The following is a 121,896-nucleotide window of genomic DNA, read 5'->3' on the forward strand; positions in this document are numbered from 1 at the left end:
GGTTATAAATTGCCAGCACCGTGTAGTGGCTTCTACTTGCCAAGAATTTCCACGTGCAGAAGCAAAGATAAGATTCCAGCATGCTTTCAACACCAAACAGTAAACTGATAATATTGATGAGTTGCATTTTGTTTTTAAAATGCTGTTGCATTTGGTTACAACAGTGTAGTCCTAGAATACCAGTGATGACCAGATTCCTGAAGAGCCTGTTACATTTAAAGCATAATTAAAAGGTCCAGAGTGACGCACTTTGTTGGATACACAGGCATAAACGGAATAGAATATAATAGCTAGATTTTGTTTAATGTGTTTAATCACCTGAAAATAAGAGCAAATATGTCTCCATTACCTTTGAATATGCTGTTTATTTTTAACACTGACTTGGCTTCCTTTGAAACCGAAAAAAATCGGCTTGATTTCTTTCAAAAACATGGGAGAAAGGTAATGAGCAACAAAAGAAGAAATGACTCAAAAGTAAGCAAAATAGTTAGAAAAATGTACAAGACAATGAATTGAAAGTAATTACACAAAAAAGAAAAGAAACACAATTTTAAAATTGTAATTAGGATAATTAGACATAGTTTTTCACTAGTTTTTTTCTCTAGACATTTTTCCCTAGCTTTTAAAGAAAAAAATCAAAGTCTGCTCATTTCGTGCAACTTGTGGAACATTTCATACCAAGTGGCTCATTGCCATTTTCTTGTGCTTTGAAAGAAATTGCATTAATTTGCTCAGTGTTAAAAAGTTAAATCAGTGAAAAGTGTCTAAAAGCAGCACAAGAACAATGATGTTTCCCCTGGTTTCAAAGGGTTAACCAATATAAATCACCTTGTCTGTTTGTTTTGGAGAGGAAGAGATAATTTGGTCAACGATAAAAACCTCCTGAATGTAGAACACTGACAGAATTCTAACCAGTAGAAATTTCAGCTGATTACAATCTGCAATCATCCCCACTAGACGCCACTAAATCTCTCTAAATCTTACACACTTAACCTTTAAGTGATGATAACTTTGTTCTGATGTTCAGGTCAAACAAATATTAGTCACATGCAGTTACAGTGTGGCTTCAGAGAAATGAAACCATCAGTTCCATCAAAATGCCCATTTAAAACACTAAGACAATAACAAATGATGCTTTATTTAGTCTGGATCATCAAAAAGCTGCTCTCATCAAAACCCAAACAGACACCCAACACCCAACAGATACTGGGTTCCTGTCTGGTAAGTTTTCTTTCAAAGCCCTCTTTGGATGATGTTGTTGTTACTTTCTAACACGTGGCTTTGTATATTGGTTGTCCTGGAGATGTGGGTGTGTGCAGCAGCAATCATTTTGATGAGTCAAGTCAAGTCAAGTCAGTTTTATTTATATAGCCCATTATCACAAAACAAGGTTTGCCTCAGAGGGCTTTACAGTGTACGACATCCCTCTGCCCTTAGACCCTCACATCACCCAAGGAAAAACTCCCCAAAAAGAACCCCTGTAACGGGGAAAAAAAAGAGGAAGAAACCTCAGGAAGAGCGGTAGAGGATAGTGAGGGATCCCTCTTCCAGGACGGACAGACGAGCAATAGATGTCGTAAATAGCAAGTGAAATACAATCATGGCAAAAAAGGAAAGAGAAAGAGGGGGGGGGGGGGGGGGGCACAGAACAATAGAAACAGATGCATGTCATATTACAATAATGGTAGGTGTGAAATTAGTTATTGCTCTCTATGATGATGTTGAGAGAGATGATAACAGTCTCATGCATATGTGAAAGGGAGTTGTCCAAAGGCAAGATCACAGCATCGGCGCAACCAGGACCAGACCACGATCAGGGCGAGCGGGGGGCACAGAATCAGTACAGCCACAGCACGAGCACAACCAAAGGCAGGGTCGTGGCATCAGCACAGCTATCACCACGGTCAGGCACAGTCAAGGTTACGGCCAGGATCCAGGGAAACTAGGAAACAAGGGAGCAGGAACGCTCCCGAGAGGCAATGGGATTAGCGTAGTGCAGTTCAACAGACCCAGGCTCTGTAATCGCGAGCCCCAGGCAGTGAGAGTACCACATGGCTATCACAGAGCTAAGTTAAGCTTGCACATGGCAATGCAGTAAACAGACATGCATGATTTCTGATGGCAGCATTGAGAGAAGGAAAGGAGCTCAGCATATCAGAGGAAGTCCCCCGGCAGGTTAAACCTATGTCAGCCTAACTATGGGCTGGACCAGGCAACCTGAGCCAGCCCTAATTATAAGCTTTATCAAAGAGGAAGGTCTTAAGTCTACCCTTAAAAGTTGAAACGGTGTCTGCCTCCCTGACCGAAAATGGAAGATGGTTCCATAGGAGAGGAGCATGGTAGCTGAAGGCTCTGGTTCCTAACCTACTTTTGGAAATTTTGGGAATCACAAGTAACCCTGCGTTTTCAGAGCGCAGTGATCTTGAGGGTTGGTAAGGAACTATGAGCTGTGACAGATAGGATGGAGCCTGACCATTTAGAGCTTTATAAGTAAGGAGGAGGATTTTAAATTCAATCCTGGATTTCACAGGGAGCCAGTGCAAAGAAGCTAAAACAGGAGAAATATGATCCCTTTTCTTGCTTCCCGTTAAAACACGAGCAGCAGCGTTCTGCACCAGTTGGAGAGACCTAAGAGATTTGTTTGGGCAACCAAATAATAGGGAATTACAGTAATCCAGCCTAGAGGTGACAAATGCATGTACTAATTTTTCAGCATCTGTTTGTGATAGGATATGTCTAATTTTTGCGATGTTACGCAAGTGAAAGAAAGCCGTCCTTGAAGTTTGTTTTATATGGGAGGCAAAGGATAAATCCTGGTCAAATAAAACTCCGAGGTTCCTTACAGTTGTGCTAGAGGCCAAGGTAATGCCATCTAGAGAAATTAAATTGTTGGAAAAGGAGCTTCTGAGGTGTTTTGGGCCAAGAACAATAACTTCAGTTTTGTCTGAATTCAACATCAGGAAATTACGGCTCATCCAGGCTTTTACATCCTTAAGACATGTTTGAAGTCTAGATAGCTGATCAGTTTCATCTGGTTTCATAGATAGATATAATTGCGTATCATCAGCATAACAATGGAAATTTAAGGAATGTTTTCTAATTATGTTGCCTAGAGGAAGCATATATAAAGTGAAAAGGATTGGTCCGAGCACCGAACCTTGTGGCACTCCAAAGCAGACCTTTGTATGTGCGGAGGGTTGATCATTGATGTGAACAAATTGGGGACGATCTGATAAGTATGACCTAAACCAGGCTAGTGACGTTCCTTTAAGGCCAATTGAGGATTCAAGTCTGTGCAGTAAGATTTGATGGTCAATGGTGTCAAATGCAGCACTGAGATCTAATAGGATTAAAACAGAGACCAGACCTGTGTCAGAAGCGATAAATAAGTCGTTATTAATTTTTACTAGTGCCGTCTCTGTGCTATGATGAACTCTAAAGCCTGACTGAAAGTCCTCGAATAAACTGTTGTCTCGGAGAAAGTCACAGAGCTGATGAGCAACCACTCCCTCAAGGATTTTAGAAATAAAGGGGAGATTAGATATCGGTCTATAGTTAGCTAAAATCTCAGGATCGAGAGTGGGCTTCTTTAGAAGAGGTTTAATGACAGCTACTTTAAAAGACTGGGGTACATAACCTGTCAATAAAGACGAGTTGATTTATATCTAATAAAAAGTTGTCTAATAAAGGTAAAACTTCCTTAAGGAGCTTAGTTGGGATGGGGTCTAGCAGGCATGTTGATGGCTTAGATGCAGAAACCAAAGTATAGAGTTGATGAAGGTCAATGGGGGAGAAATGGTCTAGATAAATTTCGGGTCTTGCTGCCATAATCAGGCTATCTGAGTCCGGGGTCAGGTCAGTTGAGGGTAAGAGGTGATGGATTTTATCTCGAATAGTTATGATTTTATTATTAAAGAAATTCATAAAGTCGTCACTGCTTAGGGCCGAAGGAATACAGGGCTCTATAGAGCTGTGACTCTGAGTCAACCTGGCTACAGTGTTGAAAAGAAACCTGGGATTGTTTTTGTTTTCCTCAATTAGTGATGAATAATAGTTTGCCCTGGCATGGCGGAGGGCCTTCTTATAGACTTTAAGACTGTCCAGCCAGACTAAACGGGACTCTTCCAGTTTGGTCGAACGCCAATGTCTTTCAAATTTTCGCGATGTTTGTTTCAATTTGCGAATCTGGAGGTTAAACCATGGGGCTAATTTTTTTTGTTTCATTATTTTCTTCTTGAAGGGTGCAACAGTGTCGAGAGCTGATCGCAGTGAGCCAGTAGCATTATCGATGAGACAGTCAATTTGGGAATGACTTAAGTTAGTAGTAGTGTGCTCAGGAGTTGTAAGACATGGTAATGATGTCAAAGCAGAGGGAATTAGTTTCTTAAATTTAGCCACTGCTGAGTCAGATAGACATCTAGAAGAGTAGCTCTTACTGAGAGGCTTGTAGTCAAGTAATAAAAAATTAAAAGTTATCAAATAATGGTCAGACAGAGCAGGAATCTCAGGAAAGACTGATAAATCTGCAATATCAATGCCGTACGCAAGGACTAAATCGAGGGTGTGATTGTAGCGGTGGGTGGGTTTATGTACACACTGACTGAAGCCTATTGAATCCAAAAGTGTGGAGAAAGCAGAACTAAGGCTGTCACTATTAACATCCATGTGAATGTTAAAATCCCCTACGATAATAATTTTGTCTGATTTGAGCACTAAACATGATATAAGCTCAGAGAACTCAGATAGAAATTCAGAGTATGGGCCGGGGGCGCGGTACACTATGACAAATAGAATTGGCTGTAAAGTTTTCCAGGATGGGTGAGAAAGACTAAGAAAAAGGCTTTCAAATGAATTATAGTTTAACTTGGCCTTAGTGTGAATTGCTAAGCTTGAATCAAAAATAGCAGCGACTCTCTCAGCGAGTCGTGTAAGAATCCAGTCACACCTCCGCCACACCTCCGCCACATTACTTTCTTATCTGTGCAGTCTGTTTGACTATCTGAAATATTTGAACCAAAACTCAGGTATCTAATTTTACACATGGAGCCTGCTCATCATGGGGAGTGCTGCTCATCCTGTAAAAATCATTGTTGTGTTCTTTTGTTTTAAAGGAAGCTTTCAGTGATGTTATCTGGGTTATTAAAGATGATTTCAGAACTTTACATGGATGACACAAAGCCAGTGTTATTAACTCATTGCGACATCCACGAGAGTTTCTTCCAGTTTCGCTGGCGAAACTGGCCACTTGACCCTCTCCATATTTTGGGGGGCATTTTATGCCAATATTGAACTGATGTAGCTTCGTTGTTGTAGTTTCAAATCACCTCTGTACAGATCACTCTGCTCTCTGATCCCGGCTACTCCACTTCATGCTTTGAACTACTGTCTTTTGTACTACATCTACGAAACCCAGCAGCCCCAAAATTACACACAGGGAGCGTGAGAGCGCCCCCTTGTGCCAGCCGCCGAAAACACACTTTGACATATATATATATATATATATATATATATGTCAATGGCAGTCAAGCATTGGCTTTTGAATGACTTATATATACGTCAATGGCACTCAATGAGTTAACTTGAGGTGTGGAGCTGAAAGGGTCTACCACCCATAGATGCTTTAGCATTGCATTATGGAAATTGCACGATCACGTGTTTTTGGAGGTTGAACTGTACTAGTAAGAATGAGACACAGTTCCAATCTAGGCCCTACAACCTGTCTACCCAGTCCATTCTTATTCCACGCACATCAAATACAAGTGACAGTGCTTTCAGCGTACGATCCAGATGCCAAAAAGCTCCTTTCCTGTCTGCATGATATACCCCTGAATGGCATTAGTTGAGAATGCGGTCGGCTGGAACCTGTTGTGTCCACAGGATATACAGCAGGTAACAACCTAATACAAGGAGTATGAGGGCACCTGTAGGGTAGGCAGGCAGGAAGGGGAGAGAATGGTTCCAACAAACCCCAGACTTTTTTCCAGGAATCTGGTTCTCACTTCCTGTCTAAATGTGATGCTTTTTCCAACACCAAATAAATCTGAAGTGCAGTTATTAAAGATTAAAATAACAGCCTTGTGGTCATATGCCTCTGTGAACCAGTCAAGGTGCAGTTTACAGACACACAGTGGTGTACAATACCGGTGATGATGACCAGATAATATTTACAGGTAAGAAAAGAAAGGGCTACTAATGACACCAAAAGGTTGAGTCTTTTTTCTTTGGTCTCTGGCTTTGTAAGAGAGCTCTCACGTTCACAATTAGCCTATTGAGTGAAGTTTCCTCTGATAGTGAAATAACATTTTGGATTTCTTAATTAAGGTTGCGTTTCTCTGTAAAATCGAAATATTATTACTGATCCTGATCATTAGGTTTCACTTGCCACCTACACTTCTGTGATAAGCTTCACAATTTGTACAGTCATACCTTTGTGTGTGGGCTGGCCCAAACAGTTCAAGCAGCTACCAGTACTTTTTTAAACTGGCTTTGAACATTTTTGTGACAACACCCATAGATTGATGTGATGTGCTGTTTTTTCCTACATCTTACTATGTGCCTCCTTACCGTAATCCTAACCATACGTGCCAGAATCTGCTTTTTTTTGACGTCCCACATTGCTTTTGTTGATTGTGGCTGGTAAGTTAAACAAATCTACCTGCCGCTTGCATATTTGGCTGGAGGACGAACCACTGCCGTGGGGCGCAAAGCCTTCCGCTGGAGCTGTGACTGCAGTTTTAAGGTGGCAGCAAAGCTGGGTCTGTCTGTGGAGGGCTGCACTTTCATCTGATATAGAGGCATCAGCATTAGATTGAGACTGTTTCATAGCTGGTGATAAATCCCTTGTAGTCAAATAAAATAACAGTCCACTTCCGTGTGCACATGAACTGTACTCAGGATTGGTGTACAGAACACAGTGTTCACACTTAATTAAACATACTAGACATTATGCTCAAATGTACATCAGATTTGGACCGGGGACTCTGATGTGAAAGCCCCCTAAAATATTTGTAACACATTAAACATTTAGACCAATGGTAGAGATAAAGATTCTGCTTGTTGAGGATGTTTTAAGAAGCTTCTGTGGTCATGTCAATATTTTTCTTTGGATGGGTCAAATAAAACTGCTTTAAATCCAATCTGACTAGCTGCTGTCGTCCACAAAGGAGAAGGTTACAATCATTAAAAGCTGCCTTTCAAGCCCATAGGGGATGAATCTTTGTTAATGACAGTTCCTGTATTTGTGGCTTCCTGAAAAGTTTGGGTGATTGCTGACTCACTACTGGAGATGTTTTCAGTGCTGCAGCTGCAAGGCCTCGTGATTATTACTGTGCATACATGCTCGGTCAAGTTGTGCTCTACTTTTGAAAGACAAAAAGAATCAGGAGAAAAGTATTCCTTTTTCAGGCAACAGACAGATCAGAATGATGTAAATGTACTAAATGATGTACTAAAGTATTTTCAGTAAAGATGTATCCGAAAGAGAACAACTGAGAACCAGTTTCCACCATAGAAATTCGAAGTGCAGTCATTAAAGATTAAAATAACAGCCTTGTGGTCATATGCCTCTGTGAACCAGTCAAGTTGCAGTTTACAGACACACAGTGGTGTAGTGGTAGTTGATAACGTGAGTGTAATGTATTACTAGAAAGAAAGGTACTGAGGAGGAAGTGGGTATGTTCTCGTAAATATTCCAATGGCTTTTTGGCTGTTGGGTGGATATACTGTAAATGGCCAGAAAAAGAGGTGGGTATATCTCTACTACACCACTTCATCCATGTCTTTCCAAACTCATACTGGTTGTAGCCAAGATGGCAGTCAATGCTTCAAATATGAATGTTACTGAAACATGGATGTTCCACACACATCTTTAGCACAGAAGATCTTAACAACCAGCACAGTTTCAAGATTAGTGTCACCAATTCAGTATTAAACGTCTCCCCTTCTGTTCCTGTGATATGGCGTTGAGTAATGGTCAGGGAAGTGTTTTTGCAAAACATTATGATTCATAGTGAAAATGACTTTTGTGCTTTTGGACATAACCACGAGCTGTTCATAAATGAGCTTTGGTGGTCAAAGGTCACTGTAATTTCACGCTAATAATGATGAAATTTAACACAAATATCTAACAGGATAAAATGATGACATTTTGAGTCCAAGAGGATGTTTATGCCAAATCTGTTAAAATCATAGACTGTGGAAAGATGGACAAGATGACAGCTCTTCCAAAGTGTAACTTTTCAATCTGGATTGTAAAGCCCACCCCTCTATGTAAGTGAATGGTCATAGGCCAGACTAAAACCCCCAAGTACATGTCAAATACATTTTTCCCAAAGATGGTTTCTGTCACTGAAGGTAGTTCTCATCACCCTGATATTTGTTCCAGTGGTTGTTTTTATGATAAGTTTGGTTTTAAAGTGTTATTAAATTCTACAAAAGGATATTTTCCACCATGATTGACAGCTGCGTATGCCAATCCACGCACTTGCAATCAATGGGGCTACTGGTCATCAGTCAGACGGGTGTATTAGCGGGAACTCCTCCATCGCAGATAGCTCTACTGCGCAGAATCCGGCTCTGATTGACATCACCATTGCAAGATGGCAACACCCATATCCCAGATATTTTAACCTCACTTAAGCATAGCGTGGGTAAGTGGGGTCGTGTCGTCCATCTTTATATACAGTCTATGGTTAAAACCAAGCCCCCAGGAAGTGCACCAGGCATTGATGCAAATTTACATAGTGGCTGAAAGTGGAATTACACCGTCTGAGTCAGTCATGTGATGCATACTGGCCCCGAAAGACTTTTCCCCATTGAGTGTCAAAAGCCCCGCAAAACGTCTTCCATTACTATCTAGATGTAAACCATCTGGTTCGATAATATTTGAAAAGTCTGAAAGAGTCGGAAGATTTAAATTTTCAGACTGCCATCCAAGCTAGCGAGGTGAAGTTACCTGCTCAGGCACGCTTACCCACCTTCAGCTGCTGTTAATCTCTACTACGCATGCTGTAAATGATGTAGCAGGATCAAGGACAAATGTAATTTCTTTTTTTAGACTTTGTTTAAAAAATGACTAATAAATCTACCTTCTAACTTCTATGGGTCAGTAGATCCAGGTATTTTACACATTTCTAAACCCGTAAAAAGAGCTCTTTCTGCTTCCTGCACAAATGAGCAGCTCTCATAGGAATGAATGAGGCCCCGCTCCCAAGGCTAAAACACCCTTAAGGTGTTCTTGAGAATGGAACGGATAGATGGAGATGGACAATCCAAAAACATAATGCTGCAGTTGTCCCTGGTGTGTGGGCATTAAAATCTAAAGCGGCTTTATGTTCTTGGTCAACAAGTTCTTATCTCAGGTTGTCACATGTTGCCACTTTGCAATAGACCTCCGCGTCTACATATTAGGTATCCCTCTGCATTTGCTCTTTACGCTCTGGGATGTTGCTACCGTGATGTCAACACAAGCACATGGTGGGATATGTTTAGGAAATAAAAGCACATGGCAACCAGAGCGGGGACATAAACAAATGCACATATTGCATGCATGGTCAGGATCAGGGGAAGGGGGCACATGGTAAGGTGTAGAAAAAAAACATCACATTCAGATGGGAAGCGAACACCAGACTCCTGCATGAAAGTCCGGGATAGTTATGTACTTACTGGCAGCATTTCAACCTGATGCCGTCCTGCTATGTTTTGTGGTAATGCATCAGGTTCTGTCCAGCTGGCTGCGTTCCTAAGTCATGTCTCCCGCATGCGTTCCATGTGGACACAGCAGATGCCATCCAGCCATCCGGCAGTGTATAATAACAGCGCAATTGTTTCTATCCGGCCGCTTTCTCACCTGTCGCCATCCAGAGGAGTATCATGTTGACGTGAAAGGTGGGTTTTGGCATCGCGATGTTACACCAAAAATACTGTCAAAGCAGCTGTATTTTACAAGTTTGGAATGACAACGAGCTGTCTTGGTATAAAAGGGCTGGCTTTAATACAATGGAGCAATGTTTGATTTAGTTACATAGCAGTGAGGTTTTACATTTCAACCAGCTGAATACCACTAACTCGTAATCACGTGTTACATTTCACAAGAAACGTAAAAGGCCCTCTCTGAAGTTTGGTTTGTTCGTTCTTGGCTGCTGTGGAAACTTGCCAGTGCAACATGGTGGACTCAGTAGAAGAAGATCCACTCGATAGGTAGATAGAAACAGCGCATTCTAAGGTCACCAAAACAGCGATTTTTATTTTCAGGTGATTATGAACTCATAAAAATATAGTTTTATACTATTATTGCTAATAGATCTCCCTAAATTGTATACACTGCTGAACAGAGAAATTCACCATTACATGACAGTGAGACACAAGGAAGAAATAATAAAAAAAGAAACAGTTTGGTTCATATCTGCTCTATGAAGTAATTGTAATATTGTCTCAGCACACCCAGTGAGTAACTCTCATCCAAAACTCAGAGATGCTTTAAAGTGATGTCATGATGCCTGACCAGTTTGAAAGAGATCTTGGAGTGTAAAGCTGAATCACTAAAACACCAGTAATGACAGGGCGGATAAGTCAAAACAATTATGGAGGTGGAGTGTTTACTTTTGTTAACTGGTAAATCAGTGAATATAAAAGATGATTGATCAATAATCGTGTAGCAGCTAATAAAAGGTGCCTGTCATAGTGACAAGATGTGTCATGCTCCATTCATGAAAGCATTAGTACATAAACAGGAGGCAAACTTTGGCTTCAGTCTCACTGTCTCTTATGAGCAATACAACTTCCAGATGCTTCACTATTAATAAATCCTTTAATACCGATGACTATGCTGCTCTTGGAGCCTTACCAAGAGTGAGACACAAGAGGAAACTCAGTTTCCAAAACAAGAGTTCATCCTCTGTGAACTGTGAAAAGGAAAATGCTGCTGTTATTAGACATTTTTGGTATTCTTAACAAATCCTGTCAAATGATGAATGTTTTTAAGTAATCACAGAATTTAAATAGTTAATCATGATTAATGGCATTTAAAAAAAAAAGTTCTTATTGATGTAATGCTAGCAATTGCATATGTTTACATTTCCATATGTGTACAGAACCATTTTTATCATCATTTTGGATGACAGCAAGAGTCATATCTTGCACAAACAAAACAAAACAAAAACAAAACAAAAAACACACAAAAACAAACAAACGAAAAAACACAAATACCACCACATCAGTACGGTTACAATCATATTGTTGAAATATACAGTGGTTGGTTCTCATGTTCCCATATCACCTCTAATTAGGTCAAGCCAAGTCCAGTCCAGAGGGGTCCACTATGTTCAAAACTGGCTCCCATATTTTAATGAAACTGTCAAAATTGCCCCGAAGGGTAAAGGTTAGCCCTTATCCTCAAAAGTTCCTTGAACCAATCGATGTGTCCTTCAAGATCTAGAACTTGAGAATAGTCTTTCTTGTTACATGTAAGAGTATTTCAGTCAACTTGCCATTGTGAATGTTCCTTGCACTGTCTGCTTACGCTGCCAAAATGCACTAAAGAGGTGATAGGTCAAAGTCAAATCCAATCAAAGCAGCCGTTTCCTCTCTAACTGCTCTCCCGAACTTCTGTATCCTCACACATTAATGACATTTTTGACTGTATGTTTTCAATTCCATTATTTTGTATTTTAATATAGTTTTGAAGTACATATTGACAAGGTAAAGTAATTCATACAGGATTGTCTTGACTAGGAATCAAATGACAGCGAAAAACTGCATGGGACTAACATAAAGTGGACATGTCTGTATAGGGGGGACTTATGGGTGCCCATAGGACCCATTTTTATTCAGATATCTTGAGGTCAAGAGGTCAAAGGAACCCTGTGAAATGGCCATGCTGTTTTTTCATTGCCAACATTTAGCCTAAATTTGGAGCATTATTTAGCCCTCTTCCTGAGATGCTAGCATTACACAGTTGGTACTACTGGATCCTCAGGTCTTCTTGTTTCATATGATACGATGATCATCATAGCTATTTGATTTTTTTTTTTAATTTAGCGATGCGGTACAGAACAGGTGAAGACATGACGAACACAACATTATGTGGGAAACATGACATTATGTGTATACACTTGTCTCAGGCGATGTTGAGGGTGTTGAAAGGCTGCGTGTGTGTGTGTGCATGTGCATGCATACGTCTGTGTAAATAGTAAGTGATATGGAAGATAACTGGGGGAAGTGCTAAATCTAGGGAGAGAGTGTAGAAGGGAAATAAGTTAAGTAGGAAAAATAAGTTATTAGGTAGATACATGAATGGATATCAAAACACTCGGAGAGAGGTCCCTAACCCTTTCCCCTCCCTCCACTTGTCTTTCCAAAGTTATTGTGATGTTCATACATTTTTGATATTATAGTGGTGACACCTTCCTCAGGTGCCCCCAGATCCTGGGGAGGGAGCTGGCCGAAGGGAGTCACATGGTAGTCCATCACCTATCTAGAACAACTCCCATATCCAATGGGAGGGGTTTGTTCATGTGGATAACGCTTTTCCAACGAATTATTCCAAGTTATTATCATCCTTTTATTTTGTTTATTTTTATTTTCATAACTGTTGTAAACATGGAAGAGGAGGATGGAGGGGATGGGATTGTGACAGGAGAGTCAGGAAGACAGGAAGATTAAAATAATAAATTGGGTAGCTTCAAGGATAAGAATAAAAAAGTGAAGAAGGAACCAGAGAGGATGAGAAGGAGGGGGAAAAAAGGGAAGGCGAAAGGGGGGGATGTGGCTATTGGGCAATAACAATGATGACATAGCAGCAGGGAGAGAGTTGCTGCGGTGTATGTATTTTAAAGTGTGTTATGATGTAATGTAGTACTGATGAGATGATAATATTTGTAATAATAGCAGTAATGATAACAACAATAATAATCTTAAAGATTTTAATGACCCTGATAATAATAACAATAATAATAATAATAATAATAATAATAATAATAATTTACTAGAATTATATTATTTTTATCATTCATTGCTGTTTTAAACACCATCAACATTTAACTAATAGCATATTATATTCATAGAAATCATTGATTGATTTGTAGCTTGGTAACTACAATAATGGTAATATAATAGCAATCAAATAATAATAATAAATAATAATAATAATAATAAGAAGAAGAAGAAGAAGAAGAAGAAGAAGGAAGAATTTATAATAATAATAGTAATAGTAAATAGTAAAATATTTTATAATTAAATAAAAAATAATAAAATAGTAAAAATAGTAATTTTATCAATAATAATAATAATAACAAAAAAATAGATAGCAGTTAGAAAAAACATTTTTGGCTTCATTTTTCCTTCCTTCCCTTAAATTAACACGTCACTATTATTTTATCACCATCACCACTATCATTGTGTCTTAAAAGACATATAGGTAGCTATAGACAATGTGCTAATAAAAGAAATAGCATGTACGTGTGTATGTATGTTTTTATGAGTAGGTGTGCGGACTGTAATTGGTTCTCAGGCAACAAACAAAGGGGAAGATAAAAAAGGGAAAAGAAAATTGCAGGTGACAAATAAATTAGAATTGTTAAAAAATAATGAGAGGTAGGGGTTCTATCGCTGTTTGTTTGGTGGAGTATAATACATTTTCCATAGAGATGTGGTCCATGAGTTTTTCCATTGTGTAATGTTTGTGTGGTTTTTTGATTTCCAGTTCATGAAGATTGTTTTCTTGGCAATGGTTAGGGCTATGAGAAGCAGTTTATTGTTTGATATGGTCAGATTTGACAAAGGGATATGGCAGCCCAAGAAAGTAGGAAGTGATGATGTTACTTTAGCGGTCTTCCTTAAAAACTCAGCCTGCTACAGCCTCTCAAAGACAGGAATGATTAAAAAAACAAAACAAAACATTAATCACGGACCTTTATCACATTGTGATAAACACATTAACACTGACAGCCTTTATTTAAACATAAGCTTTAGCTTTCAAAGCTGAAGATCTTACAGTGATGCCACCTCATTGTTTTTTGTACATAATTTTTATTGTCTGGATATATGATGGGTTTTATGGTTGATTGTGAGACTTGTGACCAGGTGGAGATACAGTATGATATCTGAGAGAATATCATGGCATGCATATAGAGCAAAGGGCCAAATACTGTCTGGTGGGTCTGAAGTAGTTAAGATATGCTTGAATATTTTTGCTAATATTACACACTTGTTTATCAGATCTTAGAGTCTTAGCTGATTCCTAAGTACTTGACATTGTTGACTTCATTGCTAACCTCACACACTCTTTATTTTAAGCATGAATTGTTTATTTCCGTGTTGTTATTATCTTTTCTTTTAACATTTGGTGTTAAAGGAGTAGATTCAAGTCATAACAGTACGGTGTGTTAGGATTCAGTGAGTTGGTCTTAGCTCAGAGGCGCTAAACAACAAGTCACTTGCTTGTCTGCCGTAAGTCTCTAGTGTGCAAGCCTTATGGGCCAGTTGATCTGGGTATTTTATAGCCGCAAAAAGAGCTTTTTTTTGCTTCATGCACCAATGAGCAGCTCTCTCCATGGCTGTATCCAGACTTCCTATAATACATCCATGGGTTGACTGTGGGGAGCAGCGGAAGCACAAGGCATGTTTCAATTTTTCATGTTGTGAAAGGTTTTTCATTTGTGTTTAAACTGTGTTTTAAGTAAACATGAGATGTTACATTACTCATATATGTTCTCATTTGATTTTCTAATGATACTTTAAGCATAAATGCACCTTAATGATTATGTTCACAGAACACTGGTCTCTAGAGGTTTTCTACATACTGGAGATACTTTTCAGGAGATACTTACGAAATTTAAGGTATTTTGACTCGTAATGACAAAATGAAAAAGATCTTTTGAGACCATTTATTGTCATTTTTACTATTAAGTGATTTCTGCATTAAGATTCTTTGTTCATTGAACAAAACAAAATAATACATAATAAAATATCCAGATTTTTTATGGCAACGATTTACGACTGTATTGTAGAGTAGAAATCCATCATTGCAATATTTGTGTGTGTGTGTGTGTGTGTGTGTGTGTGTGTGTAATATAATTGAGTTGTGAATGGGTCAAGGTAAATGTTCTGTCTTGGGGACCACAGTGCTCCACTCTTTCACTCATGGAAGTACAGACACAGTCTGATCTGTTGGTTTCTGAGTGACTATGGCTATTGACATCTACGTACAAATGTTTGAATTACTGGTTGATCACAGTCAAAGTGCTGTTAGAGGGGAAAACACTTAACGATTCTGAAAGCATGTTGTAGCCTCGTAATACAAAAAGGAGCAAATAATTATGGCGCTGAGGCCACTCAATGGCAGGAGCTGCTGGGAAGCATGGAGGTCCCACTGCAGAGATGACGTCCCCAGCCGGTCAAGGAGAACATGGGAAACCCAAAGAAAGCAGGAAGTTCCCTAAGGGTCTGGTTTCATTGTCTGCTCTTACTGACTATCAGGCTGTCTGTATTCTGAGCCACATTCCTGAGTGTGTGTGTGGGGCCGTCCCACTGTGAAAGTGCTTGATAATTCACATGACTCATCATCATCATTCTGAGTCCTTTAAGGGCAGGCAGGGGAAATCCAAAACGACTTTGTTCTGGAAGCATGTATTGGCATGTCCCTTTCATCTGTCATCTGACTGTTGAGTGCTTTTGTGCTGTTTTATTGGCCTTTCTGCCTCACCCTGGCATGAATAAGTTATAAACTAGACTAACTAGGCCTATATGATTTTATGTATGTATATACATGTATATAATATTTGTGTGTGTGTGTGTGTGTGTGTGTGTGTGTGTGTGTGTGTGTGTATGTGTGCATCCCTTAAGCCTCCTGCAGATTGTTTAGTGCAGCTCCACAGTAGTGTTGGATCTTAATAAAGTTGTGTACGACATCAAGTTTGATGTATGCAGACTAGAGGTGAGGCATGGGCCTGAAATCTTATTGTTATTTTTTAGCAATATCTTTATTGGGGTTTTCAATTATAACACAGACTTCATACAAACAAAATAGTCCTGGAAAGGCAAAACAAAACAAAACAAAACAAAACAAAACAAAACAAAACAAAACAATGATAATAATAAATAATAAACAGATGCTATCACAGCAGTCTTGAAAACCACAAGGGCTACGACACTTCATAACCTCACCTCCAACTGCCCCAACCCCACTCCTGTCTTTGGCTCTATTAGTCCCCAACGACAACCTCTTTTAAGAAGTCTATAAAGCTCCCAAATATATTCTTAAAAACTGCTAACTTTCCCCTGGCAATGTATGTTATTTTTTGTAATGCAACACACGCTGATAAATCCCTGACATATTGCTGTAAACTTGTTTGCTTCACATCCTTCCAACCAATAGCAATTGCTCTCCTAGCCTGTCTATTAATGCTCACTTCTCACCAGCTCGACAATAAGCCCGACTGTAATGCAACATTTGAAGCCCACGCCCGAAGTCCATTATAATGCACAATGCACATTCCCCGTGTACTCTCAGGTCTGAATCTTGACAATCAATTCCAAGTACTTCCTCAGACGAGCCTTCTCACTCTCGTTTGGGATTTTATTTAGCTCCCCTTTCATTATCTTGTTGAAGACAGTTCCTCCATGGCTGACACTGCAACAGGTCACAAGGAGATGGAGGTGTGTGTGTGTGTGTGTGTTTTGCGTATGTCACTGTGCGCGGCCTGACATAGTCAGTGCTTCAGCAAGGAGTGCAGACATTTTAGAGCACCCCCCCCCCCAAAAAAAAATAATAAGAAGAAAAAAAATCCACGGAGCCCAGCCGACCCGAGTCCTAAGTATGTATTTAAAAACACTAGGTCGGGCTTCAGGCGCCATAGATCTTGGGTTGGGTTGCAAACCTCTAATGCACGATGACAACACATTAACAAACCAGCTGCAGTGGGAAGAGAGAAATGTAAACCAACAAATGGAGTAGCATTTATGTGTCGTGGGAAAAGTCACAAGAAGAGGAGGAGCAGGAGAATGTGGGTGTGGGTATGGTCATGGCTGGGAAAAAGGCCAACCTGGCATGCCAAATTTGCAATGAGAGCTCAGAGTATTTATTTGTATTTACTTATTAAGCAGTGTAGCACTGATCAGTGGGTCATTTCATGCTGCATCTCTATTGGTTGGTTAGTAGATGTGGATTGTAACAGCATTGTATACTGGGCTTTGGGGACTGTTTGCTTTTCATTCTTCTTTCTATTTTTTTTTAACTAATTTTGGCTGTGTTCATGCATATGGCATGCATTTTTGGCAACATTCTGTATGTTAGTTGAATCAGTGAATTTCCATCTCAGCTCTTACATAAGTCTAAAATACACTGTGGAAACTAAACTGTTACATTCAGACTGTTAAGTGCAAAAAATGCTGAATTGAAACTCATTCAAAGTGACATTTTTGATCCCACAGCCATCAAAGCATAAAAACATGTATTGTATTATTTCTGGGTGTAATTCTGGGCTTTTGCTTTGGAATATGTTATTTTTACTGTTTTTTCATTGCTATCTTTACCGTATTTGGCATATGCAGAAAATACATGGTATTTCCACTGCGTGCACTGTCACAATCAATGTTGCTGCAAATCATTGACATATCCTGAGCTGTGCTCATCAAAATAAAAAAATAAAAATAGCAATCTACTTAGCATCTAGTATATTTAAAGTAACTCATTTTGTGAGTGAGATTTCCATCTAAAAACATGATGGCATGACGAAAACCTGGCATTTAAACGGTTTAAATTCTGAAAATTGGGGCATCTGGTGGCTCAGTGGATAAAGCAGGTGCCCCGTATATGAAGGCAGTGTCCTTGCTGCAGCGGCCGTGGGTTCGATTCTAGCTCGCGGCCCTTTGCTGCATGTCATCTCCATCCCTCCACCTTTCACACTATCATTCTGTCCTATCTAATAAAGGCAAAAAGGCCAAAAAATTCTAAGAATTTGTGAATATTTGATATTTATAATGAGGACTGATGTTTGTTAAAAACTGAACTCAATGGAAGTAGAAGATAATATTAGTGTAAAATATTTTTTATAGCCTGATTTGAAAAGCGCATTTTGTGTGCAGAGCGATATGAGTGTAAGTAATATTAAAGCGGGCTTTAATGGTTTGGTTTTTAAAAGGACAGCTCACTCCCAAAATCTAAAATACATATTTCTCCTCTCACCTGTGGTGCTATTTATTAATATAGACTAGATGGCACTCAGAAAAAACTCAGCAATGACTCTTTTCAGAAATCATGACCCAGTTACTCAAGTGAAAGAGAGAAGGCAGACTCCTATATGGCTGATATCTCCAACAATCAGCAACCCACACCAAAATTATTTAGATTAATAAATAGCACTACAGGTAAGAGGATATATATATTTATTTTAAATTCATTTAGGGGTGAACTACTAGAAGGACCCCTCCATAATACAATCAGAGTAGCAGAGCACTTCTGCTGCAATCTTGGAAGATTGAAGAAGAAATTCAAATTTGGGCAAAAAGAGTGAGAACGCCTCAATGGAGCTGAAGTGAAATACACAAGCAGCAACCATCATGACTGATTATGATCAGTATGGACACCTGCCAACACACCACAGACTTCCCTTCACTCTCAGCGGAAAAATGACTTTATAATCACAACCACATTATTGAGGAATAGAGACCAAGAACTTTTGGGAGTAGTAAGTATTTTTCTGCATTATTGCAGCCATTTAGAGGAACTGCACCTTAAGACACTTTTGCAATGACTTCACATTTCGACCGTGGTGGTCTGTTATATTCAGTGTGGTTTCCAACGACATGTATACAATTGCTCTAAAAAGTAAATTAATTCAAATAAATTAGACTTTTTATTAAATCCCGTACATTTCATTCATTCAGCATGGTTAAGGAACAGGCAATATATTTGTTCACAAAATATGTAATAATAATAATAGTACAAGATGAGGTATAACAGAATCACAACAGCGTAAGTAAAAAAAAACTGCCTCTTAACTTTGTGAAATGAGCACAAGAGTAGAGAGAAGGACGCACGATGAGGATTACATTCATCTGCCAACAAGAATGATTAGACCACATTCTCACCCCTCAGTCACTGCAGGGAAGAAAACTGTTTGCTTAGGTCTCGCTTTCATTTCTAAGATGGAGGATTATGGCCATATTAAAAAAAAAACTCTGATATTTTGAGAATTAAATCATAATTTTGTGCGAACAAAGTCATAATTTTGAAAAAAAAAATTTATGAGGAAAAAACTTAAATTAATGAGACTTAAGTTGTAATTTTATAAGATTGGACTTGTAAATTTACCTGAAAAAGTCATAATATTGCAACATTAAAATTGTACATTTACGGAAAAAAAGTTGTAATACTACAAGATTAAACTTGTAAAATAAATTTATACAATAAAGCTGTAAAATTATGATATTAAGTTGTACATTTATGAGCAAAAAGAGCTAATATTATAAGATACAAAATATTTTTATTTTAAGGAGAAATAAAATCACAGATTAGGAACAGACAGTTGGGTAATATGGTAAGATCCCCTGTCCATAATTTTCACTTTTTATCTAAGATTTTTAACATTTTATCTCATAATTTTGACCATTCAGGCATGATTTCTGATCATTCACTCATACTTTGTTGCTTTTTTGCCATATTACCTGACTCCTGATCTCTTAATCTGTGACTTTATTTCTCCTAAAATTATGAGTGAAATCTCATAACATTTTTTTTCATAAATGCACAAGTTCTATCTTGTAATATTACAACTTTTTCTTGAAATTGCAACTTAACTCTCATAATCTAAGAATTAGTTTTTCTTTAACATGGCCCTGATCCTCTATCATAAATGTCACCTCTCCTCTGCTGGCAGACTTTTGCATTTTCAAACATTGTGCTTATTTCACAAAAACTCACAAGGCTGGTTAAAAAAAAAGACGGAGTGCATGCATGTACACATAGTGGCTGTGAGAGAGCACATACGTTTTTTTGTGCAAACATTTTGATGCTCCAGTTCTCACCCAAACAGCTACATCATAAAACTCTTATACACACGCACATGTCCAGCAGGACAGGCTACAAGCTGTAGCACATGCAGCTCTAAAGACTGAAGACACTTGGAAGTATTAACAGACAAAACAGCGACAAACAGGAACTTTGTCATTTCAAAATGCAACAAAGGGCAAACCAAAATCACACAAACACACAAAGGTGAATAAAAGGAGTCCTGCATGCTGTATGTGGTGTACATTAAGTCTGTGGACATTTTGCTGTGAGGAGCACATTCTCTGGTTTGCAGCAGGTGGCCTTAGCAGTTCCTTCCCATCACCTTAAGGCAGTCAGGATGGGAGTGTTCATGTTTATTTGTTGCCAGGTGTTCATATTTTAAAAAGGGACATCCTCAGTGCTGAAGGCCAAGGCTGATATCGGAAATTCTAATGAAAAGTGAATAACATTACTCAATCAAGCAATACTGTTGCTAGTTGTGTTCCGTCTAAGTGTCTACTAGGTATGGACTCTATCATAGTATAACGATATACCAGGGTATTTAGAAATCCTACTGGTATGTTTTGCAATACCATCAGAAATACAGGCGCTCCTCTTTCTGTTAAAATCATTGTATGCAGTGCACAGCACGCACCACTAGATCTCAGTCTGTGGTCTCTACTGGTGTAACAGGCAGCTGAGCTGAAAGACACAGTGACGCCCAGTGGTGGAGGGAGAAGTTACAGGACTGTAAACAGCTGGCGGCCAGAGAGTTGTATTTCTCTGATTGATAAGAAAAAAACGGATGTTACTTATTGTTAACATTTAGTAGGTTGCTATTGTGAATTTATTAATCTGAAAGTAAAGCTAAAAGTAAAGCTGGGCATACACTGTACGATTTTAGAAATGTTATTGTTAATTCCAACTCATAAAGTACGACTAAATTGTCTGCGATGTAAAGCCAAAGCTCATGATCAAAGTGCTCACACTGTACAGTCTGATCGTCAAGCCACGACCTGAGAGTGTTTAAAAAAAGGCCTGTGGGCAAATGCAGAACGTCCTGGCTATCGAGAACTGTTAATAAAGATTAGTTTGAAAGCTCCGAGGCAGGTATTAGCAACAATCCTAACAAAGCAGAGGCATGCTGCCTTAATAATCTGTGCAATCCTGTGTGGCTTGGAAGACGTGGACAGTATGGCTCGTCCATTTTACAGAGAGAACTGGTGGTAAGCTAGCTACATTCACCTGTTGTTACTTGATAGCGATGCTAATGTTTCTTGTTGCAGCCTGGCCTCCATATTTTCTGTCCAGTGTTGTTGCCATGGCGTTTTCAGATGCTCTGTTTGCCACTTTGTGCAGGTACAGTACTTCAACAATGCTATGTGTCAAAAACGGGCTAAAATGGTACAGTGTATGCAAGGCTTAAGTAGTGCACTTGCTGTCGGGAGAGTGTGGGCATTAGCGCTGTTTCCTAATACCATCATGCAGCATATACCCTGGTGATATTTCAGGAAGGTATGAAATATGACATACCGCCCCAGCCTATAGTCCATAAAATGTTACTGTCGCCTAAAATCACACAGGATTTACATTCATTTCAATTAACAGTTAAGGCAAATCTGCTACCCGAGAGTTGATGATAAAACATTCATGGCAAACTTTATTTGCTGTTTTTACGTTACTGTTCTTCAATAAGCTAATGCTTATAAATACAGCTTACTTAATGCTTTGTCTTATTTAGTATTTTGGCCAAATAAAAGATACAACACATGAGGAATGCAGCTCTTTTCATGTGGTATTGGAAAAAAGAACAGAACACATTTCTGCAGTAAAACTAGGAAGCGGTCACATGTGTCAGTTTGATTTATGGATTTAAAATCAACCCTAAAGTGGCGTGTTTGGTTTCCTTTGCCCCTGGTTGGTAACTCCTGATCTGATACGTCAACAACATAATGACCTGCCTATCACAATGATCTCCGTTTGCTCACATTTGTTTTCACTTCTTCTTCAATGACACGTCTGTCACGCAGAGATAAACTGTATGCCACTTTAACCTCAGGGAATCAAGGTTGCGTGGTTATTGCATGTTAGTTTTATCTGTATCTCTGCCTTTTAAAGATAAACTATGACAAGCTTCAATACACAAAAAAACACTTTTTGGACAAATCAACATAACGTAAATCGCTCTGCAGACGTGTAGAAGGTCTACCTGAAACATCAGGATGCAAACAATAAATAGGAAATAAATAGAGAAAAAAACATAATCACCAAATGTATCTAAAGAGGAATGTTAACCATCTCCCATGGGGATTTTCCTGCACTCATTGTAACAATGGCTCCAGTGTAAATATACTCGAGTGTGTTCTGAGACACACACTGATTTATGAGTGAGCGTGTTTAACCCTTTCACACCTGAGCAAATTGGCTTTATTCCAACGAGCAACTTAGGATGAAATGAACCAAAAATCAGCTAAAAAACAAACAAACAAATAAATAAGAAATATACCTAAAACTAAAAAAAAAAAAAAACAAACAAAAAAGAAAAAAAATGTGAAACGTGCTTAAAATTATCATAATTCAGTAAAAATATTTAAAAAGATAGAATTATGGTAATTAAAGTTTTTGGGATGTTTTTATCCAGCTTTTTAAAGTATAATTTTCTAAACTTGCAAATTTCTTGTAATTTGTGGAACACTTCTTGCGAAGTTGCTCATTGCCTATTTTTCCCTGTTTTTAAAAGAAAGCAAGCCAACTCGCTCAGGGATCATAGGTTTAAATACTTGTAAAAGGCATCTGAACGCACCACAAGAAAAGTGATGTCACTCCAGGTTTCAAAGAGTTAAATGAACACTTTAGCGAATGCTGACTGTGCTGGAGTGCTGCTGCAGGTTACAGGTTAGTTAAGAGTGTGACATTTAATGCAGTGAATGAAATATCCTCATGGCTTTAGTAGTACTCACTCACACACATGCACGTGAACGTGTGTGTGTGTGTGTGTGTGTGTTAATGCGTGTGTGATCTTTAGCTGAGCAGCTCCAGGTATGTGACCGGCACTTTTCCTTTCTGGTTTCCTCTCTCTCCGATCAGCCAGTCAGAGTCCATTCCAAGGACTGTGTAAACTGTAATGACCTGGAACACACAGACATGGACACTTAATTTTAATGTTCAAAATATTTGGCTATAGCCACAGCAACAGCAGCTTACTCAGCACTAAACTACACAGAGTACACCTCATGCAGTATAAACAACATAAATTGGGATTCAAAGGTAGTGACACCTGTACTCACTGCACATTAAAGTGATATTAATATATTGCCATCCAGCTTTGTTTTACAGTGTGCGTAAATGAACTGTGGTAAACTTTCCCTCTATTTAACCAGTGTCTAGATATCCCTAAAACACTGCCGGATGACGCAAATGTGTCATTCAGCAGAGTTTTGGTACTTGAATTACAGGCTGTATTTCTGCATTTTCATATTGCTTGCCACAACAGACACAAAGAGCACAGCAGTGCATCAAGAGACAGACCCTCCTTTGCTCTCTTTAGGTCCAGACGGTAAAATTAAGCAGCACTGATCAGATATAAACCAAAATTTTATTAATGTTGCATATTTCTTTCCTCAAATGTTTTCAGAAACAGGCTTTAGAGTACTGTTCACTGGAATGTCATTGCATTGATCATATTACATCATCCACCAGTGGAAGCATTTATTGGGCCGGTGCAGCTCAGTGCATTCTGGTAGTTGTGGGTTTTCTTCTTCTTAAGGAAAGGGAATACCACAGCTCTTTGTTTGTGTTTTTTGGGGGAAGGGGGTTCATGTAGCATCAGTTTCAAAAGTATTTTCTAAAAGACTTCTTTAAACACTATAGATGACATCTTTCATGCCTGGTCCCCTCTGCATTCAAATGGTCTGGACAAACGTTACAAATAAAATATCCTGGTCACTAAATTTCAGTCTCTGCTTCTGTGTGTCTACTGGCTGGAGCATCTCTCCTCAGTTTAAAGCCACTGAAATATAAACAACCCATATTGGTGGCCTGAGCAATCGCTAAAAAGATATTTTTTTTAAACTGGAAAGACAAAAGCAAGCTCTCAGAATCCCAGTGGCATCCTCTACTTTCTACTAAGTACATTTTCCCCTCAACACATACAAAAATATACACATAAACATGCATGCCATATTTAACACATTTCCGTAATTGTAACTGCTACTACAAAATGTCATTATTAGAATTATTTTGACTATTATTCTTTTTTTCTCATTGTTGTATACATTTATATATTTACACACACACACACACACACACAACACACATATATATATCATGTTAAGTTCTTTCCATTGCTTGGTTTTCTTGTCTATCCTTTGATATTTCCCTTGCTCCTATCATTGTTTTACCTCTAAAGCCACTACTGTTTTATACATTGTTTGTTACATTGTTTTAACCAAAAAATAAAATAAAATAAAATAGAAACAGGGGTGTAAAGGGGCTTTCATACATTAAATAATACCTTTTTAAAAAAGGAAAAACAACAAGGAGACGAATTCTTCGATAAAAGAGCAGATAGAAAAACCAGTGACAAACTGGTTGGAGCCTGAAAAGGCAGGTCTGTTTTAAGTTATCATCCTAAAAATCTTCATGAAGGTCCCTGGGTCATCAGGGACATTGCTGTCAAGTTTTTTGGCAGAGATGGGCCATCTCAAGTAAAGACCAACTCCAATATCATCGGAAAATCTGTAAACACTTACAAAGCAAAACACTAACTTTCAATAAAAAGGGCACACACATTATTTAATTTAGCAAATTAAATGTGTGTAGCTACTGTTTAGACCTGGAAGGGTCTGTGGCCCCTTGCCAGGGTTCATTATTGAACCCACTAGCTGCAGGTAGATGAGGACACCTTACCTCATCAGCTAAAAGTGAGAGCTCACTGGAGTCAGCAGCATCGTAATCATAAAGGACTTTGGCCTTGCGGGCACCTGTAGCAGGTGCCTGAACTTCTTCAATCTTCAGTGTGTCTGTCTCCACTGGGCTGCTGATGCCTTCAGATGCAGAGCCAGCAGCAGCTATGGTGTGACTGGAGTTTAGTGCAAATGCATTGGGGAGCCTGAGGGAAAGCAGGCAGATGATGTAGAGAGGATCAGAACATACAGATAAAATACAAACATACTAATATAACACAAAAACAGCAAAGTCAGCACAAAACTAAAAAACCACATGAATCACGACTTCTACTTCCAGTACATCTACTCTGGAATATTTCATATTGCAGACTGAAGATTTGTCATGTTTTCAAATCTGGCTCCAAAGCCAAAGCCCCTCATAAACGATCCATCACTGTCAATAATGCATTCGCAATGAACTTTGAAGTCTGGCAAGAAAACTAGAGTGTTACAAAATTGGGGCCTGCATCTTAAACGTGGAAGTGCATTAAGTGCAGAGTGGTTGGTCTTGACTGGACTAAGTGGGCATCCCTTAGCTCACCTGCTATTTTGGTTCATGGTTGCACAGCAGCGCAAAGTGCAAAAAGGCTATTTGTGGTTGAATATGGATCAGAGGGTTTGCTGATTAAAATAATAGACTCTTAGCCAATCACATTCCTGGTGTCGTGGCTCTGAGACAGCTGTAGTAAAGTATGAAAACAACAGATGAAAAGATGCTTCCTCAAGGAGTCATATAGTTGTCTGGACGGTGCATGGTGGCAGACATGAACAAACAGGGTCAAATGTGTTGGGTTTATTACAGTTAATTTGGAAAATGGCCATAGAAATGAGTAATAACAGAATAGTTTGGAGTAATTGTGGATATGATTGATGACAGATTCAATGTTCGATTCAATTAACAGAGAACAACTCTTTCTCATGTTGTGAAGTGTTGCAGCATATTGTAAAATGTGATGTTTGTACCATCATGCATTTTCAAATTAAAACACAAACATGGAAAGAAAAACTGCAAAAATGCTGGAAAGCAAGACACAAACCGGAATCTAGAGCTCTAACTGACCAGTCTGGTGTGTGTAGTATGGTTATTCTGTCGCAGCCTGGTAATGTGATTTGGCTGGGCACTAAAATACCACAGAGGCAGGCAAAGTCAGTTTCAAGGTTAGGGAGAAAGAGTGATGCAGAAATGAGTCCCAGAAATGAGTTAGCATTTTAACATTCCCAGTTCCCTTATCTCAAAGTCAATGGCTTTTTTCAATGAGTTTTTGGTTAGATGTCTGAAATAAGGTCTGTGGCTAACACAAGCTGAAGAGACTTTCACAATTTACTCTGCAACATAAAACGTCAGTAAAAACCCCACTGAACTTTGAAACTTTTATGTCTTAAAAAAGGGCTGTTTGCAACAAGTGGCCAAATGAGCTTACAGAATGTCATCATGCCGAACAAAAACACACTTTAAGAAAATATCTTTGTGTCATGTTTGTTGAAATTGTCACTAAAGTCTGAAAGAAGTACATAAGAAAGATTATCAGAAAAAGATCATATTCCACCTCTTCTCCCTACTGCCTCTGATGGCATTAGACAGACTCAGACCATAGCATGGCAGAAATATGAATCAAGATTCTGTTACTGCATTGCCTATGTCTCGCCTCAGCTCTACGGTTTAGCTTGAAAACGAAAAAATTGGTCCAGTTTGTGGACAGTGCTTGGTACACCGCCAGTCAGCGCTGTCCAACACAGCAGCCAGGTCACAAACTTTCTCATTTTGACATGATTGACAACTGTGTTGGAGACTGCTCGGTTCTGATTGGTTATTGTCATTTACGTGCAGTGATGCCATTAGCAATTCAATTCAATTCAATTTTATTTATAAAGCCCATTATCACAAAACACAGTTTGCCTCGGAGGGCTTTAAAGCATACGACATCCCTCTGCCTTTAGACCCTCACATTGTCTAAGGACAAAAAAAGAGTTGCAAGGCAATAGTGTAAGGAGTATGATTTTTTTTTTTTTTTACAGATTATCTGTCTCATTCAGTGTTGTGTTAATATATTGACAGTTTCAAAACTTGTAAGTAATGCAGGATGATGTGGCTTTAAAATAATATTGAAATATTTTAAGGCTATGTTGCGATACACAATACAAATCTCTATTTTTAAATGTCCTTTAAACTAATGATAACTACTAAAATACAAAATTATTGAATGAACGGCAGTGACAATATAGTTAAAGTAGCTACTGTTATTCAATCTACCTTCCACCCCTACTTGTAAGTATTATAAACAATTGTTTGCCACAGAGCTTATTTTCTGCAATGTTCCAAAATCCCATGAAAAAATCACATAGGCTTTTTGACGAGAAAACCAGGATGAGGCAAAGTTCTGCGTCGACCTCTAGAAAAACTGATGGAGCACTACTTTGCTGGTTGTTGCACTGCTATGAAAACAGGGCCCCTTTAGTAAGGTCCCCCCTGAAAGTAGGAGATTTGAATCACCAGTCCACTAAGATAGTTTCAAGTCGAGCAACCGGTTTTTTTTTTTTTTTTTGCTATAGTCAGTGTGCTATGCAGTGTACTGACTCTACTGTGGAGAAAGCGCTCTTGACTTTCATGGTCCTCTTTGGTAGAGGCTGCAGTGGATGCGATGCAGCGTCACAGAGGAAGAGAGTCTGCACTGTTCTCAGCAATAACATTGTATTCTCTCCATCTGCTTAGACATGATAATTTTATAGCTCACTGCAGCTTCATATGATACAGTCTCTGGCTTTTGTTTGATATCTAGTGTCTGCAAAAATGTTGTTGTAAATTTGTGATCTATTGTTAGCACTGTTAGCTTATATAATATATAGCTGAAACTGTCACACTGAGTGTCTCTCTGAGCCCTGTTCAACCTGTAAAACAAAGAGACCAAAATTGTCAAATACTCATATTTAACATCCAAATCTGATTTGACTGACATAATTCTGAGTCGGTTACAGGCCTACCCTTTAGATAAAAAAGCCACCAAGGACTTCAAGCCCATTTTATTCCTAAAAAGGCAACATACCAAATGCACTGACCTCCAATATACATCACTTATTAATTTAGATTTAATGTGGATTTTGGAAGTACTGGAAAGCAACCAAATGTGTGAGTCAGAACATACACACAATGAGAAAGATTAATAACAGCATCAGCACACAAGAAGACAAGTCATACTCACACGTCCTCATCAGAACTGAAGGCATGAGACAATGAAAATGATTTATCATGATCTGACAAAATCAAAAAGAACAAAACAGACGGGCTTCCCTAGAACCTGACTGAAATAGATTAAAAAAAAATAAAATAATTTTGTGGCATTGAGTAAGTGTGCGAGCACACCTTTCCCTGAACACTGATAGAGGCTACAATAACAAAATACATGCTTTTCCATGAAGAATTTTATTCAATAGAGTCTAAAGTCAACCATCTGCATTGCAAATAAACTGAATCATAAAATTGAATGAAATATTTCTGCTGTCTTAACTTTAAAATTTTTTGGAGGACATACACAAGTAGGGCCTAAACATACAGTGCATGTAAAGTTTTACTTATTCTTGTATCAACCAAACACGCCGTGTACTTCAACTGCTGATATTTAGACAGAGCGATTGAGTAGTGCAGGTACTAATGGTTAAATAAACAGCAGCCACAGAGAGCTGGTTAGATGTTGAGCTGCAGTCTGGGCGAACTTTTATTGTGCTATTTCAGTGGAACAGAAAAACACTGCATCACTACTCTGGTTAGGGTTGATCACACACTGCTCAGTCATCCCAATTTGCTAAAATCCTGCAGAAAAAAACTGCAGAGCTGTTCCCCTGTTCCAGGAATGCACCAACCTATCTGGTTAACTCTTAGGGACTGTTAAGTGCATTGTACATGCTTTTCATTTTTCGTTTTTGTAATTATAGCTGTGTTCATGCATATGTCATAAATTTGGGCAAGACTGTATATTTTTGTTAAATTTGAATTTCCAGCTAAGCTCCTACATAAGTCTAACATACACTGTGGAAACTAAATTGTTACATTCAGACTGTTAAACAAAAAATGCTCCATTGAAACCCATTCAAACTGACATTTTTGATCCCGCAGCCATCTAAGCATAAAAACATGCATTATATTATTTCTGGGTGTCATTCTGGGCTTTTGCCTTGGACTTTTTGTCATTTTTACTATTTACCACCTGATGATGTCATTTTTTACCATATTAGGCATATGGAGAAAATACATGCTATTTCCATTCCATTTCAATGCTATTTCCATTAGATGCACTGTCACAATCATATATATGTCATATAAAAAAAATGATGACATCATGACAAAAACCTGGCATTTTAAGGCTTAAAATTCTGAAAATTAATGAATATTTGATATTCACGATTAGGACTGATGTGGGTTAAAAATATACTCAAATGTATGAAATATATATGTACGTATATATATACGTTAATAGATTTAATAGATTTTTTTATAGCCTGATTTTGAAAAGTGCATTTTGTGTGCAGAGTAATATGAATGTATTTGACACTACACAAAAAATAAATAAATATAAAATATATTAATATAGTAATAATTGATATATCCTAGGCTGTGATAATCCAAAAATAATAATAATCTACTTAGCATGTAGTATATTAAAAGTAATTCATTTTTTTGTCATTTTGTTTTGTTCATTTTTTTTCATCTAAAAACATGGTGGCATCATGACAAAAACCTGGCACTTCAAGTGTTTTAACTCTTAACAAATTATCTCAGTGAAAGTAGAAAAAAAATATTAATGTGTAATATTTTTTCAAAGCTTGGTTTTGAAAAGCGCATTTTGTACCTAGAGCTTTACAAGTGTGTGTAATATGCCCTAAGGGTTAATATATTATTGATCGATTACATTTTTAATTGTGAAGCAATCGCCAATTAATTGTTGTTTAATGTTGGCATACAGCTTGTCTACTCACATACTGTCATTTAGTAATCTGATACAGTTACACAATTGCAGCTGACTGCTCATTCCACTGCACGCTGAGGATGAATGGCCATCTCTACACAGCCCAGTAACACCTGTGTGAGTCAGAAAATCCACTCGTGTTCTCACCTTCCCAGCTCTTTCTGGAGTTCCTGCATGTGGAAATGACACTGCTTATAGTAAGCTGCTTGGGCCTCCACAAACTCATGCAGGCAGCGCAAGTGGTTCACCTGCAGATAAGCAACAACACTACAGTCACTCTTGAAGAAATACACATCTTGTAGCTCATCTCCATGAAGAAATATTGAGATCCTTTACTTCAGCAAAAGTAGTAATACCACAATGTGAAAAATACTCCTGAGGTAAAAGACGTTGTATACATGCTATATTATTTTGCAGGATTATTATCACTGATGCACTAACATGTAAAAAGCCTGTTACTGTTGTGATTGGTCATAGTGGAGCTACTTTTGAACTATTCTAAATACTCTTGAGCAGTTTGATCTAGCAATAATAACTAGTAATACTAGACCTAATTGTCAATTACTATACTTCTTTACATTCATATTTTTACATACTCAGCACATTATACATACTTTCATTTTTAAATATTTATATACTAGTGCTAATTGTCTGCTATTACTGTATTTCTATTTTATATTTCTATTTTTATTTACTTGTGTTGGTACTTATTTCTCCATGCTATAATTATCTGTGCTTGGCATCAGAGTGACTGTAACAAACCACAGTTTAATTGTGGGAATCAATCATCAATCAAGTAATTCTGATTCTGAATCTGAAAACCCTCCAATCTCACAAGGACATTTGTGTAACTATAGTTACATCCTAAAACCCTTTTTTTTCTTAAAGAACATGTGTCAGTGCAGTAAAAATACTTAATTCAACCAGATTTTATTTCAAATCCCCTTTAATGCCCTGTAAAAGAGAACCTGCAGTGTAAACCACTTTAGGATGCCAATATCCCTTTTAAATAAGTTGCTGATTTTTAACACTGCCTACAAAACAAAAAAAGAAAAAGATAAAAAATATACTTAAAAGCATTTAAAAACAAGCAATTGTATTTTATTTTTTACCAAGTCTATGCCTCTGTTAATGTGGTTCAGTATTGCTTAGACTTATTTCACATTTAAATGTCTAAAAATAATGACCTCTCTGAAGAGTCCAGGATCAAGACTCAATATGGTTAAAGATCCGTAAACATTTGATTTCGGGTGTGAGAGAGAGAGAGAGAGAGAGAGAGAGAGAGAGAGAGAGTGCGCATGAGACACTGATAGAGATAGTGAGTGGTTGACATACGTGTGTACTACTGATGCCCTCCAACAGCAGCCGTGTGACCTCTGCTTGGCGGTCAAACTCTGTCTGAGCCACTCGGAGCTCCTGTTCGGCCTGAAACAATGGAAAGTGTATTAGTGACATAGTTTCACATTGACTTGAATCTGCTCCCCCTAACAACTGGTCATAAATAATGATAAGATGAATATTATATAATCAGAATCTAATCCTTGCTACTTTTTTGTTATATTTGTCTATTTTTTCAATACCATGGCCCCTTCTACTGAAGCACAACTTTTTTACGATAGAGTGGCAGTGATTAACATCCGGATAAGTTGTGTGGGGTTTGGACTGAATGCTGCAGACCGCAAGAGGATCTCCACCGGTGGCATGTGCTGAACGGCAAGTCAGACCAGAGAGGAGAAATGAAACCGAAGGCACCAGACGAAGAGAGAGAGGAGAGCTGGTATCAGGGCGAGGCTGACCTGACTTGGACCGAGAGCTGTTCCTCTTCCAAGTGTTCCTGTGTCTAATGTCTGCTTGCCGGAGAAAAAGGTGGATGAGATGCGATTAAGGCTCACTCAGCAACGTTTTTTCAACAACATGGCCCCTTACTGCTGAAGCATGACTTTTCTATGACAGAGTGGCACTTATAAGCATTGGTAAAGGTTGTGTGGGGACCGGAGGGGAGAAACAAAACTGAAAGTGCTGGACGAAGAGAGGGAGGAGAGCCGTTATCACGGTGAGGCTGGCCTGACTCGGAGCGGGAGCTATTCCTTCTTCTGTCTAGTGTCTGATCACAGGAGAGTGGAGTGGATGAGATGTGATTTTGGCTCACTTAGCAGTGGAAAATCTGGGACTGCTCTGCACACATCTTCACAGAGACATGGTTAACCCCTGACATCCCGGAGCAAGCTAATGCACTGAATGGACTGACCATGTGGGAGCCATTTGGACACAGGACTCTGATGCAAAATCAAAAAATTCACAGCAGGAATTGAACAATGCCATCAGCAGCAACATAACCAAACAACCAGATGGAATCTTCATCGTAGCTGCTGATTTTAATAAACTCAACCTTCAGTGTCAACAACTGATGGTAAAAAAATTGTATTTTGTTATTTTGTTTCTAGTAGTCATCATTTACTTTTAGTAGTTGCACATTTTAATACATGCATCTATTAGCTGCAGCAAGATAGCAAACTTTAAATTATAAAGCATGCCAGGCGAGTATACGAACACTGCTAACGTTATTTTATAACACAAGTTGGCAACTTGACATCATAAATGAATAAACATGGTGGTTGAAGCTGGTTGCAATCTGCAATTCACTGCTGTACCAAATCCCCCTAAATCTTACACACTTCACTTTTAAAACATACTAAGACCTTAACCCGGGAGACCAGGCAGTAAGACAAAGTTCACAACCACAACATTGACGTACTTACTTTTTCCACTTCCTCACTCCAGAGCTTAGAGGCCAAAACATACAACAAAGGAAGCGAGAAATACAAGTTAGAACAAGAATATCACAGATTTTTACAAGTGTAATGTACAACTAGTGCCTAACCTCATTACCAAATGATAAACCTGTCTTTTACTCCCAGGAAGACGTCCTCTCAGTAGTTCTAGGTGGCATAAGTTTGTAGAATGTATTTCGATGGTTAACCTGTTAACACCTGGACTGACATCAGTTTTCTTGTGCTGTGTTCACAGGGCTTTGAGAAGCATTGAAACTTTTGATACCTAAGAAAACTGGTTGGATTTCTTTAGAAAACCCACAAAAAACATAATGAGCAACTTGGCAAAAATGTCAGGAAAATCTCAAAAAAATCATAAAAGGTGACAAAAGAGACCTAAAAGTTCAGGTGGGGCAGAGTATTAGAAATTATAAAACAACTAGGGGGAAATGTCCGGAAAACTATATTTAGAATTCTTATACCAGTAGTTATGTATTTAAAATCATTTTACAGGAAAAAAGACAACAAAAATCTTCAAAAGGTCATCTTGTTTGTTTTTGTGTTTTACTTTTTCATTTCTTTTGACTGTTTTCAGGTAATTTTCTTGTAACTTCTTGCTTATTTTGGGCTCCTTCTTGTTAAGTTGCTCATTGCATTCCTCTCTTGTTTTTGGAAAAAATAAAGCCAATTTGCTCTGGTTTCAAAGGGTTAAGGCTGGAATAACTGTAGGTAAACCTCGCTTTGGATTCAGGTTGTATCTTGCCGGATATTCACATTGAGATGGCATTTTGTTACTCCTCCATTTATCAGATTAACATGACCTCATTTTATTTCAAAGACAATATGATGTGGTTTTGCTCTAACCAATCACTGTCACATGCAGCAGCTTATCAATTTGTTTCGGTTTCGTGTCTGTGCTTTTTTGAGCTCGTGCTAGTCTTGTGAAATAATTTATGCTGACTAATGTTGGTTTTGTCACTTGATTTTGATTGTTTTTTTTTTCCTTTTGTTCAGCAGACTTAGTCTGTAAAGTTGACTTTGTTTTTGTGGTGTGCATTCCAAGTTGAAATTTATCCAGTGTTAAGTCAGTTTTGCAATTCTGCATCCTCCCATACTAGCTCCAAACCCTGCAGAGTGTTAAAAATTAACTTTTTCAGTTTGCTTACTGGCTGTTGCTGTTAACTTTGCACTTTATAATAATATTTGAATGTTCATCAAGAGGCTGAGAAACCATAAAAAGCACAGAGTCTTGGCTTGTTGGGATAAGCGAGAGAATAACATGAGCATGAAGAAAGAGATAAACACGAAAAGAATAAACATCAGGTGAAAGTCATAAAGTAGCCATGGGAATGGGAGGATGGAGCCTTGAAAAGATCTCATCACTAATCAGAAGCAGCAGCAGCAGTGTTACTCATTCACACCACTGCATGGCGACTCGCCACCTCCAGTCATTCCAATGAGGGAAGGGTGGGAGAGGGAAAGCGGTTTTGATCAAGCCAGTTTGGGTATGAAGCCGTTGCAACCTACGTCAAGAGGCTATTTAAACTCAGCTGCGACTTACTGTTTCCCTGACGCCAGAGTGTCGCACTTAGTACAGCAGATTCCATCTCTCTTAAGAAAACACCCTGACGTGAGTATTGTGGTTATCCATATTGGTACTAATGATATCCCTAGCCCTCTCCCCTCCTTCGGCCGATGCGCTGGCCATTTCAGCAGGTTGCAATCTCTCAATACGTGGCTACGGTCAGTCCACAAGGCACACATGCTCTAACAGCAAACATTTATCATACCATTTCCACTGCCCAACACATTTGTCTGCAAATTTAGACTCCATGTTTTTCACAGAATCTTGGTTGCAAATTTCTGACTGTAGCCAGCTTGTTGAGCTTTGTCCTCCACATTATGAGTGTTTTAACCAACCCAGGGTCAGTGGTCATGGTGGTGGCATAGTGTGTGTTTACAGGACGAATTTTAAATGTCAACGAATACATTTTTATTTTATTGAACTTTCCTCCTTTGAGGCTCTGATTTTTAAACTTTTTGTTCCCCAGCCAATTTTATTTTCCCTCATTTATCGCCCTCCAAAACCCAGTGGCAGCTTTTTGGCAGAATTCTCAGAGCTCTTAGTCCTCCCTTGTTTTAAATTATGACAGAATTATTCTCTGTGGTTATTTTAATATACACATTTGATGACTCCACAAATACACAGGCTGCTGATTTTTTAAACATCACAACCTCTCTTAACTTTACACAGCATGTATGTGGACCAACACATAACCGGGGTCATACACTGGACCTTGTTTTTACCTTAGGCGTAACTATATGTTCCTTGGATCTACTGGATTTTACTGTTTCTGACCACAAGTGTATAGTTTTTAACAGTGAATCTCCAGTTTTTAATTCAGCTGCACCATACTCCTGGAGCACCTGCTTTTTTAATGAACAAAGCGCAGCAGAGTTCTGCTCATTGTTTTACAGTTACCGCCAAAAACAACCATCTGAAAAATCTGATACCAATGATCTGGCAAACCATTTTAATTCCACTTGCTTGTCCATTTTTCATACTATTGCCCCACATAATCTAGATCCTAGAGACTAGAGACTAGATCTTCCAAAACGAAGCAGCTCTGGATCGATGACAGTATTCGCAGCTGTAAAAGGGAATGTAGGAAAGCAGAGCGTAGATGGAAGAAATCTGGTCTTCAGGTGCATTCAGTTTTAACAGTTTGGTCAGGGATGCAAGGGGAAACTATTTTTCAGAGCTGATTTCTGCCAATCAACTAAACACTGGGGTTTTATTTAAGACTGTTGACCACTTGGTTAATCCAGCCCCACCTTCAGTCCCCATTGAGTCAAATACTGACTGTGAAAGGTTTTTAACTTATTTTAATGATAAGGTGGAATCAGTCAGAACTTCTATTACACCCAGTGCCTCTTTTAATTTTGTTTTTTTGACCCAAAGAGATACTTTTAGCCAGTTTTACCCCATTACTCTGTCTGAACTTTTAGAAGTAATTTTACATACGAGAGTGTCCATCAGCCCTCTTGATGTTGTGCTGCCCACGTTTTTAATACAGGTAATTGGATCTGTTGAGCCAATCATGCTTTCTGTTTTTAAAAGCTCTCTGGCTACTGGCTGTATCCCAGATCACTTTAAAACTGCTTGCGTGACTCCTCTATTAAAAAAATCTGGGCTGGATCCATCTGTCCTTCATAACTACAGACCAGTGTCTAAGTTACCTTTTATATCAAAAAATTTAGAAAAAAAATAGTGTCCACACAGCTTTTAGCAGCACTGGAAAATAACAATATTTTTGTCTGGTTTCCGGAAGTACCACAGTACTGACGATGGCATGTGCTCAGTCCTGGTACTTTTGGACCTCAGTGCTGCCTTCGATACAATTGATCACGGCATTCTTTTCAATAGTCTGAGGCACTGGGTGGGGTTTAGATTGGTTTTTATCTTACCTGACAAATAGGTGTCGTGTAGCTATGACACTACATGTCATCAGACTCTCCTGTTGAGTATGGTGTTCACCAAGGGGTCAGTTCTGGGTCCTATTTTATTTTCTCTATGCATTCTTCTCCTGGGGCACATAATACAATGACATGGTATTTTCCATTTTTATGCTGATGCCAAAGCGACTGACCCTGGGATGTTGAGTGCACTCCATGACTGTATTTCTGATGTAAAAAACTAGATGTCAAAAAATTTCCTTTAGTTGAATATAACTAAAACTAAAATACTTGTAGTTGGGTCCCAGCAGATGGCATAACAGATTCTGCCATCTGCTGGGCCACTAGTGGATGATATTAAGCCCGTTGCAAGAAACCTCGCCATCTGGTTTGACACCAGTCTTAACTTTTAACAGCACACTACTAAACTTGTACAGTCATGTTTTTATCATTTAAGAAATATTTCAAAAATTATTATTTTTTAACTTTTAAAGACACAGAGACGATTTTACATGCTTTGATTTCATCACGGCTGGATTACTGTAACAGCTTTTTTACCTGTCTTAACCAAAAATCCCTGGACAGATTACAGAGAGTGCTGCCAGGCTTTTAACCAGAACCAAGAAATAGGACCATATTACGCCGATTTTAGCTTCTTTACATTGGCTGCCAGTATGTTTTAGGATTGATTTTAAGATTCTATTGATTACTTTTAAAGCACACTATGTTCTCTACCCCAGCTATATTTCTGACATTTTAGCTCTGTACACACCTTGAGAACCTCTGACAAGGGTCTCTTAGCAGTTCTGGATGCTCGGCTGAAAACATGGGAGGACAGAGCGTTTTCAGTCCAGGCCCCAAGGCTCTGGAATGGGCTGCCTGCTGAAATCAGGTCGGTTGATTCAGTGCTCTCCTTTAAGTCTCTTCTCAAAACATATTTTTATCGTAAAGCTTTTCCTGATTTTTCTTAAAATGTAATTAGATATTTCTCTGACGTGTCTTGTGTCTACTTTCCTTTTCTACATTGTGGAAAGGAAAGTAGCTGGTTTGACCCTTTGGAAATGTAGATTGTAAACTGGTTTGTTGTATGTTTTGTTTTGTTTTCTTGTAAAGCACTCTGTAACATGGATTTTGAAAAATGCTCTTTAAATGAAGTTTATTATTATTATCATTTTCTGCTCTGCCAAATGTGTTGAACATTTGGCAGTTGCCACCTGGTTTGGCAGATCAAAGTAGGATAGCAGGCTTCATGGAGGGAGAAAGAACAAAGAAACTGATAATGATGGTGTTTGAATAAATGGAGTTGATCAACTCAGTTCTATTGACTTATAAGGATGCCCGGGGGCGGCTGCCGCTCAGGAAGTAAAGCAGGTCATCCTCTAATTGGAAGGTCAGTGTTTCGATCCCTAGCTCCTCCAGCCAATGTAAAAGTATGCTTGGGCAAGATTCTGAAACCCAAATTGCTCCTGATGGCTATTCCATTAGTTTGTGAGTATTTCAAAAACAGAGTAGCAGGTCCAGTGTTCACTGAAGCACCTGCCTGTCTTCACAACTGTGGACCATGGCGGCAGAAGCCACTTTTAAAAATGCTTTACCTATTAATGGTACGCTCTAGCATGAAGGTGGTTGTCAGGGTGGTTGTGACAGCCCAAAATTCACTGCTGACAAAGTTGATTCCTTTTTTGAAATGTTTGAAAAGATGTCAAAAAAAGATGGCTGGAACAATCCAGCAGACCAACAGTATGCAGCGTTAGATTAGAGCCAGACAGTCAATATTATCTCACTGTAGATATATTGGTGTTAGTGTCATTGTTGCGGTCAAGATCACATAGACCAAGACAAAGTAATGACCAAGACCAAAGTATTGAGACTGAGACAAGACCGAGAGTTCATGTGGTTGAGACCAAGTGGAGGCCAAGACCAGACCAATTTGAGTCCCAAAATGCATGAAATGTAGATAAGGCAAGTCACAGGCACTCCTTACTGAAGACTGATCTGAAAGGTCCACTTTCCCATAAAAGTGCCCACAGAAAACAAAGACCCCTCTATATTCATATACTGTATATAGTGTGTGTCTATGTGCTAGTTTACCAATGGAAATGTCTGGTTTAAATAATCAAAGGCATTGCAGAGGTGATACTTACAAGTGGGAATTTTTCTTTGTTTTCTATCATTAAACCTAATACATGTTTGTGTGTGTGTGTGTGTGTGTGTGTGTGTGTGTGTGTGTGTGTGTGTGTGTGTTTTCTGGTTGCTATGATTCTGAACTGTATATGACTCTGCAAAGAAGCAGGGAAAGCATTCATGTCATATTTCAAGGGAAGGCAACGTCCTCATCACTCCTCTTACTACACTCATAACTCAACTATGGCAGATGTCTTGTGTTTGGTTTTGATACCCATCTTTTAATCTGCATCATGTCCACAAGACTATACCATTAGACATGTTATTTTTTTGTTGTTATTTTTCAGTTTCTGTTGCATCTGTTTTATACGGAAGCCCTAACAGGCAAGTGAGAAAAACAAAATCATGTGATCTAGTTTCTTAGTCTGATCTCAAATGTTTTCTCTTCTGTGTGCATGCATAAGAAGAGGTGAAAAACGTTTTACCGAGATAATATTTCTAGCTAATATTTCTATTTCTTTGTTTGTGAACAGTGGTGAAAGAAAGATCATTTTCAGCAATTGGAAATTTCCAGGACAATATTTTCTATATATCTATATATCTACTTTATCTTAATTTTGTGAAACTGGGGAAAAAGATAAGTTTTTCTTCTTAATCTGTGAAATAAGTAAGAAAGAAAGTTTTGCCATGAAAGAAAGAAGTTTTGCCAGGATAAATTATATATATATATATATATATATATATATATATATATATATATATATATACGACGCTCTTCCGTATATAATTATTATTATTATTATTATTATTATTAAAGTTTTGCAAGGACAAATTTTCTGAGTTATTGGTTGGGAAAAATGTTTTGCCAGGTGAAAAAAAAACATTTTGATTAGAGAATTTTTCTCTTTTTTTCATCTGTGAAACAAGTGGGACAAAAAAGTTTTGCCTCATAAAAGAAAGTTTTGCCAGAAAAACTTTTCAAAGTTACTTTGTTTTCCATTTGTGAAAATGTGGAAAAGTTTGGGCAGGTGTTTTTTTGTCTGAGTGTTTGTTGTAATACTCAGAGGGTAGTCACACACTGCTTTTCATGCTTATGTTGTGGTCCTGTATAATGTGTAACATCCGCTAATGAAAACATTGTGCAAACTACTTTGTTGTGCACACAAAACTTAAAAAGAAGATGAGCTTAACAGATAATGTAATGAATCAACCTGTTAAAAAACTATCAACAAAGAAAAGGATTTAGAATCTCCAGTTTTAATGCTGAAAGATGTGCTTTAGCCTTAATGCCATAAAAAGTCCAGGGATCAGGAAGAATTAATAACTAATGAACAACATTTTTGGCTAGGCTATTATGGCCATTGGCCAGGCCATTGATGCTTGCAACAATGCTATGTCAACATTTATCATTACAACATAATATCAGATGTGACACAGAGGTCAGGAATGTAACTGAGTCATAATCACCATTCTTGCCAGATGGAAACACCTCTCTGACTAAACATGAATAAGGGACACATTCACAGCTAGCAACAATCAGTGACTGGTATGACACATTGCATATTCCTGAAAACTGCATTATAAAGCATGATATAGAACTGTAATAACAAGAATTTCCCAACCACTTCCGGCAACCTTTCATAACCTCAATTTAGAAACTTCAGTTTAAAAGCAATTTATTCCTGATTAAACTATGTATACATGGAGCCTAACAGGGTTACATTAGGGATGATTGTAACTGTCCAGTTTTGTTTGAAAAACATTATTGTCTACTTACCGCAGAGGCACTGGCAGAAAGCACATAGTTGCGGGGTCTAGTCTCCTGAAAATCTGGAGCCATCTACAGAAACAGAAAGGTTATTCAACATTTATACTAATGTGCACTCAGTGTTTATACAGCAGCCATACTTCAGCACACACTATGTATTAAGATAAGCAGACAAAACACTCAGAGCACAGCAGATAAAACCATGATTGTGGATATACTTTAAGCTATAAAACAGCATTGATATCTGTGAAATAGTCGATCTCTGTTTTTTAATACCATCATTAAAAAAAGGCACTCCTCTTTCTGTTAAACTCATTGTACGGGGTGCACAGCACGTACCACCAGAGCTCAGTCTCCAGTCTCTACTGGTGTAACAGGCAGCTGAGCTGAAAGACACAGCGATATCTAGTGGTGGAGGGAGAAGTTGCTGGACTGTAAACAGCCGGTGGCCAGCAGGCAGAGAGAGAGCATGGGGAATAACAACACATTTTTACATCTAACTTGGGTAATTAAGGATTTATTTTGATCAGACCTGAGCTGGGAATTGTTGAAACAGTGGCCTTACTGACGAAATTATTAGCAAGAGTAAACAAGATGGTTTGGGAGAGTTTTACTTTGTTTCTGTTGAGTTTGAATTAGGTGTGTTTTATGATGAGATAAGGCATTTACGTCAGTCTTCTGAGACTAAAAGAAAGTTCAATTAGCTGTATTTCTCTGTTTGATCAGGAAAATAGGAGTGAGAATATAACTTTTCTTAACATCTTGTGGGTTTCTATTGTTTTTTTTATTAGTCTCAAAAGCTGAATGTAAAGAAGCGCTCTCACTGTTGGGGGAGGGGGTTAGCACTGCAGACATACTGTCATATACCGTATACTCCAGAGAAATTTCCGGAAGATATGAAGGTATAAGTTTTACATACTGCCCGAGCCTAAGTAACACATTAGGTAATACATAAATATGATATTACTGTAGTCAGTTATGTGGTGTACCTGTAATATGGAGGTGACCTGTTAAATTTTCTTTGCCGCTTTAATTTGAAATAGCTAAACACAAGTTTTCTAATTCATTCTCAATTTCAAATATGTGCCCAAAAATTACCCAGTCAACAGCTAAGATGGGAGCAGTAGTTTGCAGTCAATACAAGACACACTTTTACTTTAGGTGTGTCTGACATAATAAAAAAAAAGGTGCAGAGCAGTGATGCAACCCAGCTGTATTTAAACTAGTGACTAATCAGTCTAATTCACCGACCTGACGAATCCACTGCAAACAGGAGTCAAGCTTTCAGATGAGTCAGCATGTGTCAGTTATCATACGCATGCATGCATACATGCACACAGGTTGCAAAAGTCTGACATTGACAGTCAACAAAATGTGTAACTTTATTATTGTGATACTAAAAACAAAAGTTCTGATAAAAGTCAGACTTTTTTCATTTTCTTCAACAGTTAAACAAAAGAACACTTGATGGAAGCAGATGGGGTTTTGAAGGCACAGCATTCCTGGATCACAGTGAAATGGGGAAGGAACATTACAATGAGTACCTTCTATTTCAGGCATAGGACTTAGTTTGTACTCGTGTAGCACAAACAAAGTTTTTAACTCAAATAGATTTCTGTGCAGAATTCAAAACCATGTGAAAAGGAAGTCAGACATACAAAATTGTTCGGCCTATCTGGCCAGTGCTGCTGCCAAAAAAAAATACGATGTTCTCAGTCTGAAGACTTTAGGGCCCAAGAATGCGTCAAACTGATTCTTTTCTCCTCAGAAACTAACAGATTTGTGCTAATTTTCCAGAGAAGAAAAGAAAGTAAAGAATTTGTTTTGGTTGGAGGCCACAATGCCTTCAACATTTTTACAACCCCTTCTATGATTTAACTAGCCAACAAGTTCTTCAGAGTAAAGCCTAACCCTGAGCCCACTGTAATTCAAATTGAATTATACCATATATGCAGATTTAAATAAAGATATACATATACACATAACTTTACTAACCCCAAGTGTTTGTATCTATGTTTTTTGATAATTGTGTTTTTTAACACTTATTTATTCTCACAACAACACATCAATAACACTTCAATTTTAGCTCTCACGTGTGTATTTTTATTAAAACTCTTAGTGCTTGTATTCTAAGCACTTTTTATGTCAACTTCTAAAGGTATGCATGTATTTATTTATCTTACTAAATTCAATCAGCACTTATCTTAAGGTCCTTTTTAAATATAAATCTTTTACATTATTAACATTTATTTTTTGAATAATTTTTTACCCCGTATTTTTTTTTTTATTAATCAAGTTAAGTCAATTTTATTTATAAAGCCCATTATCACAAAACACGGTTTGCCTCAGAGGGCTTTAAAGCACATGACAGGCCTCTGCCCTTAGACCCTCACATCACCTAAGGAAAAACTCCCGAAAAAGAACCCCTATAACGGGGGGAAAAAAAGGAAGAAACCTCAGGAAGAGCGGCAGAAGATGATGAGGGATCCCTCTTCCAGGACGGACAGACGTAATGCTCACAAGAAATAACTTTTTTAACAGCCAGGTGAAGGACTGTGAGAGCTTTTACAACTTTAGCTTTAGAAGTTTAGAACTGATACTCCTGCTGCCTCACCTTTGTCGTTGGTCCTAAACCTCAATTTCTGTGGTGGTTTGTGTGTTTTGTAGTGCTTGTGTGGTTTTTTTTTGTCTTCTGTGTTTCAGGGGCTGGGCCTGGCTTCCGGGTGATGGAGCTCAGGGCACACTCTCCTCACTTGCTCCTGATCAGTAATCACCTCCCTCATGGCATTTAAGCTCCTGTTTCACTCGATGTCAGCGCCAGATTGTTTCCACTACTCTCGTGGTATATCGGCCATCTCTCTCATGAGATTTTCCTAGTGTTTTTGTAAGACCTCTTCTGCCTCGAGCTTCTCAAACTTATTGTGTCTTTTTGTCTTTTTGCTTTTAGTGCCTCCCATCGAGCTCCAGCACCTTGCTGCCCAGCACCTCGCCTTTGTGCTCTGCCATCCACCTTCAGCACTCTCCCGGATCCTCATCACCCTCTTGGATCCTCACCATTCCTCTGCTTCACCAGCCTCACCATCACCTCCTGCCTCACCAGCCCCCACCACCTCGGAAATCACTGGCTCCCTTCCCTCGACACCCATTCCTCCCTTCCCAACCTCAACTCCATTAAAGTTCAGTTGATTGTTCACCTACCTCGCTCTGTGTTTACTCTTGGGTCCACCTCATGCTCACGGTTCCTCAGAACCATAACAGAACAATCTGGCCAACAATTGACCCAGCAAACCTGGACGCAATTGCAAATGCTCTCTCCAGCCAGGGGGCACTCATCAGTAGTCACGATGACATACTTTGCAGAAAATTTAAAGGTTCATATCTCCTATATCACCGCTCAGCTCGACCAACTTTCTCCTCCAGCTGCCGCTTCCCATGCACCCAACTCTGTGTGTAACCCACCAGTTTCAGCTTCTCCCTCTCCTCTCCCCCACCCTGTAAGAGAGCCCTTTGTTCCCCCTCCTGAATACTATGCCGTGGATTTGGGTTCATGTGGTCGGTTTTTGCTGCAATGCTCTCTAGTTTTCAATCAACACCCCTCAAGCTACCCTTCTGATAAATCCCAGAAAGCTTATGTATTGAATCACTTACGGGGTAAAGCCGTTCAGTGGGCTACTGCATTGTAGGAGAGGGGTTCCCTGCTTTTGCTTTCGTTTGCTGAGTTTTCTGCCGAGTTTCGCAGAGTGTTTGACCATCCCGTCCAGGGACAAGAAGCCGCTAACCATTTATTTTCTTAATGTCAGGGTGATAACTCAGCGGCTTCTTATTCAATTGATTTCTGCATTTTAGCCTCAGAGAGTGGGTGAGAAGAGTCAGTGCTCATAGGGGTTTTCCTTAGGAGGTTATCTGAGGAATTAAAGGATGAATTGGCTTCCAGAGACGAAACCACCTCACTTGAAAATTTTATTTCACTTGCCATTAAGATTGATAATCGTCTACGAGAAAGAGACAGGAACAGGGCCAGTAAACCCTGTAGACTGCACGCATCCCCGCTGTACCAACTTCCACTACTGTTCCCGGCTCCACTCAACCTTCTCCCCAACATGAAGTGCCCCCTGCCCTTGCGGATGAACCCATGCAGTTGGGTCGTGCCCGACTCACCCCTGCTGAGTGTCAATGCCGCATTAACAACAACCTGTGCATCTACTGTGGATTGGCTGGTCACTACATGGCCGACTGCCCCTCGTCGCTAAAAGGCAGGACTCACCGGTTAAAGAGATCGCACTGGTGAGTCAGACTTCCTCCCCTTTCAGCTCTCCATTCCGGATTTCCCTGCCAGCTAACATCCAGTATGACAACCACTCCATCCAGATGCAAGTTTTGATCGACTCTGGGGCTGACGACAGTTTCATTGACAACGGTCTGATTGAAAAGACAGGAATTCCCCTCGAGACATCAGACCGCCCCAAGAAGGTTACGGCCCTTGATGGTAGACTGATCGCCTCTGTAACTCGTTGCACCTCTCCCGTTTCCCTCAGTATTTCTGGTAATCATCACAAAAGTATTCAACTCTTTGTAATACCCTCCCCCCTCACTCCTGTAGTTCTAGGTCTGCCTTGGCTAAAACCCACAAACCCCAAATTGACTGGAGAAATTCGACCATTTCCGGTTCGAGCGTACAGTGTCACTCTCTCTGTCTGCGTTCTGCTTCACCTGTCCCTACCTAATCAGTCCCTCCTCCTGCCTCTCCTGATTCGTCCTCTGTGCCACCCGAGTATTATGACCTCAACACGGTGTTCAGTAAGGAGCCTTCCCTGTCCTTGCCCCCCCACTGCCCTTATGACTGTGCCATTGATTTACTCCCAGGAGCGCCTCTTCCCACCAGTCGCCTTTATAATCTGTCTGGCCCCAAGAGGGAGGCGATGGAGACTTACATTCAGGATTTGCTGAATCCGGGTCTCATTCACCCCTCCTCCTCCACTTGGTGCGGTCTTTTTCTTTGTCAAGAAAAAAGACACTTCCCTGCGCCATTACTTCGCCATTTGTCCCCAGCAGAGAGAAACTACAACATGGGAAACAGAGAGCTGTTGGCGGTGTAGATGGTGCTTCAGGAATGGAGGCACTGGCTTGAAGGTACAGAGCTGCCATTTTTGATTTGGACTGATCATAAGAATCTCGCTTATTTACGTTCTGCTAAACAGCTCAACCCACGCCAAGCCCGATGGGCATTATTTCTTAGTAGGTTCAACTTCACACTCTCCTACTGCCCCAGGACCTGCAACACAAAGCCTGACTCTCTCTCTAGAATCCATTCCCCTCCCTCTAGCTCGGGCCAAGCAGACCAAATCATTCCTGCTTCATGTGTGGGAATTGCCTTGTGGAAGATCGAGGAGATGGTGAGAGCAGCTCAACAGGATCAACAAGACCCGGGAGGTGGACCTCTCAACAGCCTGTTCATGCTGGAAACTGCCCGGTCCCAAGTTCTTCAGTAGGGACACTCCCCGAAACTCACCTGCCACCCTGGAGTGCACAGAAATATCCTTTTCCTGCGACAGTGTTTCAGGTGGCCGAGCATGGATCGCGACACCAGAGAGTTTGTGGCAGCCTGCTCTGTCTGTGCCCGAGGGAAGGCATCTCATCAACCCCCTGCTGGTCTGCTGTGCCCCCTGCCTATCCCCAGTCGCCCCTGGTCACAAATCGCCGTGGATTTCGTCACAGGGTTGCCTCCCTCAGATGGTAACACCGTGATACTGTTCATTATGTTCTGCTGCAAAAGTTGCCCTCAGCTCTTGACACTGCTGATTTACTTGTTAAACATGTCTTCAGGCTTCATGGTTTACCAGTGGACATAGTTTCAGATTCCTAGTTCTCCCAGGTTTGAAAGGCGTTTTGTAGTTTGGTGGGCGCAGCAGCCAGCCTTTCCTCCAGTAACCACCCCAAGACCAACGGCCAGACAGCGCCGGCTAACCAGAACCTGGAAGCGGCCCTGAGATGCATAGCCGCGCAGCATCCAGCTTCCTGGAGCACCTACCTCCCATGGATCGCATATGCCCACAACTCTCTCACCTGCTCAGCCACGGGTATGTCACCTTTTATGGCATGTTTGGTTACCAACCCCCTTTTGTTTCCTGAGCAGGAAGAGGAAGAGGCAGTGGCAGTTCGGTGGCCGGTACATGCGGGTCTCAGTTGCTCCGCCAAAAAAACCAAGAAGTTGGTGGATCTCCATTGCACCCCTGCTCCGGATTATCGCATGGGACAACAGGTGTGGCTTTCTTCATGTGACCGCCCCATCCAGACGGAGTCCCGTTTCGTGGGCCCTTTTGAAACTGTTAAGATTGTGAACCGGTCTGCTGCATAACTGAAACTGCCTGCGTCTATGAACATTCACCCTGTGTTCCACGTGTCTTTACTCAAACCAGTGTCTGAAAGCGACCTCAGCCCTCCAACCGGCTCATCGACAGTCACCCAGATTCTGGATGTCTGACCCCTTGGCCGGGGTTTCCAGTACTTGGTGGACTGGGGGGATATGGTCCGGATGAGTGCTCGTGGGTCTCCCGGGGGGCTTATTCGCAATTGGTCCCTTATCTCTGACTTCCGTTCTGACACCCATTCTTCCCTTCCCAACCTCAACCTCATTAAAATTCAGTTGATTGTTCACCTAACTTGCTCTGTGTTTGCTCTTGGGTCCACTTCACTCTCACGGTTTCTCAGAACCATAACAATTTTTGATCTAATTTTACTCTTTAAAAAGAAAAAAGAAAAAAATACATTTCAATGGTTTTACAGGGGGCTTTTAATTAACTGACTTGGTCTTTAATAATGAACCTTTAAAGTTGTTTTTTAAAATTTTATTTTACTTTATTTGTTCCCCTGTGCCTGTGTCCCACATAGTTTAAGAACACTGTGCTTTACCCCAAACCTAACCCTTCTGTTGGATGTCCAGCCATTGTAAGCCAGTGTCAGTCTGTATTTAACCACTGTGCTTACCCAAAACCTGGTAATTTTTTTAGTTATAGTCACTCCAAAATATGAGGCCTAATCAGAACAGAACTGCATATTGAAAATGTCCAGCGTGAAAAAAACTATCTCCATTGTCTCTGTCATTTGTCTGTCTCCATAGGCAGAACCGGCTCTGACCTTGAAAAATCCTGGGGGGCATCCTTCCTGACCTGACCAATGATGGAATCTAACTAACTGTATTCATGTCATGCACTGTAGTGAAGTAAAAAATTGAGGAACTTGTACTTTCCTCTAGTATTTCTGTTTTATCCAACTTTATGCTTACCCCCAGGGAGGTCAGGCTTGCTCTGATGGCCAAAACATTAACCCAGTTACAATGCAAGAGTTATCTGAACCATTGGACCCCTAGTGACTTGTTTTCACAGTTGCTATTTGCTACTGCACAGTGGCGGCTGGTAGAATCAACACTTTCAACAGCCACAGTCCAATATTTTGCAGAATTTGCTCATTGACTGGTGTTAATTTCCCATGATACTGTTTAATATGCTGCAAGTTTCAAACTTTTTCTGTAAAGAGTCAACTTCAGGGTAAACCTGTTCATTCTGTCCCTTTGCTTTGTTTTTTTTTCTTGTTTTAAACCAATGATTAATAGTTTCTTCCCATGATTTATGTATTCAAAGCAAATGAGACAGGAAAAACAGCCTAACATGTGCATCATACTGCAAATCTTAAAAAATGTGTTTGATACTCACTTCACCATCGCACTGCAAAGGTCATGAATACACAGACAGTTAGTCATGGTTAATGTCAGCACCACCAAAGCTTTTTTTACAGTATGAGTGGAGAGTATGGCGCAGTGGGCTCAGAGGCACAAAAGGACTCACCGCAGCCTTTGCCTCAGCTGCCTTGGCCTTCTTCAGACGGGTTTTGCAGGAATCAAGGTCCAAGCGAAGATTCTCCAAAAGACGCCGCTCTTTCTGAAATAGACACATTGAAAAACTTTGTGAACATGGCTTGAAATAGTAAGAATGCACATATTTTATCAAAATTGAGTGTCTCATTAAGGATCTGAGTGAAAATAACTGTTTCCAACTATTAGAAAAGCCAGTTGAAAACAGCTCATTTTGAGGAATACAGCATTTCTCTAGACTATGTAGGCGTGGCAGATCACGTTTTGATTGACACCTCCATGGATCTCACTATTGTCAACTGTGTCTCGACTCCACGACAACAGCCATGGAGCAAAGCAGAGTCAGCGTGGTGCAGCTCTATCTGTTCAAGCCCTTTGACTCTGGCTGCGTTCCTAAATCCAATCTGACGCTCTGTATTATTATGAAAGAGCTGTTGTTTGAAGCCCCGCAGCATTATGTTCCTACATGAATTAACTAACTTTTAAGTTCATCATGAATTCACTCTGTTCGGTGCTTTGCTGCTCCTTTTCCCCACACAGAGTGCCCAGAGTGTGCTCTGACACTCCCAGAGTGCACTGCTCTGCATAACTAATTCAAACAGCACTCCAAATTTACCAGCGCTCCAATTTGTGCCAGAGTGCGCTTTGTTTGTGTGTGTTGAGTGAGAGAGGGCACCATATTGAAAGGAGCTGAGGGATTTCAGTTTAGCATGTTAAATTAGTATGAAATGACAGCTGACTTTTGATTAGCTTTGTCCATTTCAATCAATCCAGATTCAAGAAACTGTGAAAAAATCTAAAATGAATATGAATAGACTTGGAATGAGGTTAATGTCTGATCATTTCTTCTACTTTTCAATATGCATGTCAGACCCTAAATTACATATAAAGAAAGTGTTGATTTGGGTTCCCTGAGGCTTTAAAAAGCATGCAAAGCATAGTGACATACCAGATTATAGCACCATGCTGACCTCTGGTGGTGAAGGTCACATTTTGCAGGGAAAAGGCTTGACTTCTCACAATTTATTTGTGGGCTGTAAACTATAAAATTCTGTATTTTAGCAACATATGTTTTCAAACCACATCATTTAAACACAAGCGTATGAACACGCGCACACACACGCGCGCGCGCGCGCACACACACACACACAAAGAAATCAATGTTGAGCTCATCATGGGGTAAAGTCCTCATTTGTTTAAGGTAAAATGATGTACTAAGGAGATTGGCTTAATGTTGCTAACAATGTACTTGTGTATCTAGATAGCTCAATGAATGCTCTACCAGTGCTGACTACATTTTTTACAGGTAGATGGTTCTTGCCCAGGTTACAAATTTAATCCCAGCTGATTTTTTTCAAATGGTTGACAGATGACCCTGGACTTTACCCCTTGTAAGCATGACGGCATATTGTTATATATTGCTTAAGGACAAATTTGGTTTGCAGAATTAAGACCATTTTAGAAATACAAATTTGACATCATATTGACAAAAAAGTAAAAATGAAATAAAATGTGACAGTAGAAAATGAGTAGGGAACTTTGCTGAATAAATGTTATTTGTCCTTGCTGGATCCAAGCACTGTAACAGTGATCAATGGTCAGTTTCCACAAAAGTATTATTATAATAACATAAAAATTGTGAATAGTATTATTATCATGTGGTAACAAACATGCAAATAATTTTCATATATTTTGGAGTCATCCCTCTGTGAGCTGATGTACTTGATTAAACTGGAATGGAGTAGGAAATGAAGAAATAGCTGAAAAGGATAGCTAGTGTTAATGAATGGATTGAACTAGTGTACAATATTAACCTAATATAGAGAAATACTTTACTTGAGTACTCAGGTTGTTATATTTGTACAACGTATTTACGTCTCAACTGTTAGACCAGACCTTGTGTAAATTTGCATCAGAAACACATTCCAGTGTAATCTTCAGTCTTCTGTTGTCTTCTTTCTTTCATACCGGAAAGGTCTTTTTGTTTAGATGGTGTCTATTTCATTTATTCACTTTTTAAAAGCCATAAAAAGTTGATTTTAAAAACAAATGAACAGCACATTTTTGATAATCTATAATCAGTTTTCTTTACAATACTGAGCCTTGATCAAAAATTGCTGCCACAGGTCTGTCTGCAGGACAGTCAGCATGATCCACCTTTATTCAAAATACATTTACTAAACGGGTTTCCATTAGAGATTTGCACAAAACTTGAGTGATATTTTAAAAATGTCGATAAAACACAATTGCAAGATAACTGTGTTTCCACTGAGTGATGTTCTGTGTCTTCTCTGGATGTTCAAAATATTAGCAGGTTTATTTCTGTTGCCACCACACAAGCCGTCATTATTTCCAATCCAAGGCCACGGAGGCATGTTATGGAGCCATAATGGAAAGGCGAGCCCCTTATACATGGGAGCGGCCACATATGAGGTATTTCTGGGAGGTGATAGTCCACGATTTCACAGAGGAATTGTGGATTCACAACTTCCCGATGATCCACTCAGCTTTTAAAGAGTTATGTGATGCAATAACATCTCTTGTAGCACCTGCTGCATCACGAGGGAGCCATAGCCATAGCATCATGTGACTTATAAAAGCCAAATTTGCAGTTTTGTGAAATATGGCTTTTTCAAATTGCCTGAAATACCACCTCGTGTGGGCATTAAACTTTTTTACAATAGATGGGAGGGTTTTTTTTAAATTGCTGTGTTTCCATTAGGTGAATTTTATATTCACAATTTCAATTTGCCAGAATACATGAAATCAAAGTGAGCTTTAAATGAGTATGGAAATGCTACAGTCTTCCCCCTAAAGATTTAATAATTCTCCCTAAAAATGTTATTGACCCAGTATAACAATAATACTGAATGGCCTCTCCACCGATGTAAAGCAGACTCACTGAAATTGTCCTCCAGTCTCCTTCAAGAAAGTTTCTGAGAGGGGTTAGAAAGCTGATGGCTGACGTCTGGAGGAACTCTCTCTCTGCTGCTCCTAATCTCCTCTCACATTCCCCCACCTTGATCAAAGTGCTCCCTGCAACAAAAAGATATCATCCATTAACCCTTTTACACCTGGAGCGACATAACTTTTCTTGTGATGCTTTCAGACACCTCTAAGAAGCATTTAAACCTTTGAAACCTGAGCAATTTATATTCCACAAATTTTAAGAAATTTGTGGATTTAGAAAAGATTTTTTTCAAAAAGTAGGGAGAAATATCTAGGGAAAAGCTAAGGGAAAATATGTTACAAAATTATTATAATTCTTGAACACTTTCAAATGTCATTTCTTTGTTGTTGTTCTAAACTTTCTTTATTGTATTTTTTTCTCACTAATTTTCAGGTAAATTTTTAAAGGTCTTCACTTCAAATTCCTTTCTATTTCCAGACATGAACTTCATCTTCGCCTTCAGCACCATACACTGTATTGTACTGGGATCATTTTTTCCCTCAGGACATCCTGTGCAGATGACCTGAGTAATGCTGCAGCAGAATGCAGAGTGCAGCTCATTCAAACCATTATTGATCTTTTATTTTTACCACAGACTGGGTGGGAGCTGATTTATTGGCTGGACACATACAGAGCCAGTGGGGTGAGGATGAGAGAGAAGGCTATGTATTGTATGTATTAGGGATTTTCATTACCTGGGGGGCATACTACAAAGCCAGTTCAACATAGTCAGGCTCTCTTTGACTGAGCTGGTTTGACAAACCCTGCAGCCTCAGTCAGAGCTAACAGAGGACCACGAAGGTGGTTATCAACTGTCTCTGTTAACTCAGGCTTTCTGCTCCAGACTCTGCGTGTTCACAAAAAATGAGTCAAATAATGTGCTGAACACGTCATTTCACACTTACAAATATTCAAGTACGTGCAGCCTACTTCCGCCTTTGAAGAACATAAAAATGTATAACAGCACAAAATAACACTGTTGCTTCAATTAAGGGAAGAGCTAACAGAAAATGACGTATAGTGAATGCTCAAGCTTAATGCTAAATATAGGCCATCTATTTAGACTCATTATTTCTAAAAAGACAGCTGCTCATTCTGCAGCTCTGAAACTTTAAACTAGATACAATGGATTTAAACATTATGATCAAGAACTATACTTAGGTTTGACACTGTCTCATAAGGAAGGAGATGTATAAACTGTAGATTTTGGACAAATCAAAGTAAAATGAATTTTACAAATTGAATAATATATGTAATAAACACCAACAGACCCATCTATCAGCTGTGATATACCAGCAGTGTAAAAACAGATCTTCGCAAATCAGAACTAAGCATATATAAACATAATAAATGGTAACAGTATGGTATGGTTTGAAGGAATTATTTTGCATTTAATGTGAAATTAACATGATCCTAATTAGAAATATATAGTGACCTGTTGGTGAATAATGTGTGCTTTGGTTTTAAATATGCTTCTTTTTTTGATCATCCATCCACTAAGCAAGAGCATATGGGTTGGCCAGTCTGGTCACGTAAGTCACTGTTAACTTATTGTAAATAACACTTGCGACCCCTGAGGGTGAGTGACCAGACGTACTCAAGGAGACTTATATCATCTCCCTCCATTATCAAAATACAAGCCAACAAAACCTACAAGCTAGTGGAAGCTAACATCTGTGGAGAATTGTTTTGCCTCCAGCTAAGCCCCGCCACCAAAAAATGTCATACTTTAATAACAGTTAAAGGGTCTATGCAACACTTTTCACTCATTCTGGGTAAAGAGAAAAAAAGTTAAGAGGAAAAGCAATCACAACAAAATGCTCAGAAGATCCAGATTAACACAGTGTGCATTTTTGTTGAATGATTCGATGGAAGCCCTTTATGAGTGGCCCAGGGGGTAGAGCTGGTCACAAAGTGGTTGTCAAAGTGTTGTGGGCAAGATATTATTGCCAAAATTAAGTGCATGAATGTGTGCGTGACTAGGTGAATGTGGCTGTAGTATAAAATGCTTTGAGTGCTCAGCAGGCTTGAAAGGCGCTAAATAAATGCAAGTCCATTTACCATTTACATTGTACAGATTGAGTTTACACTTGAGATCTGCCCATAATGCAACAGTATCCAAGTGCAATGTGTTGTGCATGCATGTACACCTTGCGTTTACATGTATTTTTCCAGATACAATTCAAGAATTTACACAGGATGTTAATTAAGTGATAATCTCAGTTTCTTAGTTTTGACCCCTTAAAGTTTGTCATTGAGTGGAGGCGTCCTTACCATATGGAGTTCCAGGACCGAATTCCCTTGCAGCATCCTCCATGTATTGACCCAGCAGCTCTCCATTGGTAATTCTGGATGGTGCCTTCCTGTCCAACTTTTCATACAGAAACTCTTCAATCCTGGCACCTACAGAGAGAGTAAGGGGGAGTTTTAGTTATGGCACAGATGGGTAACAAAGACTTGCTTGAAACTTTTAGTTCATTTACCACTCCTTTATAATAACCCTACTCTGCTCTGTGAAACTTTTCAGCTTTTTGTTGTCCCTGGTTTCTTTGGTTTAATGATTTAATTTTTCATATGTAGTTGAGTTTGAGCCACTCTCATCAACCCCCACAGACAGCACCTGAACTCTGATAAACACTACCTGCTCAGCACAGCAGACAGACACTATTACAGGGTGGCTAGTGAATATGACACAGAGGAGCCTCTTGCAAAATAAACACCTAATTATTTTTCTCTGCAGCCAACAGATACAAGAACAGTAAAAGTATTGTGAATTTTGGACTCTTATTCACCAGCTGTATCTGCTGGATAGCTTAGCATGTTTGCCAAAATGACTTAGTTAAATGGTGAGTTCTGTTTAAAGTTATGTGTTATCTTATTTTCATTGTTGATGTTTTTTTTGGCAAAACATTAATTGTTTAAGTACAGGAAGCTATATAGTAATGTAAAAATGCACCTTTTCTCAACTTGGACACCATTTCTCCATGTCTTTGTGTCTAAGTGACCAATGGGAAAAGCAATTTTTGATATACTGACAAAATCTGCTGTAGCCAGCAGCAGGGAAACAGGCTGTAATTTAACCACTTAGGGCATTCACACACTGTCAATGTACATCCACTGTGTTTGTTTTTGACTCTGACACACTGAGACTGTTTTTATGAGTGTCTCTAACATCATGTAAAGGATCCATATAGAGACAGACCTTTTTGTCAAAGAGTAAGGTCCTATTTGTGTTACCAGATACAGCCCAGAAATTACTATTGCCAAACCCACATGACTCGATTTAAATAAACAGCCATTTCATTATTGTAAAACACTTCATCCAAAGATGAATGAAACAAAATAAAACTCAGAAAAATCCATCTTGTAAACTCTGGTTTGGTTGAAATAAACTCTTTCATCCAGTACAGGCTAAAATGACGCTTTATTAACACGCTGTTTTGTTTGGTGCTATTGATTTTGGGGCTGTTTCTGGTTAAACAAAAAGCAACTTCCTCTTGGTCAAAAAGGTTTATCTCTGTAGGGATCCTTTCAATAATGTTGTCAGATTCTTAGAAAAATAATTTGAGTTCATTAGTGGCAAAAACAAGCACTTTTAGCAGACATAAACTGATTGAGCTGAACTGACTGAGTCCACAGATGTCCAAGTGGTTAAATGGCATCCTGTTTCATGGCTGATGGTTACTTTTGCTTAACACTGGACCATTGTCAAATGTTGATACCTAAATAAGTCACTTAGAGACAAAAACATGGGGAAAAAGAATACAGGCTGAAAAATACCAAAGTTAGCCTTAAAGCACAGGTGCTCATTTTGCAGAATTGCTGTTATCATGATGTTGAATTGCTGATGCATTTCCCTGTGAAGCAGAATTATATTGTTGTAGCCAGGACAGATGCTGCTAATACTAATTATACATCTCTTTACAGCTGTTCATCTATAAAGAACCTTGTAACTACACCTGTTAGCAAAGGTGATTAAAAATTAGTCCTCAACTTCCCATCTAGTGTGGTGGTGTAAAAGAGCAAGAGTTGGACAACACTGAAACACATAGAGTAACTGAACCCCCAACCCATTTTTTTCAGTTAAAAGGCAAGAAATATCTGTATTTAATTGTCTACATATTGTGTTGTAGATATGCATAGTGACTGCCCTCCTATTACAATGGAATTTTGCTACTGGCTGGTCAGGAAGCAAGAGCTGGCTTCCATCACCAACCCAACCTTCTGTCACCGCCCTGTCGCTGCCCTCTCACAAACCGACTACTTTGTGTGTTTGCAGGGGGGCAGGGAAGTGCTGTGGATCGAGAGGCTGCAATATGTCTGTAACAAGTTCTTTGCATGTTTGTACAAACCCAATCAAAGATGTAATCAGTCATATGCTTAGTATATTGGGACATGTATTTGTCCTTCAGTTATGCTTGAAGTATGTATTGTGTGTAAGAGCATGCGAGAGAAAACCTTTTACCAAGAGACATTGCAGGTTTACACTGTGTGATAAGAGAACTGAAATCATTGTTGATTGTTGTGTTTAAATGTGCAGAGATGAGATGATTCTTCATCCAGCTGTAGAATCTGTGTGTAAAGAGTTACTGTAAATAGTAACGTAAGCACAGAAGAATGAGGGAAAAGTTAATATTGAGATACTTCCTCACAATACACAAGGTAGGACTAAAGTGGTCACAAGAAGACTCACCATTAATGAATAAATGGCACAATAGATTGCTTCACAACAAAACTGAGTACTACAGAACTACCACTAACACTCTCAACAGTGGTGTATTGTTACGTTTCTGTTATTTTGTCCACTACAAGTAACAGAATAATAAAAATATACTACAGAGAGGAACACTGCAGCACATAAGAGTGTACAGGGGTTCTTTAAACATATTATACTGTACCTATAGTCACAAGACATGAATGTGATGTCAGTAGGCTTGGGTGGTACCAAAATACTTTCAATCATGAATAGTTTTCCATTTACATGGAAACAACTCAATTTAATGTGAAGAGGGACGGTCAAGTCCATACAAATATCTGATATCAGCTTATTGTTTTGTTTTTAGTGCACACTTTTTTCAAGACACTCCTTTTCCACCTACATGGAATTGGTTCTCAGCTGGAACCAACAAATAGAAAGGTTTTGCTTGACCTGAAGTGTGAACCGTGATGACATCAGTGCATCAGTACATTCTAAAGGTTTAAAACAGAGGATGGTGAAGGCAGCAGTTAGCAGGTTTCCATTAACCCTCAAGTAGTGCGATTTATAGAAACACTCTCCTTCAGTCAGATTATAACAATATTCTTAAACTAAAATATGAACATAATAGAATTCTGAGTGAGCAAGTTAACAATCTACTCCTTAAACTCAAGCAAAGACTTTTTGAGTTTGGAGGCAAGCCACAAACATTATTGGCAAGGCAGTTAAAGGGAGAACAGACAAAACGAGCCATATACAAAATAAAATCTAACTCTGGTCAGATGCTCACAGACTTAAAAGATATCAATACACGATTCAAGGAATTTTATTCAAATATTTACACCTCCAAAACAACAGCTACAGAGGAGGATATTAATCAGTTTTTTGACTCACTTAACCTCCCACAATTAGATGAAGCCATTAGGGAGAATTTGGATCTAGAATTTTCAGTGTCAGAGCTACAGGATGCAATTAAAGCCTTCCCCACTGGAAGGGCAGCTGGACCGGACGGGTTCAGGCCAGAGTTCTATAAAGCTTTCAGAGACATCCTCTCACCAATATTGCTTCGAATGATTCAAAACACTTTAAGAGACAAGAGACTCCCATCTTCTCTTAGTGAAGCAAACATTTGTGTTTTATTAAAAAATGACAAAGATGAAACAGATCCTGGCAGTTATAGGCCCATCACTCTACTCAATTATGATTTAAAAATAATTACTTAAGTATTAGCAAATCGTTTGGGAAAGCATATAGCAACTATTGTCCACCCAGATCAAACTGGATTTATTCAGGGAAGGTACTCCTTCTGTAATGTCCGTAAAATTCTCAATATTCTGTATACTGTTTACGGAAAAGACGATCACACTGCTATATTATCTTTAGATGCCCACAAGGCATTTGATATGACTGAATGGCCCTACCTATTTCCAACACTTAAGAGGTTTGGTTTAGGTGACACGTTTATTGAATGGGTCAAAATACTATACACTAACCCCAAATCCTCTATTCTAACAAATGGAGATAAATCCAGTCCTTTCTCTTTGCACTGTGGAGTTCGCCAGGGAGACCCACTGTCCCCCTTGCTTTTTAACATTGCCTTAGAGCCCCTCGCAATTGGCATTAGGGAACACCCAGATATTAGAGGAATCAGAATCGGCAGTGTTGAGACCCATGCAGCCTTATACACAGACGATCTTCTTGTTTGCTTAGCCAACCCAAAAGCCTCTATCCCCATTTTATTGGAATATATTAATTCGTTTGGGAAAATTTCTGGGTATGTCATAAATTGGGGAAAGAGTGAGTTTATGCCACTGGTGGATTCATTTGCTGAAGATTTTTTGAAAAAACTGCCCTTTAAAGTAGTAAAGGACTATTTCACTTACTTGGGGCTTAAGCTGACTAGGAATTCAAAATATCTTTTTAGATTTAACTTTTCAGAGGCAATAGAGAAACTCAAAGCAAACATTGAGTCTTGGAGGATACTGCCCTTATCCATGATTGGACGGATTAATGCAATTAAGATGGTGAGCCTACCCAGGTTCCTTTATCTTTTTCAAAATCTGCCTGTCTACTTGAAGGCGTCCTTCTTTAAGAAGTTGGATTCCATCATAATACCCTTTGTGTGGGGTTACAAGTCGCATAGGATAGCCAAGGCTCACCTACGCAAATCACTTAAGAAAGGAGGTCTGGGTCTACCTATTTTGAAACACTATTACTGGGCAGCTAACTCCAGGGCTCTTGTCTACTGGAACAGTGAACAGGCAGAAACGGTGGATAATCCTTTATGGCTGCACTTATAAGCCTCAATTGTCAAAAACTTCTCTCTCCCTGCTCTTTTGTTTTCTGGCTCTTCTCATATTGTTAAGATAACTAAGCAAAAGTTTATATTGAACAATTCAATGCGAATATTAAATCAGATAAGAACTGCCTGCCAAATTTGTAATGTATTTATCTGTGCGCCCATATGCCAAAATCCTTCCTTTAAACCTGGTCAATTAGATGCAGCGTTTACAATCTGGAGAGAGAGGGGTATCAGAACATTTCTAGACCTCTACATTAACGGCCAGTTTGCTTCCTTTAGGCAATCGAGAACTAAATTCAGCCTTCCAAATTCACATTTTTTTCGGTACCTGCAGGTCAGGCACTACGTTAAGGAAAACCTCACACAGTTTGAGTCCTCACCCACCATTCATCCTTTTCTAGAGAATTTCCAGCTTCCTCCTGATTCCAGGCAACTAATATCTAAATTTGTAAATTGTTTTACTACTTCAGTTTCTTCAGATCATATTAGGGAAGCCTGGGCAAGCGATTTGAACTCAGAGATATCGGCAGAGTTGAACCGTATCTTCCCATCAGTGTCTTCTGAGTGTGACAAGTGTTTCTCTGCGGAAGGATCATTGCCACACCTTTTCTGGTTCTGCCCCACTCTACACAACTTCTGGACTGCAATCTTTGAATGGCTTTCAAAAGCTTATTCCAGGGATATTCAACCAAACCACGACCTGGCTATCTTCGGCTGCTCTACAAGGACTTTCGAGTTGTCGTGCGACATATAGACTGCCCTTCATCTATCAATGGTGGTTGCTAAGAAACTTATTCTCCTGACCTGGACGTCTACCAACTCACCCTGCTTTACACATTGGCTCAGAGAGATGTTGTCTGTTATTCAGATGGAAAGACTACGTCTGGATAAACCTAATACACGGAAAGGGATATTTTTAAGAATTTGGGGACCTTTTCTGGCTCAGTGCAACATAACTCCTCCTCCATAGAGACCCTGATTTTCTTGGGCAATTGAACAAGCATAGTATCTTTTCTTTTCTTTTTTATTTCATTTTTAGTCTTGAATTATTAATATTGTGGCATATTATTATTATATTAATATTGTGGCATTTTTCATGTGAGGCTATTTTTTGTTAGAATTATCTGGCAGCCTTATTGTACTGTTCTGTGTTGTGTTGTGCTTTGCACTTTGTCTTGTTTGTCAACTGTCATCAGATTGAAAAGTGAAAATAAAATATTTAAAAAAACCCCAAAAAAAACCCTCAAGTAGTGCAAATTGAAACTGTGAATATAAAGTATGCCTAATGGAAACAAATCAATTAAAAGAAATTCCCACTTATAACAAAAGATGTTTTACACTCACATGAGGTGGTATTTCAGGCAATTCGAAAAGGCCATATTTGGCAAAAACTTCAATGGAAACACTTTTTTGCCTTTTCTAGGTCACATGATGCTATGGCTATCTGCTTGTCAGTAGGAACTGGCTCCCTCATGATGCAGCAGGAGCTACAAGAGCTGTTATTGCATCACATGACTCTTCAAAAGTTGAGCGGATCATCTGCAAGTTTTGAATCCACAATTTCTTTGAGAAATTGTGGATTTCTTTGAGAAATCCACAATACAAATCCACAAGAAGTCGACAATTTCTCAAAGAAATTTCTTTGAGAAACTGTCGACTATCACCTCCCAGAAATCCCTCATACGTGGCCGCTCCCACGTGTAAGGAGCTTGCCTTTCCATTATGGCTCCATAACACGCCTAGGTGGCCTTGGATTGCAAATAATGACGGCTAGTACGGTGGCTGGAATATAAATAAAGCTATAATAAATGCTTTGAACATCGATCGCCATGCTTCTTGGAATGTTTTTGCCAGAGGAGAAGTCACATAATATCGCAGTGAAGTTGCATAACATCACTCAATGGAAAGCAGTCATCTCGTGATTGTGTTTCACTGACATTTCAAAAATATTCCTTAAGTTTGTAAAGTCCAATAAGAAATTGTCAGACATAAAGCAGCGTACAGTGGCCTCTAATAGTTGGTCCATGCTTGTCTTTGGGTAAAAACTAAAATCTGTAATAACAGAACAATTGTTAACAGGTAATGAATGAATCTGCAATTTTGCTACTACTGTTTACTTTCGTTGTGCATTGTAAAACACAGGCTAGATAGCACCAAGGTTCCAAGACACCTGGACAGAACCAGTTCAAGAACCAGATGTAATTTGGGGAACAAGGGATATTACTATAATGTAAGGTCTGATGCACTCTCATGAACCCCTGTTAACAGCCATTTCAGACTGAAAAGCTTTGATAAAGCCATTGTACTCTGAACTGTTGTCTAGCAACAGCCTTTTCAAATGGAAGTCACACTGGTAGAGTTGACTTTACATCACAGCGTAACACAGAGAGCGCTTTGTTTGTGGGTGCACTCATTTTGCTTGAAACAGATCCTGAGGCTGACCTCCACTTAGCACAGTGGCAACTATGTCCTGCTAAATGTGTGTTCTGTTGGACTATTCTGGCTCAAGACCACCACAAACCTCATTGGACTAGTCCCTGAGCCTCACCTAGTTTCAAAACAAATCTTGGTATTTACTGTAGTGCCAGAATTAAAATACCAGTGAACGCTTTGTTACCAAAGTACCACCCGAGTCTAATGTCTGTTATGTAGGATAAATGAATATCATGGATGAGCTGAACCACAGAATTACAAAAGCTATGTAGTACACGTTTTCCACAAGTACGGTTTTTAAGGCAAAATGTGTAAACACTTTCTACTGTTAATTGCACAGTGATAAAAGGGTCATAATAGAGACATAAAAATTTACCCAAGAAATTATTCCGCTAGATTGCTGACAAGTCATGTTGTACTTGTGAAAAATTTGAACAACAAGACAAGCATGAGCAAGAAAACTCACTGAAAAATTATGGTTTACATACTCCATAAACATCAACATCACCACAAATGTAGATTTTCATATTTCTTTTCTCCTTGCTATGTCCAGGGACTGCCCTAAGAACGTTTTCCTCTTCTGTGACCTCCTTTTAATTTTCAACAGCACCTTAAAGTTTGCTGGACTTACTCCATGTAAACTGACCGAGGACTTGGCCTTGCTGTTATTGTCTCACTGTATATTTTTGTTTACAGTTTTGGTCCTGATTTTTCTGAGGATCACTTGACTAAAAAAATGACTCATTGTGCTCTTTTGAACTTTGAAGTTTGATTAAAGACAGTCACTTTAGGAGCATGAAAGAAGAGAAACCTGTCTATCTTGGCCTGAATAATACTGACAAAACAGACAGGAGGAGATACTCCTCTGTTATTAAATATGGACAGAATACCCAAATATCACAATTGAGATGTATAGCAGGACAAACATGAAAAAGAGGAGATGAATAACCACGTCAACAAAGAAAAACAGACTGTCTGGCTAAGGCCAGTCAAAGAGAGATTAAATTAACCCTTTGAAACCTGAGCAAATTGGGTTGATAACTTTCAAAAACATGGGACGAAGCCAATCAGCAGCACAAGAAAGTGGTGCAAGAAAAGTACCTGAAAATAAGCAATTCTGTAACATAATTTCATATCTTTAATGTGGTAGTTATACATAAAGGTTTTCCCTAGCTTTTTTCCCTAAACATTTTCCCTAGCCTTTTAAAAACAATTTTCTAAATCTACTTATTTCTTGAAATCTGTGGAACATTTCTTACCAAGTCGCTAATTGCCTTTTCTCCCATGTTTCTGAACGAAATTGCCCCAATTTGCTCAGAGTTCAAAGGTTTAAATACTTATATGCAAGCAGCACAAGAAAAGTGAGGTCACTTCAGGTTTCAAATGGTTAAAAAGGGGCTGAAGTTTCACTTATACAACCATTTGGCATAAATTACCTATGACCCATGTACAACATGTGCTGACTCACAATCAGCTGTGAGCCAGAAAAGGGTTCATTCAATGCTCATCTCTGAGCAAAACCCTGAAATTTTATTTTGCAGCCAACTTAGAAGATCTTAATACCAAAAAAGTCCTGTGCTGATTTGATCTGGTTAATGTTCATGAATTCCTTCTCTGCACTAACTATTTAAAGGCATGAGAGGTTTCCACAGCACAGCGCTAAAAGAGGAAGGCAGAATACTTACCAGTGTGATCAACTGTAGCATGGAGAATCAAAAAGTCACACGTTAGAGCTCCCTATTCTCCAGTATGTCATCTCATGTCACTGTAAAACTACAACCTATAATATACTACAAATATCTGACCTCTTTGAATTGAAGTCTTTGCAGATATTTTGACTACTTTCTTGCACAATGTTTCATAACTGCACTGACTGACTGACTGACTGACATTTGGTATGACGATCCTGATCAGAGATAAGTATTTATATAATAGCATTTGTCTGTTCGTGATTACTGTAAGGACCATACTGTGGTTTTGCATGTTTGAGCCCATTAACTACAAACTTAATTTGCCTTTTTTTTGGTCAAAGTTGCACCATTTGAGAGGAACCTTATGGAGTTTTTGACCACTAGTGCTGCCATGGAGTTACATATTTACAGGTGGGTCCCCGTTTTGTGTTCTGCATGCACATAAGAACACAGATGCAAAAAAAGAGGATTGACAGCTAGTAAATATGGATTTAAACATTGTAAAAAAAAATAATAATAAAATAAAAAAATTGGTGTTAGCAACTCCTACAAAAAGTTTATCTAAAACGAAACATTTCCAGAAGGGCAAAACCTAGAGATGACAAGGGAGGCCTTTTCTTTTCTACAATGCATGATTACTAGAAGGTAACACGGCTCAGGCTTACAGCACCTCAGTGCTCTGTATTCATACTATCAGTCCTACAAGAAACTGTAGCTCCTAGACAAGTGGGACTTGATGACTTAAAAGATTAAATGAAGTTGACCGACAGGTTTTCAGGGGGATCCATTTATGTGGAGTAAATCACTCTTTTGTTGTTATTATTAAATGCGTATTGCAGGGGATGCAAAGCCTGACCCACAAGAACTGTAAAAAAACTTTTCAATTTCATGAGTCACACTTGTACCTGCATGCCGTTCATTTACCATATGACCATGACATAACTTTGACACAACTATAAAGACAATAGAGATGATTTTAAAATTTTGAACATTTTCATAGATATCACAAAATGAGCACAAACCACTGGTTGCCTAGACAGAGGAATCTATCCAAACACTACATATGGTGTAAGTATGCAATATGCTCAGATGTAATACAGGCATACACACTTTCTAGCAAATGGGCTAAAACATGCAATGCCACCGACATGGTCCTTTCACCATTACTTGACTTCGACAAAGTGTTGAACTGTCTATTAGGCTTGGGTGGTATCTGTCTTATGACGTAGTCCCCACACCACACCACAAGCTACTGAGGTACTGAGAGCTGTACACACAGACACTTAACATGTCTTTCTCTCTGGTTACCTCCACAGACAGAGGTGAGTGGAGTCTAGCAACACATGTTTTTTTTTTGGGGGGGGGGGGGGTGTCAGAGGTTGGCACGATGTCACAGCTGCCAGCTTAAAGGCTATCAGGTGCCTTTATGGCCCTACTTCGAAGAGGGTCCAACTCTGGCAGGGCTTGGCATAGCTGAACACGTTTAAATTGACAAAGGAAACACAAATTGGCGGAGCATGATTTGACTCGACATGGCCGAAAGTACCAACAGAAAAGGCCGATTGGAGTCACAGTGTCTGTCAGCTCAGCTGCATGCTCCATCAGTAGAGGCTGCAGACTCACCTCTGTTGGTGCGTCCTGTGCACTACACACACACGGAGTTTAATAGAGAGAAGAATGCCCGTATTTATGAAGGCTCTGAAAACCATACTGTCAGGATTTCTAAATACCCTGGTATACTCTGATACCACCCAAGCCTTCTGCCTATTGTACTACTACTACTACTACTACTACTACTACTACTACTACTACTACTGTACTGTCTAATTGTACAACTGAATTAATTACACTGATGGTTAAAAAAAAAAGTAACATTCACTGGACTAAAATTTCATAAATTCTAATAAGAAATACAGTCTGTGAAAGGGAAACAAAGTGTTTTTTTTTCTTGCGGTGACCTGTCATTTTTCCATCAGCACAACATGAATTTGTTGGACTTTATTTTGTTGTTCACTATTCATAAAATTAACTAGTTTAATTGTGTTCTGTATGACATGGAAACTATCTGATCTGTTATCTCATTTTAATCAGAATCAGCAATTATCCATGCTTTTATTTCAAATCAATTAAGATTATTGCAATGCTCTTTTTACTGGTCTTCTGAAACAGTCAATCGAGAAACTTCAGCTGATTCAGAATTGTGCTTTTTACCAAAACAAGGAAGAGTGAACATATTACCCCAGTTTAAGCTTTACTCCACTGGCTTCCAGTACCTTTTAGATTTGATATTAAGGTGATTTGACTTGTTTTTAAAGCTGTTAATGGTTGGGGACCAGCCTACGTTGCAGACTTTGTGTCGTTCTATAACCTTTTACGAGCTCTTAGATCTTATGTTGCTGTGCTTTTATATACACACAATTGTATGCACGAGAAAATAGACAGTGCAGCTTTTGCTCCAAAATTATGGAATACCCTTCCAAAAGCTAAATGACAGCTGAAAACGTACTTATTTAGTCTGGCTTTTAATTCATGTAATTATTATTTTATATCAGTTCTCTCATTTTTGCTATCCTTACTGGTCTGTGTACTTTTTACTTTGACTTTTTGTTTATCACTGCCTGTTTTTTAATTGCTTGTCTTGTTAATTGTGTTGCATTTTTATTGTGAAGTACTTTGAGCTTCATCCCTTGTATGAAAAGTGCTCTATAAATAAAGTTTATTATCATCATTATTAGAAACATCCCTGGCTAAAAGTGAATTATAAATAAGCTATTATTTCCCTCTCAGATAGAATTAGGTCAAAACATCTGCATAGCAGTAGTTCTGCTTTAAGATGCTATGTAGAATACTCTTTACACCTGTAATGACAGTATAGTTCTACTGATGACATACTTGGGTTGGGCTGCAGCAGGACCTCAGTCTGTCTGTAGATCTTCTCAGTCCAGTGTTTGGTGCAGTCTGCACGGCTCATCAGGTTCTCAAAGTGAGCATCCAACTCCGTCTTCTCCGCCTGGCCCAACTTCTCCTCTGTGTACTGAGACAGAGCATACACACACACACACACACACACACAAACACACACACACACACACACACACACACACACACACACACTGAATTACGGAGACATAACTGTTCCTATCTCGTCTAGTTTGTTTATTTATATATTTTATAACAGTTCATTTAACAATCCAGTTAGGAACTGCAGCTTGCATATTTAACATTAAAAGTCAGAAACATATATATAACATATAATTAATTTTGAGTAATTAATTTAATTTTTTTTTTCAATTTCATTTTTTCTCATTTCTGATTTTATTATTTATTTATATATATATTTTTTGTTTATTATTATTTATTAATATACTAGTTTTAAAAAGCTGGGGAATTAACGCGATATCATGACGTCATGGAGGGTCCGGCTCACGAGCAACTCTTGCTCACCTGACAGTCATGTCGTTCCCCTCTTATCACACTCACAATTGTCAAAATGAATGTTTTCGGTTACAGTCTGCTCAGCTCTTAACACTCTAACCCATGATTCATTTATACTAGCGACAACTAGTGCGCTAGCTTGGCCTAAATATAACGTTACATTGACGAGATAACGTTATCTTAGAGGCTAACAACACTGTCATTAACAGCATTTAGATAACGCTGTTTATTAACAATGCAGGCCTCAACTACTCCCCCGACGTAGCAGTTAGCAGAATATCAAGTAGTATCTCCTTCCTATGCTAACATGTCGTGTTACGTTAGCGATACAATACAGAGCGTACAGTGTTACTGTACCGTAACAGTAGTCAGTAACGTCAGTAACAGCTGGCTGTCAAAATGGAAGCGAGCTTCGGCCGAACCAAAGTGCTGTGCACGAGGAATTAATTACCTGGACAGCTCGCGTGAAAAACACTCCAGCACCGCAAGCTAACTTCTTCACGTTGAAATCCATTGTGTTTGTCTGTGCTAGCTGCTGATGTTACAGTGAAAGTGGACTCCTCGAGAACAGCGGCTGGATGTTGCTTGTGGCACACAGGGCAAAAATCACGTGACCACCGCGAGCGAGGCCTCCTGACGTCACACGTGTATCACTCTCCATACAACCATCTGCACTCTGCCTAAATGCAAAAACACTGGACCTTTTGCAAAACATAATGCAGAAACTATTACACATCTACTTTTTGATGTTAGGCAGATCTGGACTATAGGGTATATATAAGATATATATAAGAATATAATCTGTTATTATGATAATTCAGACAATAGACCTCTGGAATATTTTGTGAGTTCCGTAATTTTAAGCGCTAAATTTTTTCACTCACAAACAGAAATTCTCCAAGTCAGCTCCAAAGTTTGCGTCTTTCCTCCTGGAGCTGGAAACTCTTCTTAAGTCAGACAGCTTAATTGACATCAATAAAAGTGTCAAGCTTTTGGAAAATGATGCCACTGTTTCCCCAAATCCAATGTTTGTGCATCTGTTTATTTTTCTTATTATATATTTTGGGGTTTTGTTTGTACATTGCTTTTTAATAATTTATTTACTTTATTATTAATTTTTCATTTTTTTTTATTCACATTATCCATTATTCATTTAATTTATTTATTTTCTTGTCTGTTTATTTGTCTTTAACATTTTTTATCATTTGTATTATGCATTTTACTTGAACATTTCAGATATGCTATATAACTGTTATTTTTATTTTATTTTATTTTTTACTTGTGCAGTACCTTTTACCAATATTTTGTATATGTGTGGTTTGTCAGAAAACAAAAACAACAAAAATGAACAAACACTGTACTAACTTAAACAGTGATCTCTTTCTATAATATAACATGCTAAGGATAACAGCAGTGACTCCCCTTGGGTTTGGGCAGTTGCTTCACTGAGGTCTTATACTAATTTTTTGCATGAATGCAATACCAAATGTTGGCCAGTTTTGTATGCCGCCGTTTTGAATATATCGGCTGCTTGGAAAACATTAACATTTAGCAGTAGTACCTAAAGCTGCCTATCTTGCCATTAAATCTACATGTGGTTGCCAAATTTTCAAAAAGTCCTGATTCTTCCATCGTATGTTGTAATAGACTTGATTTGATCGGATGTGGCTTTACAATTCATTTAACCAATGTAATCACGGAGGAGGGTGATCAGTTTTCCAAAACCTTGGAACTTTATTTCTTTTCTTCTTTTTTTCATCTGCACTGGAAGACTTTTCTCCTCTTTCTTACTGAAAATTTACAATTATGGCATCATTCACACCCAAAAAACTACAGGGAAGTATGAAGAAAGTGCCATAATAAACACAATTTAAAAAAAAAAAACATCCTATAATACAGATAGAACATTGATTATAAGGGAAGTACATTCAGCCTTCAGTTTGAATGTAATTGGAATAGAGAAAATATTATGATAATTACAATACAATACCCTTTGAAGCCTGAGCAAATTGGCTTGAAAAACATGAGGACAACAAACAACTCTGTGTGTGTGTGTGTGTGTGTGTGTGTGTGTGTGTGTGTGTGTGTGTGTGTGGTCATTATGTTTTTTTGGTTGTGTTTTGTTTCAGAGTACAAGACGTCTGAATGCAGCACAAGAAAATTGACGTCGATCCAGATGTTAAAAGGGTTTAATTAACTTTAAAAAAATAACTCGCCGCACAAGGGGGACACACGCTTCTTTGTTATCTTTTACAGTAACAGTTTAGAATGTCGTACAACTTTTGTGTTTTTTTTCTCCTTTTTTTCCAGAAATTAAAGATTTTTTTGTAGCCTACAGATTTAATTCATATCATGAGGCGGTTGTGTTTCTTGAATGCACCCTGACGCCCAGCGATGACATAACGACGCACAGGCTTGTCAGCTCGGCTCGGGGCTGGCTCACATGTGAGTTTTGTTGATAATGAAATGTGGTGTGGATATTCACTGTTAAACAAAAGTTAACTGAACGTTAGGCACTTTGTTCGGCTGTTAAAAATCTCCTCATTGTCTGCAGTGTCCAGGTGTAGACAGTCTGCGCTGCTCGACACTACAGTGAGTTGACTTTAGCTTGCTAGCTAACTGCCAAATAGAGTATTTAGTTAGCTCAGATAACGTTAGCTTAATAGAAGTTAGCGAGGGGATGTCATTGCTGAAGGTCTTAACGTGCTAACTACTGGATGGACTTCTCTGAGTTTGTTTTTACAGTCGAGACGTAACGGGATATAATTTTGCTTTATTCAGTTCCTCCACCGGCTCATTAACGGTATGCAAAGCAGGCGGCCATGGCTTGGAAGTCGAGGACCCGAAATCTACAGGTGTTCGACACGGAGCTGAGCGCGGACACGGTGGAGTGGTGTCCTGTTGCACCGAGCCACGACATCCTGGCCTGCGGGACATACCAGCTGCAGAAAGGGGTGAGACTGAATAACAGCGGATAATCACTCGAATGAGCAGAAAATAGACACTCAGCTACCTGACCTGTTTTCATTTCCAGTTTCTGTGTCACATGTTCCCTTCCTGTCTGTGAACAGGGTATGACATAACAGCCTAAAATCAAACCTCTCTGTCGTAGTTACTGTCCACAGGAACACAGTGCTTTCACAGTACAGAGGCATTGATTTGGCTCTTTTGACCTCACTGGATGAATCAAACTAGAACTACCTGTTTTAAAGGGATAGTTTGGATTGTTAGAGGTGGGCTTGTATGGGGTACTTATCCATAGTCAGTGGTTTATATAGAGTAGATGTCAGTTAACAGGCCCCCAGTTTGGACAAGCAGGCAGGACTACTGACACAATGTAACGCTGTGGTTCGAGGTGAGCAACAAAGCATATTTTAGCCACCTAAAAAAAATGTCCATATCAGTTTAAATGTACACTATTTAGAGAGTATTTTTCACAGCTTGAGCTGCCCTTTCGAAGAGGAAGCCGTTAACGGCTTCAGTTTCCTATCTATGCTCTCATCAAAGCCACCACACACCAATGACAAAAACATTTTAGCTCGCTGAAACACAGGAGCTTCTGATGTGCTGCTGCTTCAATCAGTTAGTTAGTTTGTCTTACTGTGTGACTCTGGTGGATCTGGACTTATCCTTTGAAACTCCAAAATCATGAGGACCGGATCATAGTCTGTATATTAAGATGGACAAAGCATTCCCATTTAGCCCTGCTGTGCGTAAGTGCAGCTAAAATATCCTGGATATGGCTGCTGCCATCTTGCACTGGCAAGGTCATTCGTAGCCTGAGTAGCAGTGATATTGCGATGGGGGAGTTACCGCCAAAACACCGGTCTGAGCAAATGCGAGCAGCCCCATAGCACGGGAGTGCATGGATTGGCTGTCACGTTTAGTTTAACGTATGTCCCATTTACTAATGTGAAAGAGGTGGGCTTTATGACTTAAACTGCAGCCAGCCACCAGGGGGCGATCCAGATGTTTTGGCTTCACTTTGGTGGAGTTGCCATGCTGTCCCTCTATATATTCTGTCTGTGGTATGTAGATTTTTAAGGCTCATTCTAAATTAACAAATCATGATTCTCAGTTTCAGGTGATTACAAAACTAATCAAAACATTTTTATGAATATTATTATCCATTTCTGCCTTTATATTCCCCTAAATTCTATGCACTGGACATTTATTTTTTATGCAGCAGTAACAGGTACATGTTGAGACTACAGTCACTGATGCTTCTGTTGATGTCTGACTGTTGACTGATGATTACATTCTTCTTGTAGACAGGTGAGGAGGATGCCACCCCGAGCCGGACCGGTCGTTTGTATCTTTTTGAATTCCGGCGAGAGGGATCGATGAGCCCCCCTCTCACTGAGCTACAGCGCATAGACACAGCGGCCATTCTAGATTTGAAATGGTAAGAAATCCAGTTTCACCAGTGTGTCACCAGCTGTCACTGTCTGCTTCCTTCTTGTTCATTATTTTGCATGTCGTCAGGTGCCATGTGCCGGTGTGTGGGGAGGCCCTGCTGGGGATGGCAGCCGCCACTGGAGAGCTGCAGCTGTACACGCTGTCCGACAGTCAGGTGAGGAGTGAGGCATCAGAGAAATCACAGCCACTGAAATCTGATAGTTTCAGGCATTTAGCTGATATTTGTGAGCAGAATCAGCAAGTCACACTACGTTCGCGCTGCAAGCCTAAGTGCTCATTTCAAAACATTGTCAAGACTTGACTTTTTTAATGTACAGTAGCTGTTCATATTCCCATTTAAATTATGGCCAGTATCAGAGTCCAGTGTGGATTGGTCATAGCCCTGATGTGGCCTGAACGCCCAGAAGAACAATAAAACGTCACTCTCAGCTCGCTGTATATGGATGGAAACAAGGAGAAAAATTCCATTCCAAACATGGCGTAGTAACTGAAGCCCTTTACTTTAGCTGCTACTGGCTGCTAATTCTCGGGCTGTTTTGACGTGTGCATGGTAAAAATTATTTCCAGTCTCTGCATTTGTTTATATCATGTATGTTTATTTTCACGCCAAGTATCTTGCTTGTCCGTGTAACTTCCACTAAGCTTCATTACCATCACAATAATTAAAAACATCCAGGCAGAGGCAAACTGCTTGCTTTCATTAATCAGCAACACCAGTGTTTACTGGGATGAACTTAAATCTCTGCTGGCCAACAAAAGCAGGTTTTGTCAGATTCTACCTGTGGCAGCTGTCAATGCCCATGTGCAGTTTCAGATTGATTGGGAATCCCACTGTGGAGGAATATGCATTTTATTTTATTTTTATATTTATTATAGCAGGATGTCGATCTAGAGTGATGTAAAAGTTGCATTTAATTCTGATGCAGGTCTCATGGCTGTTCAGACTGAGGTCACATTTCAAAAAGTCAGCTCTGTATTTGATTTAGAGCCACATATGAAAGTGGCCCAAATTTGATTTAAAAAGATCAGATTCTATGTGATTTGTGCTGTTCACACTGTCATTGAACAATCAATCTGGGTCACACAAAGGGGTAAAAATCAGATTTGGCCACTTGCAGTGAAATGTTTTTGACAGGACCATTGATTGATCATTAATTATGTACATCTGCCTGTGAGACCAGATTTGGTTGAAAGCTGCCTTTTTTACCACAGGAGGTCCAAAATGGGCCATTTTTTCGAAGGCCGAGGACATAATTCTAAGCCGTTATAATGTCACTCATTATTATGGCATCTTCTTTGAGCAAAGAATGCATACAAAGCACAGTATAGGAATAGTTGAGTTTGTATACAGAATAGCATCGTAAATTGACTTTTATAGCGCTTTTCTATGTGTTTAACTACTCAAAGCGCTTTGCTGAGGCTATGATACAAGTTGCCACCTGCTGCTCAGTTTTAAAAAACTCACACACCTACAAATTGATGAAACAATTTCCGGGAGCAATGTGGGTTTATTATCTTGCCCAAGGATACATTGACATGTTAACTGAAGGAGAGGATGGCCCGCTCTACCTCCTGAGCCATAGCTGTCCATTGTAACTGACGTCTGCTTTATAAACCAGTTGCCTTAACTTGCGTTGCCTTAAAGAAATGCCTAAACAGCAAATAGGTAGTAGGCAGACAAAACAAAGCCATGCAATCTCACCACATGACCCATTGGCAGAATAGATCGTGCCATGCAGTAATGCACAATAGCGCCTTCAGAATATCCACAATTGCAGTTAAATCCTTTAGCAAAAAGTATCTGGAACCCGTGTAACGCCGACCTCCCAAACAAAGAGTGCTAATACAGTCTCCTCTGTTTTTCCCATGTCACTTCCCTCATAATACATCAGAAGAGTAAAAATAAACATTTAAATACTTAACTAATATAAGTTATATCAAGTCTATGTCAAACCGTGCCCTAATAAATAGCATAAATAATGAGGCAACGGAAGGTACTCATAAGTTTAGCATTCATACAATTGATGGCAGAATACAAAACCCTAAAACACTCGTCAATCACAGTCCTCATCATAAGGTGACCTTTACAAAGTTGCAACCTATTTTTTCTGTGGTTTGTACTGGACTGTGTCATGTGATAGGGACAGCAGAGTTTATTTTGGATGGACAAAAGTCTTACAACATACTGCTGTCCAACAAAACACCTGACACACTGTCAACAGCATGGAAACATTACAGGCTTGCACAGCTGTTTTACTGAGCTACTGTACCTTTAATAGTTAGTTACTACACAAACAAACACAAACACACACACACACACACACACACACACACACACACAAAAGCCCTTCAGTGTGTTTAGAGGGAGGACAGTAAATGTGTGCTAGCTGAAGTAAACACATTATTTATTCAGTAGGCCACATAAATGCTTAATAACCATTTAGTTCACTGATATGATGTGATGTGTGGTGTGTGTGTGTGTGTGTTTATTCTGTTCTATCCCTGTTAATAACAGTTTGTGTGACTCTAGTTGTTGATGTGGTTGTGTGCACTCATCAATGTGTTTTTCCAGTAGGAAGGGGCCCGCAGTCTGCACCCTCTGTGCAGTTTGGAGGTGGGAGCCGAGCGGCTGGCTCTGTCATTGGACTGGTCCACTGGAAGAATGGAAAGGTAACAAACTCAGAGTAGTTCAGAGCCCCAGTACCTGCAGTTGTGTTTTTACATACAACGGTTAACCCTTTGAAACCTGTATCAACATCACTTTATGTGCTGTGTTTAGATGTCTTCACAAGTATTTAAACCTCAAAATCTCAGCAAATTGGTTAGCTTTTGTTTGAAAACATCAGATAAATACAACTGTTCTGCAAGTTGCAAAGAATTAGTGTATTTGGAATTTTTTAAAAAAAAAAAGAAGCTAGAAGTACAATGTCTTCAAAACTATAATTATAGTTATCATAATCATATGTATATAATAAAAAGTACAAGAAAATTACTTTTAAAAAAGCTTATAAATAATTTATATATATAAGCTTTTTTAAAAGTAATTTTCTTGTACTTTTTATTTTTTCTGCTAATTTTTGGGTCATTGCTTCTTAAGTTGCTCTTTGGCATTTCCCATGTTTTTGAAAGAAATCAAGTTAATTTGCTCAGGTTTCAGAGGGTTAATGTCACATTTTGTGACATTACACAACCTGCATACAGTATGTGTTTATTTTGGTAGGAAAAAAGTATTACATCATTAATAATATACACACACAGAAAAAAAATTTAAAAAATAAGGAATTGAAATTGGGGTGATCATTTTATTAGTAGTAAGTGGGTTCCAGACTCTGGTTGGGCTGATGGTCTCCTGTTTGTCTGAGCAGTGGAGATGTGCGGGTGGTGTGCAGTGACTCTGCAGGTTGCGTCAGCGTCCTCTCTCTGGCTGAAGGTGCTCTGACGGCTCTGTCACAGTGGAAGGCCCATGACTTTGAGGCCTGGATCGCAGCCTTCTCCTACTGGGACACACAGCTGCTTTATTCTGGTAACTCTGCTTTAAATCATCATCTGTCATATTTTAAGTGACCACTTGCAAGGCTGTGTCTGACCTTTCTGAAGCCCTCATTATTAAGGCCCCCAAGTTCTCAGCCTGCCTAGATTCGCTGAATGTCAGGATGCTCTGAAACTGCATAAAAACAGTGTGAACTGTGTGCTGTCTGTCAGCTCAGTGTGAGCACGGTGCTCTGATGGAGTGAACTAAACAACCAGTTGACAACTAGAGCCCATTGTAGCCTGAGCCGTGCTTTGATAGCGGGAGTTCCTCCAGGATTTCACAATGTTGTGATCACAACAATTTCAGCCATTCCCCCCAAATTCTCTGCAACCTTGCAATTTTGTCCAATCACCACAACTTAAGCAGGGACAGTCTCACACACAGACTGACAGGAATAACTGTTAGCATCTCACAGCGCAAATTAAAACTGCAAAGATAAAATAATGGAAACACATCAATGTAGAAAAAACTCCTATTTATTGACAAAAAAAGTTTTTATGCTCACATGAGGTGATATTTCAAGCGATTCAAAAAAGTCATGTTTGGCAAAACTGCAATGGAAACACTGATAATGCTATGGCTATGTGCTTGTCAGTAGGAACTGGCTCCCTCATGATGCAGCAGGAGCTACAAGAGGTGTTACTGCATCACATAACTCTTCAAAAGTTGAGTGGATCATCTGCAAGTTTTGAATCCACAATTCCTCTGTGAAATCGTGGACTATCACCTCCCAGTATGGCTTGCCTTTCCATTATGGCTCCATATCACGCCTTCATGGCCTTGGATTGAAAATAATGACGGCTAGTGAGGTGGCTGCAATAGAAATAAAGCTGCTAATGTTTTGAACATCCATCATCATGCTTCTTGGAATGTTATAGCAAGAGGAGAAGTCACATAACATCACTCAGAGGAAACACATCACGCAATATTTCTTTTAATGACATTTCAAAAATATTGCTCAAGTTTTGCGCAAATCTGTAATGGAAACCTGCCTAGTGAGTGCTAACTGAGACAGCTTTTCACCTTTTTTTGCAATTTTTTACTTTCACCAGATTTTTTTTTAGAAAAGCTGTAACAGTCACAAAAACAGCCAGCAAAAATCTTGGAGGGACTGGTTAGGATCTTGCGGAGTGGCTGGTGGTATGGCTACAAAATAATGTTTTTAGTAAAAAAATAAATAAACATAATTTTGTATCCTACAATAGTTTTCTTTGTACCAGACCACAAACATGTTTGTTTTGCTGTAAAGTTAGGCATTTTAACATGGGGGTCAGAGGGGATTGACCCTTTTTTTGAGCCAGCCTCAATTGTTTGTTAAAGAAATGCAGTTTTCAGCACTTGTGCACTGGTTTCATTTTTCAGCCTTGGAGTTTGCTTCTTTTTATTGATCCTGTAGGAGAATGATAGGGTCAAACATTCAGGGCTGTTTACGTCCCTGTAGCACTGGGACGTAAACAGCCCTGAATGCGCTGGGTCACTGTGACCTGGACCGGCGCGGAACAAAACATTTGGAAAAAGCCAAGAACACGTCTTCCAAAAACATCTGGTAAAACCAAGAACACGAGTAGGGAACATCTTACATTCTGGGAAAAGGCCAAAGTACACCACACACACACATAGTAAGTGGAGATAGTTGGTTGGATTCCAAGGTAAAGGGGAAACCTGATGTGTCTGTCGTGGGAAGTTAATCTTGTTAACTGATAAGGGAAAACTGTCCAAAACAAGTGGAAACACAAATGTTGAACACACGAACATCTGTGGGTATAAAAGAACATGTCACAATCTGGAGAACTGAGGAAAAGGAAGAACTGTCAACTGATCTACACTGTTCGTAGGGCTGCTGTGAATAATCCTTTCTATATGCTCGTATATGCATTTACACCTTTTCCTCTGTGTGTGTCTTTCCTCAACAGGTGGTGATGATTGCAAACTAAAAGGCTGGGATCTCCGGGTTGGTCCCTCCTGCCCCACCTTCACCAGTAAAAGGTGAGCACTGATGATTGTGTAAACATGGAGGTGGTCTGTCTGTTTAGGTACATTAACAGTTTGTGCTGTGTTCTCTTGAAGGCACTCAATGGGTGTGTGCAGCATTCACAGTAACCCACAGCGGGAGCACATCCTGGCTACAGGCAGGTAAATACCACAGTCTATGGTAACTTGGCACTGTGTGAGAATTAGCTTTAGCATGATTGTGGTTACTGCTGAACACCATTGCTTCCTCCCTTTGTGGTCTAGTAAACTATCAGCTGACTCATCCTTTCAGTCATGTGATGTGATGGTGTGTGAGCCTCGTAATCTGGGTTTCTCCCTCTGCAGTTATGATGAGCAGGTTCTGCTGTGGGACGGCAGAAACATGCGGCAGCCTCTCAGCGAGACTCCCATTGGTGGAGGGGTGTGGAGGCTGAAGTGGCACCCGACCCATCAGCACCTGCTGCTGGCAGCCTGCATGCACAATGACTTCCACATCCTGCAATGCCAGCAGGCCCTGGGTCAGTATGAAGTAGAGAAGGCCAGAAGGGAAATACTCACTCTGTGTTGTTACAAAATACTCCATTCAAGCTGTACATTTTGAGCTCACAGCCAGTAAAGCACAAGAACATGTATTACATTTTTTTTTACCATATTTGGCATATGGAGAAAATACTACTATTTCCTATTAGCACCTGAATACCTTAAATGAGCAATTATTGATTAAAGTTTCTCCTGTAATTATCCAGCGGGCAGTGTAGGAGCGTGTCCTGTCCTCGCCTCCTATATCCTCCACAACTCGCTGGCGTACGGAGCAGACTGGTCGCAACTGTCCCTGGAGGAAGCGGCTCCCTGCTCCCCCACTGCCGCAGAACCAAAGCAAAGCCTCACAGAGAGCGCAGCAGGACACCTGAGGATTCAGTACGAATCTCCCACCGCCAGCTTTGACACCTCCCTGGAGGACGACGCAGGACGATACATCCCAGAGGGCATTGCAGCGCCCTCCGTCACCCCTTCTGCAGGCCCTGTCCTCAACTCAAACGAAGACGCCCCTTCATTGTCCTGTCTGCTGGCGAGCTGCTCATTCTATGACCACATGCTGCATGTGTGGCGCTGGGACTGGAGTCCAGATGAGGCTGTACAGGAGTCAGAGCAATGCTGACCAGCCCGGAGCTCCGGCTGCACTGACTCTATACAAATACCTTCTATCCAATTCTAACATGCACCTAAGTGAAGCAGAATGTACGGCCTAACTGCAGCACAGCATGTTTCACTGTTATTCCACCCACTGTCTTCACAATGAAGACAAGCCCCCTCACTTATTGGGGAATTACTCCCCACAGAATATGCAATGAGGAAAACCATATATTTTCATAACACTTCAACGCTTAATTTTGATAAACTTATTTAAACATAAGTAGCTTAAAATCCTCACAACAGATGTCTTGTGGCATACTTCACCAATTTTCAACCTGCTCTGTATCAAAACAATATGGGTAGTATGTGTAGATGAACTGTGGTTAACTTCCCCCATCTAACCAGTAGGCAGGTTTCCATTACAGATTTGCACAAAACCTAAACAATCATTTCAAAATGATGATAAAACACAATTGCGAGAGTGATGTTTTTTGACTGGATGTTCAAAACATTTGCAGCTTTATTTCTACAGGTGGAGCTGTCATTATTTCTAATCCAAGGCCATATAGGCGTGTTATGGAGCCATACTGGAAAGGCAAGCTAAATAAATGGAGTTTTTTCAAAATTCACGTGTTTCCATTAGACGTATTTTATATTGTCAGTTTCAGTTTGGGCAATTTGACGGTTAATGGAAACCCACCTAGTGCCTAGAGACCCCCACCCCACATGTACACAGCCAAACTTAGCTATCTGATGTATTTTTTATCATTTAGTGGTGTTTTGCTGGCTCTTGGGGCTACAGGAAATATACCTCTGCATTTTCATATAGCCGCTACCCATGCTGCCACCATCACAGACGTAAAGAGTTCATTGCTGATCAAGAGACAGACCCGCCCCTCTCTCTGTCTGTCAAACTCAGACTGAAATCCAATCAAACAGTAAAAATAGGCAGTGTTGATTGAATATTAATCAAGATAATGTTACTGCTTTGCCTATATCACTCCTAATATGTTTTCAGAAATGTATTTTAACGGGCGCCGTATTGCTTCCTGCACAGTGAGGACTGAAAAGCAGAGACTAATATGTACGCCTGAGCAGTGCTGATCAAATCCAAACCAAGATTCTGTTACTGAGTTGCATTATTTCTCTCCTCAAATGCTTTCAGAAAGATTTTGTAGCTTAACCCCCACTTTTGCCTTAAGTGCCCCTTCCCTGAAATGTGAAGAAAAGTATTCAAAAATAGGCAGGGCTGGGAGGCTGGCCAAGACAGGTGGGGCTAAGTCGGTTGGTGAGAGGGCGGCGACGGGGGGTCAGTTGGTGATGAATCAGCCACTAGCAAAACTCAGCTGCAATAGCAGGTTTCAAACTTTTGAGGGCAGTCACTATGCATTTTTATAACACAGTATGTAGAGTTTGAATACTTTGCACTCAAATGTCAAGATCTGGAGGTGAAACAGCACCACTAAATACCCATATTTATTGCTTTTCAACTGAAAAAGTGGTTTGAGGGTTTAGTTACAGTTTTACTGTAATAAGAGATCCGAATGGCTATCATTGTGTCAAACGGATGAGGTTGCACTATGTCACCTACCAGCAAAAGCATTTATTGGTGCAATGCATTGTGGTAGTTGTAGGGTTTTTTTTTTACCTTTTCAGCAAGAGTGAATGTCACTGTCCTTTTTCTCTTTTTCTCTGGTCATGTAGCACTAATTTTAAAAGTTTGTGTCTTTCTCCTGCTGAGGGCGCCAAATTTTACATAAGAAGTCTCTTTATTTTGGTGAAATACTGCTTTAATGACTTTAATGATGCTTGATAGCTTGTGATTTTAGCCTGCGTTAGCTGGTTGAAGGCTGGTGTTAAGGCTCCCCTTTAAATTAACTTAAACCCCCTTTTTGCTTTAGTAAAAGTGTTATGGCAGCACCTGTGCAGATCCCCAGAAATCTGAGGTAGTGATCTTCATCATGAGATGATTTGGAAAACTTTCCTGCTGTGGTTTATCAAAATTTGTAGCAGCCACTTCAGAAATACTCTGAACAGATCAGAATTAGGTGTGGAAACTGGAACGGAACCAGTTCCATGTTGGTGGAAAAGAGGTAGGAGTGAACAACTCCTTTAACTCTTTAAAACCTGGAGCAACATCACTTTTCTTGTGCTGTTTTCAGATACCTTTCATAAGTATTTAAACATTTCAATCTTGATCAATTTGGGGCCTTTTCTTTAAAAAAACATAAAAATTTCTTTCCGTTACTTGCCAAGTTGCCCATTGCCTTTTCCCCCACATTTTCACAAGAAATCAAAAGAGTTTTCCCCAGTTTAAAAGATAAAAATGCTTGTGAAAGGCAGCTGTACCCTGTACAGAAAAATGATGTTGGTCCAGGTTTCAAAGGGCTAACATGACATAACAAAATTATTACAACTTTAAATTTGTTTTTCTTTTTTTTTCAACATACTTATAAATAACTTTCAGGGAATATTCTAGTACTTTTTACTAATTTATTGTTGATTTTGGGGTCATTTCTTCTATCATTGCCTTCTTCCAATGCTTTTAAAAAGAAATCAAGCCAGTTTGCTCAAAGAGCTAAGTCAAGAGCTTCTGAGAAAAGTGAAGACTAATCATATCATACTCCTCTCTATAAAAGAATATGAAAAACATCTATCAATAGCCCCAAAACAGTCATCTCTGTTACTAATCTGATCATTACAATGACTAATGCACAATTCTGGATCAGAGCCGTCAGCTTTATTTTGCACAATGACCAAGTAGCAAAAAAGGTCAACCACTTGTAGGAAACAGATTTTTACAAACATAATTACACAGTCCCATGTGTGATGACTCTCCAGAAGATGTCAGTGCATCTGCAGCTTTCAGTCTGCGTCTTGTTGTGAATACATCCCACTGTGAGTGCACCTTTAACGCACATAGTTCTTGGGATACAGCTTAAAGAGCTTCCCCTCCTGCTTGGGGTTAAATCCATATCTCTCCAGCTGATCTTTGTTGAAAGTGCCCTCTTCAAAGTCCTTCCTGATCTGAGGGGCCACAACTTCAGCGAACACGCTCTCTGCTGTGAGTGGAGGCTCTGTTCCTCGAGGGCAACGATATGATACATAGGGTTTGAGTTTGAATCCCTCTAAGTTAGGAACCACAAACTCTGGGATCATGGCCCGTATGGACAGAAATTTCCTGCTGGGGAGCTTCACTCCTGTGGGTCGCGAGCCCCTGCCTTTATTATGAGTCCTTGATCCACGCTTGCTAGTGAACTCAGACATCCTGTCCGCTCCTCTGATCAGACCCCGCAACAGCGTGGATAATACACCCATGGTGCCACAGCGTTTCTTCCTGACAGGCCAGAGGAAACCTGCAAAGAATAACTACTTGTTACTACGTTCTTGGGGAAACAACACAAGAACACCACAGAAAACCCATATTTTGCCACCAGAAGTAGCTGTCATGATTATTTCTCAAAACTGACGAGTGATGGATATCCTGGTTTATCCCTTTAAAACCTGAAAATTAGTCTGATATCTTATAAATTTTTGTAAAAAAAAAAAAAAAACATGGAAGAAAAAAGGCAATGACCAACTTAGCAAGAAATGTCTTCACAAATTGCAATTAAAAAAGTAAAACATGACAAGAAAATTACCTAAAAAATTATTTTTTGTAAAAAAATAAATAAATAAAAGAGGGGAGGATTAGTAGAAAATCAACTAAAACACAGGGAAAAAAATGTCCATAAATCTGAGCCATTCGCAGTTTCACTGTGTGTACTAAAACTTGCATGGCTTAATCTTGAGACAAGCATATGCTCCTGGCAGGATCAACCAGGTAGCCCTCTGGCTCATTTTTAGCCATATCTTGTTAAGTTGCTTGTCGCCTCTTCACCATATTTTTGAAAGAAATCAAACCATTTGTTCAGGTTTCAGAGGGTCATACGTGTGGAGAAATTATGACAACCGGAAGATCAAATGAGCCCAAAGAAGCGATCGGTATTTTGTATTCTCATCAGTCATCATCATTTCTAATCACTTATTTATATCTTTGCTATGTTGAATAATATGTTTTTTCTGACACGCTAGCGTTTGTTTGCTAACACTTACGGATGGATGGATGCTAACGTTAGCTAGCTTTAACTTAAACTAACGAGGCAGCTAATGCTGCACCGTCCGCTGGCAAGCTAATAGTTAACTCATTTATGCGTTTAGCCAAAAAATTTTGTTACAGATTATGCATTATAAATTTAAATAGCCTATAAGTTCATAAACTATGACAAAGTTACCTTCTCTAACCTTGAGTCCACTGTGGGTCCAATGCAGGCAATGTGCCGGACTGTCTTAGGAAGTGCGCAGTGATTGGCTACAAGGCAACGTTCTTCACCAATAACAATCCGAGATACTGAACTGTCAGTGAGTGGGGTGCGTCACGAGCGTCAAGTAAATCAGAATACAGACAAAATATCCTTCAAAATAAAATGTGATATTCAGATCCTTAAGTAAAAGTACTTATACCACACTGTGAAAGTACTTAGTTACAAATGAAAGTCATTGAAAATGTCACATAAGTAAAACTAAGTAAGTACTAAACTAAGTATAATCAAGAACGTGTACTTTAAGTACCCCCCATATAATACAAAAAGAAACAACACACCCCAAAAACCTCAAAATTATTTAAAAGAAAAAAAATAGACAGAAAAAATATATTTAAAAAAAGCCACCCCAGCCCCGCCCCTAAAAAAACAAACTTCAAAATTACGAGAAAAAAAAATCATAAAACTCCAAATTAGTTTTAAAAAAAGAAAACTTGAATATTTATCATAATAATCAGCCATTAATTTCTGTAAATCGACTTATTGATAAAAAAAAATGCTGCAGTTGTACTTGGGTAACTGGCTTGGTAATTTAAATTACAACACAACGTCCTATTTTATATTTTTTTCTTATTTTAATGCAAAAATTCTTAATCTGTAAAGTAACTAAAGCTGTCAGATGAATGTAGGTGAATAAAAAAGGATCGTACAATATTTCCCCCTGGAATGTAATAGAGTACAAGCATAAAGTGAAAAGAAAAGACTCAAGTGAAGTCCCTTAAATTTGTACTTAACTACAGTGCTTGAGTCAATGTAGCCTACTTAATTACAGTCCACCACTGCTGTTGATGTTCAGGGCGGTACAACGGACATACTTTGAGGCACAAAAGCGTTAAACTTAACTACTGACTTGCACATTATTTAAATACAGTCTGTCCCACTGGGTCTTCCTGTACGTTCGTCAATAAGGATTTTATTTTGATAGGAACAACAGGACGTTGGCTTGTTTTTCTGTTATTGACACTACTGTCGGGCATGTAGGTGTACACAAAAACTTTGACACAAGAAAGGTACGTGGGAAAATTTGTTTTTTCGGTTCAGTGGAAAAGTTTTAGCTAAAGGTTGCTCTGTTGGTTAACATTTCATAGTGGACTCTGTCAGCGCAGAAGTGTCGGTGCAGTTTACGCTCAGTTTTTGGCTCGTCCTCTGGCTATGTAGCGGACCGCAGAGACACAGGCTGAGTCCGCCGACTGTTTGTGACAACAATTCGGTTACGTCCAACGGTCCGAAAGTTAATGTTAGTTAACTTAATTTTGAGCTGTAATGTCGCCTCTTAACGTATTTTTCAAGTGTAAACCATAAGTTAAGAAGCGTGAGTTACTTTGTATCCACTACCAGCTCTAACATTACATTTTTAATTCCGTCAGTTAGACAATGACTCCCGTGTCATCGCCAAACTCTTAAAATATCTGGTTATCATTTAACTCTGTCGTTTGTTGCTACTTCGAGAAAATAGGCACATATAATCCAAATTTCATACAAATACAAAACATGTATTTTTGAGTGAAGTCAGGCACAAGAAGACAGAGTTATTCAGTATGGAAAGTGAATATGCGACAGAAGCTATCCATATAGATGTATTTTGTAAATAAACTGTGTAGCCTAGATCAATGGTTCTCTAGCCTTTCCATGTCAAGGAGCCTTAACTTGATGAGGTTACTGAGTCACTTTTGATAAGATTACACTTCAGGGACCTCCAGCTGAAAAGATTTGGGTTGTTAGTTCTGATTTAACCATTTGAAACACGGAGCCAAATCACTTTTCAGACACCGTTCACAAGTATTAAAACCTTTGGAATCCTTAGCAAATAAATATATGGGTGAAAAGGCAATTAACAATTTGCTAAGAAGTTTTCATCAAATTGCAAGAAAGCAGTAGATTTATAAAATAATTATTTTTTTAAAGCCAGGGAAAAAACTGCATTTAGGCTATAATAAAACTTATATATTTTTAAGCACCTCCAAAGTCTTGTTTGCCTTGTCTTTTTACATTAGTTTTCATTTTTCTCAGTTTGTTTGGGGTTTTTTGTATGTTTGCTTTTTTTTTTACTAACTTAAGGTAATTTTCTACATCATGTGACAAGAAAATTAACTAAAAACTTTTAAATGTTTTTTGAAATAATGTTTTAATAAAGAGGGGAACATTAGTAGAAAATTACCTAAAAACTAGGGAAAATATCCACAAATAATTATAATAGTTTTTTTCCCCAGCACTGTTTTTTTCAATTTTTTTTTTAGTTTTTAATTTTGATTTTGTACAGGATTTTGCTTATTTTACATGTTTTCTTTTAATTTTTTGTTTTTAATTTTACTAATTTATTGCTGTTTGGGGGTAATGCGCTTGCTGCTCATTACCCTCTTCCCTACTTTTGAAAGAAATCAAGCCATTTTGCTCAGGTTTCAAAGGGTTAAAAGCAGTTGAGGAGATAATCTTGGTGGAAGTGAAATCTATGATCAGAATAGCCACTCTCTGGCTCTTACTCACACTGGGCTCAGTTTTTATGGAAAATTAGATAGTGAAAACAAACTGTTCCTCTGTTTTTTGCAACACCCTGGGATTCCATTATGGGGCCTTGAGGGTACCAAACTCCTGGTTGAGAACCGTCGATTTAGATCCAGCTCCTTATTCTCTGGATGAGTTTTCTCACACTTTTCTGCAGTTGTGTCTCTCTGTGTGTGAGTAGAGCCTGTTAAAGTATTGCAGTGTGTCAGTGCTTGAGAGGGTGTCTGGTTACCATCACTCAGCTTGTGACCTCTTTCTGGAGCCCAGTACGTGATCTTTAACCCAGATTTATTTATTTTTATCAACTTTATTGAAGAAAAGTACACATTACATATGCAAGCATGTCAAACCTTGTGTGTACAGTGGAAATACAACAGTCTACAGTTGCAACGCCCTGGGGGGGATTAAAGTTTGCACAAAAAAGAGAAAAAGAAATAATGAAATAATAATATTTTTTGTTTTTACATTCATAAATAGTATTAAATAAATAAATGTATTGCTTGATACAGATAGCTCTGAAATATTGTTTTTTGCTAACAAATTTAGATTTATAAATAGAACATTTAGTCAATGTAATAAGCAAATCAATCAAATCATACTCGGTTAAAGTTAGGCTAGATATGATCAGCAATACATTTACTCCACAGTTGCTTTGTAGGTCGGCAAGAGAAAAAAAACAAATGCACCAGTGTCTCCCTTCACTCTTCACAAAAGGTACAAGTTACATGCAGTGGTGGAATGTCACTAAGTACATTTACTCACAATTGTACTTAAGTACAAATTTTAGGGGCTTGCACTTTACTTGAGTATTTTCTTTTCATGTCTCTTTGTACTCCACTACATTTTTAAAGAGAAATATTGTACTTTTTACTTCATTTATCTGAATGCTTTAGTAACTTCACAGAGTAAGATCTTTGCACAGAAACACATAAAAATTGTAAAATTTCCTGCCAACTAATTTGATAAATATTTGTGAGTTTTTGTGATTTATATATATATATATGTGTGTGTGTGTGTGTGTGTGTGTGAGTAATTTTTGGTTTTTCTTTGAAATAATTTTTGGGTCTTTTGGGATTAATTTGGGGGTTTCAGGATGTTTCTGTAAGTTTGAGTTTTGGGGGGACTGATTTTTCCTTTCTTTCATTTATTTATTCATTTGCTCTACAATTTAGATTTTTTTGGGTGTTTTGTTTGTTTTTTGTTTTTCGATTTTTCTGTATTTAGAACTTTTGATATTTTTAGCACTTTTTCCCGAACGTACTCTCAGTTTTTTTTTTTTCTTTAAAAAAACATAATCCCAAAACAAGAACTAAAAATCAATCAAAAGTTCTATGGTAAAATCTTGATGCAGGACTTAAACTTGAAGCGGAGTATCTTTAAAGTGTGGTATTCACACTTTTACTTAAGTAAAGGATCTGAATTCTGCTTCCACCTCTGGTTACATCCGTGTCGCAACTCTCTCTAAAACATGTGAAGCACCTCAAAGGATATCTCTTTGACTTTGTTATTCAAAAAAACCCCAAAACAGATTACTGAAACCTTTTGCTCTGTGGCTCGTTGGGCTGTCCATGGAGCCAGGCACTAATGTTTCCAAGTATTCCAGTTCCAGGCTATTAATGTACAATCACAAAAGTGCCATTAAAATATAAACTAAGCACAAAAAGTAAGTAAATTGGTGTTTGGTAGATGATTTCTTTGTTGTAACAATGCTTCTTGGCAATAAATCTTGGAAAGCCTGTTTGTTTCCCTTTTAGATGGTGCCACATTTGTAAGGAACATGCATTTGTGGGATGAGCAGCAGAGCTGAGTATGTGGGTTGCGTCCATGAAAAATTATCCAAATCTTCTTTAAGTTTAGTTACATGTTAGCAAACATAATTTTCGTAAGGTTTATATGCACATTTTTTGTGTAGGAAATGTTATCATTGTTTGACTTCGATCAAAGGTTCTGTTGAAATGATTTCATTTCACTGGTAGTGATGGCCTTGTTTTAGTGTTGCATTGTGTTTTTTAACAGGCATGGAAGACGAGGAAGAGGAGAGCTGCAGTGTTTACCCGGTATGTTTTTCCTCAGCAACATTTACTGCACTTCCCTGTCTGAAAATATAGGTTTCATGTCTTTGTCCTTAGCGAGGTATTCAAGTACAAGATTGAGACCATATAACAGTTGACATAACTCAGATGTGTGCTTTCTTGAGAAACACATGACAAATTCGTGAGTAATATCCCACATGTTTATGTACTTCACAAGTCTGTGCTGGGTAAAAAAAATAGGTTGTAATTTTGCTTTCAGAAAATTACCCTAAAATTTTGAAAGAAAAAAAATAAATGTAAATGTATAATGTAAAAAATGTAAAATGTATAATTATGATGATTATAAATACGTTATTTTGGGGCTGCAATTTTTCCCTATCTTTCAAAAAAAAATAGAAAAATCAAAATCTAATAATTTCTTGTAATGTACAGAAAAGCTTGCCAAGTTGCTCATTCCCTTCTTTCCCTGTGTTTTTCAAAGAAAGCAAACAAATTTGCTCAGGGTTTAGAGGTTTAAATAATTCTAAAAGTGTCTGACTGCAGTACAAAATAGTAATGCTGATTCAGGTGTCAGAGGGTTAATGCTGCTGTCCCAGTCCTCGTTCCGCTCTGTAAATACCTTTAACTACGCGTGTTCCATGTCCAACTGATTTCATCGCCTCAGTGTTGCTCCTGTGGTTGATGTTTCAGAGCCTGGGCCCACTCGGGACTGAGATCAAGGCCAAGATGCAGCATTTTGTGGAGGAGAGGATGGAGGCCAACATGGTAACCACTCTTTTGCACACTGGGCCTCATGCAGCAACTTTCTCTTAAATTTCTCTTTTATTTTCTCTTAATTTTCTGCTAAGAGATAATCTAAGAGAAGTCGACTCAAGATGCACCAAATGTACTGAACCATCCAAATCTGCTCTGAGCAGGTGTGCTCAATAATATATCCCACTGATTATTAATCACCTGTTAGCACAGGTAACACCCCCTAAACACTATGTAAGGGAAGGGTTTGTGCCATGTGCAAAGACTCTGACACATGAACAAGACTGGAGACATGATGCTGAAAAAAAAAAAAGGCTGAAAGAAGAAGAACGTCTGCTGAGTGAAACTTATGTAGTATTAAAAGTAAAAGTGCACATGCAGAAAGGCTTAAATAAATGTAATAAAAGAAAAAGCAGCAAGTCCTCATAAATAAAGTACATATGAGAGGCTGGAACCATGAAATGGTTTTGGCATAGAAAATGACTTACACAATGAAAGAAATATTTGCCAATTAATTTTCTAATTAATCCACTAATTGCTTCAGCTACACTTTTTGTATTTTTGTTTTGTGTGCAAAAAATTGTACAATAGTTCTCTCATAATTGAAGTGGAATAAAACATAGAATTTTCCCTCTAAAATGTAGTGAAGTAGAAGTGGAAAGTGGCATAAGATTAAAATACTCAAGTTATGGAAAAGTTCGTCACATTTGTACTTTAGCATAGTACTTGAGTAAATGTACTTAGATGTACCTTGTATCTTGTAACTGAATTTACAGTAATTGGGATCTCTGCACCAAGTATTAGGCCTGAAATGGAATAATCCAGTCATTACAAATGCTCTCAAACCTGAGCTAAATTAGATTAAATTATTATTTTTCCTTTGTTGGACAACAATTTGTGGCCTGTGAAAGTGAAATGATTTTCTCTTAATTTGGTCAGAGTGCTATGGACCACTTGGAAAATAAGAGAAGAGCAAAAATAAGAAAGCATTGGGGAATCCCAAAAATTAATGGGTACTAACAAAATAAGAACAAGTCTTAGATACGAGCAAAAATAAGAAAATTTGTTTGTATGTTGGTTTTTGTGCATGAGGCCCATTGTTTGGCTTTTTTGGTTTGAGTGAATGTCATAAACATGTGTGATATGTTGCCCTGGAGCTGAGGATGTTCTGGAGACACATGAATGACTTTGTTGTTTATGTTCTTGTCATTTTGCACGTAATGTGGATGGGTAGTATGAATGAGGGTTCTGATATTAAACGTGTCATTTGAAATGTATCCCTAACTGAAATGTTCGGTGTGTTTTTCCTGCAGTGGACGGCTGTGCTGATCGGAGCTGTGACGGTCGTTTCTGTCGTCGGAGTTGTTGTGTTTCTTCTGTACAGAAGATACAAACGGTCAAGTCAGTGACCTGCACACTGTACACCCTGTTCTGTTTCAAAATACATTTATGTCTAAGATTTGTCACAATGTGAAGATGTGCAAAATACACCCAAATACACTGTGCATGTATTCATAAGTGTTGAGTCAGAATAATGATTGTTACAGTATTCAATGTTTTTATATTTAGAGGCAGCAGAAACGTTCTCAGTTCATACAAGCATGCCGTTAAAGGATTCTGTTTTAACTGATTATTGGTTTAAGAAAAACCACCAGTAGTTAATATCATGTCATGTCATTTTCAAAAATACAACTAGTAGTCAGTGCATGAGTTTTGTTTTTCTCTGGGACTAAATGTCCTGCAGGATGATTTAATCACCCAGATTTAACTGCTTCAGCCTGGTACATCAGTTCACACCCCCTCAAGTTTTATTATTGTTTAAAAGTACAGTTGAAAATCAGACAGCACAGCAATCATTCGCACCTTAAGCAACCCATCAAGCTCTTTCAAATAGCCAGCAAGCCAACAAGCAAGAAAAAAAAACAAAGAAAAGAAAAGAAAACAACTAAAAACAAACAAAAACAAGCAAACAACAAAAGCAAAAATAGCAACAACAGCACCCAAAAAGACAAACCAACAACAAATAGATAAAAAAAATGATATTAAGAAAGAAGGTAAATAAATGAATAAATGAACTGATTGTAAACTTGATATCTGTAGTGAGTAAGTTTTTGTGCATGCTTCATCAAAGTGAAGTGTTTTAATGCAGTAATTATTCCATCTGTTGTCTATAGGACATACTGTAGTTGCTAAGAAGGGGGACCATATGGAGTTATACTCGTCTACTGAGCCTTTATTCATATAAATCGTTTTTTTTGAGTCCAGCTGTTTTCAACAGTGCATCAGCGCAGTCTTGAATGTGTGGAGTGCTGCAGTCTCCCCATTTATACAAAATCAACTTTTTGCAACAGCAAAGCAGCCCATTACATCAGTTCAGTGCTAGCAGGATTAACACAGAGCGACTCATACGTTTGATTGTAAGTGGTCTAACAGAGGATAACTGGTGTGTTCCAGAGGAGGAGGCTGGTGTTCCTCACTATCGCTTCAGGAAGAGAGACAAGGTGATGTTCTACGGCCGAAAGATCATGAGAAAGGTCAGTGCGTTCTTTAACATTCCACCCAGTGTCGCCCCTTTCTATGGACACATAGAACACTTTGCAAAGGGCCCAGTGTGTCCCAGGGGCCCCCTGCTGCAGTGTGGATTTATTTTATAAATAATGATAACCAGGTCCCACCTGGCTGTGTATGTGTTTTGCGTTTTTCTTTATTTTTTGACAGTTATTAAATACCCTGTCAACAGTGTTTTAATCTGATGTCAAGGTGTCTGCAGGTCCTTACAAAATACAAATAAATAATTTCAATTTGACAAAGTCTTTATTTTGAATTTGCTAGGTCGTAATTGCCAAAAACATTTGGTCTAATTTCGTTGATTCATTTTTTAGATTTCTGTTTGTCAGCATAAGTCGAACTCCTCCGACTTTATAAATCTTTAAACCTGCTTCTGATTTTGATAGTCGTTGTACTTTATATCTGCACTCACCTGTTGGCAAAATGTAGATTAACCTAATTTACACTAATAACTATATTCCTTCCTCAAACCTACTTGCAATTTTATATATATTGGGACTAAATTATTTGATTTGAATGAATACATTACATAGTCTTAATTTTGAATTTGTTAGGCCGTAATTGCCACAGATAATTGGTCTTTTTTTCATTGATCCATCTTTAAATTTCCTTTTGTCAACAAAAGTCAAACTCTTCTGTATGAAAGTCCACTTGTCTGACGTTACAAATTTTCAAGCCTGCCTCTGTTGTTGTACTTTATATCTGTACTCACCTTTTTGTAAAATGTAGATTAGCCTAATTTACTCTGATAACAATTTTTCTCAAGAAAATTTACATATATACCACCTTTATTCTTATTTGAAACATTTGAATGACAAAAATATAACCAGTCCAAAAATCTTTATTAAATGTGGTAAAAAATGATCTTGAAAAGGTCTCTAAAATCATTAAATATCAGCAACTTATATACCCGTATACACCCTGATATAGTATTTCAGTGCACTATCCTTTCTTTTCCCTCTGAAACATTAAAGAGGCTGACTGTCTGCTCACTGTATGCATGTTTCGGCCCTCTGTCAGGGGCCGCGGCTACACGGGTGGTCCCTGGCCTCACTTTAGAGTCACATTTTTCTGAAAGATGAATACCTGGAAACCTTTGAAAAACTATAAGGCTGATAAACAAAACTTTCCCCTATTGAAGGTATTTTTAGAATTCTCAAAGAATCTTTCAACCATCTGAATGAAACAAAAGTTCTGTTGACTGCATTATAAGACTTTTAACCCATTTCCAAGTTCCATGAAGCAAAATGAAAAGTTTTATATTATATTCCATTATTTTATTCTTTCATACACAATTACACTGCTGTTCAAAAGTTTGAAATTATACTGATGTTTTCTTTTTCGGTCAATAATGGATATTTTAACAGATAAAACCTTACGTTTAGTGGATGTTTTCACAGTGCTGCATGACAGGGGAGAATACTGTGTTAAATTTGAATCAGGATTTGTTTTCCAGTTCAGAGAAGTCTAAGTGTCCCTCCATCGTTATTGAACCACAATGGTGCAGCTGGCCTCTAAATATTGAGTTTGTGTATTTTTCTTTGGGCCCTCTCTACTCCTTATTCACCAACATGGACCGTCCTTGTTTTTGCACCTAATTTTGAACACTTCTGAACATTTTGACCAAAAATAAATTGGTACAGAACCCGTAAAGTTGATTCTCAGCTGGAACCAAAAAACAGCAGGCTCTCCGTGACCTGAACTGCGAACCACGACGACATCAGTGGGCGTGTCATATTCTACAGGTTGGAGAAGTCAAGTGAGAAATCATTAGACTAAAATGCAGTGTTCTCATTAATATTTGGTTCATGCTTGTTATTTTGGTTAAAAAGAAATAATTGTAACAACAGAACAGAAGTTCACAGATAATCAAAATAATCTTAATTGTAATTTTGCTGCTACTGTTTACGTCTGTTAATTTCAGCTCTTTATGGAGGGCTATCAGAAGAAAATACCTTCAAAGCACCAATAAATGTTGTTAAATAACCTTTGTTTGTCAAAGGTTGTCAGTCATTTATCTTTCAGAAAAATGGATGCTGCTGTCTGTGATTTATATGTAAAGATGATACGTGAGAGGCACAGACTGTGGCTCTGCTCAGTGAGTAGAGGTTGTAAACTGGTTTGAGAGCACAGCACTGACAGACACCAGCAGAGGCTGTTTACAGTGTGTTGACACCTGCAAGTTTAAGACAATACACAAATATTTAGCAAAAGTGACAAGAGGCTGACTGTACAGGGTGGAGCTACTCTCTCCGGCTCTGCCTTGGAAGTTGCCATGACATTTAAAGTAATAAATTAAACGGCTCAGTTTTTTGGGATCAGGAGTATTCATATCAAATTTCACCCCAAAGCTGGCCAGTTATGGTGTCTTTTTCTGTTGGAGGTGTTGGACAGATGGATGGACAGAAAGTGAGGATTGACTGATTGGTCAAAGACATTGCCATTAATAGGCCCTGTAGTGAGGTGCAACATACCTTATATAACTTCAGTTATCTAATGTGAGCATAACTGGCATTTTCATCATAAGAAACACTTCTGAAACAAAGTCTTCATGTTGCAGGTTCAGACGTTGTCTTCAGCCCCTAATTCAAACTCAGCGTCCCGGCAGAGAGTGAGGAAGAGGACCAAAGTCATGTCTATAGCTCGCAAGTGAGTGTCTTTTTCAGCGTTTGGTGTACACAGAGGAGAGATAAGCTCTGAGGGTTGAAGGTTCACTGTTTGACAAGACAATCTCAACTCAAGGTCCAAGTATATGAACCAACCTTTATCAAAAAGATAAGCTGGTATTTAAAGATACCAGGATACAGAGAATAATACAGAATCAGTGCCAGCCATAATAAGGTTTGATTTAATTTTAAAGACATCTTAAGCTTAGAGTAATTCAAAATTTATTTATTTTTAAGCTTAGAGTAATTCAAAATTCATTAACTTTTTTTTAATTCTCTTTTTATTTGTGACTTTAAAACCACAGCTTCAAAAATACAGACCCCCCCAAACCTTACAATTGTTATGCCTGAGTAAAACTTACAGGATAATCGCTTTTCTTTTCTTTTCTTTTCTTTTCTTTTCTTTTCTTTTCTTTTCTTTTCTTTTCTTTTAAGCACTTAAATACTTGTGTATATCTGTCCACCCCAAGCTCTGTAAGTAAACTTAACTATATACACTAGAACTGAGGGAGTGTACAATACTGCAGGTCCTATCCAAAAGAGGAGAGACAGTTGTTAAGGTCAGCTTTTCCATTTTAAATATATTTCTAAAATTATTCCATACCAGTCTTCCAAAGTGGGTGGTATTGGTTTTAGCCACTTTCTCCAAATGTATTTACAATAAAATGCATGTTTTAATCCCATTCAGCTTAAACCCAAACCGTCATTCACAATTTCTATCATAAAATAAAATAGACAGACGTACGCTTATTTAAAAGGGAGATTTATAATATAAATTCAATGAGGTGATGTTTTTAAGAAAATAATTTAGATGAGAGAATCTGTGTTAAGTGCGTTAAAAAGTAAAATAAAGTAAAAAATAGTTTAGAATTTTGCGCTGAGACTAAGTTCAGAGACTTGTTCTATCAATCAGTTCTATCAAAGAGTGGATCATCCTTCCTAATGTCTTTGTCAGGATCCTACGCATCCGGAGGGAGCCCCCCACCCTGCAGCCCAAGGAGCCTCCTCCCTGCCTGCTGGAGGCTGACCTGACTGAGTTTGATGTGCAGAACTCCCACCTGCCCTCTGAGGTGCTGTACATGCTGAAAAATGTCAGGTCAGTCAAATGATTTATTGCCATATTCCACATGCACATTCACAAATGCACCCAATAAAGAGTCAGTGTAGATCAGTGAGTCAGCTGACAGAGAATTATAGCTAACTATCGTGATAATTGATAAATTATTTAGTAATTTAACAAGCAATTTAACCAACACTGAGTTATCTATATCTCCAAATTTAATTATTATTCAATTATCAGAATAGTTGCTTAATTATCTGGGGAGCCACAATTTCAGCTCTATTCCACTGTGACCAGTGGAGTCCACCTCTCCTGCTGGGGTCTAATACTCACACATAGACTAATAGATTCACGGGAAACTATACATGCTCATACTGGGCATGATGCTGAAGGCACAACTTGATCCATTCACACTTTTCACTTAAAGCAAAATTCAGTCATGAGTTTGGTATCATTGTGTTGGGTGACATTGTTGATCTCAGTCTTTTGTTTGACATGACGTAATGAATCCTTTCATCACCTGGTCTGTTTGGCTGTGCTTTAAACAGACACACCAGATCCTCTTCTTCCTCTGTTGTATTTTTAAGCGAGTAGGTACTGAAGGTGTGTTTTATTCTTCCAGTGGTTGATACATTATTTTGTACAGACCTCCGCAATCTGTATTATTGAAAAGCGCATGGCAGTAACTACAGGTGTTGCCAGACCAACGAGGACTGTAATGTTACTATGTAAAATTATCAACCGGTTTTCTTTAAATAAAAAAATTAAAAAAGGAGATCTTTATACTACAGCTGCTATACATCTTTGGTGTCAGAGTCAAAACTGAATTTGTTATATCCTGGATATGATACAATTTTACACTAGAGTGTGCAGTTCTTTACAGTTGAATCTCCATCAGTTCTGCTAAATTTGTGCACAATTTTTGCAAATGTATGCTCTTAAAGCAACATTATATAGCTCTCTCACCCTAAAATAGCACTTTTGAAGTCAATCTAAAATACACAGAGTTTCAACGAGGAGAGTGGCATCTATCCCACTCCCACAAAGCACCATGTAGCTTGGCCAGTGGGCCGCGGTTCTCTTTACAGAAGTATGTCACACACCAGCCATCAGCTAAAAAGAATGAATGAATGACTTTATTTCAAACTAAAAATGAAAAGATATTATAAACACACACAAAAAGTACAGTGTCCGAAAGGGAGTAGGTAGAAGTAAAGTAATACTGTATATCCCTACCCCTTCTCATTTATTTCTTTTAATAAATATAGTTCCCAAATGTATTTACAACTAGTGAACACACAACCATCCCTACTTTACGTACCACCAAATTAAATAAGTAAATAATTATCCCAGGTTTATTTACAATCCAAATATCCCCCAGCGTTACAAAATAAATATTATCACCCCTAACACAACCTTTCCTTATCCATTTAATGCCAAAAATGTCCTTTTTTAAATAGTTTTTTAAATTTGATTTACATTCGTGCTTTGTTTCAATAAGCCAGTTAGCTTTACTCGGTACTCTGTCCCTGTCAATCTTAAATTAAGCCTTATAAATTTAGAACTGGACAAACCTATCTCAGCTGGCATGCAATAAATGACCCTCTTCAGTGTAACCATTTAGCCACGGCCTACAGACATCATGGCAACAGTTAATGTGTATACACACAGACTCCTCATGCAAACAGTTTGCAAACACTGGGCTGTAGACACTAGTAGAGTCATATTTGCGCAAAATCCAGTAATATTACTGTATCTTGTTCTTTGGCCTCCTCACAGGCTCCACATCGCTCAGCTTGTCAACACTTATTGTCTATGAGGCGGAGACATAACAGCGGGATATGTGTGTTTTATGTGTGTTGCAAAACTGAATAGCCACAAAAGGTGGCTTTAAGGCTATTTTACAAACTGTTGTGTTTTTTGTGGTTGCCTTTGCACATTGATTTTAAATGACTACTAGTCACTCATGGAGATGAAATTAACTCATCCTGCTGCCGCTGCTATCAGCTAGACAAGGTTTTCAAACATAAACATCAGTAAATAAAGGCCATCTTGGAACTCTGCCTTTAATATCAACTACACCAGTAAAGTTTTGTGACTGCATCTTGCATGGTTAGAAAGAAACCAAACTTAGACACCATGATGATTTCACGAGTGATTTTATGTTACAGGATTACTAAGTTAGCAGGTGAGACAAAAAGAGAATAAAAAAAGGTTCTTCATGTTAAAATGTCTGTTAACCATTTCTTTTATGTTATTTTTTGTATGTTATTGGTTTTGTTCATTTAACTTAACAAATGCTAAAGAAAACCCCAAAAAAAACCCCAAAAAACTACGACACATGCCCCTTAGTGATGCTAGAGGTCAGGAAATGCTCAGACCAGTCTGAGGCCGCTCCACAGCCTGCACCACACAAGCAGAGCTCCGCTGTCAGTTTGGACATTCCAGGACGCCGCCATCAGTGTCACAGATGTAAAGACCATTCAACTGTAACTGCATTATTTGCTTCAGCTTGGGTCCAAACTTCCTGTCAGCTGATGTCATTGACATCCACCGCAAAACATTCCAACAGGAAATACAAAGGGACCTATTTAGAATATTTATATTGTCAAGTTTGAAATGGCCTATATTGCAGTCACTGAGTCTGTAGTGCGTTTAATCTGTAAAACAGCAGAAGCTTCTTAACCCAAAACTACAGTTAAATCCTTCCACAACAGAAAACCCAGTGATTACCAGACACATCATAGAACCCATAAACACACCGCAGCCTGAAAACATGTACAACTATAGAGCAGCAGCCTAAAATGTAAGAAGAGGCAAAGAAGGATTAATACAGAACACAAATTGAAGGAGCTGACAGGATCACATTTCACTGGAGTTGTACACTGTATGATTCCCTTGCCCTGAAAAAAAAAAGTAAATATAATTATTAATCTCAATTTATTTTTACTTTATATCCAATTAAGTTTACTTAAAATATTTCTGGATTTATTTAATTTTCTGAAGTTGTTGCAACTTAGAAAGATGACAATTCAGTTCTTTTAAAGTGTCGGCAACTTACAGTAAACCAAGTAAGTCTGACTTAACGTAATCATCACAAAGAGGACTTTGTCCATGATGACGTTAGGAAATCTGTGAGATCTGTTTTCTTAACATGTTTAGGAAATACAAATATATATATATATACTAGTATGCAACTAGCAGAATACAGAACACACAGTAAACTTGGTTTACTGAAGTTGCTAAAATTTAGAAAGATTGATTTAATAAAACTTTTCATGTTTAAGCTGCAATAACTTCACAAAATTAGGTAAATATGACAACATTTTAAGTAAACCTAACAATTACATGAAAAGTAAACTTAAACTCGCATTTTTCTGTAAGTAAAACCAACTTGACAGATTTTACAGTGTGGGACAAATCAATGATTAATAAACTGATGATTATCTAGATGTTATTTTCATAGTGTTACATTTTGTTACTGTTAATGGAAAAATGGTTATTATCATTAGCAGTAACAGGACTTCACAGTGTGTGCACATGTGTTGTAACCAGGGTGCTGGGCCACTTTGAGAAGCCTTTGTTCCTGGAGCTGTGTCGTCACATGGTGCTGATTCAGCTGCATCAGGGAGAGGCTCTCTTCAGACCTGGGGACACTGACGACAGTATTTACGTGGTTCAAGATGGCCGCCTGGAGCTGTGCATCCACGAGAGCGTAAGACCACATTAATAACCCACACTTACCCATGGATCAGTGCTTGTTTTCTTTTCTATGTCATGTATGTTGTTGTTCAAATGACTAAAATGTTGAAACCGTCACTGTGTTGTAACTGTTTCACTTGACATGTGATTGTGTGTTGTTACTGCAGGACGGTACAGATGCCGTAGTAAAGGAGGTGTTACCAGGAGACAGTGTTCACAGTTTGCTCAGTATCCTGGACATCATCACTGTACGTCTTCACTCACACATATTATACACCTGTATTTGAGGATAGATTTTTTTTAAAAATTAGCTTTGGCATTTCACATTACATTAACGAGTTAATTATACTGCCATTAAAGTTCGTACATAATGCAGTCATTTTTAAAATCGTGAATCACCAGCTGACATTCTTGCCTTAAAGAGGCTGTACAGGTCTGAGTTCTGAGAGTGATGATACTGGATGATCTGAAACTAGAAGACCTGAGAAATCAAGCCATGGCATGCTAGCCCTTCAGTAAGAGGGTTGACTAAAGTTAGGCTTAATTTTGGCAATTAAAAAACAGCATGGCCATTTCACAGAGATCCCTTGACGTCTGACCTCAAGATATCTGAATGAAAATGGGTTGTATGGGTACCCATGAGTCTTCACTTTACAGACATGCTGGTTCAGGCGTGGTCACAAAACAATTATTAGACTTGTCTTTAAGACACATGTTTGTTTTTTAAGTAATAAATGCATACAAACTTTAAAACAAAATTATATCCAAAACACATGTCAAGTTGACATTGACACTATCTTCAGTTTTCTATCCTCCAAATAGGGATGGGGCCTTGAGGTTTTATGAAATAGCTTACCTGCATGTGCCACTCTGGTGTCATGGCATCAGAAGCTTTTTGGTGGCATAATTGTCTAATAATGAGTAAAGTTAGCAAGTTGGCTAACTGTTGGCTTATCTGCAGATACCTGACAAGTTCAAGAATGTATGGCTGTCTCACTTTATAGGCCTTCTCATTTCTAATTTCCTCAGTAAATTCACTGAAATGGGGAAAAATAATATGGAAAGGTTTTAAAAATTCATTAGTAAACAAAGAGAGAAACCCCCTCACACTGTCCTGCTTAATGCTGACATATTTATTGAGTGAAAAAGAGCAACGGTTCCATCTAGCAGACGTTTATCAGGTGTAATGGCAGCATGCTGCCGTCATACTTGATGAAGGTCAGCTAGACCGAAATGTCTTTTTTGTCATTCAATATATCAGCAGTAAGCAGGACAGTGTGTGGGAGTTCCTCTCTTTGCTTATAAATTGCACTGTCCTCCGACGCACCTGTCACATATTCAGGTGTGCAGAGATTCTCTTTGGCAATTTCAAAAATCCATTTGAAAAAAATGTATGGGAATTCTGTGTATAGTCTATGTGGAGGTCTTTGCTCAGTGAAGATTTATCCATTGTTAATAATGATGTCAACGCTAGTTTTAGACTTGTTTTTACCAAAAAACTTTTGCAAATCTTTCACCCTTTGTATCTTGTGTATTTCAGGGTTACCCTGCACCTTATAAAACAGTGTCTGCAAGAGCTGCAGTTCCCTCCACCATCCTGCGTCTTCCAGCCGCAGCCTTCGAGTCAGTCTTTGACAAATATCCTGAAACTCTGGTCCGTGTCATTCAGGTAAAACGTCAGCTGATAATCAGAGGTGCAAGTGCCATCTTAGCCAATTCATAACCTGCAACAAAAGCATAGGCAGCTTCTGAATATAGATCAATTTCCTCTTTTTTGGCATTTCAGTGCAGTTTGTGTCCTCTGTCCTCTGTAGATAATCATGGTGCGTCTGCAGAGAGTCACCTTCCTTGCCTTACACAACTACCTCGGCCTGACCACCGAGCTCTTTAACCCGGTACTGTGCTGTTCCAGACTGACATGATTTGTGCAAAAATGTTTTAGATAGGATAACCTCACTTTTTACTTGCCCATACTGCCATTTATGACCTCACACATATTTTTTCTCTTTTGTTGTCTTTTTCTTGCATATTTTAGCAGCATTTTGAGAGTCAGACTTATTCCAGAGTTATTATTCTTCCATAATAAAAGTATTCTCCACCGAGCTATTAAAGAGGTAAATGAGGTTACATTTGTTTGCCTTTTGGACAGATTTTTCCAGCTTCAGGTTTACCAAATATAGCAATCTTTGGGGAAGGCTCTATTACTTGTTCTAATTTCACTGAAATTATTCAAAGATAAGACAGTACTCCCCAGACTCACATGACCAAAACATGTGAATGGCATTGCAAGCATACTGGGAACATCTGTCACAAGTGTCAGCCATAATCAGGTATAGCTTTATCCCTATGAACTTAAAATTGTTATAATTGTATTAGTTGAAGTTTTACACAAGATGAGCAAGATTTTATTTCTGTGAGCGCCTTTTTCCATCAACCATCAGACATGAAAATGCCATGTTCTAAATTCCCTTTCAGTTTTCAGTTTTAAGCAAAGCCAGGGGTGTATCCGAAGCTAAGAGGTCATATAGAAACAAAATGTATCTTCTTGTTGTTTTTGTTACTGGTAAAAGATTATCAATTTCTGAAGACAGTGGGGCATATGGAAAAGAGGGTGTATTTGATTGAAGAAAATACCATATTTGAAAGTACCCAAAGAGATCAGATTACTGTGGATTGAAGGCAGTGCTTATTTTTCTCTTTTCGTACACTAACATTGAATAACAACACATTCACCCAAAGAAATCAGAAAGCTAGTAGATGTTTAAAGCTCTTGAAATTGCATTGTGCACTTTATATTTTCCTGCATGTACTCACTCACTCTTGAGAGAAGTGTACTTTTTTGTCTGTCCAGTCATGAAAGTAATTGAAGCAATAATAATATGCACAATTCTGACTGCAGTGCTCTTTATTTACTAAGTTTTAAGTAGGTGCACTTTATTCTTGCAATATGTTTTATTTCATTATGTTCTAAGTCCCATTTTTTTTACATTTTGTAAAATACAATAAAGTATTGCACCTTGAACTAATGACTAAAGAAAAAAATCTGGACCCTGTGGTTGAATTAAATGTTGTGTTACAGGAGAGCCAAGCCATCTCCCTGGTGTCAGTGGCCAATGTTTTGGGTGAGGGTCATCCACACAAAGGCCTCCGCAGGCAGCCTTCCCAACCTGATGAAATGGGCGCCGAAAAGGGAGACACAGGTCAGAGACAACCACCTTCTCTCAACATTTCACTGTTGCAGGCTGCAGTCATGGATGTGCAGTAATGTTGTGTAATTGTGATTGTCTAAAGCTCTCTGTTTTCTTGTTACACACTGCAACAGAAAAGTCCAGCTTCTCTGACGGGTCCTCATCTAAATACAGGAAACCTCGCTCTCTCTCCACCCCAATGGCTGTTACAGGTATACACACACACACACACACACACACACACACACAAAATATATTTTTTACGTTATTAAGTACTCTTTTTTGCATAAAAATCTAAGACACATTCAGAAGGTTTTCCTTTAAGTTTGCTTAATTTAATGTCAAAAAAGTGAAACACATTTTTGTGGAATTTTTGCAAGTCACCTTTGATAACTTGAAAACATATCACCAATCATTTCTGAAAACTGCCTCTTACTAAAAGTCATTGCTAATGTTCTCATACACAAGCTCTAACATGCATGTTTTATGCTTCCTTTAAGGATTAAAGAGCACTTAGAGGTGAAGCTTCTAGACTTGAATAAATACATAAAAACCCTGGTTGGAACGGGGTTTGGTCCATGGGCGGGGGCCCTTTTGTGCAGAGTTTGCATGTTCTCCCTGTGTCCCCGTGCATGTTCTCCCTGTGTCTGCATGGGTTCTCTCCAGGGTCTCCGGCTTCCTCCCACAGTCCGAAGACAACTTGTTAAGAAATGTTCCATGAACAAGAACTTAGTAGATTAAGAAAATTATTTTTTAAAAGCTAGGGAAAAAAGATATTATAATTATGATAATTACATATATGAAACCATGTTACAAAATTATTACGAACTTTTAAACATTTTTTTATTCTCTTGTTTGTTGTTTTTTTAACCATTCTTTTTATTATTCTTTTTTTTGTTGTTTTCAGGTAATTTTCTTGTACTTTTTTACATTTGTTTTGCTATTTGAAATTTGCTTAACTTTCAAAGGGTTAAATGCAGCTGCAGTTAAAGCTACCATCATTAGCAGGTCTGTACACTACAACCAATGCTGCAGCCTCTATAGACACAATAGCAGGTCAGATACTTCTCCACTCCATGTCAATGAATATTATTGCTGATATAAACCTAAGTGATCTATACACATAATTTTGTGTTTTGCAGGTGAAATGTCAGTTGACCTCAACAGAGTGTACGAACGGGCTCGAGTTGCCAAAGAGGACGCGCTGTCTCAAAGTCCTGTGAAGGTCTGTGGAGGAGATTTTCTTTCTTGCACATGCTGCTGGTTTGAATCCATATTTAAACACCTGTGTCCGGTTTCATAAGAGATATTTTACAATAGTGTGTAAAGTGCAGAAAAAAAAGGCTTGTTACTGTTGAGTTCTTCCAGAAGACATTTTCTGCTATAGTGAAACATGGACATATTAAGAAAACTGAATACACAACTGGAGGCAGTGTCCTTTTCATTCCTATGAAAGTCTCTCAATGGCACATTAAGTCAAAAAAGTTTGACTTTGCGGGTGTGAAGCTATGTGAGCTTCTACATCGTTAGGGCCCTTAGAGCGGATGCACTAGAGACTTCGTCCACCAACTCCTGGTTTATGTGCTCTGCTACATGAATGATGATAAAAGGATTCAATTGTGCAGCTTTTTTAGACTTTTCAAATGTTACCTTGTAACAATTCACCAAAAAAAAAACATACATGGTGAAAAGGTACATGCGCTTATAAACAGGTTACAGGTGGCTCTTTTCTGTGGTAATCCAAATGAAATGGAATAATTAGCTGTATTTCCAAATCTACCAGAAAATCTCACACTTTTCAACATCAAAATCAAGATTTTAGATTCACCAAAGAGAGTCAACTTGTTACCTAAATTATCTTAAATGAATCAAATTAAATCTGCCCTGCTGACAGGCGGTGATATCAGGAAACCAGTACCCAGTAGTCCCCAAAGTTCCCAAAAGTAGTTCCTTGACATAGTCCAATATACTTACCGTCCCACAGTTTGCAAAAGAAGGAAAAAGAAGCAACAACAACAGAAAACTAATTTTGGCTCCTTTTTACTTAAGCATGTTTTCATATCCCACTGCTGTATTTTTTAGGTTTACAGGCCATTTTGAAAAGGTGTTTAATGTGTAAATGTGAAATATTTGTAATAGAATTTGCCCTTGTATATAAATATTTCTTTACAAAAAACAAACAAAAAAAAAAGCTCCTTTTGGCGAGGTAGGTAGGAGCGTGATGAGACACTGTAGTTCAGACCATACAAAGCCACGTTGTCTAACTACACGTCCTGTCGGCAGAATAGATCCTGCTGTGCAGGAATCCACAAAAGCTCCTAAAGAAAAATCCACAGTTCACAGTTAAATCCTTCAGTAAAAAAAGTAACCAAAACTCCTTTACCGCCGACCTCCCAAACACCGACTGTTGACACAGCCTCTTCTGTTTTTCCTACGTCACTTCCCCTTCAATACATCAGGTGAGCAAAAATGAGTAAATAAATATATAAATACTGAATAAACAGAAATCGGGCGGCCTCTAGCTCAGTGAGTAGAGTGTGCACCCCATGTTGGCTGAGTCCTTTGCAGCGGCCCAGGTTCTGTTCCGGCTTGCGGCCCTTTGCTGCATGTCATCCCCATTCTTTCTCCCCCTTTCCTGTCACTCTGTAACTGTGCTATAATAAAGGCATAAAAAAACAAAAAAATAAAAATCAAGTACGTGTCCAATCGTACCCTAATAAACAGGGTAAATAAACAGGCAACTGAGGCTACTCATAATTTCAGCAGAATTGACAGCAGAATAAAAAACCCTAACACATTTCTGTAGCAGAATGCCCACTGCTTACAGAAGACCCAGGTGACCTTTACAAGCTGACTGAATGGTTCAGATCCTGAAAGTGAAATGACTTCATTTGTGGGACTTAAATGCTCAAAGTTTTTGATCAACTGTATAACGAAAGTCTTTTTACATAATGTAAGTCTATAGGAAAAAGTATTTTTTGGCTCAGTGGCATCACATGACAGACCTGGAAGCTGTACTTACATGGTTGATCACTGTGTCAAATTGGTCTCAAAGCACAGGACTGTTCTGAGGGGCTTGGACTGAGCAGACCCTAGCGTCAGCCATGTTTTTTTTGTTTGAAAAAAGTCGGAATTTGCTTAGAAGTCATAGCAAATTATTTCTACTTCAAATAGTGAAGTCAGTGTGTTTAGGGTTGAGGGACATGCAGCAATGTCAATGATTGAAGCATATAGCAGCTCTCTGTTTTCCTGTCAAAGTACCTGCACAGAACAACTAAAATGGAATTACCTTTAAAGAAGCAGAAAGATTTTGAGAGTAAACAACTGCATTCATATTTGTTTTCAGATTTTTGGCATGTATGCTGGAGCAGAGTATGAGCTCTGACAGCAGGTCATTGATGTTAAACGCATGTTGAAATGATAGAATAATTGATGAGAAGGCAAGAAAGGTGAAAAAAATATAATGGGCACTGATTGTACTCTGGTTACACGTATTACTTTTTAAAGCTACCAAAAAAGGGTTTAAACCCATCATTTAGCTGGTTGAACTGGCAGGTTTTTGTTGTAATCCTGAGTATTTATATGATAGAGAAAAGAAATATCCCATATTCATGTAGCCTAAGCAAAATAATACTTGTTTAAGCAGTACATTACAATGTTACACTGTGCATTTAATGTGTTCTTTTCAGACACTGCATAGGAATAAGCAGGGTTACTGAGAGTGTGTGTTTGATTTAATGTCTCTCTAAAGTCTAAATGACCCTTTTCTGTCTCCTCAGTCGATCCTGAAGAAGAGTGTGACAATGCAGCACACTCCATCTGCTGTTTATCACTACAGTGACGCCAGAGAAGGAAATGTCCAGCATAATAAAGTGAATGCCATTTTCCAAGCTGCCAAAAAGGATCTGCTGCAGGTCATCCAGATACAGGTAGAGTTCAAATGTTAACTGTAAGAAAACAAAAATTCACTGGTGTAAAAAAAATGGTGTGAAAATGTAGTCATTGAAATACTGTAAAAATATGTGAAACATTCTAAGCTAATAATTAATATTTAAGTGATCAGCAGTTTTGTAATCAGAAATCCATGGTTAGTGAAGCAGTTATACCTGGATGCTCTAGACAGATTGGTGTAAAGACATTTTTCAGTGTTTTTCAAATGTTCTGTCTTTTTATCAGGACCCCAACCTGCTGGAGGGGAGAGTGAATCTTCGGCAGGTGAAAGCTGGCACTGTCGTGGCTCACCAGGGAGACCAGGTCAGTCTGATGACAGAAACCCACCTCTCTGTGTGTTGTTCTTGGTGGGACAGACAGTTTATTCAACACCAAATGCGTGTGTACAGAGGAATAAATCCACTGCTGCCTCATAGTGTCCAAAAGTTTTTTCAAATAGAAGAAAGTTAAAATGTATTGAGAGGAATTTGTATTATAGTCAGAGGGGTTAATTTATAGGACAGCTGTAGTGTGGAGAGTGTGTTGACTTTCTTTTCTTGTGTGTGTGTGTGTGTGTGTGTGTGTGTGTTAACTCAGATTGATGTGTTCTTGTTTTGCCTTGACTGTTTAATTCTAGTTTGATTTGATCACGGTATGTGTAGTGATTATTGGAACAGAAATTGGGAATATTCATGTTTGATTTAAAAAAAAAAAAAAAAAAAAAAAAGAGCAGTAAGACAGCATACTAACAGACTTTTTATCATTACATCAGGATTATTGAAACTTAAATATTTATTTGAGTGACACATTATTATCATTGTTTTTTTAAAGATTTTTTTTTGGGCTTTTTGCCTTTATTTGAGCATGAACGAGGGAGAGGGGGGGGCGATGGTTTTGTCTGAGTTTGTGCATTCTCATAATAATAGTAATAATAATTAAAAGTGAAATGAAATAAAATTCAACTTCTTCACAAGTATTAACCACCTTTTTCTCCCTTTAGGTGTGAAATACTCGTTTACAGAATATGTCTGATGGATATTCTCGTGTTGTTTTTCTTACTTATATTTGTATTTATATTCTCACATTTTATTTGGCATGTTAAAAAATAAAGATCTAAAGTAAAGCAAAGTAAATAAACAAAGGCCAGGTTTTCCACTCAGTGACACAGCTGCATGAAGCTGACAAAGAACTCTTCCTCCTCCACGCTTTATGTTTCTTCTCAACACGTTTTCCAGGATGTGAGTGTGGCGTTTGTCATCTCGGGGCTGCTCCATGTTAACCAGCGTATGATCGACCGTGACGAGGAGAGCCTGCTGTTTGTCACCCACCCAGGGGAGATGGTGGGTCACCTGGCCGTCCTCACAGGGGAGCCCCTTATTTTCTCCGTGCGAGCTCACAGAGACTGCACCTTCCTGTCCATATCCAAGGCCCACTTCTACGAGTAGGATCACGCTCACACACACACACACACACACACACACACACACACACACACACACACACACACACAAACAACACTCAGGCGTTTCTTCCCATCACAGCACCAAAGTGCAGAAAAAACCTGTGTTGAACTTTGCAGGATAATGCGCGAGGAGCCCAGGGTGGTGTTGAACGTCGCTCACACTGTGGTGAAGAGAGTGTCACCGTTTGTCAGACAGATTGACTTCGCCCTGGACTGGATGGCTCTGGAGGCTGGACGTGCCGTCTACAGGTATCACTCTATGCAGCTGTTGACAGGCTTCTTACTGAAAGAATGAATGTGTCACTAATAGAAGAAGAAGAAGGTAGAGGGCAGATTTATTTGTAATTTTTTAACCAAGAAAATTTTCAAATAATTATCTCGCCTTTTCAAAACTAATTTTCTTATCACCTTTTACTAGTTTCTGGAAACTTTTAGGGTTGAATAGCTTTTGAAAGGCACCTAAACACAGCACAAGAAAACTGATGTCAATTCAGGTTTCAAAGGGTTTCGACACTTTATTACTCATTTTTTTGGATTTTTTTCTTTCCTTTTTTTTTTAGACAGGGAGACAAGTCAGACAGCACCTTCATCGTCCTCAGTGGCCGACTGCGCTCTGTCATTGCAAAGGATGATGGGAAGAAGGAGCTGGCTGGCGAGTATGGCCGTGGGGATCTAATTGGTGTGGTGAGTGGTCACAAACTGCTGAAAAGACGCAATTTAACCATTTGATTCTCGAGAAAATTGGCTTGATTTCTTTCAAAAACACAGGTACAAGGCTGCAAGCAACCTAACAAGAAATTGCATAAAAATTAGTAAATTATTAGTAAAAACTATACTTGAAAATTACATGAAAATAAGCAAAAAGAAAAAAAGATCAAAAAAGAAAAAAAAAAGAAAATGACTTCAAAGAAGTCATTTTAAAAAATATATCTTTATTATTTTTTCTGTAACATAATCAATAAATGTATCTTTAAGAGAATTATTAATATTGTTGGTTTTTTTTTTAAAAATGTAATAATTCACCCAGCTATTTTTCAGATAATTTCCCTGTAATGTTTTTTTTTACAGTTTGCAGGACATTTCTTACGAGTTTGCTGTTCTGTTTTTTCCCCAAGAAATCAAACCAGTTCTCCCAGGTTTCAGAGGTTTGAATAGTGAAAGCAGCACAAGAACACTGATGTCGATCCAGATGTTAAAGGTTTGATGACACACTGGAAACAGGACTACAAATGGCAGTACAACAACTTATTTGTGGATTTTTCAGGTGGAGGCCCTGACCCACATGAACCGAGCCACCACGGTCCACGCTGTCAGAGACTCGGAGCTGGCAAAACTACCTGAAGGAGCTCTGAACTCCATCAAGAGGAGGTATCCTCAGGTCGTCACCAGGCTGATTCATCTGCTGGGACAGAAGATCCTGGGCAACATGCAGCAGGTCAACGGACCTCTAGCTGGTAATTACAAACAGCTTTTGCTAGTTTATGTCAGGATCGGACTGAATTCATGCACTCTGCCACAAATAGGAACATCAACAGTTGTCATGTGAGCCCAGTTGCTTGGAAGTAATCTGATTGGATCACATTAGGGTTAGCACAATATTCATTTTTTATAACACAATTATTGTGGCCAAATTAATAAACATTAACAGTATTATTATGGTTTCTATGTAGAATTTAAAAAAAATTATAACGCCATCAGTCAAATTCATCTTTTAATTTGATTGTTGTGCATTTTGTATGTTTTTAACCAAAATGTTACTCTGCAGGAATGCAGGAATGTACAGCATTTGTAACCATAATTGTACAAAATTGTACACAAATAAAAGCAATTACACTTAAACCTTTGAAACCTGAGCAGTAGGCCTGATTTCTTTCAAAACAGCGAAAGAAGGCCGTTATCAAAGAAACGAGAGATGGACTGACTATTGTAAAGATATTGATAAAAAGTTGTAAAGTCAAAAAAGAGAAAATTAGCACAACAAAAGAAAAGTAAATAAATAAAACAAAACAGGAAATGCCTTCATAAAAGTGCTAAAATTATATAAATACATAAAAAATGAGAAAAACAAGGAAAAATATCAATAAATGTACAGTACATTTTTTTCTGTAACTTAATTATAAAGGTTTAAAGGTTTAAATGCTTCGGACATGCGTCGTATCTTGTGACATTGGCTGCAGAGATCAAGTTGAACTTAACTATAACATGAGATAGAAATCAAGATATATGCAGGACATCAAGGGCAGGTATTAGGCATAAGTAGCATAAACATACCGTAAACATTATATTGCACATATACATTATTTAAAAAATGTTTTTTTCTGTCTGGAACATCCAATGAGAGAAACACTCCTCTGCCCTGCAGCGCGTAGTCTGGCTCTCCACACCCCCACCAGCAAGTGGGATGCTGGGAATCCAGCCTCCAACCTGTCCACTGTGACCATCCTGCCTGTGTCTGATGACGTTCCCCTCACTGCCTTCACTCTGGAGCTGCAGCATGCACTCAGTGGCATCGGTACACACACACACACACACACACACACACACACACACACACACACACAAATGCACACACCATTTGTACAGGTTACCTGAGAAGAGTCATGATTCATAGAGAGACCACTTAGTCCTTTACAGTGCTTTCAACTTAAAAATACCATGTTCATTTTTTAAAAACACATTTTTAACAGTTTTTTTAAACATACAAACTGCCTCACAGCATAGCAAAAAGAAGGACATGAAAGGCAGTTAGTTTCGCACAAATTTATCAGAAGAGCCATTTAAAGTTAATCTCAGTTTCTCAAGTCTGAGATGCCGCATCACCTCCCTCAGTCTCTGAGTCTAGCTCGGACAAGTGAGAGTTCTTCCTGTAGAGAAGGTATCCTGGCTAATAAAGTAACAAATCTTGTGAAGCCAAAAATAGCTTTTAACGGATCTGGATGAATTGTCATTTTAATAACATCTGACAATATTTTTAAAGTGGAGCTCCACTAAAGTGGACAGATTAGGACACAGGCAAAGTGAGTGTGCCAGGGAGGCAGGTGATAGTTTGCACCTGTCACAAGTGAAACTGACATCCGGGAACATTTTAGAGAGTTTGACTTTGAAGAAAACATCATGTTTATTTTTATACAAATTTCCAAGGGAAAAGTGATAGTAATGTGTAACCATAACCCTACATAATGCATACGGGTAAATATTTTATTTTTTTGTATCTGGCAGAGTATATTTAGGGCAATAGAAGACATTGGTAGGTCTCATAGGGCAAGCCTTTTCTTTCTAATAACCAGTATTTAAACCACCTTCACCCATAAGTCCACAGTTGTTGTCACTTATGCTGCCTGATTAGACCTTTGTGGGTGTGTGCAGACTGTTTGATTGACAGCTCCCTCTCTCCTCTGTTAGATGATCTGTTGTGTCTCTCGTTATGGCATGACAGGTCATGCTGTTACCAATGGCTTGGTTCTGTTAACATAGCAGCAAGGATGGGGAAACATTTAAATGGATTGAACTCCACATGAGGAGATGTGTATGAGTTTGTGAGCACACGTATTTCTATAACTCATTGAGGTTGATGTTTATGATAATGTTTTTCTTAATTGAATATTTGTAACAAATTCAATGCATTCAGTTCAATTTTATTTCTAAAGCCCATTATCGCAAATCATTTGTCTCAGGGGGCTTTACAGCACAAGACATCCCTCTGTTCTTAGACCCTCACAGTGAAAAAGAAAAACCTTTAATGGGGGACAAACAACAGAAACCTCAGGAAGAGTGACTGAGGAGGGATCCATCTTCCAGAATAGATAGATGTGCAATAGCTGTCGTAAACAAACAAATATATTATATTTGGTGGTATTTAGAATGCTATGTTGGAGAGGAGCTGTACGACATGTTCAGCCTCACACTGGTCTGCACTTTGCTATGTGTCTCTTCTCAAAGTTAGAAACAATCTTTTTTTTGTGGTCCTACATATTAAGTGTGTAATTCTTGTTCCGTTACACTGCTGTTGCATCTAAAAACGACTTAGATGTTGTAATTTCTACAATTTGACAGGACTTTGACTCTTAATTTATTAAATAAAGAAATTCTTTGTACAGCCAAGTCAAAAGTATTACCAAGCTAATGATGATAAAACAGTCACTTTAAATTAAGCTTATATAAAGACTGCATAAAAAAGTCACTTCTAACTGCAAATAAAAAGTAAATTTGCAAACACTTATGTATTGACTTTAAGGCATTAGGAGAATCTACTTAAAAATCTGCATTATGACCCATTGTATCACACTTTCATTCACTACTATTGCGTAGGTCCTATTTTAAAAAACGCTTTGATGTGTTTTTGTTTTCTGGAGGTCCCACTCTGCTCCTGACCAGTGACATCATCAAACAGCGCCTGGGCTCTGCAGCTCTGGACAGGTACATATTTGTTGGAGTGATTAGAAAGTTAATATATGTGTTGAGATGTTTTAAGTTTAATCAGGCATCGCCGCCTTTTTCTTTCTTAAAACAGGCTGATTAACCCTTTGAAACTTGGATCGATCAGCCATTTGTTCTTTCCCTGCCCTTTGCATTTTCCCATGTTTTTTAAAGAAATCAAGCCAATTTGCTCAGGTTTAAAGGGGTAAAACAGCTGTTAATATTCACAGTGATATTGTAATAGTTACACGCTTCCAGAGAAACAGACAGGATTTGATTTTGAATTTACAGTGAACTGGTTTACACACGAGGTAACAGGTAATATGCTGCAAACTGGCTCATGTTTGTATGTCTCATGTTTTAAAGTGTCCATGAATACCGTCTGTCCAGCTGGCTTGGGCAGCAGGAAGACATCCATCGAATCGTCCTCTACCAGTCAGACTCTGGTCTCACGCCGTGGACGCAGCGCTGCATCCGCCAAGCGGACTGCATCATCATTGTGGGACTGGGTGAGCAGGAGCCCACCGTGGGTGAGGTCAGTTTAAATTCACCTTTTTTATTTAGCAGAAAGCTCACAGGATGTTTTTATTTAGAAATACCAGTCTAACAGTTAAATAATCCAAACAAATTCACTTAAGTAAAGAATGTAACCAAGGGGCCGTTTACACAGCAGCGGTTCTTGCATGAAAAATTAAACTATTGTTGCGGGATGGCCTTTCGTTCACATGACAACAGCGTTTTTTTGGGGGCCTGAAAACATAAACTTTTGAAACGGGAATCCAGAGTGCAATCTTTTGAAAACGCCACCGCGTCTTTCGCTGTGTAAACTTACAACGCGCAGATCTTGTGAAGGCAGCGACATCACAGCTGAACTTGGAGCATGCACATGGTCGTCTTCTATGGTGTGTCATTACAAAGTTACCCCGGAAACTACTGGCCTGGCATGCAGGCTACAGCATTTTAGGTTGTTTTTGCAGTCTGTGCTAATAGACATGGGCCACAATTACATCGGGGGAAGGGGAACAGGGACAGGTGTCACACACACTAACAACTTATGATGACATCCATTCAAACTCTTATCGAAAGTTGTAAGGACTAATATGGATGGGGGTCTTCTCCACACAGGAAGTCAATCAAAACTTAATTGAAATCCTAAAAGTTCTTTAGAGGGCTGAAGAGTGAACAAATCCGTGTAATCAGAGAATGGGAAAAAAATTATTATAAATGCATGAATATTTAGGTCACTTTATTTAACACATACAATGACAACTGTTGGTATTTATAATGCATTATGAGCCCCAGCAGTCAACCTCTAGTTTTTAACAAGTCAAGAGCATCCATAAGACCCTTGACATTTATAATTCACTATAACTCACATCTATAATGTTTTAAGGCTGTTAGTGCATCAGTGAGCACCGTGTGTTTGTAAGTGTAGTCATAAAGCATTAGGAATGTATTATAATTCACTATGCCCTCAAAATTCATTATAGATGTGGTCTTCATAAAAAAGTGTTACCAAAACTTTTAGTGAATATGAAAACAAGGTTTAAATAGGCTGCAAATATAAGGTAGAATATCTGAGGTGCTACTGCACACTGTGGTGTGTAGATGGAAGGATTTATTCTTGAGTTATAGTACTGTTCTGTCTGTTTGCGAAGTTCACGTGTGTTCAGTTTCAGAGGAATTGCAATGAAAATAATGAAAATACAGGCATATGACGTGAGTAAGACACATTCTCCTATAAAACCACCGTTAAAGCACCATTACCAGCAGCTGCGTCTTTGCTAAATGAGCTCTGTACAATCTGTTACTGTTGCTAAGGAGCAACAACATAGTAAAAAGAGTAAGACTTTGGCTGTGTTTGTAGCCTTTGAATACAAGTATGCCCTATAAGACTGACTTTGACTTCAGCCACACCATCGTGGTGTTTATAAGCTGCCAGTCTTCGGGTCTTCATGATGAGCTGAGTGAGCGTGTGTCCTTTTCTCACTTTTCTTCACTTGTAGCTGGAGCGCATGTTGGAGGGCAGTGCAGTTCGTGCTCAGAAGCAGCTGGTGTTGCTGCACAGGGAGGATGGCCCGCTGCCTAAGGGGACGGCCGAGTGGCTCAACATGCGGACCTGGATCTCCAGGCACCACCACCTGTCCTGCCCTCGCAGAGTGTTTTCCCGAAGGAGTTTACCGAAGCTGGTACCAACCACCAACCGAGTCTTAAAAGAGCAGTTCTGACTTACTTAGCAAATGCTTCATTTCTGTGTGTGTGTGTGTGTGTGTGTGTGTGAGAGTGTGTGTGTGTGTGTGTGTGTGTGTGTGTGTGTGTGTGTGTGTATTTTTCAGAGAGAGCTGTATCAGCGTGTGTTTGAAAAGTGTCCAGATCGTCATTCCGACTTCTCTCGTCTGGCCAGGATCTTAACAGGAAACAGCATCGCCCTCGTACTGGGTGGAGGGGGCGCCAGGTACTGCCTCTTTTCGTATGAACTAGGGTTGCAAATCATAAGCACTTTACTCAATCGATTATTGGTAAAAATTAACGATCGACTAATCATTGTTTTTGAAAAAAAAAAAAAACATTATAGCTTTGCTAATTTCAAACGATGCTAAATGCATTTTTTATATAATGCACATATATTTTAACAGCAGTACACTACAGATTAATAGATAAACCCTTTAAAACTCAAGCAAATATGTTTGATTTCTCTCAAAAACATGGGGCTAAGGCAAGGCAACAAGACATGGCCCAAAAAGTAGCAAGAAATTATAAGAAAATTACAAGAAAATATGCAAGAAAAAGTAAAAAAAAATAAAATAAAATAATATTAGTGCTGATTTTTGTGTATATATGTATATTCTATTACAGGGGTATTTTGGGGAGTTTTTCCTTAGGCGATGTGGGTCAGAGGGATGGCGTATGCTGTAAAGCCCTCTGAGGCAAAGTGTATTTTGTGATAATGAGCTTTATAAATAAAATTGACTTGACTTGACTTGAGTATATATACATATGTGCATCATTACAATAGTTTGAGAAAGCATAGAAACTGTTTTAATATTTGTTGTGGATTTTAAAAAATCTTGCATGAGAAGAACCAGCTCAGCACAGGGTGGCAGCGCAGTTTTATTTTGAAAACTGATGTGCATTACATGTGCAGACTCCATTAATACAATTTCAGTACAATTACAGTTTTGCATTATTATTATTATTATTAGAGAAAACTCCATAGTATCAGCTCAAAACAGCAATCAAATTATCACTTTACATCAGTGTACAGTGTGTATAAAATATGTATATTCCAATAAGCGGCCTGTTCTGATTGATTTTGTTCTTATGGATCTGTTTCTGTCCCTCACGGCTTTGTCCTGGAGCTTTAACAAGGTAGGGACTGTGTTTTCTCTCAGCTATCACCTGAGTCAGCTGCTAAACTAGATTTACTCCCAGCCTCCATGATTTCAGTGTGTTTGTGTGATTAGTGCTGTCTGTCTGTGCACCTGTGGCTCTGTAAACTTGTTGGACTTTAATATTACACATGCTGGTATCGATCTGCACACAGAATGCACTTTTCAATATCAAGCTTTAAAAAATAGTATACATTAATATTGTTTTTTTCTTTCATTGAGTTCATTTTTTAACCATCATCAGTCCTAATCATAAATATCAAATATCCATTAATTTTCAGAATTTTAACCCTTTAAATGCCAGGTTTTTGTCATGATGCCACTATGTTTTTAGATTTAAAAAAAAGAATTACTTTCACGCACACACACACTCTGTATAGAGTATATTTTGTTTTTGATTATCACAGTCTCGGATATGTCAGTGTGAGCAGCAACATTGATTGTGACAGTGTACTTGAAAATAGCATGCATTTTCTCCAAATGCCAAATATGGTAAAAGGAAAATGCCATCATCTGGTGGAAAAAAGTAAAAAATAAAAAAAAGACAAATTCCAGAAAAGCCCACAATGACACCCAGAAATAATACAAGGCATGTTTTTTATGTTTTGATGGCTATGGGATAGAAAATGTCAGTTTGAATGGGTTTCAATGGAGCATTTTTTCCACTTAACAGTAACAGTTTAGCAACAGTAACAATTTAGTTTCCACAGTGTATTTTTTTATTGTGTATTGTAGGAGCTGAGCTGGAAGTTCACTGACTTAACAAAAATACAGAATCTTGCCAAAATGTATGCCATGAACACAGCCAAAATGATCAAAAAATGAAAAATGCGTCCCAAAGGGTTGAAATTTTTGATAGTAGTAGAACAAAATGTGATATGTGTGATATCTGTAGGCCTGTCTGTTTCCAGGGGCTGCTCTCAGGTGGGTATCCTGCGGGCTCTGAACGAGGCGGGGATCCCCATCGACATGGTGGGCGGGACCTCCATCGGCTCCTTCATGGGAGCGCTGTACGCTGAGGAGAAGAGCAGCAGTCGCATGAGAGTCCGGGCTCGTGAGTGGGCTATGGTGTGTTGAAAACTAAGAATCAAAAAGCATTTATGTGTGAAAACGTTTTCCACAAATGTCTCATGTTAGATCTTTGTCATTATTGTTAATTATGGCTTTACATTAAGGTTTCTTGTTATTATGGCAGCTGCTCTGATGTTTATCAAGATTCCATTGTTTTCTCTTCTCGACACATTTTTTTCTTCTTTAAGCTAAGTTTGTTCCCTCCCTATCAATACACACTTTTTTACATTTTTCTTTGTACCTTGGTCTCTCTCAGGACATGACCTCTTACTTTAAGAAGATCTTGGATCTGACCTACCCTGTGACCTCCATGTTCTCTGGAGCTTCCTTTAACTCCAGCATCAGCTCCGTCTTCAAGGGCAAACAGATAGAGGTAAGAGAGATAGAGGTGAAAGCTTTCTTTAAAACAGCTTTGTTTTTTGGCATTTTATCAACAGTCATACAATCATCTCTAATTAAGTATTTTTACAGAGCAGATCATTTTTTTCATTTTTTACAGTGTAGAAATAATAACAAAGAAAACAAAAACAAACAACAAATGAACATAAAACATGGGGTGTTCCGCATTTAAAGTAAATTTAAATTTACAGAGTTAAATAAATATATTTAAACAAAAAGAGGGTGTTTCATGGAAATATACATTTTCCACCTCTTCCAAATTTCTTAAAATTTAGTTTCCTTAAGCCAAATTGAAAAGGTGATTCTTTCCATTCTTAAAAACAAATTTAGAGAAGAGACAAAGAATAAAAGCTAAGCAGTGAGGCAGGAGGGTTTATTAGACCTGGCCAAATTTAAGAGAACTTTTTTATTGTTCTAAACCTCTTAAGGAAAGTGGCACCAGTTTCGACTCTTATCAGTTCATCTGTGTGTGTTTAGAGTGTATTCAATCTAACATTGTTCAGCATCATTTGACTTCAGTTTCTAGTTTAGATAATTTTGTCAACTTTGTTTCACACGTGAAGTGTGAAGTTATTTGATTGCTGTTTTGAGCTGATACTGTGGCATTTTCTTTAAGAATAACATTTTAATGTGTGAAAAAAATTAATCTTTGAAACCTAGATTGACATCAGTTTTCTTGTGCTGCCTCCGGATGCTCTTCAAAAGCATTTAAACATTTGAAATGTCAGCAAGTTGGTTTGATTTGTCTCAAAAACTTTTGAAAAAGGCAATCAGCAACGTGTCATTAAATGTGCCGCAAATTGCAAAAAAAATAGTAACAGGTGACAAAGAAATTGACCTGAAAATTACATTTAAAAAGAGATAGAGAATACTTTGAGAATTATCAGATCAGTGGAAAAAAAATTTAAAAAATGCTTTTTTTGTCTCGTTTTCCCCCCTCTCCTTTGGTAGGACCTGTGGCTGCCGTACTTCAACATTACAACAGATATCACAGCTTCCTGCATGAGAGTGCACACTTACGGTCTGTGCAACTCTGGACTTTTTGTCTTTCCTCTTCTTTTACCTCCAGCTGCTGTTATAGAAGATTGCAAAACATGAATACATTTATATGTTTAGAATCCCCTCTGAAATTGTATTTTTAGACTCACACACACAAAAAAAGATCGAAGTTCTAATTCTGTTCAAATCCAGCTGTCTCTTTTTCTTTTCTTTCTGTTTATTAAACATTGCTTGTGTCTCCTCTTCAGGTTCGCTGTGGCGGTATGTGAGAGCCAGTATGTCTCTGTCGGGCTACCTGCCGCCTCTCTGTGATCCCAAAGATGGACACTTGCTCATGGACGGAGGGTACATTAACAATCTGCCTGGTGAGAGACACCAAAGGGTGGAAGTGGACTTTACACAGTGTAAATTACACAGTACATTGCACTGCAAGATTTAGGAACATCTGTTGTCCACAGTATTTCAAAGTAATTCAAGACTTTCGTTTAAAAATTGATTGCACCCTTATAGACTTGACTATCTAGATCTGTTCCAAGCCTTAAAACGAATCAATAATTCAAATCTTTATGGAAAAAAACACTTTAAACATATTTAGCCTCTTAGGAACAAAAACGAAGCTGAAGAATTAAACTTCAAAAAGGACAACTTGGTAGTTTAATTTTAGACTTATTAATGCCTGTCATGGAGGACAGATGCTGTCATTTTCTAACTAACATTTTCCCACTTTTTTACATTAAGAGGGCAAGGGAAAATATGACTCAGAAATTAGCAAGAAAGTAGTAAAAAAGTACAAGAAAATTACCTGAAAATATTTTTTAAAAGTAATAGAATAACACACAACAAACAACAGTAAAAAAACAAAACAAAGCAACATAAAAACAAATCTGAAAAATAACTGCTTAAAAAAGTCTAATTAATTTGTAAAAATATTTTAAATATATAATTATGATAATAAGAAATATGATTCTCTGAAAATGTTTTGCTAGCTTTTTAAAAAATAATTTTCTAAATCTAGCTATCTCCTGAGCCACAGCCAAGAGAGACTGAGGAGAGGCTGATGTTTCTAATTCACTTTGATATTGTTTAACTTATTGAATTTAAGTTGTAGAAATGAACATTAATTTTCAGTTGGTATACACTTTTTATAACAACCACCAGTGAATAAACAACAATCCAAGTTAAAGTTTAAAGCAATAACAGTTGATCAAAAGTTACACAGCCAAAAACACAGCTAATCTGCATCATCAGGACTGTGAGGGTGTTATGTTATTATTTGATTGACAGCCAGCACAAGCAAACAACATGAATCTCTAATGTTGTCATGTCAATGATTGAGAAAGAAGGTTGTTTAAGTTGTGTTTCTTTCATTTTTGGTATCCAGCCGATGTGGCTCGCTCCATGGGGGCCAAAGTTGTGATTGCGATTGATGTTGGAAGTCGGGATGAAACCAACCTGACCAACTATGGGGACTCCCTGAATGGCTGGTGGTTGCTATGGAAACGCTTCAACCCTCTGGCTGAGAAAGTCAAGGTACACACATGACAGATGTTGTCTCTAGATTTTCTTTGAGCCATTTACCAAAAATAATTACAAAATGGCAATATCACCTACTGAACTGACTTTTTAAGTCGAGCCTTGCATTTTCCTCTCCAGGTCCTGAACATGGCAGAGATCCAAACACGGCTTGCTTACGTCTGCTGCGTGCGGCAGCTGGAACTAGTCAAAGAAAGCGAATACTGCGAGTACATCCGGCCGCTCATCGACCGCTATGGCACGCTGGAGTTTGGCAAGTTTGACGAGATCGCTGTGAGTTTCTCCTCTTTTCAGTAGTGCTGTTATCCACCTGTGTCCCAGCCCAGGCTGAGAATCTCCCCCTAACTCTCCCTCACTGTGGCTGCAGGAGGTGGGATATCAGCACGGGAAGACGTTGTTCGATGTGTGGCAGCGCAGCGGAGTGGTGGACAGCATGCTGAAGGACAGACACCAGGCCGAGTTTCACAAGACCAAAGCCGGACATGTGAGTGCAAACTAAAGACACTGCTGGGAGATTATAAAGACATAATCATGCTGTTTAGCTTTATTTGAATTCAGACCAGTACAGACTCTGTGTTACCACAAATGGCAGTATGACCTGATGGCCTGGTCAGACCGACACTCTTAAAGGTTAGAGAAGCTGCAGTTTCATTCTCTGATGTTTATCACAAAGTATTGTGCACTCAAACCGACCCAATCACCAGAATATACATTAGAACTGTATGTTTCTGCACACATGGTGCACAATTTTTATACATCATTATATAGCAGCTGTAACTTCACCTTTCTTTAATACTGTGGGTAGCATATGGTTGGGTTTAGGCACAAAAAACACTTCGTTAAAGGTGCACTTTGTAAGATCTGGACATGATTTTAGTTTAAAATATTCAAAAAATGAACTGACCCTGTCAACAGAACGTGAACAAGTAACAGCTTGGGCGTTATGTCTAAGATGCCTATGTATTGTAATGCCGAGATATCCATTGCTAAGCAGCCAGGGACGTCCCATCTGTAATGATACATCCTGACCTGAGAGGCGATAGTGAGTCACTGTAACTTCTAATGTGCTGCAGGAGAGGAGGAGCAAGTTGAGCCAGTTGGTGTTGTATCAAAGTGTTCCCCTGTCAAATAGTGTTTCCCCCATGTTAATGCAAGCGCCCCCCTTGGTGGTCATAGTGAGGGTTAATGCTACGTTCTAAACAACTCGGAAGTCAAGATATTCCGACTTCCTACTAGAAAAAGAACAATGGAATGCCACTCAAAGTCCTACATTTAAACTTGGGGAGATCCATGTACCCTGAGTCTGACGTCATAAAACAATAGCTGCATCCATGGTGACCACAGAGGCAGATATTGTAAACAAGATGTTTCATTCATTAATTCATTCATTCATTCAACCTTTATTTAAATCTTGAGGAATCATTAAGATGTCGAGAGCACAGAAAACACAAAGAACAAAAATATAGGGCCAAACATCATTTAAAACAGCTACATTTAAAAGCGGAGTTGAAGGTAGATTTATTAGTCCTTTTTTAAACTTTGTTTCATACAATCCTGCTGTGCATTTTTTGAATTTACATCAGAGTCTTATGTCCTTATGGCTTTCAACAAGGTCCACCCATCCATTGCAACAGCTTCATCATGTTAACCACCATGTCTCTGTGAAGATGTGTGCACAGCAGTCTCTGATTTTCCGTTGCTAAGTGAACCACAATCTCGTCATCCACTTTATTCTTTTACTGCGGTGGCTGAAACAGAAATAAAGCTGCTAATATTTTGAACATTTATCGCCATGTCTCATTGAATGTTATCACCAGAGGAGTCGCAGAACATCACTCAGTGGAAACACAGTCATCTGCACATTGTGTTTTATTGACATCTTGAAGATATTGCTTAGGTCTTGCACAAATCTGTAATGGAAACCTGCCTGCTGTAATCATCTAAGATGCCTTAACCGACAATAGACTGCACTGCACTTGATCTGTACAGACAGAAAAATAAAATTGTTATTTGATACATTTTCAGCTCTCGTTTTTTGTTGTCTGTCTTAAATGTATTGTTAGACAGATTAAGGGTTAAGCTAACACTGAAGCTAATTTAAAGTCTTTGGAATGATGTCGTTTGCATCTTTCAGGTGGTCACCTGTCCGAACGCCTCCTTCACTGACCTGGCAGAGATTGTGTCGAGAATTGAACCTGTCAAGACTGCCTTAATTGATGGTGAGTTATCAGTAAAATATTGAAATTGCAAGCCAGTGCCTCAAAAATGTTATTGATGCAAAAACAAGCAAAAAAAAGAATGGTAGAAAAACTGAGAAAAAAATCTATAAATTAAATAAATTAAATAAATTAAATTTGGAGATAAAGTCAACATTTAGGAAGTCATCATTGCTGCCAGAAGAATATAACAAGAGCCTCTGCCTTTGGAGAGGAAATAAAACTTAATATCACCCTGAAGGATACAAATCTCATATCTGAAAACACACAAAGTTCTTTAAATTTTCTTTTTCAAACTTCTCCGCTGTGAGGGTTCAGGGACAGAGGAGTGTGGTATGCTGTGAAGCCCTCTGAGGCAAATATGATGTGATCACGGGTTTCACAGAAAAAACTGAATTGAATGTTGTTTTTGTGTGCCTTTAGAGGAACTGTCTGATGAATACCAGACAGACTATGACGAGGAGGCAGTGGAGAGCGCTCTGTCTGACTTTGAGGCGTTCACTGCCGGCAGTGAGCACACTGAGGGAGAGGAGACGGCAGACACTGCTGAAACAGTACGTTAAAACCAACTGCATTCAATCATTTAAAATCAACGGAACCATCTCCACTTACCTTTTTCTCATCACCACAGATCTTCTTCAAGCCACTGGAAGACATTGATGACTTTTCATGTTTTTTTTTTTTACAGGACGAGGAAATTCAAATCCGAGTTCGACGCCGGCCGAAGAATGTCTCACAAAGTCCATGAAGATGGTCAAAGGAGGTGTCTGTCAGAGCTGTTGATCCTGGCCCACAGCACACATTTCAATGCAACTTTTCTAGGAACCTTTTTTTCTTAGTTTTTCCTCTCAGCAGCCAGGTAGTGAACTCAGTGTCCTCCTCAAAGACACTGAGCTGTCGATGGATACTGTGACATCCTGTTAGGCTCAAACCTCCAGCATAGGAGGGAGTTTTAACAGAGTGAAGAGCCTCAGTTTGTCTCCTCATTTCCTGCATTTTTTACATTTTAATAGTTCAAACTGATCAGTAACACCCAGGGTCTCCACTTGTTATGGAATTCCTAAAACATTATGCCTCTGATGGATGTGCATCCAAACAGAGAAAATATATGACTTCTGTCCGTTCTCTTGGAGCAGTCAGGAAAAAGCAAAGAATATTTTACAAAGCAGTGAATTCATGGGAATACAGAAGTGTTTTGTGCTTTATTAATATTTTTTAATCTTATTTAACACATTCATTTATTTTTAGAGCCATGGAAAAATATGGGAAAATATATGAACCACCATGAGAGCCTTTAAAATCTGGAAAGGTTATTATCTTTATACAAGCATGTCACACACAACTGTCTTACAAAGGCAAAGTACATTAACTGAAAGAAAAAAGGAAAACTGTGTAACAAACAGAAGTTGTCAAAACTTCATTTTTACATTTTAGACACATTATTTTACCCCCCGAAAAATTGCTGTAGGACAAACCAATACCAAAATAAATGAATAAATAAATAATCCCACAGTGCACTCCTTTTGGATAACCTAATAATTTGAGGAGAAAACGAAAAATGCACCAACAAATTATGTTCACGAAAATAAACTTAATTTTGATTTTGTCTGTAGATTATAGGAATTGAATGTACATATGTCTGTACATCTAATATTAGTTGAATCGATATAATAATTTACAATTTAATACATTTAAATATGTAATTTGAGGGTAGCTTGACCACACCAAAGCACATGGATGTCACAAAAGTCAGAGGAAGAACAGAGTTGTGATCATGGTGGAAAATATGTTAATAAACAGAAGAAAGCAGCATGGAGGCCAGTGAAAATGTTATAGTAGTTATTTCTTTTTTTCTATTTCTTATTCAGTCTCTCTTTAAAACTCAGTGCAGACTATCTTGGAAAGACATTCAAATGTTGCTTGGGTAGAGATAGTATTTTGTGGTGTCCTGTCATTGCGTTGTGCCAGTAAAGGAGCTCAGATTAGCACATGCACCTAGAGCTTGTGTTTTCGTCACTGCCGATCGGAGCAGAAGCCAATAAATACCCGTGACTACTGCATAGTCATTTGACCTGGGGGGTGAATGCTGATTGTAACCTTTTACAATAAGTACAAAAGCTAGATGTTAGTGGGTGTAGTGGGTTTTTGGTGCAGTGGTAAAGAGGCTTGAGAACTTCTAAGACACTGAATTGAAGAAATCACCAAGATGTCAGCTCATGTCAGAAAGTTACATTTAAAAACTTACTTTTGAACAAATATGTCGTTGCTGCGTTTTGTCTTTGCAGGGCAGAACTACAAAATACAATGCAATCTTTCAACATAATATTTTGCAATAATTAGTGCCTCTGTTTTGGACTTCTTACTATAATAAGCTCAGATTCCTAAAGCACTGTAGAGCATTTCATGATGTTTACATGGAAGTTAAAACATTAAACATAAGTTTAGTATGACTAGAATGCACTTGAGTTATAGTGTTAACTTTAATATTTCTGTGCAGTGATGCAGGGGATTTGTCCTCTCTCTCTCTCTGAGCAGAGGAATATGCACACCATGAGTGTGACAAGCATAATGTGAACAATGACTGTAATAAGCTTTTACTAATTTTTGTGGCCTTTAGTGACTGCACATAACAGTTATTGCATTGATTGTTGTTTTGCGGAACATGAAGGGACTTTGAATATCTTCACTAATCCATCCGCATTATACATGCAGCATTATTGTATTACATGTCTCCATGTTGTGAGTCCTTGTCTTTGTTATCAGAGCATGACTGTCTCAACATATTTTCTATTTCATTTTCATTTTCATTTCTGCTATTTTGCGCATGGTGCTCTGTGCCTGTATGAACTGAGAAGAAAGGCATGTGTGGATACTCCCTCACTGACTTTGCACACGTGACTTTGTGCCATTAAACTAGTGAGCCAGCATTCATTTTTATTGTCTAATTTCCTTTTTTTTTATACCACATGTGTTTATTGATTAAGGGTGCTTGATTGTACACTATTTTATGCCTTTGTTCTGGTAAGAGCCATGGCCAGAGGTATTATATTTTCTGGTTGTCCAACCGTCTGCCTCTCAAGAGTGCAAAAGCTCAAGAACCCCTTAAGGGAAATTCCTCAAATTTTGTTTTATATATATATTGGATGGAATTTTCTCCCATATTTATATATTGGATGGACTTCTCTCCCATTTTCCCTTATTAGAACAC

General features: G+C 38.6%; 4 protein-coding genes across 6 annotated transcripts; 2 read left to right on the forward strand and 2 right to left on the reverse strand.

The window, feature by feature from the left end:
* Positions 1 to 22,671: 22,671 nt before the first annotated feature.
* Positions 22,672 to 65,978, reverse strand: LOC121944175 (endophilin-B2-like). The gene is made up of 11 exons (XM_042487879.1): positions 65,836 to 65,978; positions 64,842 to 64,983; positions 53,102 to 53,230; positions 50,780 to 50,913; positions 47,852 to 47,944; positions 40,020 to 40,082; positions 32,651 to 32,674; positions 31,227 to 31,316; positions 30,039 to 30,139; positions 24,896 to 25,097; positions 22,672 to 23,116 (listed from the first exon to the last, which is right to left on the reverse strand). Exons 1-11 carry the CDS (start codon positions 65,896 to 65,898, stop codon positions 23,009 to 23,011), a joined length of 1,149 nt encoding a protein of 382 aa, XP_042343813.1. The 5' UTR covers positions 65,899 to 65,978; the 3' UTR covers positions 22,672 to 23,008.
* A 1,836-nt stretch (positions 65,979 to 67,814) lies between these two features.
* Positions 67,815 to 76,604, forward strand: dph7 (diphthamide biosynthesis 7). 2 transcript variants are annotated; one of them, XM_042488105.1, is made up of 10 exons: positions 67,815 to 67,829; positions 68,166 to 68,338; positions 69,656 to 69,789; positions 69,870 to 69,957; positions 72,379 to 72,473; positions 73,169 to 73,326; positions 75,249 to 75,321; positions 75,403 to 75,468; positions 75,652 to 75,824; positions 76,053 to 76,604. In XM_042488105.1, exons 2-10 carry the CDS (start codon positions 68,207 to 68,209, stop codon positions 76,463 to 76,465), a joined length of 1,332 nt encoding a protein of 443 aa, XP_042344039.1. In that variant the 5' UTR covers positions 67,815 to 67,829; positions 68,166 to 68,206; the 3' UTR covers positions 76,466 to 76,604. The 2 variants fall into 2 exon arrangements, with proteins under 2 accessions (XP_042344039.1, XP_042344038.1); XM_042488104.1 differs by lacking the exon at positions 67,815 to 67,829 and adding an exon at positions 67,836 to 67,976.
* Positions 76,605 to 79,158: 2,554 nt separating this feature from the next.
* mrpl41 (mitochondrial ribosomal protein L41) lies at positions 79,159 to 80,777 on the reverse strand. 2 transcript variants are annotated; one of them, XM_042488514.1, is made up of 2 exons: positions 80,715 to 80,777; positions 79,159 to 79,796 (listed from the first exon to the last, which is right to left on the reverse strand). In XM_042488514.1, the coding sequence occupies exon 2, from the start codon at positions 79,756 to 79,758 to the stop codon at positions 79,351 to 79,353; it is 408 nt and encodes a 135-aa protein (XP_042344448.1). In that variant the 5' UTR covers positions 79,759 to 79,796; positions 80,715 to 80,777; the 3' UTR covers positions 79,159 to 79,350. The 2 variants fall into 2 exon arrangements, with proteins under 2 accessions (XP_042344448.1, XP_042344449.1); XM_042488515.1 differs by having other exon boundaries at positions 80,725 to 80,755.
* A 975-nt stretch (positions 80,778 to 81,752) lies between these two features.
* Positions 81,753 to 121,615, forward strand: pnpla7b (patatin-like phospholipase domain containing 7b). The gene is made up of 35 exons (XM_042488512.1): positions 81,753 to 81,811; positions 85,320 to 85,360; positions 86,027 to 86,101; positions 87,403 to 87,490; positions 88,544 to 88,623; positions 91,218 to 91,306; positions 92,279 to 92,419; positions 95,939 to 96,098; positions 96,253 to 96,333; positions 97,626 to 97,754; positions 97,900 to 97,980; positions 99,165 to 99,285; positions 99,408 to 99,485; positions 100,416 to 100,498; positions 103,053 to 103,202; positions 103,450 to 103,527; positions 104,439 to 104,644; positions 104,783 to 104,914; positions 105,226 to 105,349; positions 105,930 to 106,119; positions 107,028 to 107,177; positions 109,018 to 109,081; positions 109,448 to 109,616; positions 111,088 to 111,270; positions 111,418 to 111,536; positions 113,382 to 113,538; positions 113,798 to 113,914; positions 114,892 to 114,961; positions 115,188 to 115,304; positions 116,321 to 116,469; positions 116,593 to 116,745; positions 116,840 to 116,956; positions 118,607 to 118,691; positions 119,112 to 119,242; positions 119,377 to 121,615. Exons 2-35 carry the CDS (start codon positions 85,322 to 85,324, stop codon positions 119,434 to 119,436), a joined length of 3,966 nt encoding a protein of 1,321 aa, XP_042344446.1. The 5' UTR covers positions 81,753 to 81,811; positions 85,320 to 85,321; the 3' UTR covers positions 119,437 to 121,615.
* The last annotated feature ends 281 nt before the right edge of the window (positions 121,616 to 121,896 follow it).

This window comes from Plectropomus leopardus, chromosome 6, assembly GCF_008729295.1.
Source record: "Plectropomus leopardus isolate mb chromosome 6, YSFRI_Pleo_2.0, whole genome shotgun sequence".
Taxonomy (NCBI): domain Eukaryota; kingdom Metazoa; phylum Chordata; class Actinopteri; order Perciformes; family Serranidae; genus Plectropomus; species Plectropomus leopardus.

What these genes read in the sequence shown, in the direction of transcription:
- pnpla7b (XM_042488512.1), top strand. Translation starts at nt 85,322, where the DNA reads ATGGAAGACGAGGAAGAGGAGAGCTGCAGTGTTTACCCG. An exon ending in TGGCTCACCAGGGAGACCAG is followed by an intron (nt 103,528 to 104,438) that starts GTCAGTCTGATG and finishes CACGTTTTCCAG; the next exon opens with GATGTGAGTGTGGCGTTTGT. An exon ending in CTCTGGCTGAGAAAGTCAAG is followed by an intron (nt 116,470 to 116,592) that starts GTACACACATGA and finishes TTTCCTCTCCAG; the next exon opens with GTCCTGAACATGGCAGAGAT.
- dph7 (XM_042488105.1), top strand. Translation starts at nt 68,207, where the DNA reads ATGGCTTGGAAGTCGAGGACCCGAAATCTACAGGTGTTCGACACGGAG. An exon ending in CACACAGCTGCTTTATTCTG is followed by an intron (nt 73,327 to 75,248) that starts GTAACTCTGCTT and finishes TTTCCTCAACAG; the next exon opens with GTGGTGATGATTGCAAACTA. An exon ending in CACATCCTGGCTACAGGCAG is followed by an intron (nt 75,469 to 75,651) that starts GTAAATACCACA and finishes CTCCCTCTGCAG; the next exon opens with TTATGATGAGCAGGTTCTGC.
- LOC121944175 (XM_042487879.1), bottom strand. Translation starts at nt 65,898, where the DNA reads ATGGATTTCAACGTGAAGAAGTTAGCTTGCGGTGCTGGAGTGTTTTTC. An exon ending in CCTGCTGCAGCCCAACCCAA is followed by an intron (nt 53,231 to 64,841) that starts GTATGTCATCAG and finishes CTCTCTCTGTAG; the next exon opens with GTGCCAGGATTGAAGAGTTT. An exon ending in GGAGTGAGGAAGTGGAAAAA is followed by an intron (nt 31,317 to 32,650) that starts GTAAGTACGTCA and finishes CCATTGTTTCAG; the next exon opens with GCCGAACAGGAGCTCCGAGT.
- mrpl41 (XM_042488514.1), bottom strand. Translation starts at nt 79,758, where the DNA reads ATGGGTGTATTATCCACGCTGTTGCGGGGTCTGATCAGAGGAGCGGAC.